General features: G+C 31.3%; 4 protein-coding genes across 4 annotated transcripts; all 4 read right to left on the reverse strand.

Annotated features, from left to right (window-relative positions):
- Positions 1-3,217: 3,217 nt before the first annotated feature.
- On the reverse strand, positions 3,218-4,303 carry LOC135952073 (lectin subunit alpha-like). Its single transcript, XM_065501869.1, has 2 exons — positions 4,159-4,303; positions 3,218-4,100 (listed from the first exon to the last, which is right to left on the reverse strand). The coding sequence occupies exons 1-2, from the start codon at positions 4,285-4,287 to the stop codon at positions 3,282-3,284; spliced, it is 948 nt and encodes a 315-aa protein (XP_065357941.1). The 5' UTR covers positions 4,288-4,303; the 3' UTR covers positions 3,218-3,281.
- A 10,854-nt stretch (positions 4,304-15,157) lies between these two features.
- Positions 15,158-16,226, reverse strand: LOC135951350 (lectin subunit alpha-like). The gene is made up of 2 exons (XM_065500989.1): positions 16,081-16,226; positions 15,158-16,016 (listed from the first exon to the last, which is right to left on the reverse strand). The coding sequence occupies exons 1-2, from the start codon at positions 16,213-16,215 to the stop codon at positions 15,570-15,572; spliced, it is 582 nt and encodes a 193-aa protein (XP_065357061.1). The 5' UTR covers positions 16,216-16,226; the 3' UTR covers positions 15,158-15,569.
- A 21,623-nt stretch (positions 16,227-37,849) lies between these two features.
- LOC135952659 (putative mediator of RNA polymerase II transcription subunit 12) lies at positions 37,850-38,843 on the reverse strand. Its single transcript, XM_065502674.1, has 2 exons — positions 38,730-38,843; positions 37,850-38,664 (listed from the first exon to the last, which is right to left on the reverse strand). Exon 2 carries the CDS (start codon positions 38,620-38,622, stop codon positions 37,933-37,935), a length of 690 nt encoding a protein of 229 aa, XP_065358746.1. The 5' UTR covers positions 38,623-38,664; positions 38,730-38,843; the 3' UTR covers positions 37,850-37,932.
- Positions 38,844-55,434: 16,591 nt separating this feature from the next.
- LOC135950452 (lectin subunit alpha-like) lies at positions 55,435-119,105 on the reverse strand (the record flags this gene model as incomplete). The annotated part of the gene is made up of 5 exons (XM_065499996.1): positions 119,031-119,105; positions 110,833-111,057; positions 57,563-58,283; positions 56,788-56,855; positions 55,435-55,476 (listed from the first exon to the last, which is right to left on the reverse strand). Coding segments are annotated over exons 1-5 (1,131 nt in total), but the record flags the coding sequence as incomplete, so codon positions are not given.
- Between the last annotated feature and the right edge of the window lie 24,990 nt (positions 119,106-144,095).

Consider the following 144,095-nt stretch of genomic DNA (forward strand, 5'->3'; position numbering starts at 1 on the left):
TGTGCACAAGGTTTACATGGACAGCCAGCCAGCCAGCCGACCAGACGAACGGACGGACGGACATCGCTTAATCGATTCAGAAAGTGATTCTAAGTCGATCGGTATACTTTAAGGTGGGTGTTAGACTAATATTTTTAGGCGTTACAAACATCTGCACAAACGCATAATACCCTCCCCACTATGGTGGTGTAGGTTATAAAAAGTACTTTTTTCCAAAAAAAATAACGAAAAATCGCCTTTTAAACATTTTTTTAAATTCAAATTAAAAATTCAAATTTTTAAACAATTATTTTTTTATTTGACACATACATGTGTTATGGGTTCAATAAAAGAAAATTGGGAAATATGTATTTGTATCCGTATTATCAAATAACTGGAGTAGGGTGGGTAAAAATGATGAACATTTAATTTTAAAATATGAATATCTCCTAAGCTATAAGAGATAATTGATAGCTACGACGACTTTTTTTGTAGTGCTAGACGAAGAAATTCTATATGTGTAATTTTGAAATCGGAACACAAACGAAGAAACAGCATCGTTTTAAAAATGTAACATACCCGAGGTGTCCTACTTTGAGGACCCTTGGTCGCGCACCTGGTGGGCCCATGCAATCCAAGTTCAAAACTTAAACTCAACAATACTTCCTCTTTGTGCATGTGAATTTTCATTCAAATCGGACTTACCGTTTAGAAGTTACATATTTATTTCATTCTATTTTTTTTTTCTATACCACAGTGCACTGTGTGACAGAGATCAATTTAACCATAATAGAGTCTTCGAGTCAAATTTTACCCATTTTGAAATTAAAATTGAATTATTTCTAAAGGTGAGTGGTTGATATTTTATGACTTTTAATTTCAAATGTCAACAATTTTTTTAGATTTTTTATAGAAAAATTTTCCAAAATATTTATTTTCTATTTGGGTCAAATTTGACCAGAAACTTCAGTAAATTTGAAGACCCTATAAGGTTAAAACCTAAAAGAAGCACTGAAAATCAATAAAGTCCAATATAAAGACCACCCGCTGCCGACGATTTGTTCTTGAGCGTATGATGGATAGTCTGGGCGTAGTGCTTCAGATGAGTAATAAAACATTAAATATAATAAATCAAAATTTTTATACCCTTCACCTTCGTGAGAAAGGTATATATAAGTTTGTCATTCCGTTTGTAATTTCCATAATATAATTTTCCAACCCTATAAAGCCAAATTATCGTAAGCGACATTTTCAAAAAAATTTTTATTGCAAAAATTAAAATTTTATGGACCGACTGATATTCTAGCGTTGTCAGAATATCAAAATTGGTAATAACTTCAAAACTATACGGGATAAGATTTTATCGTAAGTCAATGTTTACATTTTACAGTAAACGAATTTTATCGTAAGCGACACATAGTTGTATTGAAAAATAAGAGGGAAATAAATCTGTAACTTCTAAATGGTTAGATTGGTTTGAATGAAATTTCACGTACGCAAAGAAGAAGTGTTCTCGAGTTTAAGTTCTGAACGTGGACCTCATGAGCCCACCTGGGCCGCGACCAAGGGTCCTCAAAGTAGGACACCTCGGTTATATTACATTTTTAAAATTATCTTATTTTTTCGTTTGTGTTCCGATTTCAAAAACATTACACACATAAAATCTTTTCATCGAGTGCTACAAAAGACCTAGTCATAGCTATCAATTGTCTCTTATATCTTAGGAGATATTCGCATTTGAAAATTAAATTTTCAACATTTTTATCCAACCTACTCCAGTTTTTTGATAACAGCGAATCCAAATATTTTCCGATTTTCTCCAGTTTTCCTTCATTTTACTAACAACATACGTATGTGTCAAATAAAAAAAGAACTTTTTAAAAATAATGACTAAGTCCAAAGTTATATGCATTTGAATTTAAAAAATTTTGAAAGCCGATTTTTAGCTAATTTTTTGGGAAAAAATAACTTTTTTTCTTTTTAAGTTATCGCCAAAAATTTCTAAGAGGATGTATAAGGAATTTATACTCTCTGAAAGCTAAGTTTTCATAAAATATTTTAAATGAAAAAAAAAATTAAAAATTTGTGTTACCGAGGGGACCAGGTCCATTAAAAAAACACCTATTTTTTTATGTAAAATTAAACTTTAAGGCAAAAATTCTCAAATCGCATGTTCGATATCAAAATACAATAACCGACTTTAGATGGCCCAATATGCTATTAATTATTTTGTAAAAGACTCCGATAATTCCGACCCTGGTATGGATATTAGAGCCAAAAAAACTAAAAATTTTCATTTTTTGGGATTTTTCCACATTTTTTTGGGAATTGCGAGATTGCTGATAATAAATTTCACAATTAGTTTTCATTTTTCCATTTTAAATAGAAAATTTTACATAACTGTGAAATTTCATTAAAAACTATTAATAAATAAATATTTTATTTCAATTCGAAAAAATTTTATCTATTTTCATATTTTTCATATTTTTCAATAAAGTATTCCATGAATTTTTAATTGTCAAAATTTATAAATATTTTTGAAAAATAGACAAATAGCATGATCGAAATTATAATATATTGCATCATAAAATTTTTATGGATAAATTTCAAAATCATGGAAAAAACCTTTTCCTGTAAAATTTGTGTTTTGTCGCTTACGATAATTTGGAGCTAAGGGCTCGATATTAAAGTGACAGCCGATTTTTTTTTTAGATTTCAAAAAATGCCGGGTGGAATCCGTATTTACTAGTGCATGAGTTTTTGTCTTTATATGATACCGTTAACCTATTCGCAGGTATGGCAAAAAAAAAATATTTTTTTAACGGCTGTTTCGAATCTTCATTTTCAAATTTTTAAAAATTTTGTGAAACAAATTTCAAAATTTTTTGATCATCACATTGTGATTTATTGAGATCATAATAGGGATTAAGCCATGTCCGCCTGCCTGTCTGTTGAAATCAACTTTCCGAAGCCCCCAAATAACTTACATACACGATTCATACATCAATATCTCCGGAATTCTTCCGGCTCGGTTGCTATTTAAAATCGAGAAAATCGCTCCACAAATGGCTGAGATAGTATAAGGAAAATACCAGGACAACCTCGATTTTTTACCTATATCTGGATTACTAAGTCATTAATATAGACAATATGGATATCTAATGATAGATAGATTTTTTTTTCCAAAAAATGAAAAAAAACTGTTTAATTGTGAGATTAGAGAAAATAAAAGGGAACATTTTGAGTAGTAATTTTATATATTTATTTGCTGTATAGTTTAAATATTATGAATTCTAACTGTGTTAATGATTTCCATCAAACTTTAGTTGTGCATTTGGCAAGACGTATGTATTTCGATTAAATTGGAAACTAAGATCGCTATATTTTGAAAATTTCTCTTTGTTTTGTTGCTTTTCCTCGGGTTCTCGGTGTAGCAATTTCTCCTCAATAAAATGCTGCCATTCTAACTGTTTTTGTAAAGCTAGTTGTAAGTTCTGCGAACCTTTTTTTATGTGTTGCCCCAATTCTAGTTGTTGTTTCTGCAATTCTAGCTGTAAATTATAATTCTTTTCTATTATTGTTTCAAAATTTCTTTCTTCGTTTATTTTATGCAACCGTTCCTCAAGTTCTTGTTGCAACACATTCTGTTGTTTTAGTTTATGCTGTAAATTATTTCGCTCTATTGTTACTATTCTCAAGTTCTCCTTAAGTTGTTCATGGTCTTTTAACTCCTGCTGACAGTCTTTATATTTGTTCTCCATTTGCAGAGGTAAATCCAGCTTTTGATATTCACATATGAAACCATATTTGGTTTCACAGACATTATCGTTCCACTCCATATTTGCGGAGCAGCCAATTTGTATGCAATATTCATTGTTCAAAGAAAAATCGGGATTTTTATCTTTCCAATAGGTGTAGTTGAATTGTTGACCGGTACTAATCCATATATAGTTACGAGAATCTGGATAATTGGTCATAATGCCACCAACCCATAGAATAATGCTTCTATTAAACGTAGCTTTTACTAGATCATTTATTTCCTTCGATTTAATACTGGTTTCGATTGTGACCAATGACATGTTCATTTTCCGACATTCACTTAGACCATCAAACCAAGTGTACTGAAAAATATAAATTTAGTTATTGTATAAGAGAATGTTTACAAAAATCTTAACAGACCTTTTGATCCTCATTTATATAATACTCATTGTGGTTTGCGGTTGTATAGAATCGGCCAATTGAGTTAATTCCATTTAATTTGAAAATTATTAAAACCACAACTATATGATAAAGCGTGGTAAAGCGCATTTTAAAGTTGTTTCTGTTTCAAACGAATATTCACAATTAATTTTTTTGTTTTGGGTTTCGCTTATTTATACTGGAATTTATATACATTAGGGTGGACTTAAAATATAGTTGTCAGCATTTCGGTTATTTTGGGACTTTCTCGACTGGTCTGGAACTGAACCCTGTCTAGCCAATTCATTTGCTATCTCATTACCCAGTATGTGCTCTGCCACCCAATACAACCTGATGGTGTATAGTTCTAAGAATGCTTCTATTGCTCTTTTATAGTCATTCACTATGCTCGATTGTGCTATTGTAACATTTCAAAGCCTTAATGCCTATTTATGCACATAAAATGTCACTTCAGACCCCATTGCACAGTGGTAATAAATCTGGCATTTCTAAACTGCTGCTGCGATCGGGATACAATTTGACGAGGGCATAGCCAAGGAGTATTCGAGTTTCAGTTATTAAAATGGGCCCTACAAATGCTCCAGGGGCGGCGCTAAGGAGGGTTTAAAGTTGTTTAACTTCGACATGTAAAAGTTTTAAACAAGTGCCATTTTTTTTGTTTCCCATCCGATTTCGAAGACTTTTATATTTGTGGAAAAAATATGCTTGCATGTGCTATTTATCTCTCATAATTTCCGAGTTATAGGCATTGGTCCGCTTTTTTAAAAATATAGGGCTTACTTCTAGACCGTATGGACTCTAAGTTTTTTTTGTTAATTAGACAACTAAATTACCAATAGTATACAAAAGATTTCAAAGCAATATCAATTATGGATCCAAAAATAAACGATTTTGAATGTACAAATTCAAAAAATAGTAGATTTTGCTGTTTTTTTTTGCTGAAAAGGTAACTTAACTCTTTTTTAATGGAAAAAAACTTTCTTTAAGAACATAAAAGAGTTTTATATTTTTTGTAAGGTATCTTTACGGAGCACATTTTGGTATAAAAAACATGTCTCATTTTTGGAATATGTCGCCCCTACGGCCTTCGGAATTTTACCTATTTTTTATGAAAAAGATCTTTTTTAGGTCACATGTTGTAAAATTCCAAAGTCGGAATCAGAAAACGGAAAGCAGCCTTGGAAATCTTAATGTATTCCCTATTTATTGCCAAAGTATTTTCGAAGCTCCGAAGGAAATGTCGACCCTATGGGCAAAATTGTATAAAATATAATTTTTGGGATTTTCGCTCCAATTTTTAGGAATTGCGGGATTCCCTTTGTCCATCCAAAAATTTTTTTTGGGGTTATACAGGGAACACATCAAGGTTTTCAAAGCTGTTTTCGGTTTTCTGATCCCAACTTTTTTAGAACATTTGACCAAAATTGAAATTTTGATAAAAAATAGGTCAAATTCCGTACGGCGTGGGGCAATATATTCAAAAAATAGGACATGTTTTATAACCTTCACTTTCGTGAGAAGGGTATATATAGAAGTTTGTCATTCCGTTTGTAACTTCCACAATATAATTTTCCTACCCTATAAAGTATATATATTCTAGATCCTTATAGATAGCGGAGTCGTTTAAGCCATGTCCGTCTGTGTGTCTGACTGTTGAAATCAACTTTCCGAAGCCCCCAAATAACTTACATACACTATTCGTACATCAATATCTCCGGAATTCTTCCGGCTCGGTTGCTATTTAGTATTGAGAAAAACCGTCCACAAATGGCTGACCTCGATTTTTGATATATATCAGTAATATAGACAATATGGATATATAATAACAGATATTTCAAATACCTTTGCAACGACGTATATAAGACCATAGTAAGTTGGACCTACAATGGGTCAAAATCGGAAAAAATAATTTTTAACCGGATTTTTTTTTCACAAAAAAAGTTTTTTTTCGCTAAATATATCCATGGGAAATATTTAAAATTTAAATTTTGAAATGCCTATAACTCGGAAATTATAAGAGATAAAGACCTAGCCAAATATATGAAAATCTTTGAAATCGGATGGGAAAAAAAAAATGGCGAACGAATGTACCCCACTTTGAGCCCCCATAGCGTCGACCCTGGAGCATTTATATGATCTATTTTAATAACTTAAACTTTAATACTGCTTGTCTACGCCCGCGTCATATTTTATTCCGATCGGACTAGCCGTTTAGAAATGCCGAATTTATTTCCAAAAATTCTGCCCCACTGTGCATTGTCACTTTAGAACCATTGTCTTGTCTAAGAAATTTGAAACCCTTTTCAATTTAATCGTTTTTTTTTTGGCTAAGATTTAAATAAAAAAAACTACGACTACCTCCATTTTTGTTTATCCTTTTTCAACAATTTTCATCCAAAATTTGTTTTGAACCAAAATAGTTTTCATTATTTATCTTAAAATATAATTTGGTGAAGGGTGTATTTACTCGACACAGCCGAATAAAGGCATTCTTATTTGTTTTTACAGAAAAATGTATTTTGCTTATCGCAATAAAACCACAAATTATTTTTTTTTTAAAATAATATGTTTCTAATTTTTTATATTATAAGCCTTAAAGTACGTACATAAATATTTGTACATATTCTAGGTTCTTAAGAAATTCAAAATGTATCTTAGAGTACGAGTTTGTATAACAGTCTGTCTAACTGAACGTTGGTATTCATACACAATTTAATATAAATAACTTCCATTCTAAGCACAAGTCATAGCTCCAAAAGCTTATTCAACTAAAATAAGCTTCATTTAAACACAAATCAATATATATATACAATATATATGGAGGAGCGCACAGTGATTCGTTCTCACAATAGGAACAGGCTTCTTATGAAGCCAATTATTCTGTATGGTGAAAAATTACAATATTACCCTAATCCATCAAAGCCCTGATGGGTCACTTCGTTCTGCGCGATACTAATGTAGGACAATCTCAAAATTAATACTTAGAGGTCTCGTCATTTATCTCCCAAAATCGGAATTGTTTCGATTCAACATTTCCTAAAGCCAAGTAGTAGTCTAAGATCGCTCTTTTCGAGCGATAGCCGGTTTTTGGATTTACAGCTGGATTGAGTAATATATCTTTTTGCCTACCAGAGCTCGGTAGGCATTGTCTAGCGATAATTCCGATTCAATCCAACACAACATCACTTTCAAGGACTTCATGATTCCTGTGCAATGCAAGGGTCGTTCACAAAAATCTTGAGAATTCGCATATACCCAACCAGGTAGTACGATTTTGGGTCATCCATAGCCTAACAGTCTTCCAGATTCCTCGCATTCAACCCTTCCACCTCTATTCACCTTACTAAAGCGGCATATTTAGGTATCGGTATGATAACAGTAATAAAATACCAATAGATTTTTATTGGCTTCAATTTCCACATTCTACTAAAGAGCCGCCAAGAGAATTACATAAATTTGTCTAAACAATTTCGTTTTGAATTTTTTGAACACAGGTAAGGTATACCATGCCCGATTTTAAGTGTAAATGAACCACCTCGACCAAAAAGGTAACGGAGAATTTTTATATTAAATGGTTTTTTATATTTTTGATACATTTTTCATAAATTATGTTTTTCTATAAATAGACATAGCTCATATTGATATGAGCTCCCACCACCATACAGCTCCAACCACTGCACACTGGTTTTTTTTTGCGTTTTTTTTGCATAAAGTAAATTTTTTTTGTTTAAGTATTTTAAAATTTTGTCGATTTTTAATTTTTAAACACCCTAGTTAGAAAAAAAATATTTAACTTTAACATGTGGACCAACACTGTTCTGTTTGCGCGCAGTTAAAGAAAGCTTATTATGTACCACACGTTTTGTGTAAAATTGGCGGGGAAAATTTTGCAAATTTGATTGTTTGTTCTGGCGAAAGTTTACACAAAAGTGAAAAGGATTAATATGGAAAACGTTTGTCCTGGTATGTAAAACTATAGTTTACCAATGTTTGTGACGTTGTTATGTGTTTTTGTCCAATTGTACCGTGTTTTGTTTATATGTATTTATACCCTACACCTCCAAAGTAAGGGAGGGTATAATGCGTTTGTGCAGATGTTTGTAACGCCCAAAAATATTAGTCTAACACCCACCTTAAAGTATACCGATCGACTTAGAATCACTTTCTGAGTCGATTAAACGATGTCCGTCCGTCCGTCTGGTCGGCTGGCTGTCCATGTAAACTTTGTGCGCAGAGTACAGGTCGCAATTTTGAAGATATTTGGATAAAATTTGGTACATATTATTTTTTCGGCACAAGGAACAAACCTATTGAAACTGGCTGAAATCGGTCCATTATTTCACCTAGCCCCCATACAAATGTCCTCCCGAAATTGGACTTTATCGGTCATAAATGTTTAATTTATATATGTATCTCCACAAATTCCGCTCCAAATATGTTTTATATACACAAAATTCATGTCACCAAATTTTGTTACGATCGGTCCATATTTAGTCATAGCTCCCATATACACCCGCTTCCGAAAATCACTTTAACGTGCATAAATCGATTAAAAATGTTGGTATACACACAAAATTCAACATAGTAAACTTTAATATAGACATAAATCATACAACCTAATTTCGTGGTGATCGGTCCATAATTGGTCATAGCCACCATATAAGGCCCACTTCCGAAAATCACTCAAAAATATAAATTATTGAAATTTTAAATGAAAAAGGTTTTTGCTCTTTTACTTAGTGTAGGGCTTGACCGACCATACTTTCTTACTTGTTTTAGAATGAGCTTAACGAGTGTAGTTGTGTTTCGTGGATTAGTACTTTTGCATGGCAAAGCGTTGCAAAAAGTTGTATGTGAGAAGTTATAAACCAAAGTGTGCAGATTAATAAGAAACTAATCCTTTTTGTCCGAATCCATACGTTTTCGAAAAAACCAAAATTTAAAAATAATATTTTTAGTGGAAACGTCAAAATGTCGGCCAGATCGGTTATATGGCAGCTATATGAAATAGTGCTCCAAATGCTATGAAACTTGGTAGGTCATCTTAGGAAAATAAAAAATGTATACAAATAAAACTTCACTTCCATAGCTTTATAAACAAAAAAGTTGGGGCAAATCGGTCAGAACGGCCAGATCGGCTATATGACAGCTATATGAAATAGTGCCCCAAATCATATGAAACTTGGTAGGTCATCTTAGGAACATAAAAATTAATACAATTCAAATTTCACTTCAATAGCTTTATAAACAAAAAAGTTGGGGCAAATCGGCCAGATCGGCTATATAGCAGCTAAATGAAATAGTGCCCCAAATCATATGAAACTTGGCACGTCATCTTGGGAGTATTAAAAATGTATACAAACCATATTTCAATTCAATTGCTTTTAAATTAGAGTTTATGCCAAAAAACGTAAAAAAACAGTGTGTACTGCAATGGCTGCAAAAAATGCCAAAGAGGGGGTAAACACGGAAAAATAGGGGCTACGAACAAAGTCCGCAAATTTTTTTCATTGGGGACTTTGTTCGTAGCGCCGAAAAAATATTCTACATTTTATTTGAAATTATTAAGCCAATTTTGATAAAATTTTTAACAATGGCTCGTGGGTTCATACAAAAACAGAGTGTTGGCTGGAAGTCGAGTGCCAAGGTGTATATTTGGCCAAACACCGGTTAAACAGTTTTTTAGCACATTAACACCAATTTAAGTGTTTGTTAGTCCCCAAACCGAAAATGAATTAAGGCCCCAAAATTTTATACAGAAAATACCAACAACGAAATTTGGAGACTTTGTTTGTAGCGCCGTTTGAGACATGTCTGTATCTCAAACAATTTTGGCAAATGGAGTATTTTTTGAAATTTCAAACTTGACGCCTGCTCAAGCAGGAAAAGGGGAATTGGTACTTTTCTCGTAATGGTACTTCTTTTTAAATATGTTAAATTATTTAACTTATCGAAATTAAAGTTACCTGATATGTCTGAGTGAAATTAGAGTACAATATTTAGGCATCAAAATGTGAGAACTGAACTATAGGTACGTTTTCGTTCGTTTTCTTTAATAATTTACTTAGAATTATGAAATTAAGCTTAATGGTTCTGAGTTGTTAAGAATCTAAGAGGGAGATTTTATGGTACTTTTTGAATACATTTTTAATAATGAGCTTGGAATCATAAAATTAAACACATATCGAGCCTTTAGCGCCATATTATCGTAAGCGACATTTTCTAAATATTTTTTTTATAGCAAAAATTAAAATCAGAATATCAAAATTGTTAATAACTTCAAAATTATAGGGGGTAAGATTTTATCGTAAGTCGATGTGTACATTTTACAGTAAACGAATTTTATCGTAAGCGACACATAGTGGTATAGACAAAAAAGAGGGAAATAAATCTGTAACTTCTAAATGATTAGATTGGTTTGAATGAAATCTCACATGCGCAAAGAAAAGTGTTCTCGAGTTTAAGTTCTGAACGTGGACCTCATGGGCCCACCAGGGCCGCGACCAAGGATCCTCAAAGTAGGACACCTCGGTTATATTACATTTTTAAAATGATCCTATTTCTTCGTTTGTGTTCCGATTTCAAAAACATTACACACACAAAATCTTTTCATCGAGTGCTAAAAAAGACCTAGTCATAGCTATCAATTGTCTCTTATATCTTAGGAGATATTCGCATTTGAAAATTAAATTTTCAACATTTTTACCCAACCTACTCCAGTTTTTTGATAACAGCGTATCCAAATATTTTCCGATTTTCTCCAGTTATCCTTCATTGGACTAACAACATACGTATGTGTCAAATAAGAAAAGAACTGTTTAAAAATAATGACTAAGTCCAAGTTATATGCATTTGAATTTAAAAAATTTTGAAAAGCCGATTTTTCGCTAATTTTTTGGGAAAAAAGAACTTTTTTTCTTTTTAAGTTATCGCAAAAAATTTCTAAGAGGATGTATAAGGAATTTATACTTTCTAAAAGCTAAGTTTTCATAAAATATTTTAAATGAAAAAAAAATTAAAAAATTTTGTTACCGAGGGGACCAGGTCCATTCAAAAAACACCTATTTTTATGTAAAATTAAAATTTAGGGCAAAAATTCTTAAATCTCATATTCGATATTAAAATATAATAACCAATTTTAGATGGCCCAATATACTTTTAATTATTTTGTAATGGATTCCTATAACTCCGACCCTGGTATGGATATTATAGCCAAAAAACTAAAAATTTCCATTTTTGGGATTTTTCAACACGTTTTTGGGAATTGCGAGATTGCTGATAATAAATTTCAAAATTCGTTTTTATTTTTCCATTTTAAATAGAAAATTTTACATAACAGTTAAATTTCATTAAAAACTATTCATAAATAAATACTTTATTTCAATTCGAAAAATTTGTATCTATGCAAAAATTTAATAAAAAATATTTTTTGTCATATTTTTCAATAAAGTATTCCATGAATTTTTAATTGTCAAAAGTTATTAATATTTTTGAAAAATATACAAATAGCTTGAACGAAATTATAATATATCGCACCATAAAATTTTTAATTCTATGTATAAATTTAAAAATAATCGAAAAAACCTTCTCCTGTAAAATTTGTGTTTTGTCGCTTACGATAATTTGGCACTAAGGGGTCGATATGATCCTGAATGAGTAAGAATCAACAAAAGGTTTATTTAGTGGTACTTTTTTCATTCTAATGATAATTTCTGAATAATCTATAATAATTGACCTTTAACACGAAATTAAGCATGTGAATGAGAATTCAAGGGGAGACTTTTAACTTTTCTTTATTCGAATTGTACTTTTTGTATTCTCTTCACCAATGAACATTAAAACATGAACTACAGCTTATATGGACCTGAGCGAGTGGGAATTCACAAGTGGGTGTTTATGGCACTTTTTCTTTATTTTAATGGTACTTTATGAATTTTGTATAATAATGAAGCTAGAAAAATTAAATTAAATAGGAATCAGATGGAATAGGATGATTCAATATTTTGAAAATTAGGTACAAACGCTAATTTCGATTTTTCTGTCGTTTTCAAAACCTATTCCGACAACGATTGGATTCTATGACAACCCCGATAACACTGTACTAGTTGAAAAAACCGTCAGTGCACCCAGTGGGTTGAAGTAATTCGGGTACGCTGAATTTAGTGGTGCTAAATTAGGTTAGCTCGTATTTGCACAACATTTATTCGCGTAACTCAAAAATGGTTTAGTTTATTGAATAAAATGAAAAAACAAAATTCCCAAATAAAATTACCTTTATGATAGGTCTAACATGTTTTTAATCTTCGCAGTCGTTTTAGAAATATAAATTTTGTTTGGCAAACAAAAAATTATTTTTTAGCAAAATTTTAAAATTTTTGTTTTTTAAAACGGCATGAAAAATTGGAAAATGGCGTATAGAAAACAAAGTTCTATACAAAACAAGCTCTAAATGATTAATATCTGTTGATTTTATAAACTAAAGATAAAGCAAATATCCCCTAATAAAATTTTTTCCCACATTTTTACAAGAAGTCTTCTATAAATTTTTTAATTCTTAAAAATTTAATACATTTTTGAAAAGAAGACACAATTTCCTATACGTTGATATATAATATACATATGTATATATCTTATCTTTTCCACTAGTCAAATTTATGGATTCAAAATCAACAACAAACAGAATCTTGCCGTTTTGTAAAAACGGTACTGCATTGCCGATAGTACTAAACATACATGGAAAAACACTGCACGATGCACAGTGGCTCATTTTCGTTTTTCATCAGCCAAAACTCTGTAACTTTTGAACCGATAGAGATATTTTAGAAATTTTTTGAATATTTTTGGTGGACAGATAACTTCTTGAATTTTTCTCCAGTTTTAATTTCATTAAAATCGGTTCAGCAGTTGTTGCGCAATTTAAGGTTAAAGTTGAACTTTTAATTTTTGTATAGCATTTAATATGAAAATGCTAATTTTTTGTTTTTTGAAAACAAGTAAGGAAGTATGTTCGGCCAAGCTTGACTATATAATACCCTACGCTATAATTTATTTTCGTGAATGATTTTCGGAAGAGGACATTATTTGGGAGATATGACTAATTATGGACCTATCGCCATGAAATTAGGTCGTGTGATTTATGTCTATATGGAAGTTATTTCTGTTGAATTTTATATTTATACCAACAGTTTTAAGAGATTTATGCTCGTTAAAGTGATTTTCGGAAGGGGGTCTTATATGGGAGCTATGACTAATAATAGACCGATCATCATAAAATTAGGTGACATTAATTGAGTTTATATAAAAATTATTTGGAGCAAAATTTGTGTAGATATATATATATATATAAATTTACCATTTACGACCTATAAAGTATAACTTCGGGAGAACATTTGTATGGGTGCTAGGTGAAATAGTGGACCGATTTGAGTAATTTTCAACAGACTTCGTTCTGGGGCCGAAAAAAAATGTATGTACCAAATTGTATCGCAATATCTTCAAAATTGCGACTTGTACTTTGCGCCAGTCATATGAACAAGTAAAATAAAAATAGAACAAAAATTTGGGAGTAATTTCATTCAAATGAAAAAAGTGTTAAACAAACAGGTCAAAACAGGTCAACAAGTATATATAGGCTTAAAGAGGACACTTTGGACTTTCTCCTGGTAGTAAAATTTGTTTAACCCCTTTTGACCCTAAGCACTTTTATTCCACTGAAATTCAAATTTGGCTAAAATATAGTACCTGAGAAAAAAATTAATAACACATCAGGTATAAACGGTACAAATCGTATCAGTTCTTAAAGACTATTGTCTTACCAACATAACAAAAGAAAAGTCATCGAATTATCTATAATAGTTTGCGAGTAATGACAATTTACTTCTGATCAAATTTACAATCACATTTTTATAAAATGACATAAAATATTTGACTTTAACAGCATGCCACGCACACAATTGACAATATTTTTATCTAATTTTTTGGCTACCTTAGTTTCAATGGCATTAAAATTTTTGAAATCGGTGTTAACAAAAAGTTGGACTTTTTGCCGATGAAATTGAGATATGAGCCACCGTTCGATGTAGCTAATTACTACGAGTTATGTATCTTATCTTTTGTGAATAAAATTAAAAGTTGTTGGCAGATGTTAATCATTTAGGGCTTGTTTTATTTTGGAACTTCGTTTTCTATATGTGTAAAAAAATAAGAGCATATATGCATTGTTCAATTTTTAATGCCGTTTTAAAAACCAAAAATTTCGAAAATTTTCTAAAAAATTATTTTTTTTTTGCAAAAAAAAAATTATATTTCTAAAACGACTGCGAACAGGGACCGTAAATAACGGTTATAGATTCGTATTGACGTGCTCTTGCAGAATCTATAGTGATATTAAATAAATTATTCCAGTTAACAGTTATTTTTCAATGTAAAAATAAATGTTCGCCTGAAACTCTTAAAAAAAAGAGTTCTAAATAAACGTCATAAAAAAAACTTATTTGAGGACTTTTATTTTTTCCGTCATAAAATAAAAGTCATTTGAGGAGTTTTATTTTTACCGTCAAAAAATAAAACTCTTTTGGTTAATTTTCTACTTTTTTCAGTATTTTTCTTTGTTGAGTTTATCTGATATAATGAGTGTAGTAATTTATTTGTTTTAGAAAGAAAAACAACAACAATTTAATAATAGATATCAAATAATAGCAAATTAAAATCCCACTTATTTTATTTTAAAGACAATTTATTCAATTGCAAGGTGCTTTAGAAATTGTAATGATCTGAACATCGGCAAGCTTTAGGTGTCAATTTACATAAAATGAGTTTTATTTTATTGCGGGTAAAATAAAACTCATCAAATGACTTTTATTTTATGACGGTAAAAATAAAAGTCCTCAAATGAGTTTTTTTTAATCAATTTCAAAATAAAATTAAAATAAAATTATATTAAATCACAATTAAATAATAATACTGTGCACGAAAAGTATTATTATTTAATTGTGATTTAATATAATTTTATTTGAATATCAAAATATACTCTGACGAAGTAGCGTAACAAAAACATTTTAATAACTACAATTTTAATTGATTTCATAACGAAACTATAAATCTTGACTGCCTTAATTATTTCCGTTCAACGGTATTTCGGCATTTGAGAAAAAATATTTATTTTGATTAAACTGAAAACTAAGCTGTTGATATTTGTTCTTTCTCTCATCAATTTGCTCTTTTTGTATTTCTTCCCCTAGTACTTGTTGTTGTTTCTGTAATGCTGGCTGTAAATTATTTTTCTCTTTTACTGCCATTTGTGCAATTTCTTTAACCAGCTCTTGTTTCCTTAATTCAGTTTCTTCTTTAATTGTTTTCAACTGCTCCTTTAAGGCTTGTGCCAACTCTATTTATTTTTGTAGATCTTGCTGTAAATTATGTTGCTCTTTTATTTCCATGATCAAATTCTGTTTGAGTTTTTCATGCTCCTTAACACTATCTATTACAGAGTTCTGCCGGTGATCTTCACACATGAAACCATAATTGGATGTACATCTATTATCATTCCATTCCATATTGGGGCCCCAACCAATTTGTATGCAATATTCGTTATTGCCTTTAAAGTCTGGATTTTTACCATGCCAATAGGTATAATTGAATGGTTGACCTGTCGCAATCCATATATAGTGACGTGAATCGGGGTAACGGGTCATAATACCACCCACCCACAGAATAACTATTCTGTCAAAAGTGTTTTTTACCAACGTATTTACTTCCTGCGACTTAAGACTCGTTTCGACGCTGACCAATGTCATGTTCAGTTTCAGACATTCGCTGAGTCCATCAAACCAAGTGTACTGGATTATAGAATAATCGAATGTTGAATTTAACAATTAAATAAATTGAACTAATTTAACATACCTTTTGTTCATCATTTATATAATATTTTTTATTTTCGTCTGTTGTATAGAATTTGCCAGTGGTATTGGCACCATTTAATTTATAAATTAATAAAAATACAATTAATTGAAACGAGCAAAGTGAAGCGAACATCATATTTATGTGGTTTCATCTTTAATAATATTTTGTAAACAATTTTATTTTATATTTGGTTGACCAATTACATATTTTCTGTATAAACAAAAATTTATAAAAGAAACATTTCTTGATAAAGCATTTACGGAACGATATACACAGAGAAAAATGTTATTCAATATTGATACATTATGTAGTGTGATCTTATGTGATCTTGCAGTAACTACTAAAGATAATTTAAAACGTTTTCATGATCATAAGCATAGTATAATAATCTTATGGGATCGATCGCACCCCAATAGCTTAATGTTATCAATTAGAGAATTCTGCTGTTTAAGTATATTTTCTCTGCGTGTATGTTAAGAATGTGTCAAAGAAACTTTTGCTCTCCAACGATATCAGCAAATATTTGAGGAGACTATTGTATGATTCATCTATGCGTTTGTAACATTTTTAATACTTACTTATCAGTATTACTACTTAATAATTTTATAAACTGTTTTTATACCCTCCACCACCAAAAGATGTGAAGATATAAGTTAATCATTCAATGTGTAACAATTGAGAAATATTCATCAAAGTCCCAACAAAGTATATTATTGAATCTTACGAAATTCTAAGACGATTAAGCTATGTCCGTATGGAGCAGAATCGAAATTTTTTGGAAATAAATCTGACATTTCCTAACGTTTTAACTGATCAGGATGAAATTGGCGTGGGCGTAGACAAGGAGTATTCGAGTTTATGTTATTAAAATGGAACCTACAAATACTTCAGGGGCGGCGCTATGGGTGCTCAAAGTAGGGTACCTTTGACATGTAAAATTTGTAAACACGTTTTTTTGTTTCCCATCCGATTTCAAAGATTTTTACATTTCAAGAAATCTATGCTATTTATCTATTAAAATTTCCGAGTTATAGGCATTTAAAAATTGAAATTTATAAATTTTGCCATACCTTTGTCCACTTTTTTAAAAATATGGGACGTACTTTTGCACCGAATGGACTCGAATTATTTTTGTTAGTTAGAAAACTAAATTACCAATAATATGTAAAAGATTTCAGAGCAATATCAATTATGGATCCAAAAATAAACGGGTTTCAATTTAAAAATTAAAAAAATAGTAGTTTTTTTGGGAGAAAAGGTGACTTAACTCTTTTTTTATTAAAAAAATCTTTGTTTAAGAACATATAAAAATTTTATGTTTTTCTGTAAGGTATCTTCACGGAGAAAATTTTGATATAAAACTCATTTCCTATTTTTTGAATGTGTCGCCCCTACGCCATTCGGAATTTGACCTATTTTTTATAAAAATTTCAAATTTGGGCCACATGTTCCAAAATCCCAAAGCTGGGATTAGAAAACAAAAAGCAGCTTTGGAAACCTTGATGTGTTCCCTATTTATCCCCAAAGTATTTTCCAAGCCCCAAAGGAAATGTGGACCCTATGGGCAAAAATGTAAAAAATTAAATTTTTGGGATTTTCGCTCCAATTTTTAGGAATTGCGGGATTGTCTTTGACCTTTTGACAAGTTTTTCTACAGTTTGTTATTTAGAATGAGAAGCTTAAAAAACGCTGAAAATTTCATTCAGTTTCGATAATAAATAAAGATTTTATTACATATTACATATTTATTGAGTTTCTAAAACTAAAATTTGAATCAAAATTTTAATAGGATTGCAAATATTAGGAACAATTTGATCCACATTTATTCCGAACAATTTTTTTCCGTTTAGATAAGTTAATTATTGGTCTTACAAAAAAAATTTCAAGTCAATATCTCAATTAAATTAAAAAATATGCCACTTTTAAAACTCAGTCCTTCGGATGGGAAACAAAAAAATGGCACGTGTTTAAAGATTTTACATGTCGAAGGTACCCTACTTTGAGCTCCCATAGCGCCGCCCCTGGAGCATTTGTAGGGCCCATTTTAATAACTTAAACTCGAATGCTCCTTGGCTATGCCCTCGTCAAACTTTATCCCGAGCGGACTTGCCGTTTAGAAATGCCTGATTTATTTCCAAAAAAATTCGATTCTGCCCCACTGTAAAGCGGAAACTAGAAAAAAAAACTCAAACATAAAAATTTGTGTTCATATAGTTTCTTCTACTAATACTTAGGTTTCTGAAAACTGAGTTAGGTCTTTGACAGGAGAGTTTCGAAAATATATAATTAAATTTATACCATAATTTTTATAATTTTTCTAAAAAGTTTGTTATTGAAAATCAGGAAACTCGACTTAGTTCTGGACCAAAATGTGAGACAACCTAAAAAAAATTTAATAATTATCGCATACTTTTTGTTGCCCTGGTAATTTTAAATATAGTCTGAAAGTTTTACTATATCGAATAACGTTAACCTTTAAATCGTGAAGGTCAAAGGTCATATTTTTCAATATTTGGAATTTCTAATGAAAAGATAGCGAAATGATATATATTTTGGGCCGATTTTAATGAAACTTGAGGAAACTATACATTGGGGTCTAGCATTTACAACAACAGTGCAAAAATGGATTTTAACCTTTAAGAGCACTTGGGGTCAAAATGGCTGTGTTTTTCGAGATTTTAAAAGTTGAGGGTCATTTGGACCCCAAGTGCGGCTAAGAGTTAATTTCCATTTTTGTGCTGTTATTTTAAATTCTGGACTTTATATTATATTTTCCTCAACTTTCGTTAAAATCGGCCCAAAATATATAACATTTCACTATATTTTCATTAGAAATTCATTTGACATTTGACCTTCACGATTTAAAGGTTAACGTTATTCGATATAGTAAAACTTTCATACTATATTTAGAATTACCAGGGCTATAATATTATGAATAGATTTTACTTAAAATATATAACAGGAAGGAAATTTTTCTCATTCGCCAAAATTTGGACAAAAAAAAGTTTTTCTTGAAAATCGCAAAATTTAAATCGCAGGTACGGAAAAACTGTAAGAGGTATTGACATAATTTTTTCATATTTTTATTCCCTATTATGATCTCAATAAATCCCAATGTGATGATCGAAAAATTCTGAAATTTGTTTAACAAAATTTTTAAAAATTCAAAAATGGAGATTCGAAACAGCCGTTAAATAAAATTTTTTTTTGGCCGTACCTGCGAATAGGTTAACGGTATCCGAATAAGACATACACAAGTGAATACGGATATATTTTAAATAAAAAAATAACTTTCATTTTAATTTTTCTCGAAATATGTTATTTTTTTTCCTAAATTTCTTGTTCAATTGGCCTGAGACACGTTAATGGTCTGGCGAATTTGTAATAACTTTACCATTTTTTAACCAAATTTTGTCATTTATATCTCATTACAACAATAATTACGTACACATTTAGATTATTTTGCATTCAATTGCAAAAGTATTTATTTAGTAGCAAAATTTTTACAAAAACTGATAAATTTGCATTTTTCTTGAATTTTGGCGATAATACAGTTTATGGGTCATTTTGACCCAAAGGAGATACAGGGTCAATTTCAAAATTTTTTTTTTTCATGTAACATTCATTAATATAAATAAATCTACATATTTCTAGAAAACAATGCAGAAAATTAACGAGTTTCACCTATTTATTCCATATAAATAATAAAATTTAGCATATATCTGAACTTTGACCTCGATGCGCGTCCAGAAATCGTTGTCCGATTTGGCCCAAATTTTCAGCACTTAACGTTTAGGCCTAGTGTCACAATATTCCACCCGGCACTCTTTGAAATCTAAAAAAAAAATCGGCTGTCACTCTAATATATATAGATTCTTTGTTTTTATGATAAAAGCACTAACTCCGTTGCAAATGGTAAGAGTCGGATCTCTTCGGTGAGTGTCCGAAAACCGAAGCAGGCAGATAAGATGTTAAGTTGTCTCCTTTTGGTCTTTTATGTTATGACATCCTCTTCTTCCATAAAAGTCGTTGTACGAATGGCCTTATTGAAGAGTGCACTTACCATTTCATGCAGGTCCCAATACAATTTTTTTGTCGATGGTCGAATTCTAAATTTTAGTGATGCAGTATAATGGAACACATTTCAGAGTAACAGAAAATGTAATTTGTTTTTGTAAATATGCTTTAACACCGAGTCAGCGAAGCGACAACCTTTGAATATATGAGTAGAGTTATTAATAAACATATCGAGCCCTTAGCGCCAAATTAACGTAAGCGATATTTTTAAAATTTTTGTTTTATTGCAGAAATTAAAATTTTATGGACCGACTGATGTTTTAGCGTTCTCAGAATATCAAAATTGTTAATAACATCAAAAATATAGGGGGTAATAATTTATAATAAGTCGATGTGTACATTTTACAGTAAACGAATTTTATCGTAAGCGACACACAGTTGTATAGAAAAAAAAGAGGGAAATAAATCTGTAACTTCTAAATGTTTAGATTAGTTTGAATGAAATTTCACATGCGCAAAGAAGAAGTGTTGTGGAGTTTATGTTTTGAACGTGGAGCTCATGGGTCCACCAGGGGCGCGACCAAGGGCCCTCAAAGTAGGACACCTCGGGTATGTTAAATTTTTAAAACGATATTATTTCTTGGTTTGAGAAAAAATTTTGAAAAGCCGATTTTTCGCTAATTTTTTGGGAAAAAAGAAAATTTTTTCTTTTTATGTTATCGCAAAAAATTTCTAAGAGGATGTATAAGGAATTTATACCTTCTAAAAGCTAAGTTTTCATAAAATATTTTAAATGAAAAAAAAATTAAAAATTTTTGTTACCGATGGGACCAGGTCCATTCAAAAAACACCTATTTTTATGTAAAATTAAACTTTAGGGCAAAAATTCTCAAATCTCATATTCGATATTAAAATATAATAACCAATTTTAGATGGCCCAATATACTTTTAATTATTTTGTAATGGATTCCTATAACTTCGACCCTGGTATGGATATTATAGCCAAAATCCCATTTTTGGAATTTTTCAACACTCTTTTGGGAATTGCGGGATTGCTGAAAAAAAATTTCAAAATTCGTTTTTATTTTTCCATTTTAAATAGAAAATTTTACATAACAATAAAAAAAAAAATTTTGTCATAAATTATTTTTCCAAAAAATTTTTTTTTAAAAATTACAAAAAAAAAAAATTTCGAAAAAAATATTTTTTTTACATTTCTAAAAAAAAATTAAATTAATTAAAATTGTTTTTGTTTACTTTCGTTTTTCTATTGTGTTAAATTTCCAACACTTTATTTTAATTAAATTTAAAAAAAGCTAGCTTAACCCGGTGCGCTTCGCTACCCCTGTCGAAGTGAAATAAAAAAAAAAATAATTATTACCGGAATTTCTTGTTTGTGATTAATTGCATACTATGCCGTTGAAGGTATAAAAAATATCCTGTGATTTTAAAAAAATCTTGAAACTTTTTTTAAGACATTCGCCTATTTTTAGTCAGACTCCTTACAATGATATGAAAGCTATTTATAAAAAGTTAGAAGACTCTAGCTATAACAGCTGTTTGGATATCAATTTTCAAAATTTCGAGGTACCAAAATAACACATGCAAACTATTGAGAATTGCAATATTAGAGTTCTCCAGGTATTCGATATTAAATATTTACTTTGTATTGGAGGGGGCATGTCCCTTTTTACTTTCTGGCATAACAGTACACTGTCATCAACGTAATTTACACAAAGTTTAAAGACTCTTACAACTACATTCACTTGATATTCGAATATTTATATATTTTATCTACATTGGTAACAAAATAACTCATTTCACTATAATAATTCTCCAGATATTCAATTATAACTATTTTCTTTATAATGATAATGTCTAATTTTTCGACCTTTTTTATTATTATTAAGAGGTCATTCCCACTAAGCCCAACCCGCCCAATTTCAGCCAAACATCCTAAAAATATAAGAAATTACAATTTTCTTTGTAATGTAGGTCCTACACCCTCTGTTCCGATCTCGCCCATTTTTTGCTAAACTTCGTACAGTGGTACTAGTCTTAGAGACTTTAACAATTATTGTTCTCCAAATATTCGAAAATAGCTAATACAATCCAGCACATTTTTAGCCAACTACGTACTATGTTAACGAAATAAATGCATAAAAGTTTCACGACTTTCTCTAATACAGTTCAACAGGTATTCGATAATATCTAATTACACTAGTTTACAAATCAAAGATTTTTGTTTGCTATGGAATGAAACTTATATTTTTGAGGAGAGCTAGTGACGCTAGTTAATTGATAATTTTTTGTTTCCCACCTATACGTCAAAATTTTGAGATATATGGGTTTTTATTTTTCACCTGCCCTGAGTACTACTAATGGATACTGTAGTGTACCGAATTGTAGTAATTAAGTATTTACATCGTTTTTAGGTACTCAACACTCTGGTGAAGCTACTAGATACTTTCAGAGTTGTATTCTTTTTGACAAATTCCAAAAAAAATTAACTGGAAAAAAATAAATACTGTTTAAAAGTACGTCTTTGCTGTAGATAAACGTTAATAAATCGCTATTTAATACAAAACTCTAAAGTAAAAACTACTTTAAAATGACTTCTAGAAAGTGTAAAATAAACCCAAATCATTTTTGTTTTATTTGCGGAAAAATTATTCAGTCAAATCGAGGTTTTCCTATAACACAAACACTGCAAAATGCTTATTTGCATTAACAAATTTCGTAAAAGCTTTAGATAAGACAAAACCAGCATTTCAATATTTATGCAGCGTGTTCCTGAGTCTTTCTGAGGCTAAACTAAAAGAAGGGATATTTGTGGGTCCTCAAATAAGAACAATTTTGGTTGATACCAAATTTGAGTGTCTATTAACCGACGTTGAAAACGCAGCATGGAATTCTTTTAAACTTGTTGTTCAAGAATTTTTGAGGAATAAGAAAAGTCAAATTTACGGAGATATTGTTGCGAATTTATTACATAATTTTGAATGATGGGTGTAAATGTATCCCTCAAAATTCACTTTTTACATTCTCATGTGGATTTTTTACCGGAAAACCTCGGACACATGAGTGACGAACATAGAGAGCGTTTCCATCAAGATTTGAAGTTTTTCGAGAGGAATTATCAAGGTTTATGGGATCAGAATATGATAGGAGACTACTGTTGGAGTGTCGTGAGGGAGACAAATGAAAATAATTATAAAAAGAGGACTAAACACTTCACTTTTAATTTTTTTGTCCTAATTTAATGTACATTTTTAAATGTTTCACTTTTAATAAATATCTCAAAATTTTGACGTCCAGGATTTTTTTTAAATATTTTTTCCGAAGTTAGAAGACCTAAATACACAAATCCCATATGCTTCAATTCATGAGCGAAAACCTTGTAAACTAGTGTTATTATGTATGTTAAGTTCCATGTCCACTATTAATAACCCGCCCGTTTTCAGACAAAAAATTAAATAAAATTGTAAAAAAAATGTTTCGGACAAAATTTGAAGAGTCTTGCAATTTTAGTTATCCAGATATACAAAATTGATTAAGTACTTTGTATGGAAGGGACCACACCCACCGTTCCTATCCCAGCCATGTTTAGCTAGAGTTTGAAGAATTTTGCAATTATAGTTCTCAAGATGTTCAAATATAACTATTTACTTTTTTTGTTCGATCTCTCCCATTTTTGGTTAAACCTCATGCACTGATAAGAAACTGAAAGTTTGAAGACTTTTATAGTTATAGTTCTCCAGATATTCGAAATACTATTTACTTTGTATGGGAGGTGCCACGCCCACTAATCCAATTCTTCATATTTTCACCTAACCTCCGTACAGTAATATGAAATTGATTCGTAAAAAGTTTAAATATTTTTACAATTATAGTTCTCAATATATTCGATATTAACTATTTACTTGATATGGGATGTGCCAGTAATCTAATCCCGAACATTTTCTGTAAAACTAATTAAACTGATAAGAAAGCCATTCGGATACAGTTTGAAGAATCTCGTAATTATAGTTCTCAAAATCCCATATATTTGAAAATATTGAAAATAATAATAATAACTTTGTATGGGAGGTGCCACACCTCTTGTTCCCATCCGTCCCATTTTTGGATAAACTTCATGTACTGATAAGAAATTTATTCGTATAAAGTTTGAAGGCTGTCGCAATAATAGTTCTGCAGATATTTATTCAAGATATTTAGAAATAACTAATTACTTTGTATGGGAGGTGACTCACCCCGAGTTCCGATCCTTCCCATTTTTTTATTAACTTCTTGCACTGATAAGAAATTAACTCATATGAAGTTTGAAGCCTTTCACATTTACAGTTCTCCAGATATTCGAAAACAACTATTTACTTTGTATGGTAGGTGCCACGCCCACTAACTTAATACCGCAAATTTTCAGCCAAACCATGTAAAATGATAAGGGTGCTATTCGGACTAAATTTCAAGACTTCCACAATTATAGTTCACCATATATTTGAAAATAACTATTTACTTTGTATGGGAGGTGTCACACCCCCTGTTCCGATCCGTCCCATTTTTAGTTAAACTTCAAACAGTGATTCGTATCAAGTTTAAAGATAGTCACAATTTTAGTTCTGCAGATATTCGAAAATAACTATTTACTTTGTATAGGTGGTACAAATTTTGCCCTCTTTTGTCCCTTTATGGTCCAAGTTAAGAAAAAATATTATTGCTTCCAACTAAAGGAATATCCATGTTCCGAATTTCAATAAAATCGGTTCAGCCGTTTAGGCGTGATGCTCAAACAAACAAACTTACAAAGACATTTTATATTTATATGGATTGTATTAAACAATTCCCCCAGCTCTGTACAATTATTTAAGGGTTCCACTTTGAGGATTAAAAAATGAAATAACAATCCAGTAGACATTCGAGAAATGTGTTAGATGTAGGGTATTTTTCAATTCAAACTAGAAACTTTTTATTTGAAATTTTATTTTGAATGACAAATAATTTTGCTTAGCACTTTAAGCCCCTGTCTATACCTAATAAATTTTTATCATGATAAACGACAAAATCGTTGTCATGATAAAAAATTATCCAGTATAGTCCCCATTTATTAGTATTATTGCTTCGTTATGACAAAATTGTTAGTGCTTTTGCACAGACAACTTTGTCTTGACAACAAACGTCATTAATTGTTATGATAATTATTTGTCTGGTATAGTCAGGGGGTAATACTCATGCATATTTATATATTTGTATTAGAATTTAATTTATTTTTTTGTATTCAGAATAAAAATAAACACATTTATTTTTATTTCAATTGAAATAATTTTATTGTAAGATGAAAAAAAACCCAAACACATTTATCTCTGCTTAAGCTTAAGTTTATTAAAACTTTTCGATTATATGGATGTTGCTTATACAGTCATTAATTTGTAATGATTATTTCAAACAAATTTTATTAATTCATATCTATAGAATTCTAAGAAATTTAAGACCGGTTTTTTGTGTTTGATATTAAGACGGTTTAAAAAATAAATTATAAAAAAACAACTAAGATAGCTACATTCGGCTATGCCGAATCTTATATACCCTTCATCAAATTATACTTCCAAATAAAAATTTTAAATATTTTTAGTTAAACAAAAAATTTTTTTTTTCCAAAGTTGTTTTTTTTATTTTTTGGAAAAAAAAAATTCGAGTTGTTTTTTTAAATTTTTTAAATTTAATTTTTTTGACATACAAATAACTCACATACACGATTCTTACATCAATATCTCCAGAATTCATCCGGCTCGGTTGCTATTTAAAATCAGCAAAATCGGTACACAAATGGCTGAGATATGAGGAAAAAAAACAGGACAACCTCGATTTTTTACATATTTTTGACCTCTATCTGGATTACTAAGTCATTAATATAGACAATATGGATATCTAATGATAGATATTTCAAAGACCTTTGCAACGACATATAAAGGACCATAGTAAGTTGGACCTACAATGGGTCAAATTCGGGAAAAAATATTTTTTAACCCGATTTTTTTTTCACAAAAAAAATTTTAAATTTAAAAATAAATTTTAAAATTTTAAATAACAATTCAAAAAAAAAAAATTCAAAAAAAACTGGAAAAAAATAAATTTTGTTTACCTAAAAATATTTAAAATTTGTATTTTGAAGTATAATTTGGTGAAGGGTATATAAGATTCGGCACAGCCGAATATAGCTCTGTTACTTGTTTATCTATATCTGGATTACTAAGTTATTAATATAGACAGCAAGTAAGAGAGCTATATTCGCCTGTGCCGAATCTTATATACCCTTCACCAAATTATACTTTAAAATAAATTTGTTTAAATATTTTTAGGAAAACAAAATTTTATTTTTTATTAATTGTTTTTCAAATTTTTTTTTTGGAAATTTTTCTTTAATTTTTTTTTTAAATTTTTTTTCCAAATTTTTTTAAATTTTTTTTTTTTGAAAAAAAATTTATGACAAAAAAAATTTTTTGATAAAAAAAAATTCGGGTTAAAAAATATTTTTCCCGATTTTGACCCATTGTAGGTCCAACTTACCATAGCCTTTCTACATCGTTGCAATGGACTTTGAAATAATATTCGGCTCCTCCGAATCATATATACCCTTCACCAAATTATACTTCAAAATAAAAATTTTAAATATTTTTAGGTAAACAAATTTTTATACCCTTCAGCTTCGTGAGAAGGGTATATATAAGTTTGTCATTCCGTTTGTAATTTCTACATTTTTCATTTCCGACCCTATAAAGTATATATATTCTGGATCCTTATAGATAGAGGAGTCGATTAAGCCATGTCCGTCTGTCTGTCTGTCTGTCTGTCTGTCTGTCTGTCTGTCCGTCTGTCTGTCTGTCTGTTGAAATCAATTTTCTGAAGGCCCCAGATATCTCCGGGATCCAAATCTTCAACAATTCTGTCAGACATACTTTCGAGAATTTTGCTATTTAAAATCAGCAAAATCCGTCCATAAATAACGGAGATATGAGCAAAAATCCGAGACAACCTCTGAAAATTTCATCAAAAAACACAATGTATTGCATGCTTTGACAAAAAAACAACAAAACGTATGCTTGGGTATACAAGCTTTGTGTATTTTGTTTTTTTTTTGTGTTTTGTTTCTTTTGGCGTTGTTGTTGTTTTTTATACAACTAAACGTTTGTTTGGTTGTGTGTTGGTTTTTTTGACAAAAAAGCAACAAAACGTATGTTTTTGGATGTGCATGCTTTGCGTATTTTGTTTTTTTTTGTGTTTTGTTTCTTTTGGCGTTGTTGTTGTTTTTTATACAACTAAACTTTTGTTTGGTTGTGTGTTGGTTTTTTTGACAAAAAATCAACAAATCGTATGTTTGAATGTGCATGCTTTGCGTATTTTGTTTCTTTTGGCGTTGTTGTTGTTTTTTATACAATTAAACGTATGTTTGGATGTGTGTTGGTTTCATTGCCTTGCGTATTTTGTTTTTGTTTTTTCTTTTGGTGTTTTGTTTCGTTTGGCGTTGTTGTTGTTTTTTGTGTTCTTGATAAATTTAGGATGCTGTACGCTGAAAGTGGGCAATGTACATACATATATACTAATTATAAAAATAATAATGCATCCACAACAAAGGTGAAGGGTATATAAGATTCGGCATAGCCGAATATAGCACTCTTACTTGTTTTATTTCAGTTTCTTCATTTTTTGTAAATAAAAATTTTTCGAATTGTTTTTTTTAATTTTTTAATTATAATTTTTTGTTTTTCAATTTTTTTTAATATTAGCGAAAAAAACTTTTGGTGAAAAAAAAAATTGGGTTAAAAAATATTTTTTCCGATTTTGACCCATTGTAGGTCCAACTTACTAAGGTTTTATATACGCCATTACAAAGGTCTTTGAAATATCTACTATTAGATATCCATATTGTCTATATTAATGACTTAGTAATCCAGATATAGGTCAAAAATAGGTCAAAAATCGAGGTTGTCCTGGTTTTTTCCTCATATCTCAGCCATTTGTGGACCGATTTTGCTGATTTTAAATAGCAAACTTCTCGAAAGCAAGTCTGACAGAATTATAAAAGACTTAGATCCTGAAGATATCTGGGGTCTTCAGAAAATTGATTTCAACAAACAGACGGACAGACATACGGACATGGCTTAATCGACTCCGCTATCTATAAGGATCCAGAATATATATACTTTATAGGGTCGGAAAATTATATTGTGGAAATTACAAACGGAATGACAAACTTATATACATATGTATATAACTTCTCACGAAGGTGAAGGGTATAAAAATGTTCATCTATGTATATAAAAATCATGTCATCAAATTTTATAACGATCAATCCATAATTACTATAGCTCCCATATAATTTTTTGAAGAAAACTCTTATACTCGGTGTAGGGTATCATATGGTCGGGTAGACTATACTTCTTACTTGTTTAAGACTGCTGAACTTGTTAGATTATCATGTTATTATACCCTTCACCTTCGTGAGAAGGGTATATATAAGTTTGTCATTCCGTTTGTAATTTCTACATTTTTCATTTCCGACCCTATAAAGTATATATATTCTGGATCCTTATATATAGCGGAGTCGATTAAGCCATGTCCGTCTGTCCGTCTGTCTGTTGAAATCAATTTTCTGAAGACCCCAGATATCTTCGGGATCCAAATCTTCAATAATTCTGTCAGATATGCTTTCAAGAAGTTTGCTATTTAAAATCAGCAAAATCGGTCCATAAATAACGGAGATATGAGCAAAAAACCGGGACAACCTCAATTTTTGACCTATTTTTGATCTATACCTGAATTACTACGTCATTAATATAGACAATATGGATATCTAATGATAGATATTTCAAAGTCCATTGCAACGATGTAGATAAGGCTATAGTAAGTTGGACCTACAATGGGTCAAAATCGGGAAAAATATTTTTTAACCCGAATTTTTTTTTCATCAAAAAATTTTTATGTAATAAATTTTAAAAAAAAAAAAAAAAATTAAAAATTTACTTGTTTTTTTTGAAATTGTTTATCCGTTGAAATTTTAAAGACAATATCTGACTAGATCCAGGAAACTGAGTACAGGCAAATCCCGGTATAACGAATCTCACTTTTACGAAAATCCGATTTAACGCACGGTCAGATTCGCAACATTGAACGTTTTAAAAATTGTATGCTCGATATAACGAATGATGAGAAAAAACAAACAAAATCAAACAAACGACCAAATTTTTAACATTGACAACCTTATATAGCGAATATTTCGAAAATTGTACGCTCAATATAACGAACAAAAAGTATAAAAAACAAAAGTAGTAAAGAATGTAAAAATAAGAAAATAAGTCGTTACAGTACCGTTTTCAATGGTTACTTTCTTTAATAATAGGTGCTGTAATTTTTTGTATAGTGGTTTTAATTGCTTGTTTTCACAATATAGAATGAAAGATTTCGTTCGCATTCTAAGCGAAAGAAAACTGATTCGTTCACATAAACATGAATTGAGGGAATCCAAAATCAGATTTCTTCCGCTTAGAATGCGAACGAAATTTTTAACTCGATATTGTGAAACAGGCTATAATTCATTGAACGAAAAACTAAAAATTTAGATGAATGAAATATGGAATAACAAAATTCTCAACATGTATTTTGAAGAAGATAAAAACAAACATTTTATAGCGACTAAGTTTTTCCTGTAAATTATCTTTACACAAATTAAGTGGAATCTGGAATCTTCAAAATCGGTGTTTTTTTAAATGTTTGTCCCTGAGTTTAATTTTCTACAGGTTGAATCACTTTCAGAATCGAAATCCCTTACAATGAAGGCTTTATTAAAACATCTCGATATAACGAATTTTTCAATTTAACGAATGGACCTGACAACATATCGTTCGTTATACCGGGATTTGCCTGTGTGTAGTGTAACTATGAATGATCATTACCTTCTCGTACATACATATGTATCGATTTTGTCCATGTGTACAAATGACTGTTGCACGATGTTGTAAATGAAAATATAAATCAATCTATTTCCAACTTCGCAATTTTGTTGTGTTCAGGACTCGTCAATTACATGATCTAAGTCCAGTGTGATTTTGGCCGGCTGACAAATAAACCTAATTTCTACAATCATTGCATGTTATTTTTCCCTGATGGTAGAGTTTTACCATTCATTAGGTTATTTAAGGGCTTAAACTAGTTGTACATATATGTATAACTATGAATTTTCAACGCCAGATATAGAAAACGCCTGCTAATGTCATGCAATCCCAACATCAGCAACGGCAACAATAGAACTGTATCCTTCTAACATGACTATTAGGGTCATCCAGGATTGAACGGATTGTACGAAGAAATGCTGCAAGCCATTTCCATAACTCCAATTTCATGTTTTAAACTTTGTTTTCAAAGAAATTTTTTGAACTATCCTAAAAAGTTAAGGATATATTATGTAGTCCACCAATTCATTTTATCGGATCAGTCTAATCCTGTAATGCATTTACGATACTGTGTGTAGGTGTTAGAGGGTATTAGGAATGTATTTCATTTTAAGCGGTTGTAAATTGAACACCTTTCTCCACCATGTGCTGCAGGTATTTTGTATGTGACGCTTCTTTTGACTTGGAATTCCTTTGGTGTTTGCAACTGTGGCAACGGTATGAGTTAAAGACTATTACTGTTTAAATTCCATTTCCATCCATTAGAAAAATTGCCGCACTAAAACTATGAATTATGATTATGACTTAATGTAGCATTTCGAAGGCATGTATCCAAAATGGTTTAACTGCAAAATCCTGATTGTTTAGGAGAACCAAAAAACACTTTAATTCCCTAACTGGTGAGTATTTAACAAATCGATTTTCTACTAATTCCCTAAAATAAATTATAAAATAAAACCCGTTATTCGTATTTTTACGAATAACGATGTAAATATTAAAATGAGTAGATGAACCATTTTGTTTGAAAAAAATTTAATTAGTATGAAGTAAAATTTTAAGTTTAAATACTATTGTTTTTCAGTTTTAAATAATTTTAGGATTAAGAAAAATAGAAGAAGATACTCCAAATAATTATCTGTATGGTTAATGTTAGGATTTTTATTATTATTTATTAAATAAATTACATTTATTTTAAACTAGCTGACCTGACAGACGTTGTTCTGTCCAAATTAAAAACAAGCAATTAAGTATGGTCGGTCAAGCCCGACCATATAATACCCTACACTAAGTAAAAGAGCAAAAAAAATTTTTCTTTTAAAATTTCAATAATTTATATTTTTGAGTGATTTTTGGAAGTGGGCCTTATATGGGGGCTATGACCAATTATGGACCGATCACCATGAAATTAGGTCGTGTGATTTATGTCTATAATAAAGTTAACTATGTTGAATTTTGTGTGTTTACCAAAATTTTTAAGCGATTTATGCACGTTAAAGTGATTTTCGGAAGCGGGTCTATATGGGAGCTATGACTAATTATGGACCGATCGTAACGAAATTTGGTGACATGAATTTTGTGTATATAAAACTTATTTGGAGCGGAATTTGTGGAGATACATATATAAATTAAACATTTATGACCGATAAAGTCCAATTTCGGAAGGACATTTGTATGGGGGCTAGGTGAAATAATGGACCGATTTCAGCCAGTTTCAATAGGCTTGGTCCTTGGGACGAAAAAATAATATGTACCAAATTTGATTGAAATATCTTATCTTAATCGACTCAGAAAGTGATTCTAAGTTGGGTGTTAGACTAATATTTTTGGGCGTTACAAACATCTGCACAAACGCATAATACCCTCCCCACTATGGTGGTGTAGGGTATAAATATGCTTGTGAATTTGTGAGAAGCAGTTTGAAATGGGTATATACATAGAAGCGTTACTGAGAGACAAAAGTCTGTTGTCAAAAACCTAAGACTTGCAACAACCGAATACATGTAAATCAATGTACATATTTTGAGTTGTTATATAAGTAATCGAATTTTGGTCTGATATATGAGTGATCACAGATCGAGCTACCTTTCTTGATTAAACGATTATTGGCCAAGTTATTAGCGAATTTAGATATTGTGAGTTTTTATATAAAAATATCGATTTTTGGCCAGAAATATGAGTGATCACAGATCGAGCTACTTTTCTTGATTAAACGCTTATCGGCCAAGTTATTAACGAATTTAGATATTGTAAGTTTTTATATCAAAAGATCGATTTTCGGCCAGAAATATGAGTGATCACAGATCGAGCTACTTTTCTTGATTAAACGCTTATCGTCCAAGTTATTAGCGAATTTAGATATTGTAAGTTTTTATATCAAAAGATCGATTTTCGGCCAGAAATATGAGTGATCACAGATCGAGCTCCTTTTCTTGATTAAACGCTTATTGGACAAGTTATTCGCGAATTTAGATATTTTGAGTTTTTATATAAAAAGATCGATTTTCGGCCAACAATATGAGTGATCACAGATCGAGCTACTTTTCTTGATTAAACGCTTATTGACCAAGTTATTAACGAATTTATATATTGTGAGTTTTTATATAAAAAATTCGATTTTTGTTCAGAAATATGAGTGATCACAGATCGAGCTCCTTTTCTTGATTAAACGCTTATTTGGCAAGTTATTAACGAATTAACTCGATCTGTGAGCTCCTTTTCTTGATTAAACACGTCAAACAAATTTGTGCTAATAAAAGTGGTTGCGCTTTGTTGAGTAAATACTTGTTATGTGTGACACTACCTTAAGTATTCGGTATCAAACGCTTTGCTTATTTTTTTTGCCACCAACTATTACACTTTTCATTGATATGATCACTTTTTTTAATTTTTGCATCCCATTCCATTTGAGTGTGTCCATTTTCAAAATATTTTTGCTCAATAATTTTTTTGTTTTCTATTGAGAAATTAGACAAGGCATTTGCGAGAAAATGGTTCCGATTTTGGTATCCGCAATAATCGGTATAAATAACTATAGGCAAATCATCCTTTAGGCAGTGTGTCTTAAGATGGTGCAGTATTATGCTGAAAGATCACCGTTAGTTTCGGTCCACCAATAATTAGTGCACTGATGCAATGAAAGATTATATACTGTGAAATTGTGAACCTGAAAGAGTTGCTTATAATAAATGACAGATTTTTAATATACGACTGCTATAAAATTCTCGCAAATACATTGTAGATAAACCATTTTGTCTTCTTTTTTAAACCAAACAAAAAATGTGAATAAGTCGGAAACAAATCAACATTTTGATCTGAAATTCATACCATAGGAAAAGTGCATCATAGGGAATAGTTTGGCATCAAAAACTCATATTTTACAAAATCTGCAGATAAACCATTTTGGATAAATGCCGTCGATTTGTTAAATGCTAATATAGATATTGTGGCATACCACGCAGAGTTGCGCAAGGAATATTGGTAATTTTAGTCAGAAATATTTTTTTAGTTTTAACAACAATTTTTATACTCTCCATCAAACAAGATGGGGGGTGTATTGATTTTGTCATTTCGTTTGTAACACATCGAAATATTTATAGCAGACCCACAAAATTGTATATATTCTGGGTCCTTATGATATTCTAAGACGATCTGGCTATGTTCCTCCGTCTGTCTGTTGGAGCTAGCTGGCTGAAATTTTCCAGAAATAAAGTTGATAAAGTTTGTTGTGAAAATGGTTAATATCGGTCCATGATTTCACCTAGACCCCATACAAATGATCCCCCGGAATACTGTTTGAGCAATCAATGCTGAAATCCTAAGTACTCTGAAATTATACTGTAAAGTATGGCGAAAATCATAGGGCAAAATGTTTCCCTAGTTCCCTTAAAAGTGGCCGGAGGTAATTGTGTGTTTGAGAATATTTGGGAATAAAAATTTTCCAAGCGATACACAGCGGGGGATTTGAGAAAAAAAGTGGAAATAAATCTGTAATTTCTAAACCAACAGACCGATTTTAATAAAAATTTAAACGGCTATAGTAAATTTAGGTTTTGATTTTGGGCTTATAACATCATGGGGCCGCCGAGCCACAATACCCCAAACTAAGCACCTAGGTTATATCAAAAATTAAAAATGATGCCAAATTTTTGTTTGCTATCCGATTTAAAAGATTTTTATATATATGGAATCTACTAGACGAGATCTATCTGTTTTAGTTTACGAGTTATTCGCATTTGAAAAGTATAATTTTATGTTTTTACCTACCTTGGTCTGCTTTTTTGCTAATAGCTGATCCAATTCTTTCCCGATTTTCCTGTGGTAACTTTTTTCGAAGTAAAAACAAATTTATAAATAATCGTGAAAAATACTGTTTAAAAACCTTTACTGAGTCAAAAGTTATGTGTATTCATACCTAAAAAAACAAGTAAGAGAGCTATATTCGGCTGTGCCGAATCTTATATACCCTTCACCAAATTATACTTTAAAATAATTTTTTTTTAAATATTTCTAGGTAAACAAAATTTAATTTTTTTTTAATTGTTTTTAAATTTTTTTTTATAAAAGTTTTTTCCAAATTTTTTAAAATTTTTTTTAGTTTTTAAATTTTTTTTTTTTTTTTTAAAATTTTGTGACAAAAAAAATTTTTGGATGAAAAAAAAATTCGGGTTAAAAAATATTTTTCCTGATTTTGACCCATTGTAGGTCCAACTTACTATAGACTTATCTACATCGTTGCAATGGACTTTGAAATATCTATCATTAGATATCCATATTGTCTATATTAATGACTTAGTAATCCAGATATAGATCAAAAATAGGTCAAAAATCGAGGTTGTCCCGGTTTTTTGCTCATATCTCCGTTATTTATGGACCGATTTTGCTGATTTTAAATAGCAAACTTCTCGAAAGCATGTCTGACAGAATTATTGAAGTTTTGGATCCCGAAGATATCTGGGGTCTTCAGAAAATTGATTTCAACTGACAGACACACGGACATGGCTTAATCGACTCCGCTATCTATAAGGATCCAGAATATATATACTTTATAGGGTCGGAAATGGAAAATGTAGAAATTACAAACGGAATGACAAACTTATAAATACCCTTCTCACGATGGTGAAGGGTATAAAAAGGGTATACAATAGTTTTATGGGTATTGTAGTTATTATCGCAAGTGGGTACATATTATTGATCGGTATAAAATTTTGGTTCAGTATTGATTTTTATTTGGATATTTGTGTGGGTTAATGTGATTTTCGGAATTGGTTCTTATTTGGGGTTATGTCCAATACAGCGGTTTTTATATATATTGTAACTTTTTGTTTCGAATTTCAACTTGATAACTATATTTTGTAAGTATTTATGAGCATTTTAGTGATTTTCGGGAGTGGACCTTATATGGGAGCTACGGTCAAATATGGACCGAAATTCACAAAATCAAGTAGAATGATTACTGGATATAAATTACTAATCTGTGTATAATTTCATTTTGATATCGATATGTTTTACAAACTTATGCAGGTTAGTGTGTTTTTCGGAAATGGTCCGTATATGGTAGCTATGACCAATTATGGGTTAATCTTCATAAAATTCGGTACAGTCATTTATATGTATATGAGTATAATTTGTGTCGAATTTTAGCATGATAAATATATCTATAAGACATTTATGAGTACTTAACTGATTTTCGGAAGTGGACCTTATATGGGAGCTATGGTGAAATATGGACCAATATTCACAAAATCCTATCGTATGATTTAATAATATAAATTACGTATCTGCGTAAAATTTTGGTTTGATAATTATATTTTTTAGATATTTATGCAGGTTAATGTTTTTCGGAAGTAGTCCCTATATGGGACCTATAACCAATTATGGACCGATCTTCATAACATTCGATACAGAGATTTCGGTATACATGGGTATTAGTTGTGTCCAATTTCAACTCAATAGCGATATTTATAAGATATTTATGCGTGTTTAAGTGATTTCCGGATGTGAACTTTAGATGGGGCTATGGTCAAATATGGACCGATCCATGAAAAATTTAGTGTTGTGATTTCTTTTAGCACGAAACATATTTTTGCTGAATTTGGTATGCAAACTGCAATTCTGTAGGCATTTATATACCATAGCTCCATATTTCGGGAAGAAATTTGTATGGGGGCTAGGAGAAATCATGGACCGATTCTTATAATTTTCAACAGACTTAGTCCTTTTATCATAAAAATAACGAGTGTAAAATTTTATGGTATTATCTGCAATATATTTTCGGAAATAACCAAAAACATGTGCTCAATCGACTTAGAATTTTATAAGGATCAATACTATATATACTTTGTTGGGTCTCAGATGAATATTTCTCAATGTTACACACGGAATGACAAACTTATATATACCCTCATTCCACCACCATAGGAGGGTATAAAAAGTGTAATGAAAATTTATGAAATTGAGTTTTCGGTTCCGTTTAATATTTTTTGCTTTCTTCTATTTCTTTGTGTGTTCATGTTGTAGCCAAGTAATTTTATAAGTGTTTTCTTGTCGAACGTATTTTCTATTTTGTTCGTTTTATAAAATTTTAATTAAATTTCCATTTGTTTTTCCATGTTCTTCATGTTGCATTCAAATAAATTGTTAGATGGTTTGTGTAAAATTATCTAGAGCTTTGGGGAATTACTATATTTGCATTCATTTGTGTAAACGTTTATGTGATTTTATTTTTTTAATCTTTCATTTTGATATTGGGTAAAAAAACACATGTTTTAATGATCGATCGTCAGAAGCATAAAAATTAGTCCTATTGGATAGTAAGTCAGACAAACTTTTTCAAAAAGATCGGTCAAGATCTCTCTGAGTTAGAGGGGGTGAAAATTTGACGAATCGAACGATCATTATTCAAATGCAAACCCTAGTAAATACATATCAACTCAGAAAAAATATAGTTGTGCATGTTTACTGTAACCATTTCAACGTTGTTACAAGTTTTTTAACAATATTATTGTTACGGTAACTATTTACATGATTGTGGTAACCATAGTATGGTTAATTTACGATTCACATGATTGTATCAACCATATATATGGTTACAGTAAACAAATATATGTTTGTGACAACCATTCAGCACAGCCGATGATAACTGTCTTAATTATATGAATTAATATATTTGTATACCCTTCACCTTCGTGAGAAGGGTATATATAAGTTTGTCATTACGTTTGTAATTTCTACATTTTTCATTTCTTACCCTATAAAGTATATATATTCTGGATCCTTATAGATAGCGGAGTCGATTAAGCCATGTCCGTCTGTCTGTTCGTCTGTCTGTTGAAATCAATTTTCTGACCTATTTTTGACCTACATATATCTGGATTACTAAGACATTAATATAGACAATATGGAAATCAAATGATAGATATTTCAAAATCCATAGCAACGATGTAGATAAGGCTATAGTAAGTTGGACCTACAATGGGTCAAAATCGGGATAAATATTTTTTTACCCGAATTTTTTTTTCATCAAAAAATTGTTTTGTCATACATTTTTTTTCCAAAAAAAAAAAAAAAAAAATTAAAAAAAAAAAATTTTAAAAAAATTTGGAAAAAACTTTTTTTAAAAAAAATTAAATTTTGTTTACCTAAAAATATTTAAAACAAATTATTTTAAAGTATAATTTGGTGAAGGGTATTTAAGATTCGGCACAGCCGAATATAGCTCTCTTACTTGTTTTTTTTTTGGTTTATTTTATTGCATCATATATTTTTCTTATGAATCAAAATACACATTAATTTTGTTGGTTTACTTTGAAAGAATAATAGAAATTACACACAACACATGTTATTATCGCGTTGATAATAATATGTAAATCTTTTGTGTTTAAATGAGTTACTTTTAACGTGAATTTTGAAAGAAATATGCATTTTGTATATTTGAAAAAAAAAGATTCAAATAACTTTTATTTTTCTCGTCATTTTGCTGTTTTGCCTCATATTCTTTGTGATGCTGTAACTGCTGCTCAGTTAGATGTTGACTGTCTTTTGGTTTTTGTGAGACTTGCTGTAAATTCTGTTCACCATTTACTAATTCTTGTACCAGTTTTTGTAGTTCCTGCTGCAGATTCACTTTTTTTTCCTGCATCTCTAGTTTAGTGTCATTAATTTGTTGTAGTCGCTCTTGCAGATTTTGCGCTAACTCCTTTTGTTTTTTTAGTTCTTGCTGTAAATTTTGACGCTCTTGAATTTCTATTCTTAAGTTCTCATTAAGTTGTACGATGTCTTCTTGTAGTTTTCGTTCATCCGTCTCTGTTACAATCTGGGGGTGTTGGGGTTGCTCGCAAATGTATCCATAAGGAAATGTACAACGTATATCATTGTCTATATCCAAACCACTTAAAACACAATTATTTATGAAATCTGGATTTCCCTGAAACCAATTGGTATATTGAAATGGTTTTCCTGTCGATATCCATACAAAGTGACGGGTATTTGGTACCATTAAACCACCCAACCACAATTTTGAACCGTTTAATATTGGTACTAATGCCTGTTGTTCCGTGTCCGACTCAATTGCAGTCAGTGTCATATTTAGTTTCAGGCATTCAATTAGACTATCGTACCACGAATACTGAAACATTGATATGCAAAAGTAAAATTTGGCAATTAATAGATCGGAAATTCTAAAAAACCAACCTTTTCATCGTCTTCTACATAATAATGTTTGTTTTCAGTTGTTGTATAGAATTTTCCAGCGGAATGGATTTTGTTTATTTGAAGAATTAAAACTAACACAACTATTAAGTGACGAAAAAAGCTTAAGCTCATTTTGAGTTGTTTCTTTTTGAAACGGTCTATTCAACTGAATTAGTATAAATTTATTTTCAGTTATTTATATAAAAATTTGTTGAAGTAGGTAGCTAACAATTTATATGGGACAGGAACAGATCAACGAACAGAAAATAAACTTTTATTATTCAGACGTAGTGAACATTTCTGTTACACATATGTACAATGTACATACCAATGTATAACGAGTAGTCCAACTCTTTGACAGCAGTACCTAACTCTATATATGAGTTAGTGAAAAAGTACCTAAGTCTAAATATGTGTTAGTAACAAAACTTTATATGTGTTTGTTTCGAATTTCAACCTGATAACTGATAATTTGTAAGAAATTTATGAGGATTTTAGTGATTTTCGGGAGTGGACCTTTTATGGGAGCTATGGTCAAATATGGACCGATATTTACAAAATTCTATAGTATGATTTCTAAATATAAATTACGGATCTGTGTAAAATTTTGTGTTGATATTCATATTTTTTATATATTTATGTAGGTTAATGTGTTTTTCGGAAGTGGTCCTTATATGGGAGCTATAACCAATTGTGGGCTGATCTTCATAAAATTGGGTACAGCGATTTTGGTCTATATGGGGGCTATGGTCAAATATGGGCCGAATTTGGTGTTGTGATTTTTTTAAGCACGAAACTTATTTTTCCTGAAATTTGTATGGGGGCTAGGAGACATCATGGACCGATTCTTATAATTTTTGCCAGAGTTAGTCGCTTTAACATAAAAATAACATGTGTAAAATTTAATGGTAATATCTGCAATATATTTGCACAAATAATAAAAACTATTTTAAAATTATCAAGTTGTCTCACATTTTGGTTCATAATACTGGTTCCACTGAACAGATTTTGCCGATTTTCAATACCAAACTGCTTAGGAGAACAATAATAATGGAGGGTATAAAAAACTTAAATTAATACTTCAAATCTAAGAAAATTGCCCATTTGCCCGAATGAAAAAATAATATCACAGTTGCTAAATAAATTTTTGTATCACAATTTAAAAATTAAATAAGAAAAGTTAAAATTTAAAACTTAAATTAATGCTTAGAATCGAAAAATTACACATTTGTCCGAATTATAAAGGAATATCACAGTTGCTAATTACATTTTTTTATCACAGTATATTGCATAATTTTCTAACCCTAATTAAGAATTTCTTTCTATAATTGTAAGTTTCTTTATAAGTAAATAAGTGTGGTATGCATAAAAATGAAACTCTAATTTAGTATCACCCTAAAATTAATTTTATAAAAATGCCTTAATATAGGTATATATGCAAGTAGTATGAAACATTTTTCGATTTAATAGAACAACAAATGCACATGTTGGAAGAGGCCTGCCGCTACGTCATCCAAACACAACTTGTTATATAGTAAATGTTGAGTATTATCAGTTGGTGAGTGATCAAACTTTTCTCTTAATTCCTATTATTTTCACACATACTTGCATAATTATACCCTACACCACCATAGTGGGGAGGGTATAATGCGTTTGTGCAGATGTTTGTAACGCCCAAAAATATTAGTCTAGCACCCACCTTAAAGTATACCGATCGACTTACTGAGTCGATTAAACGATGTCCGTCCGTCCGTCTGGCTGTCCATGTAAACCTTGTGCGCAGAGTACAGGTCGCAATTTTGATGATATTTCGATAAAATTTGGTACATATTGAAACTGGCAGAAATCGGTCCATTATTTCGCCTAGCCCCCATACAAATGTCCTCCCGAAATTTTACTTTATCGGTCATAAATGATTAATTTATATATGTATATCCACAAATTTTGATCCAAATATGTTTTATATATACGGCATTCATGTCATTCATTCATTTTATTGTGATCGGTCCATAATTATTCATAGCTCCCATATAAGACCCGCTTCCGAAAATCACTTTAACGAGCATAAATCTCTTAAAAATGTTGATATACATATAAAATTCAACACAAATGACTTTCATATAAACATAAATGACACGACCTAATTTTATGATGATCAGTCCATAATTAGTCATAGCTCTCATATAAGGCCCGCTTCCGAAAATCACTTTAACCAGCATAAATCTCTTACAAATGGTGGTATACACATAAAATTCAACACAGACAACTTTTAAATAGACATAAATAATACAACCTAATTTTATGATGATCGGTCCATAATTAGTCATAGCCCCCATATAAGGCCCGCTTCCGAAAATCACTTTAACGAGCAAAAATCTCTTAAAAATGTTGGTATACATATATAATTCAACACAAATAACATTCATATAGACATAAATAACGTGAATTAATTAAATGGCGATCGATCCGTAATTAGTCATAGTTCCCATATAAGGCCTCCATCCGAAAATCACTTTAACGAGCATAAATCTCTTACAAATGTTGGGATACACATAAAATTCAACACAGATAACTTTTAGATAGACATAAATAATACAACCTAATTTTATGATGATCGGTCCATAATTAGTCATTGCTCCCATATAAGGGCCGCTTCTGAAAATTATTTAACTCGCATAAATGTCTTAAAAATGTTGGTATACACATACAATTCAAGATGAATGACTTTCATATAGACATAAATAACATGACCTAATTTAATGGCGATCGGTCCATAATTAGTCATAACTCCCATATAATGCACTCTTCCGAAAATAAATTATTGAAATTTTAAAAGAAATTTGTTTGCTCTTTTACTTAGTGTAGGGTATTATATGGTCGGTCTTGACCGACCATACTTTCTTACTTGTTTTTAATAACAGAAGCAGTGTTGCCACAACCTCAAAATATTTTTAACCAAGTTTGTTTAAAACAAGTAAGAGAGCTATATTCGGCTGTGCCGAATCTTATTATACCCTTCACCAAATTATACTTTAAAATAAATTTGTTTAAATATTTTTAGGTAAACAAAATTTAATTTTTTTTTTAAATTTTTTTTAAAATTTTTTTCAAATTTTTTTTTTTTAAATTTTTTTTAAATTTTTTTTTTAATTTTTTTTTTAATTTTTTTTTTTGGAAAATTATACTTTAAAATATGACAAAAAAAAAATTTTCATTAAAAAAAAATTCGGGTTAAAAAATATTTTTCCCGATTTTGACCCATTGTAGGTCTACATCGTTACAATGGACTTTGAAATATCTATCATTAGATATCCATATTGTCTATATTAATGACTTAGTAATCCAGATATAGATAAAAAATAAATAAAAAATCGAGGTTGTCCCGGTTTTTTGCTCATATCTGAGCCATTTGTGGACCGATTTTGCTGATTTTAAATAGCAAACTTCTCGAAAGCATGTCTGACAGAATTATTGAAGATTTGGATCCCGAAGATATCTGGGGTCTTCAGAAAATTGATTTCAACAGACAGACGGACATGGCTTAATCGACTCCACTATCTATAAGGATCCAGAATATATATATACTTTATAGGGTCGGAAATGAAAAATGTAGAAATTACAAACGGAATTACAGACTTATATATACCCTTCTCACGAAGGTGAAGGGTATAAAAATAACTAAAATGCTAAAAAAGTAACCATTGGAATTATTGGAAACGTCATGTTTCAAGATAAATTTTATGTCAAGATTTCAACATTTAGAATATTATGAAAATTAGTTCTTAATCGCAAAATATTCTGCAAAATCCGAATAATTTTTAATTTATTTTTTTTCCTTTTTTGCCTTTATTTATTATTTTTCTATTTAACACAATTATTTTTTATTTTTTTTAAATGTACCTTATTTTTTCTAACCTCTACATGAAATACCTGACTTGAACATATCTTTTCAAATAGTGGCATAGCTTTTAAAATACTACACTTTTTCTGTGATTTTGCTGAACATTTTTAATTTAAATTATCTTATTTGCGTTACTGGCTAACAGCAAGAAAACTATTTTATAATTTTTATAAACTAAATTATAAATGAAATTTTTGTTAAATAAAACGAATTTGTTTGAAATTGAAATATGTATCATTGTCTTATGTAAATACAGTTTTATACAGATGCAAATTTGATGTGACCAAGGAGTATTGGAGCTTAAATTATTAAAATGGATCCTACAAATGCTCCAGGGGGCTCAAAGTAGGGTACCTTCGACATGTAAAATTTTTAAATACGTGCCATTTTTTGTTTCCCATCCGATTTCAAAGATTTTCATATTTTTGGAAAGCACTCGGCTAGATCTTGCGTGTGCTATTTATCTCTTCTAATTTTCAAGTTATAGGCATTTAAAAATTTAAATTTTAAATTTTGGCCATACCTTGGCCCGATATTTGAAAATTATAGGGCGAAATTTTGGACCGAATGGACTCGAATTTTTTTGTTAGTTGGGCAACTAAATTACCAATAATATACAAAAGATTTGAGGTCAATATCTACTATTAATCCAAAAATAAACTATTTTTTTATTGAAAAAAAAAAAACTATCTTTAAGAACATATAACAATTTTCTATTTTTCTGTAAGGTAACATTTGGGTATAAAAAAATTTCCAATTTTTTGAATATGTTGCCCCTACTTCGTACTTCGGAATTTGACCTATTTTTTATCAAAATTTCAAATTTGGGCCACATGTTCTAAAATCTCAAAGCTAGGATCAGAAAACGGAAAGCAGCTTTAGAAACCTTGATGTGTTGTCTATTTATCGCCAAAGTATTTTCCCAGCTCCGAAGGAAATCTGGACCCTATAAGCGAAATTGTAAAAAAATACTATTTTTCCAAAAATATAAAAATCTTTGAAATCGGATGGGAAACAAAAAAATGGCAAGTGTTTAAAAATTGTACATGTCGAAGGTACCCTACTTTGAGCCCCCATAGCGCCGCTCCTGGAGCATTTGTAGGATCCATTTTAATAACTTGAGCTCGAATACTCCTTGGCTACGTTCACGTCAAGTTTTGTACTAATCGGACTAGCGGTTTAGAAATACCAGATTTATTTCCAAAAAATTTCGATTCTGCCCCACTGTGAGATGTCTGCAGCCTGTGGCATACAACATTGGTAGTTTTTATTAGAGTATTTTTAATAAAATCTAAACAAATAGCTAAGGTTGAACCTAGTTAACTAAATAGTGAAAACTGTATTTAGACAACACTTTTTTATATCCGTCATGATACAATAATTGTAGAAAGTAGAATCACTAGGGAGAGTTTTCAATATTTAGCCCTATAATGTCAAACTTTGATTTTTTCATATTTTTTTATATTTTCTTTTGTTTGACGTTACAAGAATTGTATAATTGAGAATTTATTTTCTACTGGGTGTACCTTATATTGTTGTATCTTGATATCCGTTATACTTCCCAATATATTCTGACAAGTCGTTTGTCAGCTACGATCAATTAAGTGCAAAAAGTCAACAAATTAGCATTGAAAATTATTTCGCAAATTTGACTATTAAAAAACAACATTTAGAATAAAATGATCGATTTCAAAATTTTACGGAACATTTTATATTTGAGTTGTATAATATATTTGAAGTGAAAAAAAATAAAAAGTTTGATTTAAAAACGAAATAGTGATTTAAAAACGAAATAGTGTATGTACAAAAATTACGCCCTCACTTATATTGTTGTTATCACCTTTTGTTCATAAAACACTATTGTTTGCGTATCGTTCTGTTATTTTCAACCATTTATTTTACTATTGCGTTAAAGATGGATCTTACTAAACGTCATTATAAGAAAACAAGTAAAAAAGTATGGTCGATCAAGCCCGACCAGATAATACCCAACACTAAGTAAATGAGCAAAAACATTTTTCTTTAAAAAATATCAATAATTTATATTCGTTAGTGATTTTCGGAAGCGGGCCTTATATGGGAGCTATGTCTGATCACCATGAAATTAGGTCGTGTTATTTATATCTATAAGAGAGTTATTTATGTTGAATTTTAGGTGTATACCAACTTTTGTAAGAGATTTATACTCGTTAAAGTGATTTTCGGAAGCGGGCCTTATATGGGAGCTATGACTAATTATGGACCGATCGTAACAAAATTTGGTGACATAAATTTTGTATATATAACTTACTTGGAGCGAATTTTGTGTAGATACTTTTATAAATTAAACATTTATGACCGATAAAGTCCAATTTCGGGAGGACATTTCGACCCCTTAGCGCCAAATTATCGTAAGCGACATTTTCAAAATTTTTTTTTTTACTGCAAAAATTAAAATTTTATGGACCGACTGATGCTTTAGCGTTCTCAGAATATCAAAATTGTTAATAACTTCAAAATTATAGGCGGTAAGATTTTATCGTAAGTCAATGTTTACATTTTACAGTAAACGAATTTTATCGTAAGCGACACATAGTGGTATAGAAAAAAAGAAGGAAATAAATCTGAAACTTCTAAATCGTTAGATTGGTTTGAATGAAATTTCACATGCGCAAAGAAGAAGTGCTGTTGAGTTTAGGTTCTGAATCTGGACTTCATGGGCCCACCAGCGGCGCGACTAATGGCCCTCAAAGTAGGACACCTCGGGTATGTTACATTTTTAAAACGATCCTATTTCTTCGTTTGAGTTCCGATTTCAAAAAAATTACACATATAAATTCTTCTCATAGAGCGCTACAAAAGACCTATAAATTACGTTATAGCTTAGAAGATATTCGCATTTGAAAATTAAATTTTCAATATTTTTACCTAACCTACTCCAGTTTTTTGATAACAGTGTATCCAAATATTTTCCGATTTTCTCCAGTTTTCCTTCATTGAACTAAAAATATATGTATGTGTCAAATACAAAAAGAACTTTTTAAAAATAGTGACTAAGTCCATTGAATTTAAAAAAATTTAAAAAGCCGATTTTTCGCTAATTTTTTGGGAAAAAAGAACTGTTTTTCTTTTTAAGTTATCACAAAAAATGTCTAAAAGGATGTATAAGAAATTTATACTTTCTGAAAGCTAGTTTTTCACAAAATATTTCAAATGAAAAAAAAATTAAAATTGTTGTTACCGAATGGACCAGGTCCAATCAAAAACACCTATTTTTTTTTAAATTAAACTTTAGGGCAAAAATTCTCAAATCGCATATTCGATATAAAAATATAGTAACCGATTTTAGATGGCCCAATATACTTTTAATTATTTTGTAAAGGGTTCCGATAACTCCGACCCTGGTATGGATATTATAGCCAAAAAACTAAAAATTTCCATTTTTGGGATTTTTCAACACTTTCTTGGGAATTGTGGGATTGCTGAAAATAAATTTCAAAATTCGTTTTTATTTTTCCATTTTAAATAGAAAATTTTACATAACTGTGAAATTTCATTAAAAACTTTCTTAAATAACAATTTTATTCAATACGAAAAATTTGTATCTATGCAAAAATTCAATAAAAAACTTTTTTTGTCATATTTTTCAATAAAGTATTCCATAAATTTTTAATTGTCAATAGATATACATATTTTTGAAAAATAGACAAATAGCTTGAACGAAATTATATTATATCGCATCATAACATTTTTAATTCAATGTATAAATTTCAAAATAATCGAAAAAACCTTCTCCTGTAAAATTTGTGTTTTGTCGCTTACGATAATTTGGCGCTAAGGGCTCGATTTGTATGGGGGCTAGGTGAAATAATGGACAGATTTCAGCCAGTTTCAATAGGCTTGGTAATTGAGCCGAAAAAACTATACGTACCAAATTTCGAAATATCTTCAAAAGTGCGACCTGTACTTTGCGCACAAGGTTTACATGGACAGACAACCAGCCAGACGGACGGACGGACATCGTTTAATCGACTCAGAAAGTGATTCGAAGTTGCTCGGTATACTATGAGGTGGGTGTTAGGCTAATATTTTTGGGCGTTACAAACATCTGCACAAACGCATTATACCCTCCCCACTATGGTGTCTGATGAAGAATTTCTCGAGTTCATCGATTCTGTAGAGTTCTGTATACAGCACAGATGAAAGTATTGATAGCGGTGACAGTATTTCTGATTCCACTTATGTTCCAAAGACGAAACACCATATCCGAAAATACATGCCCAATAAGCCGCATAAAGCTACGTTTCCGCATACACCGTAATCGGCACCGAAAACATTTGCACCGAAAAAATGTTCTGAAACGAACTTTTTTTCGGTGCAAATATATGGAATTTCGTTTTCGGTCAAACGGTTTTGCCTACCGTTTTGAAATTTACAATGGGTCCGGAGAAAATATAAGTTTACCTGTTACAACGGACATTGGAGCTACCTTTAATGTTTGGAGATTCCTTATTTCGTGCATCAGATCCTGTATTTTGATAACTTATACACATCGAAGCAGCTGTTAGTCTATTTACAAGCCAGAGGAATTTATAGTTTAAGCACAATGAGAGGTACTATTTTTTGTCATATTTCTTGTTGATCATGATTTGCTTTTGTGTAAGCTGCGAAATGAAGAAAGAGCAGAGATGATTTTGCGTAGAATACTTGACCTCAATCCATGGAGTCGATGTGAATACTGTATTATGGAAGGATAACAAATATGTCAGCCCGTTTTCGACGTATCTAGGTATTGAACGTTTCAGAAGAACCAATCCTGGTGAACAACAATGAAAGGTTCCTTGGTGTGATAAAAAGCAGAAGAAATTCATCGAAATCAAATGCCCTCAAATTATTCGAGAATACAATGATCGCATGGGTAGAGTAGATCTCATTGAAGGTCTCCAGGTTCGACACTATATTTGAGCTAAGACTCGGAATATTATGATTAGATTGTTCTACCATTTTGTGGACATGGTCTCTACAAATGCATTCATTTTACACGAACGTCTGCATGCCGATGAGGCCAATGCTTCCAACAATGTGTCCGATTAAATAACTGCTATTACAGCTTCTAGATTTGCGTGAGGAAATAGCTGCAGGACTTGTTTCCTTCAAAAATATACGGTCTGTGGGACGACCATCAGTTCCAAATCTTAGTGAGCCTTTATCACTACATCCTGGTATATCAGATGTTGGGAAAAGAGCTGCTCATCGAGTTGCTGATGATAATTTTCTTGTTTGGGTGGAGAGAAAAGTCAAGCAAAGTGCAAACATTGCAAGAAATTTGATACCCAAGTCCTTTGTTCCAAATGCGACATGTATTACCTAAAATTTAGAAGAAAAACAAAAAAAAAATAGGGTATGTAATGGAAATAGTATAAAAACCGCTATATTTCGAAAACGCGAGTTGACTGGAAAAAACAAGTGAATGTTCCGCTGTGTAATTAAACCAATATTTTGAACTCATTTACATCCCTATATCGTAAATATCTTTTAACATAATTATTCGTTCTCAAATATGTATCTTGAATTGCTAATAACGATAGATATAATTTGTAAAATTATACACCTACAACAAGGATTAACACAAACCGATGTCGAAACATTTTTTACAGCACACCATTATATTGGTCTTAAATATACGATCTCGATAGGATCGTATATTTAAATAATGAAAAATCTGTATATAACAAAATGTTTGAAAAAAGTAACCAAAATGAAAAATAAATACACATCAGGAAAAAAAATAACCAATTTTGGTTATAAATAATCAAAACGGCAACACTGAACAGAAGCAACAACCAAAAGCTTGAGTAATCAAACATGTTTGATTAAAAATTAAAATGTTGTGCTCTGGTTTTTGTTTCTAACTCTCTTGTTTATTTGTTTAAGTCTTAAACTTTAAGAGTAGAAAAAATGTATAAATTTTCTTAATGTGACTGAGTCAGAACCAATGACTTGTGTTGAATAAAATATTAAGAAAATTTATACAAATTTTTTAGTATGAAAAAGTGCAATATTTTAAACCTAATTGAGATATTGACTTAAAATTTTTTTTGTAAGACCAAAAATTAACTTATCTAAACAAAAAAATAAAGCTCGGAAAAAATGTGGATCAAATTGTTCCTAATATTTGCAATATTTTAGTTTTAGAGACTCAATAAATATGTTATAAGTATGTAATAAAATCTTTATTTATTAACGAAACTCAATGAAATTTTAAACGTTTTTAAAATTTGTCATTCTAAATAACAAGTGGTAAAAAAACTTGTCAAAAGGTCAAAGGGAATCCCGCAATTCCTAAAAATTGGAGCGAAAATCCCAAAAATGGTATTTTTACAATTTTGCCTGTAGAGTCCACATTTCCTTCGGGGCTGGGAAAATACTTTGGCGATAAATAGGGAACACATCAAGGTTTCTAAAGCTGCTTTCCGTTTTCTGATCCCAGCTTTGGGATTTTAGAACATGTGGCCCAAAGTAGAAATTTTGATAAAAAATAGGTCAAATTACGAAGGACGTTCAAATTCATTGGGATGGGATGAATGGGATGGAGAATGTATTATTAAGCAAAGATTCGGCAACGTTGATAGAGCTTGATGTATAATACAATTTGTTATAAATAATTTAGAAATAGTGAATAATTAATTTACTAAAGAATTAGTTACTCAATTTAAAACCCGAATTAATGAACGACATAAAAAAGTTCTTAATATATTGTATTTGAATTCTGGATCATGTCCAACTAGCTCAAATTTTTTAAAGAATAGCTCCAAAACGGAAACTAAAGGGTTTACTATTGGAGTTTTGTAGATTGTTCGGGAGTTAATCTGATCAGAATATTTATGTTGAAAATTTAATGATGGACATCAAAACCTCATTCTTTACTTTTTTTAAAAAATTAAATTATTCGAATAATTTATATAACCCGTTTGTAATTTATACATTTTTCATTTCCGACCTATAAAGTATATATATTCTGGATCCTTATAGATAGCGGAGTCGATTAAGCCATGTCCGTCTGTCTGTTGAAATCAATTTTCTGAAGACCCCACATATCTTCGGGATAAATCTTCAATAATTCTGTCAGACATGCTTTCGAGAAGTTTGCTACTTAAAATCAGCAAAATCGGTCCACAAATGGCTGAGATATGAGTAAAAAACCAGGACAACCTCGATTTTTGACCTATTTTTAACCTATATCTGGATTACTAAGACATTAATATAGACAATATGGATATCAAATGATAGATATTTCAAAGATATTTGCAACGACTTATATAAAACCATAGTTAAAACCATAAGGCAATAATAGATCGCTTACTATTATTATTATTTATTTGTGGTTTTTCGTATGAAAATTTAAAAAGTGAATTCATTATTTATAGAATTTATTTCTTATTGAATCATTCTAATTTCTTTAAATTTCTTCTTCAAATCCATAACAAAATAGCTTCTTAAATTTATTAATTGATTAAATTTTCTTCAATTCAAATCTAGTACAAAAAGGCTTAAGAAAATTGTTTTCAATTAATTTTGTAAATGATTTGATTTAACAAAAATTTAATCATTCAAAGTTTGAATAAATTCTGTTATTAATTAACTTTAAATTTAATTCAGTTTAAACAAAGGCTTTGGAATGAATCTAAAAAATTAAATATTAGGAATGGATTTATGGAATAAAAGGCTGACATTTTTCAATTACGAATTAAGATTTTAGTGAATTAAGCTCAAATTTTATTAATTAATTCGAAGCTCTGATATTTAATAATTATAACGCTAAGTTTTTATATGAAATTTGGCTATAATATTCCTAATTTACAGTATCATTATATATTTCGGGTACCCGGGAATGTAGAAAAAAATTTCCCGATTCCCGGGAATCAAAAAAGGTCGGGAAATTAAAAACCCGAAAAGAAATCTGTTATAAGTTGTAAAATTGAAACTGCATCTGCCTTAGTGATCTCTAATAATGCGATAAATCTATCTTGTAAATGAATACTTTTTGATCCAACCTACCAAAAATCAATTTAAACTACCTTCCTAGGAAAAGCCCAAAACGGCAACGCTGGTCGTGTAATTTATGTCTATATTAAAGTTAATTATGTTGAATTTTGTGTGTATACCAAAATTTGTAAGCGATTTATGCATGTTAAAGTGATTTTCGGAAGCGGGTCTATATGGGAGCTATGACTAATTATGGACCGATAGTATCAATTTGGTGACATGAATTTTGTGTATATAAAACTTATTTGGAGCGGAATTTGTGGAGATACATATATAAATTAAACATTTATGACCGATAAAATCCAATTTCGGGAGGACATTTGTATGGGAGCTAGGTGAAATAATGGACCGATTTCAGCCAGTTTCAATAAGCTTGGTCCTAATATGTACCAAATTTTATCGAAATATCTTCAAAATTGCGACCTGTACTCTGTGCACAAGGTTTACATGGACAGCCAGCCGACGAGCCAGCCAGACGGACGGACGGACATCGTTTAATCGACTCAGAAAGTGATTCTAAGTCGATCGGTATACTTTAAGGTGGGTGTTAGACTAATATTTTTGGGCGTTACAAACATCTGCACAAACGCATTATACCCTCCCCACTATGGTGGTGTAGGGTATAAAAATTAATTTTGTTTACCTAAAAATATTTAAAATTTTTATTTTGAAGTATAATTTGGTGAAGGGGATATAAGATTCGGCAAGCCGAATATAGCACTCTTACTTGTTTTAAATTTTTTTTTGCTCAAAAGAAAGCTTAGGTCTTTTCCTTTAAGACCTATTTTGTCGCTTAGTAGGTTGCGAGTGGGATATCTATCAAAATAAATATTTTGTAACTCAATACATACAATTTTTGACTTTTTTTTGAAAAATCGAAAATATTGAAGGCCCTTTTTTAAATTTTTTTTTTGCTCAAAAGAAAGCTTAGTTCTTTACCTTTAAGATATTTTAGGTCGCTTAGTGGAATACGAGTGGGATATCTATCAAAATAAATATTTTGTAACTCGAGATATACAATTTTTTATTTTTGTTTGGCATTTTTTAAAATGGGCCCTTTTTTTATTTTTTTTGCTATAATGAAAGCTTAGGTCTATTCCTTTAAGACGGTTTTGGTGGCTTAGTGGTATGCGAGTGGGATATATATCAAAATAAATGTTTTGTAACTCAAGACATACAATTTTTGTGTTAAAACATTTATTTTGGTAGATATCGCACTCGCATCCCACTATGCGACCAAATAGCTCTTAAAGGTAAAGAACTAAGCTTTCTTTTGAGCAAAAAAAAATTTAAAAAAGGGCCATATTGGAAAAAAATCGATTTTTCAAAAAAAAAGTCAAAAATTTTATGTATTGAGTTACAAAATATTTATTTTGATAGATATCCCACTCGCAACCTACTAAGCGACCTAAATTATCTTAAAGGAATGCACCTAAGCTTTCTATTGAACAAAAAAAAATTATATTTTGCAAAAAAAAAATACAAAAATTTTAAGTCTTGAGTTAAAAAATATTTACAGGTAGGCCTCCATTTACGCGGTTCTAATTTAGAACGAAATGCTTTTGTGGGGCCAATAATTTTTTATTTCGCGTAAAACAATATATCAGTCACATAACAAAAAAGAAATTGGGACCTAAAAATCGAGTTAAATAGAAAATACATGTGTATGTAGATACAAACATATCGTCACCTTAAATGAAAGCGGACGTAACTACACAAAAATTCAAAATCGAGTTTTTGATTGATTGAACAATTGCCAAGAATACTCTATTATTGATCTTATAACGTATCCTGTAAAAACAGGCGGCGCACAGAGGGGCCAAACATACTAATTTTGAGGATTAATTGAAAAAACAAATTTCAAGAGCACAAAATTCTACATTAGCAGGCAAAAAATTAATGTGAAATATTAAAAGGTATTTTTATAGTCACGTGTTAAAATTAAATATTGTGAGAAAAAAACCTAAAAAATTTATAAAAAAAAAATAAAAAAATGTGCAAATAAATACTATTTGTGATAGGTAATTTAAAAAAATTAACAAATCTAATTATGCAACCATCAAGTTCAGGTATTTATTGATATGTTTTGGTTAAATTTGAATTATTTGTGGAAGTGGCTTTGATATTAGTTTTTATATTGGAAGTGCAAAAAAAATGGATTTTGTCAGTTCAAATGGACATAAAGTTATTAGCTGGGCTCAGCTGGGCAGAGAATTTAATATAATTTAAAAGCCTGGACAGTTAGGCGTTGTTTCAGAAAAAATTAGGTTGCTCATCGCTGCGCCTCATAAGTTATATGTAAATTAGTAAAAGCTTCACGCTTTAAGTCTACCATCAAAAAGCACTTTGCGATTCTGATAAACGTTTTATTGCTGTCGTTGTTGTTGTTATTGTCATTGTTTTTTGTTTTGTTTTATAAGAGATGTGTAAGTATTGTGATTAATAATACGAGAGTCACGTGTGAGTCAGGCCTGGACGTGGCTATATTCTTATATTATAATGAGATAAACAATAATAAACTTTTCTTTATTTCAGTTTAGTTTTCCATCCATTAATTTTCTAATCGTGAATGAATAGCACGCGGAATTTTAACAATTTAACTCTCATGCACTCACGCTTGTAAATGCTTTTTAAAAGTTCTTTTTTTTTGTGATTAATTGTACTATTGTAGTTCTATAGATATAGCACAGTTAATAATTATTTTATATGGTGGGTAATTGACTTCCCCCTCCTATATCCCTAAAATTTTGTTACAATATGCGGATTGGGCTACCCACGTAAAATTTTGCGAGCGTCGCTATTATTGTTGTTGAGATATTAATAAATCCGTATAAAAGGGGCATTTGACCCCACTGTGAGACGATATATACTTTAAGAAAACTTATTTTATTTGTACTTCTAAAAACTTACTTAAAACAAAAGTAAAGTAAAAAAAACTCAACTAAAAAAATTATTTCTTATCGAAAATTAAGGAACAAATTTCAATTAAAAAAACAAAATATTCTAATACATAAAAGAGATCAAAACATAAAAAAAATTCATAAAAATTAACGAAGTTTTCAAAAAAGAAATCTTTTATTCGCTTGTGTTTTTTTCATTTATTGTTGTTTGTTGCCGCATTATATAAAAATCGAGTAAAAAAAGTCGCGTATTTGAAAAATTGGTTGCTAATTTGAGTTCGCGTTATATCGAATTCGCGTAAATAAAGTACTGCGAAAATGGAGGCTTACCTGTATTTTGATACATATCCCACTCGCATCACACTAAGCGACCAAAAGGGTCTTCAAGGAAAATATCTCAGCTTTTGGTTGAGCTAAAAAAAAAAAATTAAAAAAGTTTCCATTTAAAAAAAAAAAAAAAAAAACGTCAACCAAAAAAGTCAAAAATTTTATGTTTTGAGTTACAAAATATTTATTTTGATAGATATCCCACTTGTCCCAAATTGTTTAGATTGAAAAAAAGCTATCTAAACAATTTGGGACACATTTTGCTAAGAACAATAGGTAATAAGTTACATGGAAAAGAAAAAACACCTGCTTGACCAAAATGTCAAACTTTGACCCCCTCTAACTCAGAGATTTCTCGACCGATCTTGTGTCTGAATTACCTTGGTGCACCTTGGGAAGACATCGATTTCAAAAGTTGGTTCACTTGACATGAAATGCCCCATATATAAATTTTGACAATTAATAAATTCATAGAATACTTTTTGAAAAATATGACAAACAAATTGAGTTTTAGGGAAAAAACAAATTTTTCAAATTGAAATTAAATTACTATTTTTAAGGATTTTTCCAAAGAATAATAACAAGAAGTGAAACGCTGTCAAAAAAACCTAAGTCGGTTGTCATAAAAAACCTAACTCTATGCATGTATTGGTAACATTTTGTTTATATGTATTAGTTTTCAAACCACTTTCACCACACTCCTCAAACACACAGAGTTGTAAAAAAGCGACCTTAAAAATTATAACAAAATTTTATTACAAAAATTCAAACAATTCTCAAATTATTTGAATGATTTTTGATCTGGAGAGGTTTTTTAAAAAGATTTTTCCGCTTTTTATTCCATAATTTCTGCAAAAATTAAGTTTATTTAAATTTTTTTATTAATTTCCAATACGAAATTTTACAAATGTGTTTATTTTAGTTTTTATTTCAACCCCCAAAAAATTAATGTCAAAAAAATTAAAAAAATATTTTTTTCGTTTGTGCAAAATATACGCTTTTCGGTTATTTAAATGGTTCAAATGTGTGGAAAAAATAATAAAAATATTATGTGATGGTGAAAGTATGTGTTAGAATTGCAATTTTGTGCAATTTTCAAGAAAAAGTTTTGAAGTTAAATCTCTCTCTCAAGTGTGTTGAATTTACATCAGAGGTTCGCAAAATTAAATCTTCTCACCAATACACTTACTCTCACCAACACATTCAATTCTTCATATTATTCAGTGCACCTACAAACACACAAATACAAAAACTGAAAAAATAAAGAAAAAGTCATACACCAGCGCTCATGCGTATTCCTAGTTTTTCAATGAAATGACTTCACCGTAAAATGGTCGAAACGCGCGAAACATTGTCTGCGTGTTTTTATACCCTTCACCTTCGTGAGAAGGGTATATATAAGTTTGTCATTCCGTTTGTAATTTCTACATTTTTCATTTCCGACCCTATAAAGTATATATATTCTGGATCCTTATAGATAGCGGAGTCGATTAAGCCATGTCCGTCTGTCTGTCTGTCTGTCTGTCTGTCTGTCCGTCTGTCTGTCTGTCTGTCTGTCTGTCTGTCTGTCTGTCTGTCTGTCTGTCTGTCTGTCTGTCTGTCTGTTGAAATCAGTTTTCTGAAGACCCCAGATATCTTCGGGATCCAAATCTTCAATAATTCTGTCAGACATGCTTTCGAGAATTTTGCTATTTAAAATCAGCAAAATCGGTCCACAAATGGCTGAGATATGAGGAAAAAACCAAGACAACCTCGATTTTTGACCTATTTTTTTACCTATATCTGGATTACTAAGACATTAATATAGACAATATGGATATCTAATGATAGATATTTCAAAGACATTTGCAACGACGTATATAAGACCATAGTAAGTTGGACCTACAATGGGTCAAAATCGGGAAACAAATTTTGAACCCGAATTTTTTTTTTTAAAAAAAAAAATTTAAAAAACAAAAAAAAATTTTTTAAAATTTAAAAAAAAAAAATTTTTTAAAATTTAAAAAAAAAAAATTTTAAAATTTAAAAAAAAAAAAATTTTAAAATTTAAAAAAAAAAATTTTTAAAATTTAAAAAAAAAAAAAAAATTAAAATTTAAAAAAAAAAATTTAAAATAACAATCGAAAAATTTTTTTTTCCAAAAAATTCAAAAAACAACTGGAAAAAAAGTTAAATTTTGTTTACCTAAAAATATTTAAAATTTTGAAGTATAATTTGGTGAAGGGTATATAAGATTCGGCACGGCCGAATATAGCACTCTTACTTGTTTATTTTATAATTTGCACGTGTTGTTGAACGCTACATGCGTCCATGGCAGATGTAGCCTCAGATATATTTTTAGCTCCGAAAGCATTACAATTGTACCAACCAAAGTATACCAAGTAGTCCAACTCTCTATTTTTTAAAATTACTCTCCCACATATACGGGTACTGTGTAAATTCAACACCCTTGTGAGAGAATTATACACATCAAAAGTCTCGAGATTTTAACTATAAATTGTCGAATAAATATAGTTTGATACACGTAAATTCACTAACACACACTATTTTATATTTTTTTTCAACATATTTAGCACTTTTTCTTTTCCGAATCACGTCCATTTCGCACAAACTAAAAAATATTTTTTTTTATTAATTTTGACGTTTTATTTTGTTTGTGGTAGGTTTAAAATATAGAACAGAGTTTCAATTTTTGGTATTGAAAATAGAACAAAATTTAGATAAATTAAAATTTAAACATTTTTATAGAACTCTGTGAGTCTGGTGAAAATTAAAAAGGGAACCAACACATCTAAATTTTTGTTACTAACACATATTTAGACTTAGGTACTTTTTCACTAACACATGTATAGAGTTAGGTACTGCTGTCAAAGAGTTGGACTACTTGTTATACTTTGGTACCAACTATCTCATCCCTGAGTTGTATCAAGTAATAGAGACAAAAGCAAGTTGTAGCACATGCCATAAAGAAAACTTATTTTGTTTGCAATTCTAATTTTACAAAAAGTGGAATGAAAAAAAAATACATGTCTGTTACAATACGGCTGCATTCAGTTTCATTTTTATCGCATTTTTTAGTCTTTATAAATGGGAGATTGTTTGCAAGAAATTTATGAAATTAAGTTTTCTTTTCGGTTTAATTTTTGTTCTTTCTTCTATTTCTTTGTGTGTTCTTGTTGTAGCCACCAAGTAATGTTATAAGTGTTTTCTTGTAGAACGTATTTTCCATTTTGTTCATTTTATAAAATTTTAATTAAATTTCCATTTGTTTTCCCATGTTCTTCATGTTGCATTCAAATAAATTTTTAGTCGGTTTGTGTAAAATTATCTACAGCTTTGGGGAATTACAATATTTGCATTCATTTGTGTAAACGTTTATGTGATTTTATGTTATTCTTTCATTTTGATATTGGGTTTCAGGCCGAAAACCTTAATTGTAGGATTTTGTTTAAAGGAAACAAGAAAATTTGGATTTGTATTAAGCAAAAAACAGTTCTGTAATTGCAAGTATTAGTTCCAGCTTGATGGAACTAATGGGGATATTATCTTATATGTTATCATATTTCAAAATACACATTAATTTCTTAGTTTACTTAGAAAGAATAATAGAAATTACATATAACACATGTTATTATCGCGTCGATAATATGTAGATATATCTTTAGTGTTGTCCCTTTAACGAGAAGTTTGGAAGAAATATGCATTTTGTATATGCGAAAATAGAAGATTCAAATAACTTTTGTTTTTCTCGTCATTTTGCTGCTTTGCCTCATATTCTCTGTGATGCTGTAACTTCAGCTCAGTTAGATGTTGACTGTCTTGTGGTTTTTGTGAGACTTGCTGTAAATTTTGTTCTCCATTTGCTAATTCTTGTTCCAGTTTTTGTTGTGGTTCTTGTAGTTCCTGCTGCAGATTCACTTTTTTTTCCTGCATCTCTAGTTTAGTGTCATTAATTTGTTGTAGCTGCTCCTGAAGATTTTGCATTAACTCGTTTTGTGTTTTTAGTTCTTGCTGTAAATTTTGACGCTCTTGAATTTCTATTCTTAACTTCTCATTAAGTTTTTCGATGTGTTCTTGTAGTTTTTGTTGGGGATGCTCGCAAATGTATCCATAAGTACGTGCACAATTAATATCAGTCCATTCATCGTCTCTACTCCATCCAATTAAAACACAATTATATTTGAAATCTGGATTTCCCTGAAACCAATTGGTATATTTAAATGGTTTTCCTGTCGGTATCCAAAGAAAGTGACGGGTATTTGGTAGCATTAAACCACCCAACCACAATTGTGGTACATTTTTAAACAGTGCTGTTAATGCCTGTTGTTCCGTGTCCGACTCAATTGCAGCCAGTGTCATATTTAGTTTCAGGCATTCAATTAGACTATCGTACCACGAATACTGAAACATTGATATGCAAAAGTAAAATTTGACAATTAATAGATCTGAAATTCTCTACTAACATTTTCATCGTCTTCTACATAATATTGTTTGTTTTCAGTTGTTGTATAGAATTTACCAGCGGATTGGATTTTGTTTATTTTAAGAATTAAAAATAAAACAACTATTAGGTAATAAAACAAGCTTGAGCTCATTTTGAATTGTTTCTTTTTCAAACGTTCTATTAAACTGAATTATTATAAATTTGGTTTCAGTTATTTATGTATATACAAATTTGTAGTAGTAGGGCTAACAATTTATATGGGACAAAAACAGATCTAGCGACAAGAAATTAACTTAATTTCATATAAATCAGTGGTCGTTTTTTTTTGAGAAAAATTGCAATTGTGTAATTTTTTCTCAAAAATAACGTATGTATGTATATGTAATTTTGAAGAGTACATATCTGTCAATTGTTCTCTTTTGGTTTCCAAAAACAGAGAAATTGGGTACCTTCACAGAAAAAACTATTTCTTAAACCTTTTCAATTCAAATATTTGTCACATATTGAACTGGTTTCATTTATTTCATAATTAAATCAAGTATGAATTGCAAATACAAAAATGATTGAATAGATAATTTTCGTAATTGAAAAAAACATTTTTGTTATTTTTTGTGTTTCAATTACGAAAATTATCTATTCAATAATTTTTGTATTTGAAATTCAACCAATAACGAAAATTGTATATTCAATTGTCAAAATAATCAAATTCAAAACTAAAAATTCAATAGAAAATATCAAGAAATTTTGTTTTTGAGCAAATGAATACTTGATTTAATTATGAAATAATTGAAACCAGCCCAATATCGGATAAATGTTTGAATTGAAATATAATTTTTTCTGTGTTACGAATTCAAGGCAAGACATCTTGAAAGACGATTTGTTATTGAATCATTGAGCATGCGATATATAGTGGTTCAATTACGATAACATGAAGCATAAGAGCCAAATATCCATGGTGCCAAGATAATTCTCTGTATTTGGTGGGAGCTTTAAAGCTATTATTGGCTGAAAAACAACCAATATATGCGGCCAGAGAAACCGTAATCTATATATATAAAAGAGTAACGTTACTGACTGACTGACTGACGGATTCATCATCGCACAGCCCAAACGGCTGAAGCTAGAATCACGAAATTTTACCTGTGGGTTCCTCCCTCCCCAAAACGATCCGATAAGAAGGGATTTTTGGAAATTCGAACGTTTAGAGGGTAAAAAAGGGTAAAAACGGGTAAATTCGGTAACCTTATATCTTCAAAACTAATAAAGATACAAAAAAACTTAAAATTCCATGTTACTCCATTTAAAAAATAAGCTGACAGGTGTTTCATACTTTTTCGAAATTCGAAACATTTAGGGGAGAAAACGGGTAAAAACTGTATTTTGGTACTTTTTTTTGAAACCAATAAACATAGAAACAAATTTTAAACCGTATTCTTTAATTATCAAAAAATAAAAAAATATAAGTTTTGTACTTTTTGGAAATTCGAACCCTTAAGGGATAAAAATTGTGTTTATTTTTGGTACTTATTCATAAAATATGTTTTTCTATAATCTGACATAGACATACGAATATTTTATTATGATCTCCCACCACGTTACAGAAAAAATTGAATAAAATTGTACCACCTCAATGGGGATAAAAAAGGTATCAAAAAGGGGATAAAATCGGGAAAATACATTATATTTGAAATTATTAAGCCAATTTTGATAATTTTTTTAACGTTGGTTGCTGGATTCATACAAAAATTAACTAACAGGGTGTTATTTGGAACTCGAGTACCAAGGTGTATATTGGGCCAAATCCATGTAAACAGTTTGGTACTTTTTTAACATTTTAAATTAATTCAGTTATCGACATTAAAGTTAGCTGATATGTATCTGAGTGAAGTTAGTGTTAGGAATAGGGGATAATATTTAGGTACCAAAATGTGTGAACTGAACTATAGGTACTTTTTTGTTCTTCTAATGGTACTTTTTTGAAATGGGAAACCACAAGTGTGGGTTTTTTGGTACTTTTTCTATATTCTAATGGTACTTTTTTGAATTTTCTATAACTATGGACTTAGAAACATGAAATTAAGCATATATGGTCCTAGGTGAGTGAGAATTCTAGGGGGAGACTTTTTGGTACTTTTTTCTTTATTCTAATGGTACTTTTTTGAATTTTCTATAACAATAAACTTAGAAACATGAAATTAAGCATATATGGTCCTAAGTGAGTGAGAATTCTAGGGGGAGACTTCTTGGTACTTTTTCTTTATTCGATTGGTACTTTTTGTAATTTCTTCACCAATGAACCTAGAAACATGAAATAAAGCTTATATGGAACCGAGTGAGTTGGAAACTACAAGTGGGTGCTTTTTGGTACTTTTTCTATATTCTAATGGTACTTTTTGAATTTTCTATAATATAATGGACCTAGAAATATGAAATTAGGCGTATATGGTCCCAAGTGAGTGAAAATTCAAGGGCATACTTCGTGGTATTTTTTCTTTATTCTCATGGGTACTTTTTTGAATTTCCTATAATAATGAACCTAGAGTTTCCTAAAAATCGAAGAATTTCAAAACCGCGGTTTCGGTTTTGTGATAATTTATTAAATATTATGTATTATAGCAACAAAATTATTTGATAATATAGGAAATGATATACAAATCTAAAATTCAAACTTGACGGGTTATGGTTTAGTGAATGCGAATTTAAAAGTGATAATCAATGGTACTATTTTCTTATTGCAATGGTACTTTTTGAATATTTTATAATAATAAACCTAAAAATTTTAAATTAGGAACACATTTTGCATTTTCTATAATAATGGACCCAGAAATATGAAATTAGACATTTTCAATTAGATTCACAAAGTGAGACTTGATAGTACTATTTCTTTCTTCTAATTGAGGTGGCGAAGCGCACCGGGTCAGCTAGTATTCTATATTTAGAAAGACGTTAGTTGGTTAGAATGTTTTGCCTCGCCCGCCTTATAGTCCTTATGATTACCAACTATAGCGCTCGCCAATGACGCCGCCAGCCCCAAATCCACAACAAACTATGACATTTTCAGGAAGCATTGGAAGCTCATATATCGTATGTGGATTGGTATAATGGGCGAAGCGAGCGCAACGTTGCCAGCACAGAACACCCATTTTGATTAAAATGTTTATTGAGAGACCCTTTATATTTTTTCTCCTTACTTAGTAGAATCCCAAAATCAGTTCATATTCGTTAATATGGTTACAATGTTAGATATATTTTTAATACTCAAGCTCAAGTGATCTTTGGCCTTCAGAGAGACATTCTTCTGAAAACTTAATTCCTATTGCTAAAATAGAAATATTTCTGGGGCTATGCTAATGTACATAGTTTTTGCATTAGTCATATGGAAAAGTCATATATGAAATTGTTGATAAATCAAATACGCTTTAAGAAATAAATATATGTGTGGTTTAAAGATAACAAGTTGCTCTTTTTATTTAAAGTTTTCAATCAAAGTATTGTAGAAATCATAGATGAATATACATATGTACATTAGAGTGACAGCTGATTTTATTTTTTAGATATCAAAGAGTGCCGGGTTGAATATTGTGACACTAGGCCTAAAAGCTATGTGCTGAAAATTTGGACGCGCATCGAGGTCAAAGTTCAGATATATGCAAAATTTTACTATTTATATGAAATAAATAGGTTAAACCTGTCACTGCATTGTTTTGTAGAAATATGTAGATTTATTTATGTATGTATATTAGGGTATTTAATCGATTAACCGTTAATCGGTTAACCGATTAATTTTGGACGGTTAACTGTTCGAATAATTTGAAATTGCCGATTTTCAAATAACAAATAAACCGATTAATTTGTATCGTTTAACCGAAATTCCTTTTTTTGCACTTTAAATTTTTTTTGTATTTATTTTTCCCTTTCAATTCAAATACAAATTTCAAATTAAAATTAGATATTTTTTGAACATCCAATAAACATGTTTATTGAGTATGTATAACAACTGACATATTTAATTTACATGTATTTGAAACTTTGTTTGTATTTACATGTATAGACGAAACTTTTTTTGAAATGAGTCTTTTATCATAACTGAACGAAACTATTAAATTAATCAATATCTAAAACAATCCAAAAAGGAATATTCTTGATTTCTCCAAAATATACAATCAGCGAGAAAGTTTTTTCCAAAAAAAGTTTTATTAAATCTAAAGAAAAAAATCGTTTAAATTATATTCTGTTTATAAAAGATTATTTCAGAAGATCTCACTAAAACTATAAAAAACTCACACATCGCTCATTTGCTGCAACAACGTCATAATTCAAAAAAAGTCGTTTCGAGAAAAACACCTTTGAATATTTTATGACATTTTACTATTTCTTAAATAAATTTTCAACAATTCATGCGATTTCAGAAATTTAAATAGGAGATTTTAATATTTTTCTAAACTGTATTTAACCCAAATTTTTACTTATCAAATATACGAGAAAACATGAATTTTTACAATGTTTACAACAAAAAAACACGCTCACACAAAAAATAATTTATTTTTTTGAAAACTGATAAAACTATATGAAAGATTATAGAACAGCGCATATTTTGTATTACTCAGTTCAATAAACACGGATTTTGAGTAATGATGTTGTTGCAGCAAATAGGCGATATGTTTACAAAAATTATCTCAAATACCTTATTTGCCATTTTTTATGTTTTTGTATACAAAATTCGATGTTGTATTTTCAATTTGAAATGAAAATATAAATTATTCGGTTAATCGGTTAATAATTTTAAATTAACCGATTATTAACCGATTAAATCTAAACCTCGATTAATTATTTGCTCGATTAACCGATTAAACCAGAAATCCGATTAATTGAATACCCTAATGTATATTAATGAATATTACAAAAAATTAAATATTTGAGAACATATTGAGGCATAAAAAATAGGTTTTAATTTTTTGAAAGCAGATATGCGATTAGACAAATTGTTTTCAAAAGTTCGGAAGGTTTTATACCATGCATGAATACGATTTTTGCTTTATTTGTCTTTTATAATATTTACCGAAATATATTTTTCTTAGTTTCTGTATAATTTAAAATAAATTAAAGTACTTTTTTCAAAAAAAAAAAAAAAAAAAAAATGGCGAAAAAAATACTTTTTTCTTTTTATTTAATTTGAGTGCACATAACTTTTGACTCAGCAGAGATTTTTAAACAATTTTTTCTGGAGAATATTAATAGATTTGTTGCTAATTCAAACCAAGATAAAGATCAAGAAAATCGGTAAAGATTCGGATCCGTTATTAGCAAAAAAGCAGACTAAGGTAGGTAAAACAAGTAAGAGTACTATATTCGGACGTGCCGAATCTTAAATACCCTCCACCTAAATATGATGGTATAACAACTGAAATAATATAACAATTGCTAGAAAGACTAGTTTACGCATAAGATATTTTATTTCAAATGTACAAAAAATTGTATCTAATTCAGTAGTTTATAATTGAAATTCCTATTAGAACGTATGAAATTTAACAATTCATATACTTAATAATTAGTTAATACATTTGGGTCAACATTTTTCCTTTTTAACCTCAAGTGAAGAAACAGAGTATAAAAAAGGGTATTGTACTATTTTGTTTCAATATAGTGAAGGTATTTGGTCATTATGGGCCTAAGTATTTTAGGGCTATTTTTGTAGAATTGCATATAAACAATGCTATTAACAAGAGTGGATCTTATATGGGAGCTATGCCGAATTATGGACCAATATATAAAAAATCTTGTAGTACGATTCTTGGATACAAATTACTGATCGGTATAACATTTTGGTTCAGTACAGATTATTTTGGATATTTGTGCAGGTTAATGTGTTTTCCGGAAGTGGTTCTTATATGGAGGCTATGACCAATTATGGGCATATCATCGTAACATATATTGAACAAATTTGTTTCGAATTTCAACCTGATAACTATATTTTTATGAAATTTATGAGGATTTTAGTGATTTTCGGGAGTGGACCTTATATGGGAGCTATGGTTAAATATGGACCGATATTTACAAAATCCAGTAGTATGATTGCTGGATACAAATTGCTGATCTGTGCGTAATTTCATTTTGATATCGATTTGTTTTAAATATTTATTATGAGCCTTATATGGGAGCTATGACCAATTATCGGCCAATCTACATACAATTTGGTACAGTGATTTCTATGTATATGAGTATTATTTGTGTCGAACTCTAGCATGATATAGATATTTATAAGAGATTTATGAGTACTTAACTGATTTTCGGAAGTGGACCTTATATGCGAGCTATGGTCAATTATAGACCGATATTCACAAAAACCTGTAGGAAGATTTCTAATTATAAATTATGGATCTGTGTAAAATTTTGTTTTGATATTGATTTTTTTTAGAAATTTATGTAGGTTAATGTGTTTTTCGGAAGTGGTCCTTATATGGGATCTATAACCAATTATGGGCCGATTTTCATAGAATTAGGTACAGCAATTAGGTACCACAAAAACATTGATGTTGTAATCTTTTTAAGCACGAAACTTATTTTTCCTGAATTTTGTATGGATACTGTAATTTTGTAGGCATTTACAGACCATAGCACCATATTTCGGGTAGAAATTTGTATGGGGGCTAGGTGAAATCATGGACAGATTCCTATAATTTTTACCAAAGTTAGTCCTTTTAATATAAAAATAACGTGTGTAAAATTTTTAGATATTATCTGCAATATATTTGCACAAATAACAAAAACTATTTTAAAATTATCAAGTTTTTTTTTAGGTTTTCTCACATTTTGGTTCATAACTCTGGTTCCACTAAACCGATTTTGCTGATTTTCAATACCAAACTGGTAAGGAGAACAATAAACATTTTTTTTCCAAGTCTACCAATTTTGTTTGCCTATTTTGGACGTGAGCGTGTTTTACACAGACAGACAGACAGACGGACATGGCTCAATCGACTTAGAATTTCATATGGATCAATAACATATATACTTTGTTGGGTCTCAGATGAATATTTCTCAATGTTACACACGGAATGACAAACTTATATATACAGTTACGAAATTATACTTGAATTCAAACATAACGATTTTAAGAGCTGATTTTAATAGCAAACTGTAACATATCTGTGGGCATTATTAAATAAAAGCTTTCAGTTGACCATTGATCGAAAGTTGACAACGCTGTTTGAATTCGAATATTCAGTTAAAGAACATTGTAGAAAGTACACCACAGATGGCGTATGATCTAGAATATTCGAACTATGACACTTAAAGAGCAATCTAGAATGCAGATGGCAGTGTTATAAATAGTGGCAGAGGTTGCAGTAGTGAGTGAGTTTATCGAAGACGCTATTTGAATAAACATCAACTGAGTGCCTTAAAGTGTGCTGTATTTTTCAAGTGAATTCGTATACATTATAAAGTGTCTGTATTTCTGAGAATTTATAAACGTGTATTAAAAAAACATTGAGTGACTATTTAATTCTATTGTTGTACATTTTAAATAAATAAAGAGTTGTTACAATTTTCAAACTACTAAACGGCTTTTATTTGCAATCAAAAGTATCCGGTTTATTTAAAGGAAATAAACCAAACGTTTTGAAATGGTTAAAACGTAACAATATCCTCATTCACCACTTATGGTGGTGGAGGGTATAAAAACTAAAATTCTAATTTTCAAATGCGAATAACTTGTAAAATTTAAGAGATAATATATACATAGCTATAGCAATGTTTTATTCTATATATCTTTTAGTAGATTCCATATATATAAAATTCTTTCAAATCGAATAGAGAAAATTTGTTATTCATTTAAATTTTTTATATACTTGGTTTTTTAAGCTCAAATTGAAAACTTAAACTTTTCAACTCCACCCCTATTGTTATGAGAAATTTTATTAAAATCAGGCTACCCGTTTATAAGTTACAGATTTATTTCCACTTTTTTTTAGTTTCCCACTGTGCATCATTTCGGATATTCAATATCGTCTTTCAAGGTCTCCCTGCTTCTGGGTGATTGCCCGCAAACATTTTGAAATTGCTTGAGTAGCTCCCAATGATTTTGCACGCTGTTGTTGAATTTTACAACAATCTTCATGGAGTAATAGCTTCAATTCTTGGCTGGCCTGGGTGATCTTTGTCTTACGTGTCAAAATCACCACTTCTGAACCGAACAAACCATCTCTCGCACGTTGAAACCGATGCAACATAAGCTTTGGTGAGCAAATTCTGGCGTTAAGTATAATTTTAGATCAGAATATTTTAGGTGCAGAATAAGGACCACCCCAGTGTAGATAAATATTGGAAATTTCAAATGTAATAACAAAAGTATTTTTATTCTATACGCTTATCACCATCTAAAAGTGTCAACAAAATAGTTTCTTATACAATTTTACTGTTGCTGCTACTTTGCAAAACAACAATTCCTAGAATTAACTGCATTTGCTAAATTATAAATACTTAAATTTTTGTTTAGTTTAAAACTATTTCTATTTAGTTTATCCACATCCTAAATATCCGGTTAATTCATTTCTCTATCCGCACATGTTTCTAAACTTTTCTAATTTCATAGTGCTCTTTGTATGTGTTTTTACATTTTTATTTTGTCATTTAAAGTTTCTTGTTGTTTGTTTCGTGTTCCCTACTCTCAGCTGTCTCGCCCTTCCCCTTTTCATTCTACGAGTAACATGTGTTATTTGATTTTATGCTCCTTCTATTACATCCGTTGCAACTATTGTTATTTTTACATTCTCTATAAACATGATCTGATTTGTAATGCAACCTTTTGTGCAAAAATTGCATCCTGAACAGCTTGTTGCATTTGCAGTGGGGCTGGCAACAGTGGCAAGTAAGTAGTAGCTGGGACAGTGGTTGTGAATGTGGCTGATTGTATCAGCATTAAAGTATAGAATTCATGTAATCATATGATTTCATTTTAATACGACTAACAATGTGAACATGCAATATGCACACATAAATACGCAAACAATTACAACCCAGCGGTTTTATAGGTCGACAATGTATCCCTTTTAGACAGTAATTTTCAATTGCAATTTAAATTTTTTGCGGTCAAGTCAATTTGTTTCCCTGCAAATCCCGGGTAATCTTGCGCGAAGTCAACTTTAGTGTCTCTAAGTAATCAAGAGTGTAGTAATTTAAAAGTAATAAATATTAGAAGAAATTTGTATCATTGAATTTCTCAATAAAGTATGTACCTTTAGAAGGAAAATCAAAAAGTTACCACTAAAGTTAAATATGTAAAAAAGTACCGTAAATAATTTATTGGTTTAAAAGATACACGGAATGCCAAAACTGTGCCAAAAAAAGTACCAAATTTAAGATTTCATTGAATTTGAAAAGTATTGAACAGCTGTCTTCCTTTTCTGATGTTTTCTAAAAATCATTTCTTATTGAAACGATACAAGAAGAGAGGAATCCATAGTCCAAATGAAATGTCTCTAGCTCCAAGAGTCTGGGCTGTGCAATGAAGACAAAATTAAAACCTAAAATTTATTGATTTTTAAAATTTCGTCGTTTTTTTAATAGAGCATGTGCGCGCATTAGTCAAATTCAATTTTGTCATCATGCTGATGAAAAGTCGCCAAAAGTTCATTAACCTCACAAATATAACTAAAGAACGGTCACTTTTACGTAAAATCTCAACTTTTGGAACATATTTTCGCCGATTTAGGAATTTTGGTTTTAAGAAACCAATTAAAAAATCTGAAAAAATTCGACATAAATAAAGAGTGAGCCACAAAAGTGCAATATTTTTGAAGGACGGAGTTTTAAAGTGGCATATTTTTGAGTCTAATTGAGATATTGACTTGAATTTTTTCCTAAAGACCTAAAATTAACTTATTTGTTTATAAAATTTTACCTCTTTTTTATCGCTCGTACTTTTGCTTCTAAGTTCTTTACCGCATTGCGATCTTGAACTTTTTGAAATTTATAGGACTTCAACCGAGCCTTGGCTCTGCGCACAAAAGAATTTGAGCATTTAATTTTACTAGCTGCTTTTCTGAGAGAAGTGTTCGCAGCTCTTGGGAAAAGTTGTTTGACTTCTTTCGCCTTCTGTTATTTCTGCCTTCACTCATACAGCGTAAATTATTTGCTTCTGCTCAGCTCATATGGTCTAATCTAACAAATTGCTCGATATCGGGGCTATCACGGGCTGGGCTGTAAGCTCTGACATCAGTGCTTACTGTGCACTGCTTGACTGTAGTGCATGCAAGGAGACGGAACACTCCATACAACGACTTTTGTAGAAGTTGTCATGATGAAAACGAGGAGGAAACCGTTGAACATCTCCTCTGCTTTTGCCCTGCTCTATAGGTGGTTCGGCCTGCGACAATAGGCAGTCCATTTTTGCACGGCCTAGCGGATCTATCTACTGTGGATGTTAAGAAGATAGATTCGTTTATTCGTGCGTCAGGTTGGTTCGGCACTGAATCCAATTCTCTTGAGGACCTGAGAATGATCCTTAGGGTATCACAAACGGATAAATTTATGGACCTGTTTTTTTCCTGCTCTGGATAATCTTTCAATGTTCAAGTCTTCCTTATACTGCTTAGTGGATTTTGATGGACCTTCAGATCTCCAGCTATTTTTTTGGAAAGTTTAAATTATTTTTTCAGGGTGTCCATTTTGACCTAAATCACAGTTAAACAATAATGTTTAGAAAAGATAATATATGACAATAGGATAGTAGATGGTTTACTCCTCTTTAGGGAAGTAGATGGTCTACACCTCTATAGAAGAGTAAATGGTCTACTATATACTTCTATGTAGGATAGTAGATAATCTATTCCTTATTAGAGAGCAGATGGTCTACTCCTATATAGGAGAGTAGATGGTATATTCCTCTATAGAAGAGTAGATGGTCTACTCCTCTATAAGATTGTAAATGGTCTCATCTATAGGATAGTAGATGGTCTAATCCTCTATAGGATTGTAGATGATATACTCATCTATAGGAAGTGGTTGGTCTATAATAGTCTCGATAATCTTCTCTATAGAAGAGTAGATGTTCTACTCCTCTATAGAAGAGTATATATTCTACTCCTCTATAGAAGATTAGATATTCTACTCCTCTATAGAAGAGTAGATATTCTACTCCTCTATAGAAGAGTAGATATTCTACTCCTCTATAGAAGAATAGATGTTCTACTCCTCTATAGAAGAGTAGATGTTTTACTCCTCTATAGAAGAGTAGATGGTCTACTCCTCTATAGAAGAGAAGATGGTCTACTCCTCTATAGAAGAGTAGATGGTCTACTCCTCTATATGAGAGTAGATGGTCTACTCCTCTAAAGGAGAGTAGATGGTCTAGTCCTCTATAGAATTGTAGATGATCTACTCCACTATAGGATTGTAGGTGATCTATTCTTCTATAGGAGAGTGTATGATCTACATCTCTATAAGAGAGTAGATGGTGTACTCCTCTATAGAGTAGATGATCTACTACCCTATAGGAGAGTAGATGATCTACTCCTCTATATGAGAGTAGATGATCTACTCCTCTATAGGAGAGTATATGATCTACTCCTCTATAGCAGAGTAGATGATCTACTCCTCTATAGGAGAGTAGAGAAGTAGATCATCTACTCCTCTATAGGAGAGTAGATGATCTACTTCTCTATAGGAGAGTAGATGATCTACTCCTCTATAGGAGAGTAGATGAGTAGATCATCTACTCTCCTATAGAGAAGTAGATCATCTACTCCTCTATAGGAGAGTAGATGATCTACTTCTCTATAGGAGAGTAGATGATCTACTCCTCTATAGGAGAGTAGATGATCTACTCCTCTATAGGAGAGTAGATGATCTACTCCTCTATAGGAGAGTAGATGATCTACTTCTCTATAGGAGAGTAGATGATCTACTCCTCTATAGGAGAGTAGATGATCTTTTCCTCTATAGGAGAGTGGATGATCTACTCCTCTATAGGAGAGTGGATGATCTACTCCTCTATAGAAGAGTAGATGGTCTACTCCTCTATAGAAGAGTTGATGGTCTACTCCTCTATAGAAGAGTTTATGATCTACACCTCTATAGGAGAGTGTATGATCTACACCTCTATAAGAGAGTAGATGGTCTACTCCTCTATAGAGTAGATGGTCTACTCCTCTATAGAGTAGATGATCTACTCCTCTATAGGAGAGTAGATGATCTACTCCTCTATAGGAGAGTAGATGATCTACTTCTCTATAGGAGAGTAGATGATCTTCTCCTCTATAGGAGAGTAGATGATCTTCTCCTCTATAGGATTGAGGATGATCTACTCCTGTATAGAAGAGTGGATAATATACTCCTCTATTAGATGGTCTACTTCTCTATAGAAGACTAGATTCACTTATTTTGTTTATCATTTCGTTTATCTTGAATAAATGAATGGTTTAAACAAAATTGAAAAAAAAAACATTTAATTGGTGTTTATTCCATGATATAATAATTGTAGAAGGTAGAATCACTAGGGAGAGTTTTCAATATTTACCCTTATAAAGTCAAACTTTGATTTTGAATTGTTTCATATTAGTAACTTTTTATGACCTTCGCAGGCGTTAACTCATGTCTCAGCTGTCAGAGAGACTCTTTGTATAACAACTTACAAAGCTAATTGCGTAACTAGTTTTGACAGATTATAGCAAATATCACTAGTTCTGGCAAGTCACCCAGAACTTCTGGGTAAAAACTTAAGTATTTGAAATGTAGTTATGCTACAGTGTGTGAGTGAGTGTATCTATGTATATTTGTATGTAATTCTGAATGTTTATGCGTTTGTATTACTATGAGAATATGTGTGTGTTTTGCTGTTGGTCTCTAATTATATTTTCGTTTCGGTTCCCATAGCGTCTCCTGCCAACAAACCAACACTTTTTTTCTTCTATGTAATTTTATTATTAGTTTAAACCCTTCTTGTTGAGTTGTCTGTATGTGTAAGGCATTATGTATTAGGTTGGCCCTAAGGTTTGAACTTTTGGGTTATTCGATGCTAAGGTCTAACATTTTTCGACGTCATCTTAAAACATAATGCTGAATATTTTACCAAAATCAGAGCAACCTCTATAAAGGTTGCACATTTTATTTGAAGTTCGGAATTTTGGTTCAAAGTGCAATAAATTAAAGAGAAATCATCCTCAGGTGATACACTCTGTTGACAGATCTGCAGATCTCAGCTCTTAACTCCACTACTGACACTCTCTGTGTCGACTTCTCTATGCTGAGACATAAGCAAAAAACCAGTGTAATCCAGAAATCTGAAATTAAGTATTATAAAATAGGCCACTAATTGAATTTTTAAGAAATAATTTAAACAAATTTGTGAGCAAAAACTAAATTTCATCGAAATCCGACAATTTCAAATCGGTTCCCGTAATGGATATAGTGGCTAAAATTAACTAAACTCTTTTAGACCTTGGGAGCATCGAAAATTCCAATAGTGCAAACTAATGACCGCCCTATTATGTATGTATGTACTTGTGACTATAATGTTTTAACAAACTCGCAGTGGCAGATGATAACTAAGGGACTTGAGGTTAACAAAATATGTTTAATTTACTATACTGCAAATTGCAAATAAAGTCAAGCATTGAAATACTTAAATCTTAAAAAAATTAAAAACAAAAATTATTATTCAGTCTTGATTTTTTATTTATCTATTCAAGTCTCCCTAAATTTCCCACCAAATTGTATTCGTATGCTGTTTTGTCTTTATCATGTAACTACATATATTTTATACTTAAATTGCCGGTCTAATTAGCTTTTAATGGGAGCTAATACTCTGGTGAGTGATGAGTGATTTTGTGTACAAAACTATGAAAAAGTATCCATGACATTCACTTGCAAACATGAGTTGCAAATTATTTTTATTAAACGAAATCATGATGTTACAATTTAAATGCAAGTAAACAATTTAAAGTTGTTTTCCAAATAAGTTATTTAATAGCGGCAATTTTAAATATAAACTCGTGGATATAAAGTGTTCAAAATTAAAAATTTCAATTTAAATGGAAAGTTTGTAGTTATTTGTAGTTTGGGGGTTTACGAAAGTTACTGTTTGTATATTGGATGAGTGATATATAATTACTATAATTAAGTATTACTCATACGTTTAAAATTCTTCCAAAAACATGAATTCGAACAACACTGTCAGTAGAGTATCCAAAACCGAAACCGAAAACCGGTCAACCGGTTTTTTCATCTTTGTAAACTCCACCGGTTTCGGTTTTTTTAAGTTTTCGGTTTTATGATAAACCGGTTTTTGTAAGACGGTTAACCGGTTTTAATGAAATATATTTTCTAAAGCTCATTCATATATATTTATGAAAAACTTTGATACCATTTTTAAAAATATTGATTTATTTTATAGAAAATTATAGAATTTGACAATTTTTTTGTAAAACATATAAAATAATTGCATAAAGATAGAGCCTTAAGCATTAAAAAATCTAAATTTCTGAAGATTTAGTACACAATTAGCGTCCACAAATAAAACTAAATTTAAGGAGAACTTTTTCATATTAAATTTAATATAAACCGGTTAACTAAAATTTTTTTTTTAAAATTTAAAAAAAAAATTTTAAATTAAAATAACAATTCGAAAAATATTTTTCCAAAAAATGGAAAAAAAAAATATTTTGTTTACCTAAAAATATTTAAAATTTGTATTTTGAAGTATAAGTTGGTGAAGGGTATATAAGATTCGGCACAGCCGAATATAGCTCTCTTACTTGTTTTTATTCTCACTTAGTTATTGAACATTATAGTGTAAAAAATAAAGTTTATTTTGATTGAAAAATTATCAATTTTGTACCAACGAAGCATCATATGCGGGAAGTTTTGCTTTACTTCTTTAATTTGAAAAAAAAAAAATGCAAACTGATTGCTTACCAAAGCTTATGGCGAATGTGTTTCATCGGTTTAAATGTGGGAGAAATAATTTGTGCTGTGATTTTGATACGGAAGACAAAGATCGCCCAGGCCAGCCAAAAAATGTTTAAAACCAAGAATTGGATTCATTACTCCATGAAAATGTATTTGTAAAACTCAGAGCTGACAAAAGCAGCAAATTTAAAATGCTTGCGAGCAGCAGGATTCATTCAAAAGCAGGAAAATTGGGTACCACACGAATTGAAGCGTTGAGACCTTGAAATAATATGTTGCATGTCCGAACTGATGCTTGAAAATAATTTTAGCACCGAATCATTACTTGCGATGATAAATGGATTCATATATAATAATTCGAAGCGAAAGAGATCGTATGTGAAGGCCGACCAACCAACCGAATCGACAACAAAGCCAAATATCTACTCCTCTATAGGAGAGTAGATGATCTACTCCTCTATAGGAGAGTAGATGATCTACTCCTCTATAGGAGAGTAGATGATCTACTCCTCTATAGGAGAGTAGATGATCTACTCCTCTATAGGAGAGTAGATGATCTACTCCTCTATAGGAGAGTATCTACGAACTGATGCTTGAAAATAATTTTATCACCGAATCATTACTTGCGATGATAAATGGATTCATATATAATAATTCGAAGCGAAAGAGATCGTATGTGAAGGCCGACCAACCAACCGAATCGACAACAAAGCCAAATATCTACTCCTCTATAGGAGAGTAGATGATCTACTCCTCTATAGGAGAGTAGATGATCTACTCCTCTATAGGAGAGTAGATGATCTACTCCTCTATGAGAGAGTAGATGATCTACTCCTCTATAGGAGAGTAGATGATCTACTCTATAGGAGAGTAGATGATCTACTCCTCTATAGGAGAGTAGATGATCTACTCCTCTATAGGAGAGTAGATGATCTACTCCTCTATAGGAGAGTAGATGATCTACTCCTCTATAGGAGAGTAGATGATCTACTCCTCTATAGGAGAGTATCTACGAACTGATGCTTGAAAATAATTTTAGCACCGAATCATTACTTGCGATGATAAATGGATTCATATAAGTATAATAATTCGAAGCGAAAGAGATCGTATGTGAAGGCCGACCAACCAACCGAATCGACAACAAAGCCAAATATCCATGGCGCTAAGATAATTCTCTGTATTTGGTAGGGTTATACAGAGAGTGCTGCTGAAATTTTATGAGCTGCTGAAATTTTACCAGACCATCACAGGGAACTTGTAATGAATTCAACTGATTCGTTTGAAGCGAGATTTTGCAGAAAAACGTCCAGAATATGCGGCCACATATTATAATACCTGTTAAAAATTATTTATAATGAAGTGATTGGGAAGTTTCGCCTCACCCGCCTTATAGTCCAGACCTTGCATCGACTACTATTTGTTCGATACAGAACGCTCTCTCTGGTATACGTTTCACTTTGGAACGGAGTATCGGTTAGTGGCTTGACTCGTTCTTGGCCTAAAAAGATGAGCAGTTCTTTTGGCTCGAAATCCATGCGTTGCTATTTTTGGCCAAAAGTGATTCACAAAACAACATAAAACTGTGTCTTAAATAAATTCAATTTAATTTAGCAAATCATGACCTTATTTTTAAATCTATCATATTGCTTTGCATTAAAAATTCAACCATATGCTGTCTAAGTCCGGTGGCATCAAGATTAAAACACAAATTTATTTATTAAAAAAAAGACAACAAAAAATAAAATAGTTTTTGCTAAAAACCAATTCTTCCATCTCACTGACACATCAATTAGTGTTTTACGTTTTGGTAATTTAATTATCTCTCCATTGATTCCTGATAACGTCCAATAGGCTGGTACGCAAAACAAACAACTTGCTTAAATAAACATATGGATTTGCTATTGAACATTCTAGTCCATTCTATCATTCTGTTTAGATATGTATGTTTTTGTGCGCTCTATTTCCTACAATGTCTAACCAGCGTATGATTATCCCAAATCACATCACGACTAATGGCGAGTCTGTTGTTTGTATGCATTTCTATGCATTTGCATGTATCGCCAAGTATCTAAATATAGCGGAATTTTAAAAATGTCAAACAATAACGACAAAATAGGATGAATGCAATTTTAATGATGTCAGTAGACAGGGCGCATGCAATTCATCCATAGATATTTGCAAATCAGTTGAACGGCATCATTATTGTCATATCCTGCAACCGGTGCAGCCAGGTGTCACCATAGTGTTAATAGGTATGTGTGTGTATGCTTTTGTTGTTGTTTTTGTTAGCAGGATTTCTGTGTTGCTGCAATTGCTGTTTACCGTGTGCCTGCAGGCGCCATCATATTTAGTAGTTGTGCTTATGTATTTGGAAAATTTAAGATATTTTCGTTAATGCAGAACATTAGTGATGAGAATGCAGCAAAATAATTGATTGATGTAGATAAGTGCTCATATAAGATATTATAGATTTGAACAGGCACTCTTGATGAATGAGGGTTTAAATGTCTCAAAATTTACACAAGATTTTAATTTAATAGGATTATTACTATTATTTTTTTATTGAATCATGACGAAATGGTTTTTTTTTGTCTTAATGGCACTTTTGTCTTAATTCCCATTGCCTGAATTATGATCCAATAATGTCTGAAATCCAAAATTTTCATTAAACTGTGACAGGTTGTGGATGCAATTGTTGTTCTACAATTAACTGTGGCTTCTCTGAACCCCAAATTCTGCAATTTTAATGATTAACAAAGCTATCAAGGTTCTTCTACGATGGGTAGTCAATTTGACGCGATATAGAGGCTTAAGTGCGATGATTCGTGTTGGCCATGCTGGAGGGGACAGTTTAACTTGAGTTGGCTGTCTCTGGTAGGGTCTCCCATTCCAGAAGGGCATGCGTTGAGCATGATACTAAGAACTACCCTCCCCTGTCAGATAGCGTCTGTTCTCATTTGGGGCGGCTATCAGACGTTTCCATCGAACCATTTTCCCCTCACTAAGAGGGGTGGTTCTGTTGGTTGGTCCGGTTGGTCCGTTAGGGCTCTTTTTAATGTCCGTCCGAAATCCACCAGCGTCTGTTTCCCATATTGGGCGGCTGGTGGTCTGCGTCTGTTTCTGTCTGATCACAGCAATGAAGATACAGTAGCAGTCTCATGGGAAACTAATGAAGGCTGTTTGTTATGGTTGATATCCAGCTATATGGCGCATGATCATGGAGAGCAGAGAGCATCCGCCAAACGATGCTGTCCGTAGTATTGTGAAAAAGGCGAATGAGTCCAGGATACCTTTGGTCATCTGTGCTGACGCTAACTCGCACCACATTATATGGGGTAGCAGCGACATCAACACAAGAGGTGAGAGTCTTTTCAGTTTCATACTTAATAGTAGTTTGGAAGTAGTAAATAGAGGTTCAGAACCTACCTTCATTGTTTCGAATAGAAGGGAGGTTCTTGACTTAACACTTGTGAGTGCTGAGCACCACAGCATGATTAATAATTGGGCTGTCTCTGAAGACTGCTCTTTTTCTGATCACCAAAATATTGATTTCAATATTAGTGTAACGTATAGGAGTGATAACATCATTCTAAATAGGAGAAAGGCCAATTGGGAGATGCAGTGTAATATACTCTCCCGGTCTTTATAAAACCCGCCCATTGAAAGTAGGAAAGATATTGAGGTAGCAGTTGAGACATTTACAGAAGCGTTCCAATCAGCTACTAATTTGGCCTGCAAGCCGAGCAGGGGTAGGAATAAACCTCCCTGGTGGAATCCTGCGATTGCACACGCCAGAAGGACGTGTCGTAAGCTGTTCAACGAGGCAAAGAGACTGGGTAACTGGCCGGCATATAAGTCCTCTGTGAATCACTTTAAGAACTTTACGAGGAACGCGAAAAGGAAAGCCTGGAGGGACTTCTGTAGCGGCGTGGAAGGAGACTAACCGATTACGTAAAATTTTATCAACCTCACCGGTTGTACCAAGCTATATCCAGAAACCCTGTCGCGAGATCAGAGATAATGCAAAGTATCTTGGCATTATTCTAGATAAAAGGCTATCCTGGAATTTGAACATTCAAAACAGGATTAACAAGGCATATGTGGCCATCTATTCCTGTAAAAGGCCAATTGGTACAAACTGGGGTATTATGCCGAAGGGTATCAATTGGATCTTCAAAGCAGTTGTTAAACCCATCTTGTTCTATGGAGTCGTGGTGTGGTAGCATGAATTGGATAATGCTACTCACCGGAAGGCTGTGGAACGAGTTCTTAGGACTATCGCGATACTGATTACAGGCGCTATAAGGACTACCCCCTCTAAGGCACTTTTTACTATCCTAAACTGGTTACCAGTTGATTTGATGGTGATACAAATGGCTCTCAACTCTGCTGTGAGACTGAAGGCTGGATGTTCGTGGTCTGGAAAAGACTATGGGCACTCTAAGATACTGAATTATTATGGGCACTTACATAGTAATGTCGATTACTGCATCGCAAAACCTTTTTTCGATAGGCAGTCCAGCGCGGACTCTTCCCCCTGACAATGTCATAAGGATATACACTGATGACTCAAAAAGGGGCAGCAGGGTCGGTGGTGGTTTCTTCATTGATAACTATGGGATTAAATCCTACTTCAGGCTACCTAATTTCTGTACGGCTCTTCAAGCGGAAGTTACGGCCATTAAATGTGCATCCAACTGGCTGAGGTATATCTGGTGATATATTTATATTTACTGACAGCAAGGCTGCCGTTAACGGAATAGCGGGTGTCTTCACGACATCTAGTTTAACCGTCGAATGCCGGGTATTCCTTAATGAGATAGCGAGACATTCTAGGATAACTCTTATATGGGTCTCTGGTCACGATGGAAATCAGGGTAATTGTATAGCAGACGAACTGGCCAAAAGGGGGGCGATGATGGATGATAAAGAGATCGATCCTTTTTCTGGTATTTCCCTTGCGAATTGCAAGGTGGCTGTTCAGCGGATACTATATGAATCTGCACAAAACAGGTGGACCAATGAGTCTTCCTGTGTTATAACGAGGTCTACTTGGCCCGTATATGATGCCAACAGGACGAATCTACTTATAAATTACAGGACACTGTATAATTGGGACACATGCTAGGAGATTGGGCCTACGGTACAATGACTACTGTAGGAGCTGTATAATTGGGACACATGCTAGGAGATTGGGCCTACGGTACAATGACTACTGTAGGAGCTGTAACAATGAAGAAGAGGAGGAGACGGTGTCCCACCTATTCTGCCAATGCCCGGCTCTGATAAACCTGAGGGAGCGCATCATCGGATTACCATTCCTATCATGCTTAGATGAGCTATCAGGATTGAGTCTTAGACGAATCTACTCTTTCATCAGAGAATCTGGTTGGTTTAGCCTGGAAACGATGGACGTATAATTAATACACAGACGTTTACCCCTTGGGTATCACAATGGGATCAGTTTTCTTAATGGACCCAAGTGAGCTGCTTGAAGAGTGGCTACCCATGGAACCTAACATAACCTAAGGTGAGAAAGTGATTAGTCGCGTAGGCAAATTTTACTCGAAGCTGGAAAAATAAAATACCAGCTCTCATACAGGAGGCAACCCTTTACTGCACAATTGGCGGTTGATTAAAATCTGGTTTGGACATACTTTTAACAATTCCCGACGGAATATAATATTTACAAATTCAAGTCAAATGTCCACAAACACTACACACTCTTTCCTCCATCTCATAACTTTATTTCCTAACATCAAAAAAAAGTATTCGCAAGACAAGATAGCCTCTACACTTTATAAGAAGTAGATAGGTGTGATTAAATCCAAAGAACACGAGTGCGTCATAGGTAAGAATAGGTCTGGTGACTGCTGTATACCATTATCCAATATATGGTTTGTACTAAAATTATTAAATATTTTCAACAGAAACCAACTTGGGCCTACAAATAGTTGACCAAGCAATCAAAGGTCTGTCGTCAAACTGTTTCCAATATTAAGTATTAAACAGTATCGGGAGAACTTGCCCGTTAATAGAAAACCTGGTTCAGGTAGAAGAAATGGTCGTCCACATGATGTTTCTAAAGCCAATAAATAGAAAGCATTCTCAAAACAGCTCCCAACACATTCGGTAGGAAAGCAGCCCTGTTAGCTAAGTACTTGGACTATTTGCAGGTTTAAAAACATACAAGGCTCAAAAAGTTCCTGACAGGAACTCTGCTAATCGTTTAAAGGCCAAAGACGAAATGTATGTTCTGGCAAATTTTTCATTGCTGATGCTCAAGGGGAATTTTGTGGAAATGTTTAGGACCCAAACGCAGAAAATGTTCCCAAAAAGTTCTTGATATGGCAAGCAATATGCAAATGCGGCAAAAGAATCCAAACATTTGTTACAATGAGCTCTATAAATACCGAAATTTACATCAAGGAATATTTACAACAGGAATGCTTCCATTCATAAGACTTCTTAATGTGTCCACTTATTTGACATCTAGTCACTATGGTAGGCAACGTCTTGAGTGGTACAAGAACAATAATGTGATATTTGTACCAAGAGAGGCAAACTCAACTTCAAACTGCCTGGAGCTAAGGCCAGTGGAGAGATATTGGGCTCTTGTTAAAATAAAATTGAAGAGCACAAAAGGTGTCCAACCACCCTTCTTTGTGAGAAATATATTCCATTTTTTGGACGAATGTAGCCAGTGTATATACGAAGTAGGTCGAATGGAGATAAATATGCTCGACAACGACTCAAGAAACCCAAACATCTAAAAGTTACCTTCGTGACATCAAATATCTGACGATTCCAATGGACGTTACACTGAATTCTTGTACCTAGAATCGAAAGGTTATCTGAAATTCCAATAGTTTCGTTACCCATACAAAGAATTGATTGTGATGAAATCACAAGACATTTGTGTGTGAAAAGGCAACACTGAGTTTTGAATGCCTTGAAATTAAGTCAGTTCAATTCACCTCATCTGGAGATTGTTGTAAGTTCAAGATTTATCGAGTCATCCATATTCAGTCTTGGGAGTCTAATCTCAGAAATTGTTGGTCTATGGTCAAAGGAATATGAGCGCCAGATATTACTGTCATTAGTAAATAATTCATGAAAATTAAAAAAAGGGAAGGAGAAAGAACAAAGCCCTGGTGGACTCCAGAGCTCAGTATGAAACTAAAAATAAAACTATAAAATTCTACACCGACACCGAACGAAATTAATTTCGAAACGAGTCCATCCGGCCAAATACTTTCGAAATGTACAGCGGAAGACATATTGTCTGTTATTCAGAAATCTATTCGATTCCAAATAATTGACATTTGAGGACGCCGAACAAATTGCGATTAAGCGATAATTATCAGGATTTGTGGGGTCGCCTTTTTGGGGGATTGGCTGGATGTTGGCAACCTCCAACAATGGGGAAAATCTCAGATTGATATGTAAGTCAGAAAAGCTTCCTAAGTGATGGGCAAGTGGTGAGGAATATTTTTTTAAAACAAGTGTTGGAATACAATCCCGTCCAGGGAATTTGTTCACGTTGAGTCCGGATAGAACTTTCTTAACTGGCCGAATTCTGAAGAATATTTTAGGAATTGTACAAAATACATTAGGTATAACAGGCATCAATTGATTAAAGTCGGGAAGAGATTAATTTGATGTGTAAATTTTTAAGAAAAAGTTAAGTTTTTCCTTAGCTTCGTTTACAATACTATCAACCGTAAGAAGAGGAGGAATTGAAGCACTGGTGTTGATCCGAATCCTCTTGACAATGGACTAGAAACTTTTGCTGAATTTATTTTGGGAACATCAAGTATTTTAAATCGTATGGGATGTTGTAGCTAAGCCCTTTGCGAACGAGTAGCCACGTACAGTTATTAGAGTATAGGCAGAATATGTGGTACTACATCTATTTTTTTGGGAAGTTTTAGGACGATTATTCAACATCATCTACACTGATGGTACAAAGACGACCATTGGTTCGAAAATTTTACATGATGATCTTGCCCTTCTAGTTGCTCTTGGTAGTTACTTGGACCTGCACTATTTTCTATCGCTGTAGCTTTATTCTATAACCTTTGACCACTGGACAGTCTTGCAGCAATTGCAACGTAGTGAGGTGAATTGGGGATCCGTGGAAACGAAAAGGCTGAAAAATCTCCAAAAGAGATTTTTCGTTCTCATTAGAGTCACAGGAATTAAAAAGGATGATTTCATAAGTAATTCTTGAGTTGATCATTGATTGTAAGTATGGCAAGACTAAATAACATCCAAAGCTCTAGAATTCGAATATACGAGTTTTGACAGTTAAAACAATCTAGAGAGCAGATGGCAGTGTTATAAATATTGGTTGCAGTCGTTAGTTAGTTCATGATAGACGCTGTGTAAATAAACATCAACTGAGTACCTTAAAGTGTGCTGTATTTTCCAGTGAATTTTGTAGATCTTCTCTAGGACTATTTATATTTTGAATATCAGCTCATTCGGATCATAAGTAGATTTTTGATGATTTTTTTTAAAAAAAAATTGAGACCCAAGGTGGCGTGTAATTTTGCTAATTAAGCGTAAAGAGCTTTATTTACAACTTTGGTATCTTTGGTGACCCCCACTGAAATTTTCCGGCAAAAATGTTCATCGAAAGTACATTATTCTTAAATGTTCTTTTTGAGAGTACTTTTTTTGATTTTCTCAAAAAAAGGGTCAAATTGACCCCTAAGAAGAGGAGCTAGAGGGTTAAGATCATCCACAAAAATGAGCCCCATAAAATTCTACAATATAATTCTGACATTAAGAAATTTCTTAGACATTAACTTACAACATTTTTTTCAGTTACTATAATGCGCCCTTCGAACAAAAAATTAAAACTTTGACCCACTGTAAAAAAAATCAGACCAGCTGGACTATAAGTTTACTCTACATAAATGATCTACTCATCATGACCTTTCAGAATTAAAACTATTCTGTTCCAATCAAAAAGTCTCAATTTGTTGGACAGTGTAATTACTTAAAAAATTATTCTTGAAATCGGTGGAAATTCATTACATCTTTTCGTATCTATAGTTTTTAATTCCATCGATTTTTATCATATACATACCTGATTATTGAAAAAGCTATGAGAAATTATGAACCATTTATAAGTCTAGGAGATAAGTCATCAGCATCAGACTATATCTCTCTGAGGGCTCACTGTGGATCAGCATATATGATATTGAGAATGCATTGCACACGTAACTATCCCCGGAGCTCTTCTATCTTAGCCACAATAGAGTAGGGATGGAATAACGAATTGATTAATAAGATATATACCGATGCACAGTGGGTTGAATGGTACCCAAAGTGGCGATTAATTCATAGAAGCCGTAGTTTTAAAATATTATATTTTTTATTGCTGAGTTATTATAAGCACATAAAAACACAGCATTTTAGAAAAAAAAGGTTAAAAAAAATAGTTTAACCCGTTAAATGGATTATTGTTTTTTGGAAAAAAAGACCTTAGCTCACAATTTATGCTATAACTTTCGAATGGAAAGCGATAAATTAATGAATTAAATTGGAAATAAAAGCATACTTAATATGCTATTAAAAAATTCAAAACATAAATTTATTATATGTATTTACATTAGCATAAATTTAATTTAAAATCTAATTTTTGTTTTTCACAAAATTTTATAAATGTACAATTTTTTTTTAAAAAAAAGCCACAAAAGACAATATTATAAATTTTTGTAATGAACAATCATAAATACATAAAAACACAACTTTAAAAAAAATGTAAGAAAAAAATGTTTTAACCTATTTTATATCAGAATATGTTTTTTAGCAAGAGGAGTTCTTTCACTATAACTTAAATAAGTAGAAAACCTCAATAAACCCGCATGATTTATTTTCTGTATATAGAAGCTGAAAGTTCATATTTTAAGTGCATTTAATGGAATTTACCCGATCTCGTCCTGATTTTTTTTAAACTCAATCTATATATCGAAAAAACCCCAATAATGGAGAACTTTAAAAAAAAATCTTAAAAAATATTTTCAAAACATTTATGTAAACAAAAATTATTTATTTATGTTCTCAAATACCTGAAGTTGATGGTTCATTTTAATATTTCTACTTTTAACGGATTTAACAAAAAATATGAGCTCTCGAAATATCACAATTTTCAATTTTAACCACAGCACGCAAAATTTGTAAAAATTATTTGACTTTGACCGCTCACTGCCAATAAAGTAAGTTACTCACAACTGTAATTTTAGCAGTTTGTGATGTATTATTTAATGCACTTTAACCCAAAACCAAACATGACTGAAACAGATAAAGTTCAGCTTTTGAATTAATCGCTTTTGATATATTTCAACCCTCTGTGCGATGGCTCAAAGATATGCTTCGCAGAAGGCTACATAATTTTTCATTTTTATGTTTCCTTCCAGGCGGCAATAAAGGTGGATTAACGAATGGATTTATAATATATATATCGATGGGTCAAAGATATGCTATGGAGAAGGCGTCGTAAATTTTTTGAGAGGAAACTCTCTTTCTCGTCCCTATTACTGTCGAATTTGTCTCTTTGTTTTATAAACGGCACGCTTGTCTGTACTTGACGCCTAGAGTTGGCAGGAACTGCCTAGATGGCGTCATTTGACAGGTTTAGTTTGACCGATGGTAAAGGGTACGTAGTCGAGCTGAACATATTGAATGTGCCAATTGTAAAGTAATGCTGCTCTGGACAATTAAAATTGGAATTTTTAGGCGCTATCTATCTAGAGCTGGAAATAGTTGCGCAAATTGTAAAGTTGTAGGATCTTATAATGCAAAACATGCACCCAGAAAAAAAATGAACACATCCGTGTACGATTTGACACCATTCGGTGTCAATAGTGTATCAACCCCGTATGTGCACAAATTGTACACGAACGGTATCAATTTGACAACGAAAAAATTACACCATTCAGTTGCCGAATTGACACCATCCGTTGTCGATATGACACCGTTCGTGTACGATTTGACACCAGACCGTTGTCAATTTGATACCGCACCGTTGTCAAATTAAAACCATATGTTGGGATTTGATACCGTTCGTGTACGATTTGGTAATTGAAATACATAAATAATAATTCCTTTATGTTTTACATTTATTTTTAAACACAATACGAATAAATACTTAAATATAAAATACATACAGCCATAGTCGTATATATTTACACACACTAAAAAAATTAAGTAAGCTAGGATAAAATCTGGATTTTCAGCGAATACTTTCACAATTGAACAATCTTCCTCTTTGTTTGTTCTCATTTTTCGACCACTTCTACTTCTATTTTGAAGACTTCCGTATGTATTTTTCTTTTTTACTAAATTATATACTGTTTTCCGACATATTCCATACTCTTTTTCTAATTCCAACGCCGATACACCCATTCTAAATTTGGTTACAATTTCAGTTCGCATCTCGAGGGGAATTTCCCTTATTTTCACCATTTTGAATGCTTTTTATAGACTTTTTTTAAGAACATTTGAATTTAACTAATAACAAAAACTGACTAGCAAAAACCATGACGTTTTTTCCAAGACTATAGAGGTTTTAGTCGCTTTTAAGGAATGTGTAAATACTTTTGAAAAAGAATAAATTTGTGTAAATATTTTTGAAAACTGAAGGTTAGGTCTACTTTTGCGAATTTAAGCAATAACTAGGACCTTTCTTCGTAATATTTTTTAACGAACGTGATCTACACCCTTTAAGGATTGTAGTAATGAACATTTTTTTCTTCAAATGTATCTTTAAAGTACCAAAATGTTGTTTTATTTCGAAGAATACTTAAATTTTCAGTGTGTGTAAATAGATACGACTATGGCTGTATAAATTTCATGTTTAAATTTGGCAAAACATTGGTGGCAATTGTCGGAGTTCCTGTATGTGAAATTTCAAATAGCATCCCTAATTGTGGCACTGCTTCCCCAGGTCATCATTCTAAAAAAATAAAACAAATACTTACTGTATTCTACATTGCTGATAATTATATATATAGCTCTACTTTCCTTTTAAATGTACAAAAACTGTATGTTTATTGTTTCCAGGAATTTTTGGAGTTGTATGTCGTCAGTCGATTCGGTGATCTTCTCATTTCTTGCAATGCCTGGATCTTCATCTGCATCAACACAAATTCACTATTAAACACAATTACACTTTCTTTTATACATATTTTAATTTTTAAATATTTTCACTTTTTTAATGTAAATAAAATTTAAAACTCACTTATAAAAACAAAGCAGAGCAAAAAGTTTCGCCACAACACTTTGACAATAACTTGTCAGTAACTCACGTTGAGATGCGTCGGCGTTTAATTTAACAACATTGCGTTGTCGATTCGTACCCATTTGTTTACAAATTGTAAACGTACGGTGTCGAAAAAAAGTGACACCGTATGGTGCCAAAATGACACCAACCGTTGTCGATTTTGCAACGTCATTTTTCCCTCAGTGTGCTAGCATCATATAAATTCCAAACCGAAAAGATATTTGATGAATGATGACAGTGTTAGCAGGTCGTTTGATGATCGTTAAACGATAACTATTATCATAGCTACTGTAATCTTTACAAAAGGACATCTGTGGGACAGAGTAATTGAAAATTGGATCAGTGCCACCATTCGAAACGACTCATATCTCAATTTCATCTGCCAAAAGTCCAACTTTTTGTTAACTCTGATTTCAAAAATTTTAACGCCATTCAATAGTAAACACACTGAAACTAAGGTAGCTAAAAAATTAGATAAAAATATTGTCAATTGTGTGCGTGGCATGCTGTTAAAGTCAAATATTTTTTGTCATTTTATAAAAATGTGATTTTTGTAAATTTTATCAGAAGTAAATTATCATTACTCGCAAACTATTATAGATAATTGGATGATTTTTCTTTTCTTGTGTTGATAGGATAATAGTCTTTAAGTGCTGATATGATTCGTCACTGTAGCGTTTATACCTGATGTGTTATTAATTTTTTTTCTCAGGTACTATATTTTAGCCAAATTTGAATTTCAGTGGAGTAAAAGTGCTTAGGGTCAAAAGGGGTTAAACAAATTTTACAACCAGGAGAAAGTCCAAAGTGTCCTCTTTAAGCCTATATATACTGGTTGACCTGTTTGTTGAACACTTTTTTCATTTGAATGAAATTACACCCAAATTTTTGTTCTATTTTTATTTTATTTGTTCATATGACTGGCGCAAAGTACAAGTCGCAATTTTGAAGATATTGCGATAAAAATTGGTACATAAATTTGTTTCGGCCCGAGGACGAAGTCTATTGAAAATTACTGAAATCGGTCCACTATTTCACCTAGCACCCATACAAATGTTCTCCCGAAGTTATACTTTATCGGTCGTAAATGGTTAATTTATATATGTATCTACACAAATTTTGCTCCAAATAAGTTTTATATAAACCTAATTGTATGATGACCGGTCCATTATTAGTCATAGCTCCCATATAAGACCCACTTCCGAAAATCACTTTAACGAGCATAAATCTCTTAAAAATGTTGGTATAAACATAAAATTCAACAGAAATAACATTCATATAGACGTAAATTACACGACCTAATTTCATGGCGATAGGTTCATAATTAGTCATAGCTCCCATATAAGTCCCGCTTCCGAAAATCATTCACGAAAATAAATTATAGTGTAGGGTATTATATAGTCGAGCTTGGCCGAACATACTTCCTTACTTGTTTTTATCTGCTGATAACTTTTTTAATAAGTATAGCTGATTCAAAAAACAAAAAGAGTTTTGGCCGATGAAAAACGAAAATGAGCCACTGTGCGGCAACGGATAGTTGAACGAAGTCGTATTCTATACGTAATGGTATTTCAAATACAAAAATTCTGTTAATACATTATTTTTTAAAGGAGGTAAGTTTAAAGGGTTTTAAATAAAAATGTTATGAAATATACTACTCAAAACCAACAAGGCCACATCATTTAAATTGTATCTATTTTTATTATTTTTTGGGGTGGGCCATCAGATATTGTGATGCTGATTAACAACGAAAAAAAAGAGAAAAAAGAAAAATAACAAAAAAAAATCTCCAGCATTGTTTGGCGGAAATGTTTGCAACGAGCAACTTTCTGATTTAGCTAGGCTGTTGTATAGATTTTTGGTTAGTTGTTGCTGTTGTTTGTATTTTTTATTGTGCAGAATAAAGGCTTATGTTTAGTTTCCGGCAAAAAGTTTTTTTTTGGCATAAACAAAACTTTTTTTAAAATTACTATACAAATATTTGTTTGAGTATGAATTGTTAAATTGGAGCAGTGTAACGTTTTGGCATTTTACTACTATGTAGAGCGGCAGACAAAACTAAAAACCAAACAAAGTTGTACAATTAAAGAAGATTTGGAAAAAAAAACTATAAAAAGATTATTTTTAATATTGCATAACCTTGAAAATTTGCTAACTGTAATTGGAAAATATTGAATATTTAGTTTTGGTTTTTAAACCGGAAGTAATAATAAGAATTTTAGTTTTATTATTAAAAAAAAGTTTAGGTTTAAGTATTTAAATTTGTGCGGGGGTGAAAAGTAAATAAATATATTTATATATATTTATAGATAGGGTTGGAAGTTTGACTTAGAAGGTCATTTAGAAAATGAAGGAATAGAGTAGGAGAAAGAACGGAGCCTTGCGGTACCCCTGAATTAATCTTGAACTCATTTGATGAGATCCCATCTTCAACTACACGTATAGTGCGATCTCTGAGAAAACTCCATAAAATTGAGAGAAGTCCTTACCGACACCAAAAGCAATAAGTTTCGATAAGAGCGCAGCATGCCACATCCTATCGAACGCCTTGGAAATATATAAAGCCACCACTTTACTTTCGACAAAACGGTGAATGGAACGACACAATTTTTCCGATATGAAGGCAAGCAAGTCCCCTGCAGAGGGTCCTCTTCGAAAGCTGCTAAGTAAATTGTTCGACTTTAGATATTTCACAACATGGTGGTTAACCATTAGGGTGGCCCTTAATAAACGAAAGTTGGATTTTGGCCATTCTCACCCCCCAGTTTGGTGAATATTAGTAAAAAAAAATCATCCTGAAAAAATTTTAGGTAAATCGTTTGGGGATAAGACGTGCCACAAGTCCTCTGAAGTTTTGAGATGCATTTACAAGGGGAAAAATTGCATTTTTTCAGTTTTTGTAAAAATTTTGCCATTAAAAAAATACTTTTGCAATTTAATTTAAAAGAATCGAAATGTGTACGTAATTGTCGTTGTAATGAGACATAAAAATCGGTCAAAAAATGTTAAAGTTATTAAAAATTCGCCAGGCCATTAACGTGTCTCAGGCCACTAGAACATGAAATGTAGGAACAAAATTAACATATTTTGATAAATATTAAAATAAAAGCTCATTTTTACTTAAAATATATCTATATTTACTTGTATATGAGTTTTTGTCTTCGTAGCATACCGTTAACCTATTCGCAGGTATGACCAAAAAAATTAAATTTTTTAACGGCAGTTTCAAAACTCCATTTTCAAATTTTTAAAAATTTTGTTAAACAAATTTCAGAATTTTTTTATGATCTCATTGAGATTTATTGAGAATATAATAGGGAATCAAAATATGAAAAAATTATGAAAATATCTCTTATAGTATTTCCGTACCTTTGATTTAAATTTTGAAATTTTCGAGAAACACCAATTATTTGGCAATTTTTAGACGAATGAGCTCAATTTCCTTACTGTTATGAATTTTAAGTAAAACCTTTCCAGAATTGTATAGTCCAGATAATTCTAAATATACTCTGAAAGTTTTACTAGAATTGGAAAACTTTAATCCTTAAATCGATAAGGTCAATGGTCAAATTTTTCAATATTTGGAATTTCTCTTGGAAAGATAGCGAGATGTTGTATATTTTTGGGCCGATTTTGATGAAACTTAACAAAAGTATAACACAAAGCCTAGTATTTACAAAAACGGCAGAAGAATTAAAATTAACTCTATATAGCACTTGGGGTTAAAATAACCCCAAACTTCTAAAACCATAAAAAAATTATGATTTTAAAAGTTTGGGGTCATTTTAACCCCAAGGGTTAGTTTCCATTCTTGCGCAGTTATTATAAATACTAGAGTTTATGTTATATTTTTCTAAGTTTCACCAAAATCGGACCACAAATAAATCACACTTCGCTATTTTTAAGTAAGAAATTCCAAATATTGAAAAATTTTAAAATTTTAAATTGAAAAATTTTTAAAGTGGCATATTTTTTAATCTAATTGAAATATTGACTTGAATTTTTTTTGAAAGACCAAAAATTAACATATCTAAACAAAACAATATAGCTCGGAATATATGTGAATCAAATTGTTCCTAACATTTGCAATCCTATTAAAATTTTTATATAAATTTTTGTTTTAGAAACTCAATGAATATGTAATATGTAATAGAATCTTTATTTATTAACCAAACTCAATGCAATTTTTATGTTTGTTATTCCAAATAACTTGTCAAAAAGAAAATCCCAAAAATATATTTTTTTAAAATTTTGCCTATAGGGTCCACATTTCCTTCGGGGCTGGGAAAATACTTTGGCGAATAATAGGGAACACATCAAAGTTTCCAAAGCAGTTTTTTGTTTTCTTGTCCCAGCGCACAGAGGGTTGAAATGTACCAATAGTGGCGATTAATTCAAAAGCTGAACTTTATCTGTTTCAGTCATGTTTGGTATTGGGTTAAACTGCATTAAATAATACATCACAAACTGCTAAAATTACAGTTGTGAGTAACTTACTTTATTGGCAGTGAGCGGTCAAAGTCAAATAATTTTTACAAATTTTGCGTGCTGTGGTTAAAATTGAAAATTGTGATATTTCGAGAGCTTATATTTTTTGTTAAATCTGTTAAAAGTAGAAATATTAAAATGGAACCATCAACTTCAGGTATTTGAGAACATAAATAAATAATTTTTGTTTAGATAAATGTTTTGAAAATATTTTTTAAGATTTTTTTAAAGTTCTCCATTATTGGGGTTTTTTCGATATATAGATTGAGTTTAAAAAAAATCAGGGCGAGATCGGGTAAATTCCATTAAATGCTCTTAAAATATGAACTTTCAGCTTCTATATACAGAAAAAAAAATCGTGCGGGTTTATTGAGGTTTTTTACTTATTTAAGTTCCTCTTGCTAAAAAACATATTCTGATACAAAATAGGTTAAAACATTTTTTTCTTACATTTTTTTTAAAGTTGTGTTTTTATGTATTTATGATTGTTCATTACAAAAATTTATAATATTGTCTTTTGTGGCTTTTTTTAAAAAAATTTGTACATTAATAAAATTTTGTGAAAAACAAAAATTAGATTTTAAATTAAATTTATGCTAATGTAAATACATATAATAAATTTATGTTTTAAATTTTTTAATAGCATATTAAGTATGCTTTTATTTCCAATTTAATTCATTAATTTATCGCTTTCCATTCCAAAGTTACAGCATAAATTGTGAACTAAGGTCTTTTTTCCAAAACACAATAATGCATTTAACGGGTTAAAAATTTTTTTTTTTTAAACTTTTTTTCTAAAGTGCTGTGTTTTTATGTGCTTATAATAACTCATCAATAAAAAAATATAATATTTTAAAACTACGGCTTCTATGAATTAATCGCCACATTGGGTACCATTCAACCCACTGTGCAGCGTTTAGAACATGTGGCCCAAATTTGAATTTTTGATAAAAAATAGGTCAAATTCCGAAGGGCGTTGGGGCAACATGTTCTAATAAGAGGACATGGTATTTATATAAAAATGTTCTCCGTAAAGATATCTTACAGAAAAACATAAAATTGTTATATGTTCTTAAAGAAAGTTTTTTTTTTAATTAAAAAAGAGTTAAGTCACCTTTTCTCCCAAAAAAACAGCAAAAATCAACTATTTTTTGAATATTTAAATTGAAAATCGTTTATTTTTGGATTCGTAATTGATATTGCTCTGAAATCTATTGTATGTTATTCGTAATTTAGTTGTCTATGATTTTTGCAGACCTGGCCGTGCGCTTTCCAAAAATATAAAAATCTTCTCGGATAGGAAACAAAAAAATTGCACGTGTTTAAAAATTTTAAATATCGAAGGTACGCTATTTTGAGCCACCATAGTGCTGGCCCTGGATCATTTGTATGGTTTATTTCCAAAAAATTTTGATTCTGCGCCACTGTGTGCTGGTATACCATTCGGTCCAGGAGACTGGTTTACATTGTGGTCCGCTAAAGCCTTTTTAACTGCGCGAGCGCGAAAGAATATATTCGGCATAGTTACTGATACTCTTTCAAGCTCGAGTAGTGTTTAATTGCTTTCCTATAAATTAGAATTATTTGCAAACAATTCAGCCAAAAGTTTAGCTTTATCAACAGGGTCATGGAAATGAAGTAGCAGATGAACTGGCCAGACATGGCACAGATCGAGACCATGGCATTACGGAACGTAGGGGTGTAATACCACCTATTTATCACTACTACAGGCTAATATTTGAAAGACTCCGTGTCTCCAACCAATACTGGAATAGTAGGGCGGATTGTCAAGTGTCCAAGACCTTTTGGCAAAACTGGGTGCAAAGGCAACCAAAACATTAATCGGGTCCGATAGCTGTAGTCTCAGAATTCTAGTAGGAGTGCTAACCTGTCACTGCTCAATTGGGGCCTTTATAGGTAAATCGGATAATATTTAGCACACATGATATTTGTAGCGTGTGTGGAGATGAAGAGGAGTTGGAGACGGTAGAACACATTATGTGCAACTGCCCGAGACTACAGAGTCATACATTTAAATGGCTAGGTAACAGATTTCTAGATGAACTTGGTAGTGTTGCTGTCTGTAAATTCAGTAATATACTAGATTTTATCAGTGGAATATGTTGGCTATTTAAAGGATATTCTACAGTATATTCAAATCTGTAACCACTTTTCCATCTTTATGCAGATACGAATTTGTTTGTGTTTCTTCTTTTGCTATCTCTAAAACACTACCTCTCTTCTTCCTTCTTTTCTTCGTGTACCCCTTTTTCAGGAATGAAATACGTTTTCTTTTTATCAACATTGTTGATAAATATAACCTTATACTGATGGAAATGTTTATAAACACGATGAATGTTGCTGGCAGTTGTTATAGACCGTTAAATTCAAATTGCTAATGCAAATTCGTAACAGTATGGCTAAAATTGGGTAACAGTTGTATTTAAACGAAATCGGTAGTAAATTATGTTATTCCTAGTCCAACTGCATATTAAAGTAACAGGTTTATATCTGATAAATCAGTTCCCTTCCCTCTAGAAACCTGAACATGTCACTAGAGTCAATATTAAAAGGTTTTACCAATTGTTTCTAAATTTTTTTTATTTAGTAAAATTTCTTTTCCAACTTGAAAAATTCTTCAAATGAATTACAAAATCCCTCCCATAAGTATTAAAACTGTTTTTCAAGACCACTAACTTTATTTAGTGTCTGTTTAGTACTTTTTTTGGGCTTAAAATAAACTTAAACTTTCCACATGTTAAAGTTATATGAATATTTAACTATAAATATTTTAGTGATTTTTCAAAAGAATGCAAATTTGTTATTATCTCTTTCTATTCTATTCCATTCCATTCTATTTTTATTTTTTTGATTTTGGCAACTGTCGCCCAAAAATGCAAATAATGTTACTTTATTTTCTTTTCAGTTCCATTTTTTGCTGTATTTATTATTGTTGGGTCTAAGTAAATCTAATAAACTTATGGTGACAACAGGAACTGTAACACATATTTTTGCTTAGTTTGGTGAATATTTCTTTTGTGGCTGTTGGTAGTTTACGTCCTTTCGCAATGCTGACGACGACGACGATGAGAATGGTGATGGCAAATAGGAAACACATGTCATGCTTAACACCAGGAAGGCATAACAAACCCCGCCCCAAAAAAAAAAAAAAGAGAAAAATACTATAAAGGAATCATGAAAAAGGTTCTGGGATTGTTTCTTGTTCACTGAATTTACATTTAGTTCTATTTGAGAAGTATTTTGAAGATGTTTTTGTGCTAAACTTAATATTGGCAATAACTGTAAAAGGTTTTCTTGTGGAAGATTTAAATGAAATGTCTACAATTACTTTAATGCGTATACAAATGTACGCAAAATGGTCAAAAGCTGGATTTGTGGCCATTTAATAATGTGTTAGGCATTTTGAGAAAGTTAGGTTTGAGAGTGTTAGTTTAGCTTTGGTTTGTGCACTTAAACTTAGTTTGAAAGTGTTTGAAGTTTAATGCTTTAAGCTCTTAAAAGAAGATGAAGAAATAATTTAAGTTTACTTTTTTTTCGCCTTTAATTCCTGCCTTTAATTTCTAGGCCTTACAATATGTAATTAAATCTTAAAACTAAATAATTATTGTTCTCTCAGTCGAGAATCATATTTGGAAAATTAGATGAGTGGTAAATCAGCTCTACGCAGCCTTGTGATCGGGTTCGGACCTATTTTGGCCGGAATTCAATGATATATCTTTTCCGATGGAAACCAACGACATGTGGTTTCATCAGGACGGCAATATGGGCCACACAGCTCATGCTACATTGGATATTCGGCTCGATTGATTTCAGGGCATAGTTACCTCACGTGAGGGTGATGTGAACAGGCCACCAAGATAGTACGATTTAACCTCGTCAGACTTTTTCTTGTGAAAGTTTCTTAAGTCGCAGGTCTAACCGAATAATCCACATCATCCATGACAACGGTAAAATTCAGCCAGATTTATGCGCCGGAGTCATGGAAAATTTAACATTTTGGATGTGCTAGTTAAAGACATTTTCCGTATACTAAAATGTTTTACATAGATTATTATGCGTATTCCATCATATTTGTAATCAATTATTAAACCCAGTTTAAACATTTGCTTAACAACTGACCCTCATCGTTCGCCAATTAATGTTATATTTATGCATCACTGCGCTTGAGTGAACAAGGTCGTTAAACTACAAGATTTTCACAAGTTTAAGGAACTTCTAAATATTTCTTGATGTTTATGGTGTTGAGAGAATATTTTATGTGATTCTATATTTAACACAGCCGTATTCTAGTGGTTTTATTTGTTTATTAGCCATTAAATATTTAGATAAATTCACTTAAATATACAGACTTTGTAGTTTATATTTTGAGAAAATCGAAATAAAACCTTTTCAGCGTAAGTTAATTTTAATTACTTTTACGTTCTAAATGGAAAACTGTTCATTGGGAGCTAAGGAAATACAGCATAAATTTAGGTTTTCAGAACATTTAATTGTTTCGCCAATATAAAGAGTTGGTTACCTGTTTATTAAATATAAAACAATCTTAATTATAAATAAATTTTTATTATTAGGAGAAAATCACACCCTTAACCATCCCAAACTTTTTAAAACTTTGCTAAATAGTTTAGTTCATGAACGAACAAGTTCAATTGAAAAATTCAGTCATGTGAACAGTATGAAGCTGTTCAGTCTATATTTAGAAACAAATTTTTAAATGACATTTATGATTTCTTACTTTATTTAAATCACAATTTGTTTTCTTTATCATTAAAACCTCTGCCAAATTTGTTTCCAAAAGCGGTTGTCACCTGTTCATGTCTGCAAATTCACTCAAAAAGAAATCTTTCGTTTTCTTAGTTCTGGCAAACACCGCAGAATAAAAATGAAAAACTGATTTTATGAAAATAAATCTGGCATTTCTAAACGGCTGATCCGTTCGGGATAAAAATTGATGTGGGCGTACCCAATGAGTATTCGAGTTTAACGTATTAAAATGAACCAGGGGAGGTGCCTTAGACTTAGAATCACTTTCTGACTCGATTAAACGATGTCCGTCCGTCCGTCTGGTTGGGTGGCTGTCCATGTAAATCTTGTGTGCAGAGTACAGGTCGCAATTTTGCCGATATTTCGATCAAATTTAGTACATATTCAATTTAGTACATATTCGGTCCATAATTAGTCATAGCTTCCATATAGACCGCTTCCGAAAACCATTTTAGCGTGCATAAATCGCTTAAAATCGCTTTGTATACTCACAAAATTCAACATAGTAAACTTTCATATAGACATAAATCGCACGACTTAATTTCATGGTGATCGGTCCATAATTGGGCATAGCCCCCATATAAGGCCCACTTCCGAAAATTACTCAAAAATATAAATTATTGAAATTTTAAAAGAATAATGTTTTTGCTCTTTTACTTAGGCACTAATTTTATAAAACGCAACGCCGCCATTTTCTTTGCGTTGCATTAAATTACAGTTTGCAAATCACTGCGTTCAACCAAGTGACTGCTCGCGTTGTAACATCTGATTCTTACGTTATTGTGATTGCAGTTGTTTGAAATTGTATATTTTATACAACGCAACGCTTACTTTTTTTGTCACTTTGATTGTCAAATTTAACGCTTCAATTTTCTTGGCGTTAGTTTAAAAAGTGGTCAAATATTCTTAAAAAATAATAAATATTTAAACATTTTTAAATATAATTGTTTCTGAAATAAACATACTTATGTAACTACTTTAGGTTTGGACTAGCATCAAATGTCTGCCCAGTACCGCAATTCTGTAAGTTTTTATATATTCCTACCGATGTCGTTAAGTAACGAAAAATATCGGTTGCTCTAACGAATTTAATATTCAGTATTTGAAGTTAACGATTTCTCTCGGTAATACATATTAACAACGAATATAGTTAAAAATATAAATTACATTATTTTTAAAATTAAAACAATAATTTTTAGTTATTAAAATGTACACTGTATTTTCGTGTTGGTAGATAAAATTGTAGTCGTGTGAATAAATAATCGCATTTATATTTAAAAATCAAACACCAGCTCCCTCAAATACATATATTCGCGAAACCTACTGAAAACAGAAGAACAAGAGTTTTTTTTCTAAAAATCAAAGTAACCCAGTGTAATCCATATGTCTATGCCACCACAAGTGATCATTGATTCAGAATTTAGATATTTGTTGTTATAAGGACCGTCGAAAAATTCGGATGAATTTCCTTCTAAGAAAACGGTATTAAAAACGATTTTTTAGCTTTCATATAAGTTTATACTAGTATCACATCCCTAAATAAATTGCTCACTAGGAAATTTGAATATAGGGATAAACATTATACACTCCAGAAATGTGTTAAATAAGGATATTATGCCCCATATAAAAGTTGCTCTTAAAATTCGAATAGTATTTTTTAAAAGCAAATGATAATTAAGGCAAGTTAATTTGTATATTTAAAACTCAAATCAGTCTGTATCTAACGAACACAAAAAGTTTGACCAATCGTACTTTCAAAGAACGGCTTATGTCAAATATTTATGTTACAAAACTAACTTCTTAACAATTATCGTTATGGCTTAACTAGAACATTTTATTTGTTGTTGACCTGACAAATGTCGTTATTTACCGACTATTTTTAACGAAAATAATCCGTATAATTCAACTCGGAGTATCTCTTAAAGATAAGTATTATTAACTTATGAATTTTGATAACTTAACGACAAAATTTTGTCGTTAAAAAGTTACAGAATTCCGGTACTGAGCTTCCACAAGTATCGTTCTCTACCCCAGCACAAAACTTCACTTTTATGTTTTTAATATTTATTTTGTTATATTTTTGTGTCTTCTTTGGACAAATATTTTATGGATTCAAAAGTAAATAAACGCCATACAGCTGTTTGGCTTACAGCATTGCCAACACGATATAAGTACATCTTTTTGTATGTTTTTATTTTAAATTTTAGTATCAACTTATACAATAGCAAATACGACTACGTAGAGATTTGACAATAGAAGTGACATCGCAATATTTCGGCGTTGACTAAACGCAATGCCGTAGTGATTTATAAAATTTTATATTTTTTGTTACGCGTTCACAACAGCGTTGGTGAAGCGTTTAACGCAAGTGATTTACAAAATTAGGGCCTTAGTGTAAGGTATTATACTTTCTTACTTGTTTAGTATGAAAAAGTGCAATATGTTTGAAGGACGGAGTTTTAAAGTGGCATATTTTTGAATCTAATTGAGATATGGCTTGACATTTTTGTATTAGACCATAAATTAACTTATCTAAACAAAACAGCATAGCTCGGAATAAATGTAGATCAAAGTATTCCTAATATTTACAATCCTATTAAAATGTTGATATAAAATTTAGTTTTAGAAACTCAATGAATATGTAATCTATATATATAAAAGAGTAACGTTACTGACTGACTGACTGATTCATCATCGCACAGCCCAAACGGCTGAAGCTAGAATCACGAAATTTTAGCTGTTGGTTCCTCCCTACCCAAAACGATCCGATAAGAAGGGATTTTTGGAAATTCGAAAATTTAGGGGGTAAAAAAGGGTAAAAACAGGTAAATTCGGTAACCTTATATTTTCAGAACTAATAAAGATACAAAAAAACTTAAAATTGCATGTTACTCCATTTAAAAATGTTTCGTACTTTTTCGAAATTCGAAACATTTAGGGGAGAAAACGGGTAAAAACTGTATTTTGGTACTTTTTTTCACCCTATGTATCTTTTAAACCAATAAACATAGAAACAAATTTTAAATCGTATTCTTTAATTAACAAAAAATAAAAAATATAAGTTTGGTACTTTTTGGAAATTCGAACCCTTAAGGGATAAAAATTGTGTTTATTTTTGGTACTTTTTCATAAAATATGTTTTTCTATAATTTGACATAGACATACGAATATTTTATTATGAGCTCCCACCACGATACAGAAATTTACTTGAATTAAATTTTACCAAAGCAATGGGGATAAAAAAGGTACCAAAAAGGGGATAAAATCGGGAAAATACATTTTATTTGAAATTATTAAGCCAATTTTGATAATTTTTTAACATTGGTTCTTGGATTCATACAAAAATTAACTAACAGGGTGTTATTTGGAACTCGAGTGCCAAGGTGTATTTTAGGCCAAATCCGGGTAAACAGTTTGGTACTTTTTTTAAAACATATTTTTTCTTGGGCACATTAATACAGATTTTAATATTTTGAGACATGTCTGTAGCATAAACAATTTTAGCAAAATGGAATATTTTTAAAGTTCGAACTTTATTGTTTCAAGGAAGAAAAGTGAAATTGGTACTTTACTCCTAATGGTACTTTTTTTAATATTTTAAATTATTTTACTTATCGACATTAAAGTTAGCTGATATGTATCTGAGTGAAGTTTGTGTTAGGAATAGGGTACAATATTTAGGTACCAACATGTGAGAACTGAACTATAGGTACTTTTTTTATTCATCTAATGGTACTTTTTGAATTTTATATGACAATGGACTTAGAAACATGAAATTAAGCATATACGGTCCTAAGTAAGTGTGAATTTTAGGGGTAGACTTTTTGGTACTTTTTCTTTAATCGAATGGTACTTTTTGTAATTTCTTCACCAATGAACCTAGAAACATGAAATAAAGCTTACATGGGCCAGAGTGGGTGGGAATCCACAAGTGTCTGCTTTTTGGTACTTTTTCTATTTTATAATGGTACTTTTTGAATTTTCTATAATAATGGACCTAGAAATGCGTAATTAATCGTATATGTTCTAAAGTGAGTGAGAATTCTAGGGGGAGACTTTTTGTTACTTTTTCTTAATTCTAATGGTACTTTTTTGAATTTTCTATAACAGTGAACTTAGAAACATGATATTTAGCATATATGGTCCTAAGTGAGTGAGAATTCTAGAGATAGACTTTTTGGTACTTTTTCTTTATTCGACTTTTTTTAATTTCTTCACCAATTAACCTAAAACCATGAAATTAAGCTTATATGGGAGTGAGTGGGAGACCACAAGTGGGTGGTTTTTGGTGCTTTTTATATATTCTAATGGTACTTTTTGAATTTTCTGCAATAATGGACATAGAGATATGAAATTAGGCGTCTATGGTCCCAAGTGAGTGAAAATTCAAGACCATACTTCTTGGTACTTTTTCTTTGTTCTCATAGGTACTTTTTTTAATTTACTATAATAATGGACCTAGAGTTTCCAAAAAACCGAAGAATTTCAAAACCGCGGTTTCGTTTTTTTTCGGTTTTGTGATAATTTCTAAATATTAATTGTTATAGAAACAAAATTAGTTGATAATATAGGAAAGGCTATACAAATTTAAAATTCAAACTTGACGGGTTATGGTTTAGTGAGTGCGAATTCAAAATTGATAATCAATGGTACTATTTGTTTATTGCAGTGGTACTTTTTGAATATTTTATAATAACAAACCTAATAATTTAAAATTAGGCACACATGATTCTGAATGAATTTGAATTCACAAAAGGTGACTTTAGTGGTAACTTTCTTTTGCATTTTCTATAATAATGGACCCAGAAATATGAAAATAGACATTTACAATCAGATTCACAAAGGGAGACTTAATAGTACTATTTCACTCTTCTAATTGGGGTGGCGAAGCGCACCGGGTCAGCTAGTATGTAATCAAATCTTTATTTATTAACAAAACTCAATGAAATTTTTAACGTTTTTTATGTCTGTCATAAATAACAAGGTGTAAAAAAACTTGTCAAAAGGTCAAAGTCAATCCCGCAATTCCTAAAAATTGGAGCGAAAATCCCAAAAATAGTATTTTTTACAATTTTGCCTATAGGGTACACATTTCCTTCGGGGCTGGAAAAATACTTTGGCGATAAATACGGAACAAATCAAGAATTCCAAAGCTGCTTTTTGTTTTCTGATCCCAGCTTTGGGATTTTAGAACATGTGGCCCAAAGTTGAATTTTTGATAAAAAATAGGTCAAATTCAAAAGGGCGTACAGGCGACATATTTGAAAAATTTTACATGTTTTTTATACCAGGCTGTTCTCCGTAAAGGTAACTTACAGAAAAACATAAAATTGTTATATGTTCTCAAAGAAAGTTTTTTTTTATAAAAAAAGAGTTAAGTCACCTTTTCGCCCAAAAAACAGCAAAAATCTACTATTTTTTTAATATTTAAATTGAAAATCGTTTATTTTTGGATCCATAATAGATATTGACCTCAAATCTTTTGTATATTATTACTAATTTAGATGTCTAACTAATAAAAAATTTCGAGTCCATTCGGTCCAAAATTACTCCCTATATTTTTGAAAGGTATGGCCAAATTTTAAAATTTAAATTTGTAAATGCCTATAACTAGGATATAAGAAGAGATAAATAAATATTAAAATATTTGAAATCGGATGGGAAACAAAAAAAAAGCACGTGTTTAAAAATTTTACATGTCGAAGGTACCCTAATTTGAGCCCCCATATCTACGCCCCTAGATCATCTGTATGGCCCATTTTAATAACTTAAACTCGAACTCTCCTTAGCTCCCACGTAAAATTTTATCCCGATCGGACCAGCCGTTTAGAAATGCCAGATTTATTTCCAAAAATCTGGCATTTCTTAAAAATAATAATAAACATTTAGTAAAAATTTCCTAATATTTCGCACTCAAGAGATTATAACATTTCAGTATTTTGAATGTACGCAATAGTCTGTGATTATTTTTAACAAACATTTCCAATTAAGTTAAAAGTCTACTAAGTCATCGGCATATTTTCTTTCTTTGTAGTTAAAAATATACATTTTTATATTTAGAAATATTTCTAATGCAAAAAGTCAATAGTCTACAGTACTTAAAGCAACACTAATGACGTCAATGGAAATAATGATGAATGAATATTTTCAAAAACAAGGATAATAACAACAAAAATATATTTTTGTGCCATAAATGGAAATTTACTCAAGTCATAAGCAATTATTTTAGTAATAAAGTTAAAACATTGACTAATATTGGTATTTATAACATAATGTATTCATATGTGGTTGCAAGTAAATATTGTATTGCCAATCAAATCTTAGATTACATTTGCATGTAAGGCAAATATACATATATTTTAGTTTAATAAATAAATTGATTAAATTGTAACCCCCGTATTCATAAAAAAATTTTAAATTTAAACAATGTTTTAAAGCTAAATTTCCATACAAAATTTGATTTTAAAACATTGTTTAAATTTAAAATTCGTTTATGAATACGGCCTTAAATATATCAGTAGAATATATATATGTGTTTGTTCGACAGGTAGAGGTCAATGGAAATGACTTAATTGTTATTTTTTATTCATATCTTTGGATCATGTCTGCTGTATCCAGCTTTCTTAATCGAATGTGGCCACGGTTTGGATGAAAAGCAAGTTTTTTTTTTAAATATTTAGCTCATGTATTATGTACACTATTTGTTTATATTGTGATCATTCGTAGAAACTTGTTTTATCGTCATTGATATGTCAATGCCTCATAGCTGAATCCCTTTGATAAAATTTTAAAAGCTCAATATCTGTCAGTTGACTCCTATTAAAATTTGAACATATTTCGTCATTTAGATTGTGTTTTAGATCTCTACACCCTAAACAATTGAAAACAAATAACGATCGGAGGTTGAAAGTGCAAGAGATTGTGGAACAATATGCATTTCACATGGCTCATGGTTTAAATTTTGTATGATCACTTGGGTATGGGAAAGCTTTGCCATATTTGCTCACAATCGGGTGCACACATGTGCAGTTTCCATGGAAAAAATGCATGAAATACACTACGAATTGCTCCCTCAACCGCTCTATTCTTAAAATTTAATCCCTAGTGACTCTCTGAAAAAATGGATCGGAGAAAAGAGATTTGACCCCAATAATCCCACAATCAAATATTTATTTTGATGATTTTATTTTGTGGAAGGGATAAACAAATTGGAGAAACGTTGGACAAAGTGTATTTTGTATCCGAAAATACGTGTTACATCTATAAAGTCACGGATTTATTGAACCGCATTTTGGTGACAGAAAAAACTTGGAACTGAAAAAATTAGGAATATACATAAGTTTACCTAATATTAATTGCCTCAAACCCACATTTATCATACGACATGATGTCGAAAAACTCGTGCGTTACAAATAATCTTTAGGGCACTGCTACACGTTCAATATATATTGTGATACTGGATCGCGGTCAATGTATATTGAACGTGTAGCAGTGCCCTTATAAAAATAAATACTATAAATCAAGGTTGGTTACCGTTACCAATGAGCTACCGTTCAGCTCAACTACCGTTACCGCTAACATGCCATTACCAATATTCTATAAACAATTTGTAAATAATTTTGATTTTAATAATTGAGTTTATTGAAATTTACAGAACTTTGGTCAATTCGTTTTGATTTTTGTAAATTTTATTAAGAATTTAATTCAGAATGAAATTACCATTATGGGAAGTTTAGATTTACTTCTGTAATATGAGATGGTCTACTCGGTGCAGAAGTGCTGATTTTGATCGCCCAGGCCAGCCAATCAGCAATTTCAAAAAGTTTGCAAGCAGCTGGATTTGTCCAAAGGCAGGGAAATTGACTACCATACGAAATGAATCCGAGAGACATTGAAAGACAAAATGATGTTTGAACGCTACAAAAGAAAATAATTTTTCCATCGAATCATTACCTGCGTTGAAAAACTATAACCCGAAGCGTAAGAGATCGTATGTGAAGGCCGGCCAACCAGTCGAATCGACACCAAAGCCAAATATCCATGGCACTAATGTAATTCTATGTATTTGGTGGGAGCAAAGGGTCAATTATGACAAATCATCACATGGAACCTGTACCGAATGCAACTGATTTACCGAAAAACGATCACAATATGAGGACAGACATGATTCCGTAATATTCCATCATGACAACGCTCGTCCACTTTATGCAATACCTGTTCAAAGTTGTTTAGAATGAAGTAGTTGGTAAGTTTTGCGTCACCCGCCTTATAGTCAAGCCATTGCCCTGACCGAATACTATTTGCTTCGATCGATGCAGATCACTCTCGCTGGAATACGCATCATCTCATAAGATGAGCAGTTCTATCGGCTCGGAATCAATATGTTGCCAGAAAGATGGAAAGAGGTCATAGCTTACAATGGCCAATACTTTTAATTAATTTAGATTATACAAATTATTCAAACTAAAAGCTAAAAATTTGATAAAATTTAGCATAATGACGATTTAAAATTCAAATTTGAGCGCATGTATCTAATATGGGTTAGCGTGGGGAATGATTTGGTAATTGGCGGATTTCAAGGAAATTTATTTTTTTGGTCCCAAATTTGTTAAACTTATTTCTTAAATATAAATTTCGTAGCTTATTTTACAATAACTGCATTTTTGGAACAGAATAGCGACCCAATAATTCTTGAATATATCCTTTTCTAAAGATCATTATACTAAATGAAAAAAAATGTTGTAAGTTAATGTCTGAGAGCAATCTTATTGTTAGAGTTTTATGGGGACAATTTTTGTTGAAGATCTTAACCCTCTAGCTTCTGTCTTTAGGGGTCAATTAGACCCTTTTTTCGAGAACATCAAAAAAGTCCTTTCATAAAGGACATTTAAGGAAAAACGAAAATTTTTGCCCGAAAATTTCAGTGCGGTCACCAAAGCTACAAAAGTTGTAAATAAAGGTCTTTACGCTTAATTAGAAAAATTACACGCCACCTCGGTTCTCACATTTTTTTAAAAAAATCGCCAAAAAGCCAAGTATGATTCGAATATGAAGAAACAATATATGGGTTTTTTTGGAAAAAAAAACTATAAAAATACGGTCTTTCCATGTTCCAAATTTGGATGCGAGTAATTTGTAATAAAAAAACAAGTAAGAAAGTATGGTCGGTCAAGCCCGACCATATAATACCCTACACTAAGTAAAGGAGCAAAAAAAAATTTTCTTTTAAAATTTCAATAATTTATATTTTTGAGTGATTTTTGGAAGTGGGCCTTATATGGGGGCTATGACCAATTATGGACCGATCACCATGAAATTAGGTCGTGTGATTTATGTCTATATTAAAGTTAACTATGTTGAATTTTGTGTGTTTACCAACATTTTTAAGCGATTTATGCACGTTAAAGTGATTTTCGGAAGCGGGTCCATATGGGAGCTATGACTAATTATGGACCGATCGTAACAAAATTTGGTGACATGAATTTTGTGTATATAAAACTTATTTGGAGCGGAATTTGTGTAGATACATATATAAATTAAACATTTATGACCGATAAAGTCCAATTTCGGGAGGACATTTGTATGGGGGCTAGGTGAAATAATGGACCGATTTCAGCCAGTTTCAATAGGCTTGGTCCTTGGGCCGAAAAAATAATATGTACCAAATTTTATCGAAATATCTTCAAAATTGCGACCTGTACTCTGCGCACAAGGTTTACATGGACAGCCAGCCAGCCAGCCAGCCAGCCGACCAGACGGACGGACGGACATCGCTTAATCGACTCAGAAAGTGATTCTAAGTCGATCGGTATACCTTAAGGTGGGTGTTAGACTAATATTTTTGGGCGTTACAAACATCTGCACAAACGCATTATGCCCTCCCCACTATGGTGGTGTAGGGTATAATGAATCAACAAACCTAAATATCTCTTCAAATAATGGAGATAACCTACACATGTAAGCTTATTTTTTATAGAACTTTTCAAGGACTATTTATATTTTAAGTTTCAGCTCATTCGGATCATAATTGGATTTTTGGCGAATTTTTTTAAAAAAAATTGAGATTCGAGGTGACCAACTTTGAGGGCCCACGCACTGGTCCCCATTACAGTTAGGAAACTTAACAATTGTAAATCCACTTGGAAGCACCTCAGCCCCAACCATGTGAAATTTCGTAACAATAACTCCAATAGTACCCGAGATACCGAATTATTTCCAAAAAAATACTGCTTCTAAACCACTGTGGAGTGAATTTATTTCATATTGTTTCGTTGGATTGCTTACATATCATTTTGTTATTTTACATTTTAGAACATAGTTAAGGAGAACATTAAGAGAACAAATAATAAAATGTCCAATTGATTCCAGAGCAGTGATGTTCACGCCATACAACAATTGTTTGAAAAATTTACACACATTTGTTATGCTCTTTTAAAAACATTTGTTCATTCATCGCTGAGCATGCGAAGAAAACACATATGGCGGACTATCGTCATTTTTTTTCAGAAATTTATTAAGCATTGTTGTTGGTTGTTCTTGTTCGAAGCATAGCAAACACACGCGTTTCAATTACAATTGAACACAATAAAACAAAGTCAAAAATAAATACAAAATTTAAGAGAATTTCGGACTTACAATGTATATTTTTTCATTTCCTTAAAATTTAAATTACATTCATTTAATAAATTGGTTTTATTTGACAAAAATCCTAAATCTAAACTTTCTTCATTTTGTTATTATTTTAAGTGTTTGACATTATGTTTCTCACCAATACATCTTCATTTTTATTTTTGAACATCACAGTTCCAGAGGCTATACGCTTACTGAATATGATCAAAATCAGAAGAGTTGCATGGAAATGTGAGAACACTTTTGAGAAACGTACTTTACTCTTCAATACACTTGAACAATAAAGATAACTTCAAATCCAAAACAATTTTTTTTATTTTTATTTTAAATCCATGAAAAATCACTTCTGTTTATAAAACAGGTATATTACTATTATACTCACAAATATAAACAATAAATTATAAGAGTGTAAGAAGATAAAATCTGCAACAACGTCAACAATTTTCCCATAAAAATCTAAATGTGTTTTTAATATAAAACAAAAGCACTTGTAAGTATATTAGTATGGCCCCATTTGTATGGAACCTACTACAATTTTGTATATTTGTATATTGGGGTCAGTTTAAAAGATAACTTTTCTGTTTTAGAAATGCTGTCGCAAAATGACATAAATTATTATATAAATTGGCAACATTTATTGGAGCATCCTAATGTATTTGTGATTATTACCATTATCGATATTTTTATTGATGATTAGGAGCAATAAAAAATAACACGTAGGGGAAAGTAATACCTATGTATGTAGTTCTTTAACACTTTAAGTGCTATAAAATAAAAAAAGTAATGAAAACAATTTATTTGATAATTTTAGACTTGAAATTGAGAAAAATATTTGGTTATTCCTCGCCTTAATTTTAAATTTTTATACATACTTAATGGGTTAAATATTACCTCGGAAATAACGCTATTTAAGGCTACATGTATCATAATCATAAAGTAAAATTTTAAATCATAACAAGCATAAGCAAGGATGTAGTTCACTTAAATGTTACATACAAAAATAAGATTCCTCCACACTCAATAATTGTCTCTGCGACCTCACATCCTTTTGTCTTCCGTGCTGCTTGCCAACCAGCCAACCAACCAACCGCGTAAAATATTTTGATTTATGTTAAACATTAAAGAAACATAAAGAAATATCGACAATCGAATAAATAAATGAAAGTAAATATAAACGAATGAAATCAAAAATAAATTTCATTTAAAATTATTTTTGTATTGCTCAGGAATACATATGCTCGTTATACGCCCAAAAGTTTCATAAAAATACCGAAAAAGTAAAATGTGATTTGTTAAAAAATAGATAAATCTTAAAGAAATGTAAATAATAAATAAATAAATTCAATGTCATTTATTTATATGTTACGGCATTCTAAAGAAATATTTCATTTATGTAAGATAAATTCTAATAAAATTTATGCTGTAATTAATAACAAGTATACGACAGGATGTTCTATGAATTTGATTGATGATTGTATTTTTAGGGTTTATTTTTAAAATCGAAATGTAAACATATTCTTGCCATTAACAATTCCTAAATAATAATTACTTTTTGGATTATTGTATACGCAAGACACAGTGGGCACAATTCTAAATGGAAAATTATGTACAAATGAATCATATAGGAGGATATAAGCTTTCAGAAAATTAAACTTATGACCACCTCGCTAAAATATATGGTGATATATAGGATGTCATGGCTTGCAAAACTTTGTACATCTTGTAACTTATACACATATTGACAGATTTCAATAAATTTAACTTTGCTATAAAGAAAATTCTGTTTATTTTTCCAAGTTTCCGTTCAATCAGCTGTCATAGAAAACAGGGCTGCCCATTTAAAGTTCTCCGCCTGTATGCCAATTTAAAGTTCTCCGTGGGTATGGCTATATAGACTCCGCTATCTATAACAATCCAGCATATATATCAGACATCACAAACAAATTGGATCCTCTTTATTTATATATAACGGTTTTAAGTGATATTATAACAGTTATTTTGTGACTTTAAAAATAAAACTCCATCTAAAACAGTTATTATTCAATGTAAAAATAAAAGTTCGCATGAAACTCTTAAAAAAGAGTTTTAAATAGCCATCATAAAAAAACTCATTTGAGGAGTTTTATTTTTCCCGTCGGAAAAAAAATCATTTGAGGAGTTTTATTTTTCCCGTTGGAAAAAAACTCATTTGAGGTGTTTTATTTTTCCCGTCGGTAAAAAACTCATTTGTGGAGTTTTATTTTTCCCGTCGGAAAAAAACTCATTTGTGGATTTTTATTTTTTTCGTCATAAAATAAAAGTAATTTTATGTAAATTGATACCTACAGCTTGGCGCTAGTCAGATCTATACAATTTGTAAAGATTTTAATTTGCTATTATTTGATTCCAATTATTAAATTTTTGTTGTTTTTTTTTAACAAATAAATTATTACATCAGATAAACTCAATAAAGCAAAATACTGAAAAAAAACAAAACATGTAAGAAAGTATGGTCGGTCAAGCCCGACCATATAATACCCTAAACATAGTAAATGAGTAAAAATATTTTTCTTCCGATCACCATGAAATTAAATAGTGTGATTTACGTTTATATAAAAGTTGACTATGTTGAATTTTGTGTATATACCAACATTTTTAAGTGATTTAAGCACGTTAAAGGGATTTTCGGAAGCGTGTCTATATGGGAGCTATGACTAATTATGGACCGATCGTAACAAAATTTGGTGACATGAATTTTGTATATATAGAACTTATTTGGAGCGGAATTTGTGGAGATACATATATAAATTAAACATTTATGACCGATAAAGTCCAATTTCGGGAGGACATTTGTATGGGGGCTAGGTGAAATAATGGACCGATTTCAGCCAGTTTCAATAGGCTTCGTCCTTGGGACGAAAAAATTATATGTACCAAATTTTATCGAAATATCTTCAAAATTGCGACCTGTACTATGTGCACAAAGTTTACATGGGCAGCCAGCCGACCAGCTAGCCAGCCAGACGGACTGACATCGTTTAATCGACTCAGAAAGTGATTCTAAGTCGATCGATATACTTTAAGGTGGGCGTTAGACCAATATTTTTGGGCGTTACACACATCTGCACAAACGCATAATACCCTCCACACTATGGTGGTGTAGGGTATAAAAATAATCGAAAAGAGTTTTATTTTCTGACGGAAAAAATAAAACTCCTCAAATGACTTTTATTTTATGAGGGAAAAAATAAAACTCCTCAAATGAGTTTTATTTTATAACGGCTATTTAAAACTCTTTTTTTAAGAGTTTCATGCGAACTTTTATTTTAACATTGAAAAATAACTGTCAACTATAAAGTTGAGATCATTTTCTTAATATCACGAGAGATTCTTAAAGAGCACCTATACGTATTCGTTGACTTTAACATAGTGATTTTTTTATTTAAAATTTCTGGATAACCGTTATTTACGGTCCCTGGTTCCCACAAGAAGCTTAGATCCTCAATAAACATCTTTCTATTTTGTACTGAAATCTTCACTTCTCTTCAGCTCTTGCCACTGCTATTTACTTCGCCTCAATCTGCCTTCTCCATGTAATAGCAGGGCGTCCCATTCCTCTGTTCCCTTGCGGGTTCCAGTCTATGGCAGTTCTAGTGAACTCGTTTAGCTGACTTCTTAGGGTGTGGCCGATCCTTACTTCAATCGATAGGATTTGTTGCCCTATTTTTTCCCAGAGCTTATGATTAGATATTGTTCTCTGCCAGAATACACGTTGGATCTTCCGAAGACAGCGGTTCACGAATCCATGCATTTTTGTATATCACCAAGTTTTGCAGTCGTACAGAGGGGTAGATTTTACATTGGCATTGTAATTTTCATAAGCAGAGATAAAGAGGGTGATTTCCAAATAGTTTTTAGGTGGCCAAATGTTTGATGTGTCCTTACCCGATCCACGTACGTAGTTAAAATTCTCCCGAGATAGCAGTATTCTCTCAAGATATCAGTATCCAATTTCGGTTGCACATATTGCAAATAATTTCGGGGAGATTACATTCGAGGAGCCGCAGAATAAAATATACTTTTTCGCTAATTTAAAATGTTTAGGAAATTGAGCTTCATTTATTTCGCCCCCTTAAAAAACTGCAGGAACCTGGAAATGGTAACAAGTTTCTTACTATACATCTAACTGCCTAAGTCACCACATTGAATGTTAAGGATTTTAACATCGGAAAAAGAACCATTTGTTAAAAAATAATTAAAAAAGTATGTTTTGTTAAAAACAAAATTAAAAAGTATGTTTTTATGCGTTCTTTTAACGATAATATTTTAAATGAATTAAAAACATTCCTGATCTAATATATAAATAAATTACACATTGAAATTGAGTAATTTTTTTTCGTTTTATCCTAGTGTTTTACGTTTTGTTAAGCACCAATTTTTTTAGAACCCATTTACTTAGTAAAAACATTAACAATATTTTACTAACTTGATTGTTTCTAGAAGATCAACCCAAATATTTTAAAAATACTAAAAAAACCAATTCTTGAATAAATGCGAAAAGTACCTTTTTGTCTTCATGAAATTTATTTCAAACCTTTTGCTGCCAGCGTTATGTTTCGTATGTTCGCCGCGAAATCTGGAGTGGCTGTGAGCCAGTAGATGCCGCAATACCCACAATATCACTCTGCCGTTTTCAAAGGCTCTTTCAAGGATTGTGTCCAGAACTATATTAAATAGAAGTGGTGACAGGACACATCCCTGTCGGACACCTATCCCAACTCACACAGGTTCATTCGGCAATTTTGCCATGTTTTATCCTACAATTGGCATTACACTTTTTATAAGACGTATAAGTTTGAGAGGTATTCTCTTAAATGCCAATGAACTCCAAATCACATCTTGGTTTAGTTTATGGAAGGCCTTCTTGAAGTCTATAAAGCATTAATATACTGGTGAGCGCCACAAATTGTTTCACAAAAACACTTAGGCTGTTTGTGTGGTTGATGGTGGACTTATGGGGTTTAAATCCAGCTTATTCCTGCCTTACCTTCCTTCCTGCTATTACCTTATAAATCACGCATAGTAGAGTAATGCCGCGCCAGTTATTATGGTCGGTGAGTTCGCCCTTTTTTGTGTATTTATTATCACGCCCTCAGCTAGCTCGTTGTCGAGATTTTCGATCTCCCAGAATTTTCTAATTATTGGAAAAATTATTTCAGCATTTTTCGAACTTCAAGCGCTCGGCAGAGATTCCGTCAACACCTGGACATTTGTTTTCTTTGAGACTGATAATTGAATTCACGATCAATGGTGAGACATGCGTAAACAATGTATGGCTCGTCCAAGTGAGACTCACATATGCATTCCCTTCGTAAAGGACAGATATTCTTCGAGAGCATTCGGCTATAGTAATCCGCCAATACCTCAACCTGTTGCTCTTCTGTCGTCGCATGTTCGAGATTCACACCCCTTTGGGGCCTTTGTGATGTCGTATAACCATTCGTGAGTTTCCTCAGATATCTGTACATATCGCTGGTACGATGACTATCTGCTGCGATTTGTGCGTCCTTGCTGATTTCGTCCAGCCATCTTCTTTTGTCCCGACGAGCACTACGTTTCACTTCTCTATCGAGCTCGTTGTAACGTCTCTGAAAGTGTAGTTTAATACTACGAGTTCGAGCTCTAATGAGATCAGATTTTGTGATTTTCCGTAGTTCGATTACTCGCCAGGTTTCATCGGAGATTTATTTTTTTCGCGAACATTCCTTATGTCCGAGAATTTGAGTGGCAGCTACCATAAAAATAGACTTCACCCTTTTCCATTCTGTTAGCTCACCTTCATGGCAAGATCCAACAGTATTTCTCAAGGCTCCGGAATATGCAGCAGCAATTTCACCATCCTTCAGCCTATTTATGTCTAGTTATAAATAGGCTGAAGCATGTCTCCTGTATTGTCGGTATCTCAAATAGCTTGAAGTTTGATATGCATCTCTGTGCCTAAAAGGAATATTGTAGATATTGTTATAAATTCCAAAATATTGGTATTATTCTTTGAAAATACGAAAATTGGATTTGTTATTTGTTTTTTTTAGAAATTGCGAGATTTGCTTAAATTAATAAAATACGTCATAAAATACTAAATGGATTTTATGATTAAAAAGTGCGTTACTAACAATAGATGGCATATCTTGTGAACCGTACAATTTCATCATGATTTAGAATGAAGTGGTCGGGAAGTTTTGCCTAGAGATGCCAAACGGGGAATCCCGTTTGGCATCTCTAGGCAAAATTTTTTAAACCCGGGATTTTTTAAACCCCGAAGCCCGGGATTTTTTAATTTTAAATGCCGGGATTTTCGGGATTTTCCAAATCCCGTTTTCATAAATAAATAGGCGATATTGTCATTTTTGTGTGCCTTTTTTATGCATTTTGACATTCTACATTCCCGAATATCGCAAAGTGATGTTCAGCAAAGTTATTAAGCTTAACTCCTGCTACAATATAGTTAATAAAGGAAAGCGGTATTTTTGGTTTTTTTAGAGTGAGGCTCTGGAAAATCAATTCTTCACATTTTTTTGTAAGTTATCTAACAAAACTCAATTTAAATCCCCTTCAAACGAAATTGATTTCATCTCAGATGAGGAGCTCGAAAAAAATGAAAGTATTTCGATTGCTCAAAGGCTAAAAGATATCTATATATATAAAAATGAAATGGTCCATGTATGTAATGTCATCATGTGAGAACGGCTGGGCGATTTGGCTGATTTTTTTTTATTCGATTCGAAATTTTCAGGAGATGGTTTGTAAAGAAATAAAATTCAAAAATTCCGTGTAAAACTCGAAATTTTTTTTGTTGTAATAAAAAAAGCTCCCTAAAGTATGCAGTACAAAATTTATATATTTTATTTGCAAATAAATAAGAATAGGGTAGCGTTGGTTGGAGAAACTTGAAGAACTTACATTAGTAAATGCTACCGGGCGAAGCCGGGGCGATCAACTAGTTATTAATAAATGTAAAAAACCCAAATAACAATAACGAAACTTGTAAAAGAAAAAGATCACTTTATTTCTGAAGGAACAAGAGGAAAATACTTGCAGATTTTTTATAAGTACAGGCAAATCCCGGTATAACGAACGAAATGTTGTCAGGCCCATTCGTTAAATTGAAAAATTCGTAATATCGAGATGTTTTTTGTTTTAAATTTGGACAACTTTTTCTGTATCGGAATTTAACTAAACGTATGGCGTTTTGATCCCTAGGTTGGATGAGCTGTGTGACATTAGGAGAAATGAATGTCGTCAAAATCGAGGAATGAATATCGTATTAATAAAGCCTTCATTGTAAGGGATTTCGATTCTGAAAATGATTCAACCTGTTGAAAATTAAACTGAGGGATAAACATTAAAAAAAACAAATTTTGAAGATTCGATTTAATTTGTGTGAAGATAATTTACAGGAAACACTTAGTCACGATAAAATTTTTGTTTTATTTTCTTCAAAATGTTGAGAACTTTGTTATTCCATATTTCGTTCATTCATTTAATTTTTTTACTTTTTCTTTCAATGAAACTCTTCTAAGGTTTCCCATATTTAATTCACATGAACACTTGCACAATTATTGCTTGTTTCACAATATTGAATGAAAGATTTCGTTCGCATTCTAAGCGAAAGAAATCTGATTTTGGATGCCCTACCATCATGTTTATGTGAAAGAATCAGTTTTCTTTCGCTTAGAATGCGAACGAAATCTTTCATTCGATATTGTGAAACAACCAATTAAAATCACTATAGAAAAAATTACAGCACCTATTTTTGAAGAGACTAACCATTGAAAACGGTACTGTAACGACTTATTTTCTTATTTTTACATTCTTTATACTTTTGTTTTTTATACTTTCTGTTCGTTATATTGAGCGTACAATATTCGAAAAGTTCGCTATATAAGGTTATCAATGTTAAAAATTTGGTTGTTTGTTTGTTTTTTCTCACCATTCGTTATATCGAGCATACAATTTTTGAAACGTTCGTTATATAAGGTTATATAATGTTACGAATTTGACCGTGCGTTAAATCGGATTTTCGTTAAAGTGAGATTCGTTATACCGGGATTTGCCTGTATTTACAATCGGTTTTGCTAATATGAAAGATGTTTTTCGGCAGCAGCATATGTCGGAAACAAAATTCGTTCCAGAAAGGCAAACGAAACCATAGATAATATTCTTAATATTCTTTTTAGTGTCTAATAAAAATTAATTGCTAAAAAAAAAAATTTACTTTCAATTGTAAAGACATAATAGCTTTGTTCAATAACTAAAAGTTGTTACTAGTTAGTAACAATTGTTACTGGAAAAGCGTTCATTAACTCAAAAAACTTTCAAGTAGAGCAAAAATCAAGAGCGTATAAATTTTAGAGACTATTCTCTCTTTGCAAACTATTACAAGTCATATTTTGAACTCGTAATCGTTAGCAGCTTATATTTCATATGTTTTGTGTTATTATTTATTTATTTTTGTGGTGAAAAAATGTAAAAAAAAAGAATTTAAAAATTTAAATTGAAGAAAATGTGAGTATTTTACATTTTAACAGGAATAAAATAAGAAAATTGTGTGTATAAAACAATTGTTACTGGAAAGCGTTCATTTACTTTTTACTATTTTTGAGAATTTAAGAGAGCAATTTTGTAAATTTTGATTTTATTCTCTCGTTGCAAGTATTTACTGGGAAAGTAAATGAACAGACCTAATTATGTACGTTTCTTTCTTATAATTTTCGGGATTTTAGATTTTCCAAAATTCTTTACCAATTCCCGATCCCCGGGATCTTCAAAAATCAGTCCCGATTAGCATCTCTAGTTTTGCCTCACCCGCTTTATAGTCCAGACCGTGTCCCGTAGAATTCTCTCTCTGGAACACGCTTTACTTTGGAACAGAATATCCGACATTGGCTTGGTTCGTTCTTGACCTCAAAGGATGAATTTTTCTTTTGTGCTCAGAATCCCTATGTTGCCAGAAAGATGGGAAAAGGTCATAGCCAACAATGCCCAATACTTCATATAAGTTTATATTGCATAAATGCTTCAAAATAAAAGATAAAAATTTAAAAAAAATCCCACATTTTTAAGTCATACACCCAAAGTCAAAAACATGAATTTCCAATGTTTTATGGTGGAATTCTTCATTTATTTTGACAACGTTTAGTATGCCAAAGACCCAGGATAACCTTGCGAATTGTAGGTACTTAAAATGTTGTTATTGTATTTAATAATTCTTAAATCATTTCTTATTACACTCAATAGAACATACCTCTAATTTCTTACTCGTAGGCCAAAACATTTTTATTTACATCAGCTTTTAATTTTCCAAATTATTTCAAGCAAAGAGCGGAAATAAAATCTACAACAACTAATACTGTTTAAAAACATGTAGAATGCTTTAAAAACAGAAATAAAATAAAAACCATCTACTGCTGGTACATTGAGTTCATGGTTCTTTGAAATTCCACAACACTTAATGCAGAAAATCAAATAATTTAAATAATCAAAGCCATTGTACATGGAATATTCTCTATAAATTTCAATATTATAAACATTTTTATATAACCTTGTAAAACAGATGCTGTAGGTTTTCCTTTCTGTAACAGAGAAAATTACAAAAAAAACCTGCAAGAAAAATACATACTTAGTGGTAGAAGAAAAAAAGTGAACTTCAATAATTTTATTTCCATGTCATAATACAAACAGACCCTTTTAACTTTTCTACTTGTACGAGTTTCAGTAGAAAGAAGTATTTTCTCAAAGGATGTTTTTCCATTTTTTTCTTCTATTTGTTGGTATGTGATGTAGAGGAGAATATTATATTATTGTGGTTGGCTTTTGTAACTGTTCGGTAGATTGTCAAGGAAAGTTTTAGTAGGCCAATTGTTACCAAATACTATGACGTCATTTATAAGTATTTATTTCTGTTGTTTATTTTTATCTTTTAGAATTTTATGGAAATATGTAAGAGGTTTGTACGAAATTGAGATACTCTTCAGAAGATACTCACCGCAATATTTATACTGAGAAATAGAAATAAAATAAATATTTTTTTATTACTGCTTCTTTGAATGTAATAAATCTGCTACAATTTACTGTAATTATTGTTAACTTTTATTGACTAAAATATATTTTTAAGCTTCTATGAATATTGTATTTTTATTGAACTAAAATATTTTGGAAAACTAATAATGCTATAACCTATAGCCGAATATCGTACGCTGTGGACCAAATTACATCAAGTAACTGCAGTATCACATCTTTATATGATCCTGAATACTGCGAATATTATCACCATAGGACTGAATCTTTTTCAAATTAGGTGCTCAGTGATCGACACAAGGAGATGATGCCGGTTTCGTGACTGAAATTGAGTGATTATATTAGATTTGATTATATTTATGAGTTTCTCTCATGTTGTGTATATGTGGATACCCTATTGCAAAATGTCTTTGTTGATTGGGTGCACCAATAGACTATCAGTCTGGCGATTGTAGGTTCGATTCTCACCAAATACTCTGGATAAGTGTTTATAATAAGCTGGTCTGTCGGTTAACAGAAAATTGGGCCTTTTGGAAAACCGGCTTGTTGGTAATGACAAGAAGATATGGAAGCATCCACGACTTCCTGATAAATTGGATAATTTCATGCTTGTCAACGGAATTTGCAAAGGTAACCAGAGAAATACCAAATATTGAAAAGTTTGACCTTTGACCTTCACGATTTAAAGGTTAACGTTTTCCGATTTTAGTAAAACTTTCAGACCATATTTGAAATTACCAGGATTATAATATTATGGGTAAGTTTTATTTAAAATTTATAACAGTAAGGAAATTGGGCTCATTCGCCTAAATATGGACAAAAAATTAGTTTTTCTTGAAAATCGCAAAATTTAAATCGCAGGTACTGAAAAACTGTAAGAGGTATTGACATAATTTTTTCATATTTTTATTCCCTATTTTGATGTCAATAAACCCCAATGTGATGATTGAAAAAATCTGAAATTTGTTTAACAAAATTTTTAAAAAATTGAAAATGGAGTTTTGAAACAGCCGTTAAAAAAAATTATTTTTTTTGGCCATACCTGCGAATAAGTTAACGGTATCCTACGAAGACTAAAACTCATATACAAGTAAATAGGGACATATTTTAAGTAAAAATGAGCTTTTATTTTAATTTTTCTCGAAATATCATAATTTTTTTCCTACATTTTTTGTTCAAGTGGCCTGAAACACGTTAATGGTCTGGCGAATTTATAATAACTTTAACATTTTTTAATCAAATTTTGTCATTTAGATCTCCTTACAACGACAATTACGTACATATTTCGATTCTTTTGCATTCAATTGCAAAAGTATTTATTTAGTAGCAAACTTTTTTCAAAAACTGAAAAATTTACATTTTTCTCTAATTTTGGCGATAATACAGTTTTTGGGTCATTTTGAACCAAAGGAGATACATGGTTAATTTCCAAAATTTTTTTTTAATGTAATATTTATTAATATAAATAAATCTACATATTTCTAGAAAACAATGCAGAAAGTTAACGAGTTTCACCTATTTATTCCATATTAACAGTAAAATTTTGCATATATCTGAACTTTGACCTCGATGCGCGTCCAGAAATCGTTGCCCGATTTGGCTCAAATTTTCAGCACTTAACATTTAGGCCTAGTGTCACAATATTCCACCCGGCACTCTTCAAAATTTTAACAAAAATTTTTTTCCATACAACTGATTGTCACTCTAATGTAGATATATGCGAAAATATTCGAATCGTTATGTTTTCTTTTAATTTCTTACACTAAACGAATATTTTTCCTTAACAATCCGTCATATTTAAATAAAAAGAATCTTTGGATGATCTTATAATAAATAAAACTTAATATCGTACGTGACATACCGTACGTTTACAGATTTTTCTCTTATAATAAAACAATATACATATCGATGGCTTAATATAAAAAAGGCGTAACTCGATTTTTTGTACTTTACAGTAGAAGGAAAAAACTTAATAAAATCCATAAAATTTTAGACACAAAAAAGTTTTAATGCTATTTTTAATAAAAAGAAACATCATATTTTATTTCCCATTTAAAATTTTTTATTTTTTTATTTCAATGAAGTTATTTAATTTACACTTTTTACATTGATACTTTTGAAAAAAAAAATTAGTTACGCCTTTTTTATATTAAGCCATCGATATATTCTGTAAATATGTATACGTATACAAAAACTACACCATTTTTCATTGAAATTGAGAACATTATACATGATATTGAGAAAATTCCAAATGAAATTCAGAATTTCCATTTTAAATTGAGAAAATTCCAAATGAAATTGCGAATTTCCATTTTAAATTGAGAAAATTCCAAATAATATTGAGAATTTCAATATGAAATTGAGAAAATTCCAAATGAAATTGAGAAATTCCTTTTCAAATTAAGAAAATTCCAATTTAAATTCAGAATTTTCATTTCAAATTGAGAAAATTCCAATTGAAATTGAGAATTTCCATTTGAAATTAAAAAAATTCCAAAAGAAAGTGAGAAAATTTTATTTTACTCTACATAGATAAATATTATAATATACATTAAACAAAAAACATATTGTTACGAAATTGTACTTGAATTCAAATATAACGATTTTAAGGGCTGATTTAAAAGTAGCATAATGTTTTCAAATAACAGTGCTGTAATAGCAACCTGTAACATATATGTGGGCATTATTAAATAAAAGCTTTCAGTTGATTTGATCGTAAGTTGGCAACGCTGTATTCGAATTCGAATATTCAGTTAAAGAACATTGTAGAAAGTACACCACAGATGGCGTATGTATTAGTAAGATCTAGAATATTCCAATTTTGACGGTTAAAGAACAATCTGGAGTGTAGATGGCAGTGTTATAAATAGTGGCAGAGGTTTCAGTCGTGAGTCAGATTATCAGAGACGCTATTTGAATAAACATCAACTGAGTGCCTTAAAGTGTGCTGTATTTTTCAAGTGAATTCGTATATATTATAAAGTGTCTGTATTTCTGAGAATTTATAAACGTGTATAAAAAAAACATTGAGTGACTATTTAATTCTGTTGTTGTACATTTTAAATAAATAAAGAGTTGTTACAATTTTCAAACTACTAAACGGCTTTTATTTGCAATCAAAAGTATCCGGTTTATTTAAATGAAATAAACCAGCGTTTTGAAAAGGTTAAAACATAACAATATGTACACAGTCTTATTGACCAACAGGCATATCTTGCAATTCCAAAACGCTTTGGTGGAATGATGTTGTATGTTGTATAGCTCCACTGCAATCTCCAGTAGTTATACAGGACTTGGAATCGTTAATTAATTATTGATGATATAAAACCTCTGCTCTCCTACACTAGGAGGATTTACGGTTGGTATATTCATCTTTGACATCACAATTTTTTGGATTTTGGAAAAATTATTTCAATAGGGTTAAGCACTGGTGAATAGGGACTCAATGGTAAAAGTGTTGCTGAAGAGTTGTCGAAAATTTCACGTAAACGACTGTGGCAAGGGTCATTGTCACATACCAAAACGAGTTCAGATAACTGATTACCCAACTATTGTTATAAACACTTTTTACCCATTCGTTTGCACTTTCGGCAGTGAACGAACCTCTGCGACTATCCATTTGAATAATGCCTGATGTACCAATTGTACCTATCAGGTGGATGTCGGGGCCACGGGAAGTAGGTATCGAAAGAACTGTTTGGGATCCAACACGAGACCAACCATGTTTTCTATGACAAAATAAATTGAAATTGGTCTCTCTATCCAGACCACATCTTTCCACATCTGATATAATCGTTAAATTTGTTTTTTTTTTTAGTTTATAATGTTTCTCAATTTTATTTAGAATTTTCCCAATTTCATTTGGAACTTTCTCAATTTGCAATGGAATTTCTCAATTTCATTTGGAATTTTCTCAATTTGAAATGGAAATTCTCATTTCATTTGCAATTTTCTCAATTAAAATGGAAATTCTCAATTTTATTTGGAATTTTCTGAATTTAAAATTGAAATTCTCAATTTCATTTGGAATTTTCTCAATTCCAATTTGAAATTCTCAATTTCATTTGGAATTTTCTCAATTTCAATGAAAAATGGTGTAGACAAATTAATAGAAAATATACATGCGGTTTCAATAAACAATTTGACAATAGCAAAAAACAATCAGGGTCAAATTCATTTCATACTACAAGCTAATTGGGAGCCTAGTTATCGCTAAAGCACATCTGAAACATTAAAAAATAAGTAAGAAAGTATGGTCGGTCAAGCCCGACACTAAGTAAAAGAGCAAAAACATTTTTCTTTTAAAATTTCAATAATTTATATTTTTGAGTGATTTTCGGAAGTGGGCCTTATATGGGGGCTATGTCCAATTATGGACGGATCACCATGAAATTAGGTCGTATGATTTATGTCGACATGAAAGTTTACTATGTTGAACTTTGTGAGTATACCAACATTTTTAAGCGATTTATGCACGTTAAAGTGATTTTCTGAAGCGGGTCTATATGGGAGCTATGACTAATTTTGAACATGGTGACATGAATTTTGTGTATATAAAATTTATTTTGAATTTGTGGAGATACATATATAAATTAAACATTTATTACCGATAAAGTCAAATTTCGGGAGGACATTTGTATGGGGGCTTGGTGAAATAATGGACCGATTTCAATCAGTTTCAATAGGCTTGGTCCTTGAGCCGAAAAGATAATATGTACCAAATTTCATCGAAATATCTTCAAAATTGCGACCTGTTTAATCGACTCAGAAAGTGATTCTAAGGCGATCGGTATACTTTAAGGTGGGTGTTAGACTAATATATTGCGTTACAAACATCTGCACAAACGCATTATCCCCTTCCCACTATGGTGGTGTAGGGTATAATTAAATATAATTAGTTTTTAAAATGTTGTAATATGATATAAATACTTTCATATAGTAACATTTTATTATTTTCTCCTATTCAAATTATCTTGAAAAAAATGGAATTGCCCATATGTTAGTTCCAAGTTCCCAGATATCATGCTATAAAGTATGAAGTAAATCGGTCCTTTCTGAGAATAGTTTTTTCGTTCGAAACTCACATAAAAATAATAGTATCGTGATGAAATTCGACATAAAAAGTTTTATATAAACCCAAATCTATCTGGTAAGTTTCATAAGGATAGGAGAATAATTGCTCCTATCTCCCATATAAAAAGCTTAAAAATATGCAAAACCTTATATTGTAAATATTCATAAAAAATACGTGAGTTTTATCACAAAATTTATGAGTTTGTTCAGCGATCGCAAAAAGTCGCAGATTTTTTTTTATATAAAATGAAAGCAAATATTCCAAAATTTCTTTTGGTAGTAGCATTAACACGGAGGTAGACCGATCTAACTTATTTTTTTTCTAATGAAAACTGGAAATGGTAAATTTTTTGCTCAGATCTCTTAAACTATATATGTAATTTAAATATTTTTTCTTTCCTATTAAATTTAAAGTACTGTATTTTAATAAAAATGCTCTAATCGTACACTTGTAATTTTCAAACTAGTTTATGATCATAAGCTACTTTCATAAACCATACCGTTTACATCAGCCTTTTTATCAGTTAAGTGGTTTATTTTTGACAAGTCAAAAAACAGCTGACTTCAATTTAAAAAAATTTAATAAAAATATGGACGTTGTTACGAAAAAACGTTGCTGCACGTACCTATATATGTACATATAAACCATAGATGGGGGTAGTGCACTAATTTTGCAGTTTGAACTAATACTTAGTGATAGTGCAAAACTAGTGCAATCATTTTGTTCATATTTAGTGCTGAGTTGAAAATTAGCAGCCTCACTAAACATTAGTGATAGTGAGTTAAAATATTTTGCACTCAAAATTAAATTAGTTGATTTAAAAAAATGCAATCATCAGTTTATTGCAACTTTTTTGTATGCACTAATTTGAGTGTAACTTCAAATTGTGCACTAATTTTTAAGTTCAAAATGGTTTAAGTTTATTTCTGAACACTAATTTAAAACTTAAGACTAATATTTCATTAAAAATAACAAAAAATATTTAAAATTTTTATTTTTCGAATTTGGATTCAACAATTTCATGACTACTCATTTTTGAAAATTTAGTGATAGTATGTTTAATGCTGCCTTTTTTGATTGCAGGTTAAAATTTTGCACTAATTAATTGTAGTGCAGATTTTTGCACTAAATCTTCGTTTAGTGATAGTTAAAAAGTTATCACTATCACTATTTTTTTTAGTGCTAGTTAAGAATTATGCATTATCACTAAAGCTGATAAAAAATAGTAAACAACTACAAACTATTGGTAGTTGAACCACATTTATTGTATAAACAACTGAAATGTAGTAAAATTTTCATTAGTTTTTGTTGTATACAAAATTTATTTTTTTTTTTCGAAAACAAATCATGGTTTTCTACTAATGAAAAATTTCTCTACAGAATTGCATCGTTAGATTTCTAAAAAATAAATGTAAATAATAGACTTATTGCCAAAAAACAAAAATACCACTGTGCGTTGTGATGCTGATGGCAAGTGTCTTGCGACTATAGAGCATTTTGTCTCAACCCATGTAAGGCAGAGTTAGTTCTCTTTAATATAATAGGCAAGGTGAAAATGTTTTATATACTGAAAATCAGAGGTGTGTAGCTAAATTTACCGGACGTCGCAACACACTTGGTTACTTTCCTGAATAGTAAATTGTCTTTGAGAAAGAACACCCAAGAGAGACTCAAAATTTGATGGACACCCACAATTTCCACAAGAGTTTCGTAGATAATAATCCTGCGACCAAGTATGGTTAATTGCATTTAGACATTAGTTGTCGGTCCTATACATAAATATAGTTAAATTATCATTTGAAAGAGTCTATGGGATTGGAAAGCTATAGAAAAATATTCAATGTGGCTCAAATTTGCGCCTCATTTGGCAGCACTAGAGGATTCACAAGCATACTTCTACCGACTTCAAACATCGTTCTGTAACTACTTCCCATCGATTTATATGTAACTATAGTACCCGCTAGAAGCTTGCCGCTTGCAGTTTACACCATGAGTTTGCTTTTTCGAAGCCAATGTACAAATGTACAAAGATTCTGTATGAAAACGAATAGCTTGGATATAATGTTAGTCTTCCGGGAATCACGCAGTCTGGGTATTCGGTTTTGGATATATAACCTCAGCAGAAAAGACAACCCTCTCCATAGTAGGGAGGGTATTATGCGTTTGTGCAGATGTTTGTAACGTCCAAATATATTAGTCTAACACCCACCTTAAAGTACCGTCCGTCCGTCTGGCTGGCTGGCTGGATGCCAATGTAAACCTTGTGCGCAGAGTACAGGTCGCCATTTTGAAGATATTTCGATCAAATTTGGTACATGTTATTTTTTCGGCCCAAGGACCAAGCCTATTGAAACTGGCTGAAATCGGTTCATTATTTCACCTAGCCCCCATACAAATGTCATTCCGAAATTGGACTTTATCGATCATAAATGTTTAATTTATATATGTATCTCCACAAATTCTGCTCCAAATATGTTTTATATATACAAAATTCATGTCACCAAATTTTGTTACGATCGGTCCATAATTAGTCATAGCTCCCATATAGACCCGCTTCCGAAAATCACTTTAACGTGCATAAATCGCTTAAAAATGTTGGTATACACACGAAATTCAACATAGTTAACTTTAATATAGACATAAATCATATGACCTAATTTCATGGTGATCGGTCCATAATTGGTCATAGCTCCCATATAAGGCCCACTTCCGAAAATCACTCACGAATATATAAATTACTGATATTTTAAACGAAAAATGTTTTTGCTCTTTTACTTAGTGTAGGGTACTATATGGTCGGGCTTGACCGACCATACTTTCTTACTTGTTTTTTTTTTGTTTTAATATTTAATCTTTACTGAATCATTCTTTTAAGAAATTTATAATAAGTATTTAAATCTTAACCTAAACTAAAACTAAAGTTTGTTATTGCCGCTACAATGTCCAACATAAGAGCGCGTTAAAATTATGATCTGGATAGATAATCTATTTCCAATAGCCTCAGTCGCTATGGCCCTCAAATGACAGCAACTCCCTGGCAAGGGGATTTGATTGATCCAATAGTTTTGACAGGTATTTTAAACTGGAGAGTTTGATGTCCTCGCGAATTATGGGGATATTGAGATCCCTATGGATATTTCTCAGATGGCTCTTAAAGGGATATGCACAGCAGCTTTTGTCATCTTAGAGGTGACTGATATTTGAATATCATAATGACTTCCCGAAATATACAACTTCTCCAGGCGGTAGATATCATCATACATCGCTAGGGAAGTAGATGTGACTATTTATTCCAACAGTCAAGTGATAGTTAAGGTACTACTTAAAGTAGAGGGAGCTCTGCATAATAGTATACCACACAGACTACCTGGATACTGAACAGAACTTGAACTACTGAGGAAACTTGGGATAAGACCTTTGATAAGTCACTATTATAGGGTTATATATGAGAAGAACTTAGGTAAGTGATACCAACTGATCCTAGGAAACCACTGCAAAATGTCAGACCAAATTGGACATGGCAGGAACCAAAATGCTATTAGAGTTGGACAACTATCGAAGTCTAAGGATATTCTACAAACGCTTGGATAAATAAATTTCATTATACAATTTTGTAGGATGCGCCAAGATATCGATGAGATTGAAGCTGCTCCATAGACATCATCTGTCATTTCCCAAAGCTACAGACTGTAAGAGTGCTCTATGTAGGCTTCTGAATCTACACAGTGTGGTGGACAAGTGTAGTCTGATGGGCTTTATAGGAGGGGATGAATAAGTAAATGGAACAAACTCTGGTTTTTTTATGGTGTCGATGAGATTAAGAATATTGAGCATGAAACTACACATTGTTATGAAATACTGGCACTGTGTTGCACAGTTGTAGTCTGAGGAGTTTTGAAGGAGTGGGTGGATTAGTAAATGAATCAATTACACTCAGGATTTTTGCAGGATAACGATGAGTTTGAGAATATTGACCATAAAGGGGGTAGTTTCAGGAAATTTTTTTTTTGGAATTTTCTAAGAATATTCCCGGAACATTTCGTGACTTGCGATAACCGATAAATTTTTTAGTTTTTTCAAGATATTTTTTTGTTTGTTCGATGAAACTGTATATAAAAGATCTTTTGAAGATCCATCTAGAAGAACATAAATCGTGAGTAAACATGTCGCATGAAAAATATACAAATTTTTTTAAAATTGTCCAACTCACTAACGCTTGCTGCAAAAAATTTAATAGACGATACGAAGAAAGCCCCAATGAACAAAGTCCACAAACCGCAAATGAAATAAAACTCCAAAATTGGTTGCTTAATTCATTACTAATTAAAACACAAAAGTTCTAAATGATATAAATCCTTAACAAAAGGAACTAAGCCCCCAAACCAAAATAAAAAAATCCGGCATTGCATACTAAAAAATTTTAACTTTTGGATTGCCGGCCATCTGGGGTGTATCAAAAACCGGCTTCGCCCAGAAAACCTTATCACCCGGCCGATGACCGGCAATGCAAAAGTTTTTAGTATGCAAAGCCGGATTTTTTTCATTTTGGTTTCGGAGCGGATCCAGTTTTTGATACACCCCAGAGAAGATAACCATAGCGTCCGGCCAAAGGCCGCCAATGCAAAATAACTTTTCTGAGCGAAGCCAGTTTTTGATATACCCCAGAGTAATTTCATTATGAATTAAATCCCCAACTTTAGAAATGAAATGAATCCCCACAATATGAACTAAGTTCCTAAATTTCATTGTTGGTTTTTTCTTTATACAATTTTGGGGCCTTAATTCACTTGCGGTTTGGGGACTTTGTTCGTAGCGCTAATTTAATATTTCGGGAATCCTCATAAATCATGTCAAGGTTAATTTTTTGGGGGCCATTAAAAAAGTTTTGTGTTTCATTTCCCAAAACTACAAAGCCATTGGTTAATAGTGTCTTCAAACTGGTTTGCAAATCGATTTCTTTGCAGGCATTATTTCAGTAATTCCACAGCTAAATAAAATAAAATAAGTGCTTCAATCCTCTCAAAAATACTATAGTGCTTTTATAGCTTCTAAAAAAATACCTCATCTAGTGGATAAGATTCAGTTCAATTACTAACTTGTTTAGATAAAATGTATTCTAAAGTTTTTAAATTGTCTATAGTTAAATTCACTTAATTTCTCCCATTTTAGCACTTTAAAAATCCTCACCATTATGACTTTATAACACATTTCTTTACAATTTTTTTCTAAATTTCTACGTACAAAGTCCTCAACCTTACACTCTATATGGGACCTTCAGTGACCGGTCGTGATAAACGGAAATTTAAATCTTATAACAATTTAAATTGTGGTGTACAATGTAAAAGAAACAACCCTTTGGGCGCCTTAAATATTTTATTTCCGATGTCTTTTACATGTCTAGTGTAGGCTGTTGTTGCACGAATATCTTATTTGGCCATATTACTGTGGCATCTGTGCTTGTGTGAATTTACAACCAGAGGAAACAAGCAGCAGCTTCTTTATTTAATGCATGATAATGTTCTTATTATTGACCATGTTTTGTGTTTTAACTTAAGACGACTTTCATTGTAACAACAACAATGTAGCACAAACAACGTGCCTCGTTGAGTTGCAAGCTACGTACATTTATAGGTACTTGTATTTGTGTATAGGATTTTCTTTTAAGTTATATTGTAAATTTATGCTAAACCAAAAATCCTGTCTGTGCTCTTGTAAATGTTACTACTACTCTACTGCTCCATATATTTTGCCTGATTATTTTTTCTTCTTGGATATTCTCCCATTCATGTTGGGAACTTTTACTGCTAAGAAATTCATTTTGAGATTTTGAGAGATAAAATTAAAGCGCAAACTCTCTGAGTATGAGTGAGTTTGTCGAAAAACCACGTGCAAGTGTTCATTTGGTTGGTGAAAGAAAGGTGAAAGTGGGAGTAGTTGTGAGAAGAAAAATAAGTTCATTTCCTGTGTTTTTTTTTTTATTTTCTATATGAAACTGCATTATTTGTTATTAACTGTTGTTGTTGTTATTTGAATTATTCAGTTAGTTGCCGCATTTGTCGCAAAGTACACGTATTTTGTTAGATTTGTTGCGGCAATTGCAAAGAAATGTTGCAGTGTGAGAAAAAACTAAATAAATTATATTATTATTATTATTATACGAGTATCTATATAGTATAGTAAATATGAATAAAAAGAAAATTAAGTTATTCTTTGTTAGCGTAATTGCACTGCTATTTTCAAAGGATGCTCGAGGAATCTGTGTGTTGAGATGGAATGTTTTGAAATAATAAATATTTATAATAGAATCGTTGTTTAGACTTTAGGTGATGCGGTAAAAAAAAAGATAATTTATTTTCCTTTTTAATATTTATTTTTTATGAATCATAAGTATGCGAACAAGAGAAAGTAATTCAAATTAGTTTTATTGTAATTATGTTTATTGTTTTATAATATGTACAAGTATTTTATCCGTAATAAAACAAATTTATATGAAAATAAAATTTAATATTTTAAATTAGAGGATCAGTATTCAGTAGACTTGAAGACAATCATTCTAGTACGAATTAATCCGAAAATGCATTCATTTGATAGTATTTTCGGATTAAAAAGGCTTTTCATATTGCATATACACTGCACAGTGGGGGAACTAGGAAAAAGGGGAAATAAATCTATAACCTCTAAATGGGTATTCCGATTTTAGTAAAATATTCCATGGCTATATATGACGTGTAGTTGAGTTTTTGTTTTGATTGGAGCACCAAGGCTCTAAAGTGGGGTATATCGAATACCAATTTATTTTCTATTTATATACATAAATAAAAATCAAATCTAGTGTTTATAAAAAACCGACTTTTTAAAAAAAAGTCTGATACTGTAAATTAGGAATATTATAGGCAAATTTCATATAAAAACTTAGTGTTATAATTACTAAATATCAGAGCTTCGAATTATTTAATACAATTTGAGCTTAATTCACTAAAATCTTAATCCGTAATTAAACAAGTAAGAGTGCTATATTCGGCTATGCCGAATCTTATATACCCTTCACCTTTGTTGTGGATGCATTATTATTTTTTATAATTAGTTTATAGGTATGTATGTACATTGCCCACTTTCAGCTTACAGCATCCTAAATTTATCAAGAACACAAAAAACAACAACAACGCCAAACGAAACAGAACACCAAAAGAAAAAACAAAAACAAAATACGCAAGGCAATGAAACCAACACACATCCAAACATACGTTTAATTGTATAAAAAACAACAACAACGCCAAAAGAAACAAAACACAAAAGAAAAACAAAATACGCAAAGCTTGCACATCCAAAAATACGTTTTGTTGTTTTTTTGTCAAAAAAACCAACACAAAACCAAACAAACGTTTAGTTGTATAAAAAACAACAACAACGCCAAAGCAACAACCATACGTTTTGTTGCTTTTTTGTCAAAGCATGCAATACATTGTGTTTTTTGATGAAATTTTCAGAGGTTGTCTCGGATTTTTGCTCATATCTCCGTTATTTATGGACGGATTTTGCTGATTTTAAATAGCAAAATTCTCGAAAGTATGTCTGACAGAATTGTTGAAGATTTGGATCCCGGAGATATCTGGGGCCTTCAGAAAATTGATTTCAACAGACAGACAGACAGACAGACAGACAGACAGACAGACAGACAGACAGACAGACAGACAGACAGACAGACAGACAGACAGACAGACAGACAGACAGACAGACAGACAGACAGACAGACAGACAGACAGACAGACAGACAGACAGACAGACAGACAGACAGACAGACAGACAGACAGACAGACAGACAGACAGACAGACAGACAGACAGACAGACAGACAGACAGACAGACAGACAGACAGACAGACAGACAGACAGACAGACAGACAGACAGACAGACAGACAGACAGACAGACAGACAGACAGACAGACAGACAGACAGACAGACAGACAGACAGACAGACAGACAGACAGACAGACAGACAGACAGACAGACAGACAGACAGACAGACAGACAGACAGACAGACAGACAGACAGACAGACAGACAGACAGACAGACAGACAGACAGACAGACAGACAGACAGACAGACATACATACAGACAGACAGACAGACAGACAGACAGACAGACAGACAGACAGACAGACATACATACAGACAGACAGACAGACAGACAGACAGACAGACAGACAGACAGACAGACAGACAGACAGACAGACAGACAGACAGACAGACAGACAGACAGACAGACAGACAGACAGACAGACAGACAGACAGACAGACAGACAGACAGACAGACAGACAGACAGACAGACAGACAGACAGACAGACAGACAGACAGACAGACAGACAGACAGACAGACAGACAGACAGACAGACAGACAGACAGACAGACAGACAGACAGACAGACAGACAGACAGACAGACAGACAGACAGACAGACAGACAGACAGACAGACAGACAGACAGACAGACAGACAGACAGACAGACAGACAGACAGACAGACAGACAGACAGACAGACAGACAGACAGACAGACAGACAGACAGACAGACAGACAGACAGACAGACAGACAGACAGACAGACAGACAGACAGACAGACAGACAGACAGACAGACAGACAGACAGACAGACAGACAGACAGACAGACAGACAGACAGACAGACAGACAGACAGACAGACAGACAGACAGACAGACAGACAGACAGACAGACAGACAGACAGACAGACAGACAGACAGACAGACAGACAGACAGACAGACAGACAGACAGACAGACAGACAGACAGACAGACAGACAGACAGACAGACAGACAGACAGACAGACAGACAGACAGACAGACAGACAGACAGACAGACAGACAGACAGACAGACAGACAGACAGACAGACAGACAGACAGACAGACAGACAGACAGACAGACAGACAGACAGACAGACAGACAGACAGACAGACAGACAGACAGACAGACAGACAGACAGACAGACAGACAGACAGACAGACAGACAGACAGACAGACAGACAGACAGACAGACAGACAGACAGACAGACAGACAGACAGACAGACAGACAGACAGACAGACAGACAGACAGACAGACAGACAGACAGACAGACAGACAGACAGACAGACAGACAGACAGACAGACAGACAGACAGACAGACAGACAGACAGACAGACAGACAGACAGACAGACAGACAGACAGACAGACAGACAGACAGACAGACAGACAGACAGACAGACAGACAGACAGACAGACAGACAGACAGACAGACAGACAGACAGACAGACAGACAGACAGACAGACAGACAGACAGACAGACAGACAGACAGACAGACAGACAGACAGACAGACAGACAGACAGACAGACAGACAGACAGACAGACAGACAGACAGACAGACAGACAGACAGACAGACAGACAGACAGACAGACAGACAGACAGACAGACAGACAGACAGACGGACAGACGGACAGACGGACAGACAGACAGACAGACAGACAGACAGACAGACAGACAGACAGACAGACAGACAGACAGACAGACAGACAGACAGACAGACGGACAGACAGACAGACGGACATGGCTTAATCGACTCCGCTATCTATAAGGATCCAGAAAATATATACTTTATAGGGTCGGAAATGAAAAATGTAGAAATTACAAACGGAATGACAAACTTATATATACCCTTCTCACGAAGCTGAAGGGTATAAAAATATCAGCCTTTCATTCCATAAATCCATTCCTAATATTTAATTAATATTCCAAAGCCTTTGTTTAAACTGAATTAATTTTAAAGTTGATTAATAACAGAATTTATTCAAACTTGGAATGATTAAATTTTTGTTAAATCAAATCATTTACAAAATTAATTGAAAAAATTGTCTTAAGCCTTTTTGTACTAGATTTGAATTGAAGAAAAATTTAAACATTTAATACATTTTTGAAGCTATTTTGATACCGAGTTGAAGAAGAAATTGAAAGAAATTAGAATGATTCTTTTTAAATTTTTATACGAAAAACCCCAAATAAATAATAATAATAAGCGGTCTATTATTGCCGAGATATAGGCAAAAAACTGAAAAAATAGAGTTCTAACTTGTTTTCTATGTATTTTTGTAAGTTTTTAATTCCCGGGATTCCCGACATATATCCCGGGAATTCGGTTTTGGCAACGATACCTTCGCAGAATAATATTGCAATTGCTTCATTAGGAATTGCAGCTTCGTTATTGGAAGGCGGTCGAGCTGCTCACTCATCACTCAAGTTACCATTGAATATGCAAATCAATGAAAATCCAACATGCAACATTTCCGAGAACAGTGCGATGACCAAAGTTTTGCAGCAAAGCAAACTAATCGTTTGGGATGAGTGTACAATGGTGCATAAAAAGAGGCATTAGACAAAATGTTGCAAGATTTACGAAGCACTCAAAGCCGGTTTGATGGCGATTTTCCACAAATATTACCAGTCAACGTCAGCCGATGAACTTAATACGTTTTGTGGAAACACGTCAAGAAACTCAAATTGACTGTGAACGTGCGCTCAGAGGGATTTGGTGTCAAAAAGTCAATTTTTCAAACACTCAATTTCAAAAATCAAATGATGGGGTTTTGTAGAGAAATGTTTAAAGATGAAATGTGCATTTATAGTTTTAAGAAAAATTTTATTTTATTTTTAAAAAATTTAAGTAAAGTCCATGCAAGAGTGTTAAGCAAAAATTTATGTTTTCACGCAATTCAGTGGTTTGTTATGTATAATTATGGGGATATCATAAACCTTTAAGTAGATATGCCCAAATCTATAAGTCTCTAAAAATTATTTTATTGTTGATTTTCCATGGAAGAAAAAAATGTAGCCCCACTTTCCCCCAAGCTGTTTTTTTAATAAAATGAAAGGCGGGAGTGTCTTGTTTCGATTAAAAAAAAGATAGTTTTCGGAACTGTATGAAACTTAACATTTTTTGTCAAATAATAAACGAAATATCTAAAAAATTGTTATCTATGAATGGGTTTCGTGGGCGGTGGGGGTAACCGATTTTATTGAACCGCGTTCCGTTTTTGTTTCAATAAATATATGTACCAAATTTCTAGACTTTTGCTTGTATATAAACAATTTTATGCGAAAAAATTAATTTGGATTGTATGGGCAGTGGGCATTGGGCGTGGCCGATTTTGATAAAATATTATTTTTTTCTTAGTTCGGTCCATATAATTCTCGGTACCAAATTTCAGCGCTCTACGACCACTCCTTATAATTTTTGCAAAAAAATGTATGCAGTCATCCCTCTGTGGTGCGTGTGGAGTTGCAGAACTATCAATCTGGAGAAGTATTTTCCAGAAAATTGCTGGTCAATGGCTAGGGAAAAATCGCGGTTGACATTTGACCGGCTGCATTCAATTTCCCGTCGCTATCTGCTAGTTCACCGAATCAAAATCAGAACTCATCCGAAAGATGTTTCCAAAAATTGCATAAAATTACAAAAATCATGATTGGTTGAACGAAAGTGCAATATTCGCTGCGAAAAACATTGTTGTCGACGAATTGAATTTTAAGATTCAAAGTAAAATAGCTATCGAATTGATTACCTGGATTACCGCCTCACAATCTCCAACTGAAAGTCGGATCGGTAATCATAACACAGAAAAAATTATTGCTTAAATTTGTTCAATTAATTTATTATTTGGTTTTATTTTAAACTTTAATAATTTTTTTTAATTAATTTAATTATTTTTTTTAATTGGTAGTAGTATTTTTTTAAAAATGAACATATTCTGACGTTTTAAAAGAAATTAAAATAATAAAAGAAAAAATATTTTGAAAATTGTTCTACATTCTATAAGTCAAATACAATATTTTAATATAAAATGTTCCCAATTTGGATAATTTTGAGACGCGTTAATTCCAAATGATGGGAAGATAGAATCAATCAAGCTATTTTATGGATTATGATAAGCTATTCGGTAAGTACGAACATGTTAGATTATACAACACATAAATGTGTGCAATTTTCAAAATATTCTGTTCATATTAATAAGAAGGACAGCGTTATTGATTTGTATATGCGGAATCCGATGCCAGAAATACATATTCATTTGGAGAAGACTTTCGTTAGGAAAGTACGATTATATATTATAATTTTATAATTATCTAATATAACCTTTAATTAATGTACTTTTTCTTTTATTATCACTTAGATGCGTGCCAAGCTGAAAGTTTTGTGGATTTTAATGTTCGTCGCTTCTGATACACCCGACTTATTGTTCCGTGTGATCTTTTAAATGTATATGTTTATACAATATATAAAATAATAATGAAATAAAATAAAAAAATTGCCAATTAATTTCAGAATTGTGTTAATTAATATCGTCTTTTTTTTTTTTTTAACAAACACAAACTGTGAATCGTTTTGCTTGTCTGCAGCTACATCCAGAGTCTCTGGCGGGTATCGTATCCTTATAAGGAGCAAGAATATATATCTTTACTTGTGTGGGTCTACGACTAATATTTTTATGTGTTAGAAACCTGACGTGTGCAAAAAGTTGTTTTTGGTTTTATTTAGGTTTTTTAAACAACAGTTTTATCCACAGTACGTATGAGTATTAGTTTTCATTATTTTATTAATAACACTCATACGTACTATCATTTTTATACACAGAAAAAATTATATTTCAATTCAAACATTTATCACATATTGAACTGGTTTCAATTATTTTATAATTGAATCAAGTATTCATGTGCTCAAAAATAAAATTTTCTGATATTTTCTATTGAATTTTAACCTTTGAATTTGATAATTTTGACAATTGAATATACAATTTTCGTTATTGGTTGAACTTTAAATACAAAAATTATTGAATAGATAATTTTCGTAATTGAAAACACAAAAAATAATAAAAATGTGTTTTCAATTACGAAAATTATCTATTCAATAATTTTTGTATTTAAATTTCAGCCAATAACGAAAATTGTATATTCAATTGTCAAAATTATCAAATTCAAAAGTTAAAATTCAATAGAAAATATCAGAAAATTTTATTTTTGAGCACATGAATACTTGATTCAATTATAAAATAATTGAAACCAGTTCAATATGTGATATATACTTGAATTGAAATGGTTTAAGAAATAGTTTTTTCTGTGTACGGGAAGCAATAATCAATTGTTTCAAATTACTATAAAATACCATTTTAAAGGATAAAAGAACACATGGTTTGTCTGTTTTATGCAACATAATTCTAACAAAAGTACATGTTTCTGGAACAAAATCATTTTCGAGAAAACGAAAACGATACGGCATGCCTCCGCGTTTTCTATAGAAATTCACAAAAACATAAGATTTTCGCAAAGGTCACTGAAAATATTTATAGATAACCAATTTTAGTTTTTATTCGTTATGTCAAACGATTACACCATCGTATAACTGATTTTAAGTATATACGCCCTGATTATAAATTAGTACTTATTTGATCAATGCTACGTGCAGTTTTCGAGAAATTGCAAGCGTAAAACACGAAAATTAAGATCGTTTATTTTTGTTAAATTATTTTACAGGTAAGAACCTTTTTTAGATTTTCTGCGATGGAGGTCCTTAGGACACTCCAGTAATCTGCCATCATATGTTCATTTCTGTGACCTTCGCATATACATACATATCTCGCTATACGATCCAAGATTTTCAGGAAACTTGTCTAAATGACTGTGCAGATGATTTCAATTATAATAATCTAAATTTAATGTGTAATGTAGGCAAAATGATCTTATCTCTGGAACTTAAAAACGGGTTTATAACATTTTGTTTTCCGTATAAAATTTTTGACTTTGTATTCACCACAAATGTAACAAATCACATTTCGCGATGATGACAATCTACATATAATGTCACGGAACGGGCACATGAATTTACTTATGACAGCTAATATTGAAAATTTAAGGTAGATCATAGGCAACACTTAGGAAACACAATTTAAAAACTATTTTAGTGTTACCAATACACACCTCTAACGGTATCCCGGCACCAACATTTTGTTCTTTATTTGTTGACCTGTGTAATATGCTAGGAATTATTTTCTGACACTTTTTATCAGGAAATATTTTCAGCTGTCATAATAAAGGTACCGATTATAAGGACCCAAGTGAGCTGTACCAATGGACTAAATTGTAATAATATATGCTATATACGGCTGTGCCGAATCTTCATTAAAGTATACTTAAAAATAAAAATTTTAAATATTTTTAGGTAAACAAAATTTAGGAACTAGCTTATCCCCCAACAATCAATTTCAGTGAATTTATTAATTATTGGGAATTCAGCACACTAATTCTTAACAACAAAATTAATTTTTTTTTAATTTTTTGGAAAAAAAATTTGATCAATTGTTGTTTTAATTTTTTTAAAAATTTTTTTTAATATTTAGCGAAAAAAAAACTTTTGGTAAAAAAAATTCGGGTTAAAAAATATTTTTTTCAGATTTTGACCCATTGTTGGTCCAACTTACCATGGTCTTATATACGTCGTTGCAAAGGTCTTTTAAATATCTATCATTAGGTATCCATATTGTCTATATTAATGCCTTAGTAATCCAGATATAAGTAAAAAATCTAGGTTGAACTGGTTTTTCCATATATCTCAGCCATTTGTGGAAGCCGGAAGAATTCTGGAGATATTGATGTATGAATCGTGTATGGGGACTTCGGAGAGTAGATTTCAACAGACAGACAGACGGACATGGCTCAATCGACTCCGCTATCTATAAGGATCCAGAATATATATACCTTATAGGGTCGGAAAATTATATTGTGGAGATTACAAACGGAATGACAAACTAACCCTTATCACGAAGGTGTTAAAAAAAATTCAGAAATATTAGTGAAAGCAACAGAAGCAAAACCAAAACTTTATGATTTGGAAAATACGATTATTTTCATTTTCCTATAAAAATTTGTCTCCATATGGTTCTACTTGACCGATTTTTCCCATTTTCAATATCGAACATCTCAGTATATTTTCTAAAAATGTTATCCCCATTCCAAAATGTTAAGCTCTTCCTTAGCTTAAACCAATCTAAAAAATGTTCCTTAATTCAAGCTGATCTGGATAATTTTAAGCAATGGTGTAATAAGAATTCAATGGATCTGAATTTGATAAAATGTAAACAAATGACATTCTACAGACGAAGTCCAGTAATCTGTAGATACTCGATCAATGATCATCAACTTGATAAAGTTGAGATATTCCTTGATCTTGGCGTATTACTTGATAATAAATTATGTTTTAATTCTCACATTTCACAAACTAATAACAAAGCCAAAGGGGTATTAGGTTTCATCAAACGCTGGGGAAAAGAGTTTGATGATCCTTATGTCACAAATCAATTGTTTACGTCACTTGTGAGACCAATTTTAGAATATGCTAGTGTTGTCTGGGATTCGCCATACGATACCTACAGTGGGGAGCTCAAATGCATTAATAAAAAATTTTTCTAGGTACACCATTCTTTACGATTTTTGACGTGTGCGATTTTCTGCAGGATAAGAGTTATAATCTACAAAGTCAAAAGATAAATATGAAAAATACAAAGATGATTACGTATTGAGGACGGGGTATCGAACTGGACACTATTTCAGTAGAAATTTTGCTCACTAAGCTATTTGTCAAGGTTTTTGATAGTGCTTTAATTCGCCGTCCTGCTGTAAAATAACTTCTTCGACATGATTGGCGCTCTTATCTACAAAATCGGAATGGCAAGTCTATAAATTCGGTATGATTAGTCTTCAAACTATATTAGATGAAAAACTTAAAAATCTATCAACAAAAGATGATATAGTAGAGATAAATAAATCTATGCAAGAATGCTGTACACAAATAGGATTTCTTAAGATGGAAAATGAAGCTCTAAAAGAAGAAGTAAACGTATTGAAAGCTGAAAGAAAGAAAGACCACCTGGAATTAATGCGTCTGGTTGAAAAAAATAAAAGAAAAAATGTAGTTTTCCGTGGAGTCGACAAAAATGGACCATTGAAAGCAAATATTCAGAAAGTTTGTACTCAAAAGATGCAAATTTTGGATATAGAGGTAAAATACGTTAGAAAGCTTTTTGAAACAGAAGATAAGGTATGTGCTGTAGCGGAATTCAAAACAGAAGAAATGGCAGAACAAGTATTTAAGAACGCAAAAAACTTGGCAGGAACAGCTATTTATGTTGATAGGGATCTTACTGAAGAAAAATTACAAAATAAAAACGTTATGCTAAATCTGAAAAAACAACTTAGAAATTTAGATAGAAATCAAAAAATTTTAGTAAGAAATGATAGAATGAAAATAAATAATGAATGGTTCTATTGGAATAAAGATTATGTTTTAATGAGTGGTAGTAAAAATGGAAAAAATGTATTAGAAAGTATTTTTAAAGATCAAATAAATTCTGTAAACTTAAGCTATAAGACTTTGTTGAATCAAAAAAACTAATTGTAGCCGGAAGTAAAAGTGTAAATCTATGTTTAGATAATAAGAAAAATTGTAATGAAAATAATAATTGTAAACTTAGCATAATATCGTACAATATACATGGCCTTGAAAACAAATTTCACAATCTGGACTTTTTTGAATACATAGAACATGCAGATATATTCATTCTGGTGGAGACTCATATAGAACTTAACAAAATTTGTAAATTTGAATACAGATTCAGAAACTATAACGTGAAATGGAGACCTGCAACTCGCAATAGTTCACATGGAAGAGGAATAGGTGGTTACATAATAGGAGTCCGTAAAAACTTAAAGGATATTGGAGTAACGCATAAATTCATAGAGTATGGAGGCGCCGATACGGTTCATATTAAAACTAAAGCAACTGAGTTTACTTTAATTCCTATTTATATTCGTGGTGCTGATTGGAAAAATGAGTTTGAAGCTTTAAAAACCGTAGTACATGAAAATGATATACCTAATCCAATTCTTATGGGAGACGTTAATAGTAAAATAGGAAATGAACAGCAAGACTTAGAAAATATGGCAGAATATGGATTTCAGGCAGGGTTAATTGATAGAAAATCTATGGATAAAATCACAACAACAAATGGTAAACATTTTTTGGAATTTTGTAATAACTACGGCCTGATTATTATGAACGGAAGGACAATTGGAGACGAAGAAGGTTGCTTTACGTTTGTTGGTAGCTCTGGAAACTCGGTAAACGATGTATGTGCCGTTTCACTAAATATCCTTAAAGCAGTAAAATCATTTACAGTGGAGTGTCAAATTTGATCAGATCACCAACCAATACAATTAAATATAAACATACAAAATTCATTAAGGGACGTAAAAAATAAAATTTTAATACCTAAACTGAAGTGGAATGAAAAGAATAAAGACAACTACCGTATCAGAGTTAACCAGAATCTGAATCACTTGAGTTTGTGTAATCCGGAGGTTGATTTACAAGACCTTAGTCAAGTAATAGTTGATTCCTATATATCACCTACAACAAGAGGAAATAAAATTGATTTTAAGCGCAAGTGGTTCGATGTGCAGTGCAAAGTTTCTAGAGAAAAAGCTTTTAATGCTTTAAATAAGTTCCGAAAAACTCAAAAAAATGAGGATAAACAAGGATACTTAGAGAAGAAAGAACTATTCAAAGAGTTGTGTAGAAATAAGAAGCAAAATTACTATGATTTACTAGAGCTGAAACTAAACTATATTACTGACAGCAAACAATGGTGGCAGTTAGCAAAAGAATTAAAGCAAAATAACAATTGTATTGAAAGTAATATAAATGCTTATTGTTTTAAAGAATATTTCGAAGCACTATTAAATCCTACACTTGATTCTATGGTACATGAGTATGCAATAAATCGAATTATTGATGATGATCTTGAAAAACCTTTTAATATACAAGAGATTAAACTAATGCTTGGTAAAGTTAAGAAAAATAAGGCTCCAGGAGAAGATAGAATACCATATGATTTTTTTATAAACGCAGGAGATGGCTTTTTAAGATCATTGGCTGATGTTTATACAAAATTATTAAATGGAAATGGCTCAATAGAAAAATTTGAAAAAAGTATTATTTTACCTTTATACAAAAAAGGGGATATCAGTCTACCTAATAACTATAGAGGCATTTCATTCATGAATTGTATAGCCAAAATTATGATGGGAGCAATACACGAACGTCTGACGGAGTGGATAAATAAATACCAAATACTTAATGAGTTTCAAGCTGGGTTTCGCAAAGGATATTCAACAATTGATAATATTTATAACCTAACTTCTATAGTAAATATCAAATTCCATGAGAAGAAGAAGGTTTACGCTTTCTTTGTCGATTTTAGAGCTGCTTTCGATTGTGTCCCAAGAAAATCCTTAATATATAAACTCCATCAATTAGGAATTGCTACAAAAATAGTAAATTTTATTGAAAACGTATATAAATGTACCAAATCTGCAGTGTGGACTGGGACAGAGCTCTCAGAGTACTTTGTTACAAACTCAGGTGTTAAACAAGGATGTTTACTATCTCCATTATTATTCGCGATGTATTTAAATGATCTACATGATAACTTGGGTGGTGGTCTATTTATAGCTGATACAAATATAAGAGTGCTAATGTACGCAGATGATATTGTTGTGTTGTCGGACAATATATATACTTTGCAAAAAATGATTGGAAATTTAGAAAATTACTGTAAGATTTGGGGAATGGAAGTAAATTTATCTAAATCAAACATAATGGTATTTCGAAAAAGTGGTCGGTTGGCATCAAATGAAAAATGGAAATTTAATAATGAGGAAGTCAAAATGGTAAATGAATACAAATATTTGGGTTTCCTGTTAACACCAACAATGCTATTCAAAAAACACATATGTTCTAGAATTGACGCAGCTAAATTTTGTATTAATATTACATGGAAAGAATTTATTGGTAAGAGGGATGTGTCACTAAAAGCAAAATGGAATTTATTTCTATCAGTTGTGAGGGCAATCGAATCCTATGGATCTCAAATTTGGGGTTATACAGGTTTTGAAAATGTGAACAAAATTCAGAGATTCTTTACGAAAAGGATATTGAAGCTACCTGAAAATACACCAAATTACGTGATAGCATTGGAAACTGGACAAGAAGAAGCGCATATTTATACATATAGCTTACATTTAAAATATATTTCTAAAACAATATTCGATATGGAAATACACAGACTACCACATATACTTTCCAAGATTATTATTAACAGAAGTATTTATTGGCATAAGGACTTATCTGAACGGGCCTCTAGTTACGAGCTAAATTTTAGAAATATTGATAATTGTAAACTTGTCTGGAATAATACATGTATTCAACTGATACAAAAAATGAAAACACAAATTACATATGATTATCATATTTCTGCTCTACAAAGTCTGAGAAGAACATATGTATATTTAGATCATTTTAAAGGAAACTCGTACTGTAATGAGAACTTTAACAGTAATGTGATATCAATTATAATGAGAACTCGTGGCGACCTCCTTTGCCTAAATGCTAATCCATACATGTCAGTACAAAGCAGAATATGTTCGCTCTGCAATCTAAATGAAGAAGAAACACTACTCCATTTCTTAGGTAGATGTCCCGTGATAAGGGAAATTAGATATATGTCATTTTCTTGTTCAAGATTGGCAGATTGTGAAATGTTTGAAATTTTGAATGGTGGGGAAAATGAAAATTGGTACCCATTATATAATTATATAGTAAAGGCCTTAAATTACAGAAAAATACTAATAAATGAATATAATTTTTAAATTGTTTTGTTTTTAAGAACTCTTTTCATAAATTTATATTTTTTCAAGAAAAATCTAATTTATTATTCTAATAGGAAACTTCCGGCAGACGGTTATAAACCATGCCGTAATATCTTTATTATTTTGTGTATTACATATAAGCACTATTGTATAACAATGTAAAACTAAAGAAAAAAATTAATAAAGAATCTAATCTAATCTAGTCTTCAATATATGCAGATAGTCTTCTTAACGCATTATTTTGCCAATTGTTTCAAAATTGGTGACACAGTAAGGATGCAGTAAAACACGGTAATGATATGGGGTTGCTTTATATGGTGCCACCTTGGACCAATGCAAAGAATCAATGAAATAATGGGTAAAGAAAACGATCTGCGTATTTGGCAGACTCATCATACCGATTTTGTAGTCTCATCATCACGAGTTTGTATATAAAATAGGAAATCCTGCAGAAGAAGTAATTTTTCAATAGGATGGTGACCCAATGCACACCTCAAAAATCGTAAAGAATGGTGTTCTGCAGTTATCAGCTCAATGTCCCGAGTTCAATCCTATTGAGAATTTTTAGTGAATCGTGAATTGGCGGTTGAAACAATACCGATTAACTCCTACCAATTTGTATGAGCTTTAACAGCGGATTGAGCACGAGAGAGCAAGTATTCCAAATAAAGTTAATGAAAAATTGGTAAAAAATACGCGTGTAAAATTTTATTTACATAATAACGTAAAAAAAAATTTAAAAAAATGCAATTCTTCCCTAAAGTTAATGTGGGGTGCAAAATTGAGTACATGCGAGTTATTTTAGTTTTGTCTGTTTTTTTATTTAGACCTGGATGTCTTTTGTTTTGAATTGTAATTCATTTTGTTACATATTAAACATAAAATAAATGACAGAACAAATTTTTGGATTTGCTTTATTAGTTTTATTTTTATTCCATAAGAAGTGCACAAAATAGAAACATGTACTCATTTGAGCTCCCCACTGTATATAAGGAAAATTGAATCCGTCCAAAAACAATTTCTCTTATTTTGCCTTCGCAAACTCCCTTGGAATTCAAACATTACTCTACCATCATATGAAGGAACAACTAATTCGGAATTCCTACTTCGTAAAATCGAATTCATAGTTCCAAATCGACCAACAAGGAATTATATATCACTTAAGATCCAATATTTCCGTTCAAATTATGCAAATTTTGAACCGATTCGTAGAGTTAGTGCTCAATTCAATAACTTCTATCATCTTATTCACTATTTGACTGATCCTTATGTCATCAAACGAAGTATTCATTTATTAAACTGATGACCAGGGCAACTAAAAATATGCAATATCATATTTGCATCGTATAAAAATATGAGTTAGTTATTTATCCGTTTCAGACAATTATAAGAATTTTTTCACCGATTTGTTAGTGCATATTTTTGCATATTTTGCTCTTTACTGCATATTTTTGCATATATTGCGTTTTATAGCATATTTTTGCATATTTAACTCATAACTGCATATTTTTGTAGCATATTTTCTTAATTTCCATTATTTTGTTTTCTAAATATAATTTTATTGCTTGTATTATAATTTTTCATTTCTATATTTTACAATTTTGTTAAGGTCCAATGATAATTTGCCTAAGGTACTTAAAGAAAAAATTAGAGTACCCATAATCGACTTAACTTCATTCAATTTTCATTGACTTAAGGGTTCTTAGTTTCAATATATTTGAATTAAATTAAAAATATATAAAAAATTAAAAGAAAATGGGCAACTTCTTAACAAAATGTTGGATACATTTAAAAAAAAACTTAAGGTGGCTTGAGACAGTTATGGTTGGGCATTAACAGTTTACCACTAATGCAGAATTAAACAACTTTTCAGCAAGTGTTCAGAATATTAAGATCCATCGAAAATATCACGTTCAAAGCACGTTGATAGATTTACACAAATTGTAACAAAGATATTAGGAAATCATTAAAAAACAATCAATTGATGAGAAAGGAAAAAACATAGAAAATGTCACGGTATTTTGAGTTCCAGTAATAAAAATTAAAAAAAGGTTTTTTTATTTTTCCGCAGTTTTAAAGAAAACAAATCATTTTGTTTAAATTTTGGAAATCAAATTTAGATGTTAATCTTCATATATGATGAATGCTTCAAAATCCAATGCAATTTTTTACCAAACAATTACAAACGCTTTCTATAGTGATTTTGAAACATAATTCAAATGATAATAAAGAAGATTTTAAGAAATTCTTGATATCCTCTCCCTACAATATTATGCAACTAATTACTAAACAAACTTTTATTTACTTCTTATATTATTTTTAATAAAACATTGAAATCAAACAATAACCAACTATTTTTAAGTGCATATTTTTTATATTTTAATAGCATATTTTTCGTTTTTAAGTGCATATTTTATGCTCATAAAACACTTTTTTTAGAGCATATTTTTGGCTGCCCTGCTGATGACATTTAAACTTTGTATTTTTTAAATATACAGGCAAATCCCGGTATAACGAACGATATGTTGTCAGACCCATTCGTTAAATTGAAAAATTCGTTATATCGAGATGTTTTTTTTTTTAATTTTAAACAACTTTTTCTATATTGGAATTTGGTTGGGTGAGTGGTGTGACATAGGGAGGCATGAATATCGTCCAAATTTGTATATCTATAGTAGTTTTTACTAATTGTTCTTCTGGGGGATGTCTTGGTGCATTATCAACCATTAATAAAGACTTCGTTTTAAGGGATTTCGATTCGGAAAATGAAAATTAAACTCAGGGACAAACATTTAAAAAAAACAGATTTTGAAGATTCTAGATTCCACTTAATTTGTGTAAAGATAATTTACAGGAAACACTTAGTCACGATAAAATGTTTGTTTTCATTTTCTTCAAAATAGATGTTGAGAATTTTGTTATTCCATATTTCATTCATTCATCAAAATTTTTTTCTTTCAATGAAATTCTTCTACGGTATCGAGCATACAATTTTTGAAACGTTCGTTATATAAGGTGGTCAATGTTACGAACACGACCGTGCGTTAAATCGGATTTTCGTTAAAGTGAGATTCGTTATACCGGGATTTGCCTGTAGATAGATTTTAATTCAGATTTAAGAATTATGCTAGCCTGTAAGAAATTGTAATTTCATTGGCGAATTAAATACATAAAAAAAATCAGCCTTCCCTCAAGGCGCTATCATGCCTTCTACAGACGGACTGATATAGCTAAATCGTCTTAGTATTTTATAAGGATCCAGACTATGTATATACATTTGGTTATACGACCAATATGCCGATATGTTACGAACGGAATGACAACTGCAAAATAAATGCCACCATTTAAACGTTGCTATGGAATCCATTTGGGAATTGTTGTTATGCTGTACTCCTTTAGGAATCAAATGTTGCACATTTTTTATGGATGATTACAAGTACTTACATTTTATCTGATTAAGCAAATAAATTTATTCAAATTATAACATTTTGTTTTTATATTTCTTTATTTGTTTCATATATAATTATATATTTCATTTATTGTTAAAACATTTAATAAATATTTACTAATCATTATACATAAAATACAATACAATTCTTTTCATTATAATTATAATACGAATAAATACAAAAAATTATAATAAAAATTTTCAAAAAAATACAATATATAAATTGGAACTAAAACCATTTCTTTTTTTTTTTTTTTGTTTGTAATAAATGACTCCATGGGAGTAAA

Source organism: Calliphora vicina, chromosome 2 (genome assembly GCF_958450345.1).
Source record: "Calliphora vicina chromosome 2, idCalVici1.1, whole genome shotgun sequence".
Taxonomy (NCBI): domain Eukaryota; kingdom Metazoa; phylum Arthropoda; class Insecta; order Diptera; family Calliphoridae; genus Calliphora; species Calliphora vicina.

Coding starts and splice junctions, on each gene's coding strand:
- LOC135952073 (XM_065501869.1), bottom strand. CDS start 4,287: ATGCGCTTTACCACGCTTTATCATATAGTTGTGGTTTTAATAATTTTC. Junction 4,101..4,158: donor ATATAAATGAGGATCAAAAG/GTCTGTTAAGAT, acceptor TATATTTTTCAG/TACACTTGGTTTGATGGTCT.
- LOC135951350 (XM_065500989.1), bottom strand. CDS start 16,215: ATGATGTTCGCTTCACTTTGCTCGTTTCAATTAATTGTATTTTTATTA. Junction 16,017..16,080: donor ATATAAATGATGAACAAAAG/GTATGTTAAATT, acceptor TCTATAATCCAG/TACACTTGGTTTGATGGACT.
- LOC135952659 (XM_065502674.1), bottom strand. CDS start 38,622: ATGACACTGACTGCAATTGAGTCGGACACGGAACAACAGGCATTAGTA.